This window comes from Dreissena polymorpha, chromosome 11 (assembly GCF_020536995.1).
Source record: "Dreissena polymorpha isolate Duluth1 chromosome 11, UMN_Dpol_1.0, whole genome shotgun sequence".
NCBI lineage: Eukaryota > Metazoa > Mollusca > Bivalvia > Myida > Dreissenidae > Dreissena > Dreissena polymorpha.
In genome coordinates, this window is record NC_068365.1 from 80,614,309 (window position 1) to 80,748,720 (window position 134,412).

The 134,412-nt window shown below is 36.1% G+C and overlaps 4 protein-coding genes and 3 long non-coding RNA genes across 20 annotated transcripts; 6 read left to right on the forward strand and 1 right to left on the reverse strand.

Moving 5' to 3' along the window:
• Nucleotides 1-10,685: 10,685 nt before the first annotated feature.
• Nucleotides 10,686-19,094, forward strand: LOC127850521 (aquaporin-11-like). Of its 4 annotated transcripts, none has more exons than XM_052383622.1 (4): nt 10,686-10,946; nt 13,004-13,525; nt 16,563-16,735; nt 17,752-19,094. In XM_052383622.1, the coding sequence occupies exons 2-4, from the start codon at nt 13,059-13,061 to the stop codon at nt 17,952-17,954; spliced, it is 843 nt and encodes a 280-aa protein (XP_052239582.1). In that variant the 5' UTR covers nt 10,686-10,946; nt 13,004-13,058; the 3' UTR covers nt 17,955-19,094. The 4 variants fall into 4 exon arrangements, with proteins under 4 accessions (XP_052239582.1, XP_052239585.1, XP_052239584.1 ...); XM_052383625.1 differs by lacking the exon at nt 10,686-10,946 and adding an exon at nt 10,949-11,017 and having other exon boundaries at nt 13,015-13,525; XM_052383624.1 differs by lacking the exon at nt 10,686-10,946 and adding an exon at nt 10,965-11,017.
• A 9,966-nt stretch (nt 19,095-29,060) lies between these two features.
• On the forward strand, nt 29,061-42,561 carry LOC127851548 (uncharacterized). 2 transcript variants are annotated; one of them, XM_052385377.1, is made up of 2 exons: nt 29,061-29,543; nt 37,415-42,561. In XM_052385377.1, the coding sequence occupies exons 1-2, from the start codon at nt 29,463-29,465 to the stop codon at nt 39,305-39,307; spliced, it is 1,974 nt and encodes a 657-aa protein (XP_052241337.1). In that variant the 5' UTR covers nt 29,061-29,462; the 3' UTR covers nt 39,308-42,561. The 2 variants fall into 2 exon arrangements, with proteins under 2 accessions (XP_052241337.1, XP_052241338.1); XM_052385378.1 differs by lacking the exon at nt 29,061-29,543 and adding an exon at nt 33,513-34,652.
• Nucleotides 42,562-46,741: 4,180 nt separating this feature from the next.
• On the forward strand, nt 46,742-76,874 carry LOC127851257 (uncharacterized). 7 transcript variants are annotated; one of them, XR_008035718.1, is made up of 2 exons: nt 46,742-46,940; nt 47,211-47,788. XR_008035718.1 is itself a non-coding variant. In XM_052384901.1 (2 exons), exon 2 carries the CDS (start codon nt 74,220-74,222, stop codon nt 75,633-75,635), a length of 1,416 nt encoding a protein of 471 aa, XP_052240861.1. In that variant the 5' UTR covers nt 46,742-46,940; nt 74,218-74,219; the 3' UTR covers nt 75,636-76,874. The 7 variants fall into 7 exon arrangements, 6 of the variants coding, with proteins under 6 accessions (XP_052240861.1, XP_052240858.1, XP_052240863.1 ...); XM_052384901.1 differs by lacking the exon at nt 47,211-47,788 and adding an exon at nt 74,218-76,874; XM_052384898.1 differs by lacking the exons at nt 46,742-46,940; nt 47,211-47,788 and adding exons at nt 54,737-54,868; nt 74,218-76,874.
• Nucleotides 76,875-77,700: 826 nt separating this feature from the next.
• Nucleotides 77,701-81,090, forward strand: LOC127851382 (uncharacterized). The gene is made up of 3 exons (XR_008035748.1): nt 77,701-79,248; nt 79,477-79,587; nt 79,696-81,090. It is a non-coding gene; the product is annotated as an uncharacterized LOC127851382 (long non-coding RNA).
• Nucleotides 81,091-83,981: 2,891 nt separating this feature from the next.
• Nucleotides 83,982-86,537, forward strand: LOC127849972 (uncharacterized). The gene is made up of 2 exons (XM_052382710.1): nt 83,982-83,994; nt 85,963-86,537. Exons 1-2 carry the CDS (start codon nt 83,982-83,984, stop codon nt 86,535-86,537), a joined length of 588 nt encoding a protein of 195 aa, XP_052238670.1.
• A 21,106-nt stretch (nt 86,538-107,643) lies between these two features.
• On the forward strand, nt 107,644-116,553 carry LOC127851483 (uncharacterized). 2 transcript variants are annotated; one of them, XR_008035790.1, is made up of 3 exons: nt 107,644-107,759; nt 115,958-116,051; nt 116,198-116,553. It is a non-coding gene; the product is annotated as an uncharacterized LOC127851483 (long non-coding RNA). The 2 variants fall into 2 exon arrangements; XR_008035791.1 differs by lacking the exon at nt 107,644-107,759 and adding an exon at nt 113,828-113,900.
• Nucleotides 116,554-119,178: 2,625 nt separating this feature from the next.
• LOC127851654 (uncharacterized) lies at nt 119,179-130,460 on the reverse strand. 3 transcript variants are annotated; one of them, XR_008035871.1, is made up of 6 exons: nt 129,960-130,460; nt 125,905-126,235; nt 124,735-124,764; nt 123,618-123,647; nt 122,746-122,838; nt 119,179-121,950 (listed from the first exon to the last, which is right to left on the reverse strand). It is a non-coding gene; the product is annotated as an uncharacterized LOC127851654 (long non-coding RNA). The 3 variants fall into 3 exon arrangements; XR_008035873.1 differs by lacking the exon at nt 129,960-130,460 and adding an exon at nt 126,583-126,730; XR_008035870.1 differs by lacking the exon at nt 129,960-130,460 and adding an exon at nt 126,370-126,505.
• Between the last annotated feature and the right edge of the window lie 3,952 nt (nt 130,461-134,412).

Below are 134,412 nucleotides of genomic sequence, written 5' to 3' on the forward strand. Positions count from 1 at the left end.
TTTGCTGAAACTAATTACAGGCAAGAGCATACTATTTGTCGGTTCCACATTGTATAAATATAAGTTTAATTTTGGCATTGACTTGCTCTATATCAAACACAATTAAAGGTACCGTAGTGGATATGGTGTCCGCCTTGCGACCGGAAGTCCACGGATTCGATCCCCACTATAAGAGCGTTTTTTAGATCACGTCCATAGGCACTAGGTACAGGTTCTTGTACAAGGAAACAAACTCGAGAGCGTTTCAAACAAGCTTTAGGCCGTTCATGCATTCGAGCTAAAATAAAAAGGCTTAAAGCGAGTATGCACGATTTTTATGTATATTTAATTGTAATATATTGATAAAAAGATGTTACAATAACACAAAATAGGCAAGAAAAATTATACATTGAAGACGAATTTCATAAAATGCAGCAAAGAAAAGTTAGCGCCCGAGCCGATTGTGACGACGATATTTCGTACATATTTTCCTACAATAACCGAAGCATTCGTCTTTATATTAGGATCGGAGTACGTGTTCGTGTGTTGTATGAATATATATCGTTGCAAGAAATTAAAATTATCCGTAAAACTAAATTTAGATTCACATCGTACATGCATGATATACATGCTGGCTAATTCGACTGACTGACTGTACAGACATTTTCGAGTTCAGATATTATTTCGCATTTTCGACACATGTTCTTCTTAACTTTTATTTTAATTTATATTGAAATATATGTTATTATGTATAGAAAGTTTTTTTTACACATTTTATATAAATTCATCAATATTTTACAAAATCGTGCATACTCGCTTCAAACTAAACACAATTAATGTTTATTCACCTAAGTATGAACTACTTTATTAAACGCAAAATTGTTTTATTGCAACTCTTAACGAAGACAACTTACACCCATTTTACACCCATTTTGTCTGCGATGCCATGGACTATATCACTATATCCACTGTGACACTTGGAATCGTCCACTTACGTATTTCCACTTGTGTTAACGTTCAAATAGTTCTTGGGATGTCCGGTTAGAGCAGTATTTAGTATACGCGCTTCTCACCTAGGCGACTTTGTTCAATCGCCGTTCCCGAAAGCATCTGAGTTTGGTTGGTGGTCACCATACTGTATAGGCTAATCAGGGAATACATGTTCCTCGTTAGCAGGACTTTGGTCAAGATGAGACTTCCTTTTCACAAAAGTACCATACAAGGGAAACGTGTCCCGGATTAGTTTGTGCAATCCATACGGACTAATCAGGGACGCAACATTTGGTCATGTTTTCCCATAGCGCGACTCAAATGCATATAAAGCATTGGGATCCTTCAATTGATCGTTTTTATAAATTACTCGAATGAATGTGTTTATACAAGTACTAGCAATCAATTAGTAGAAATGAAACGCCGAATATTTCAGCCCCTCACTGCGCTGGTACCTGCAAGTGGGACATGCGCCTACACGTTTAGAGAAGTTTGTTCACACCATTTTCCAATGTTTGAGCAGTTAGACTCATTAAAATTGAGATGCCCAGATTGGCGATGTTCTACATTGACGACATTTTTGTCTCCTGGTATAGAAGCAAAATAGGGATGTTGAAACCACAGAGACGTCCACTGGGAGGGTGATTCCAAGCACAGGGAGGGTGATTCCAAGCATCCGATAGACCTTGTTTAATACCGTCCATAGTTGCCTTTACAAGAACGAACATATTTTTGACGCCACAAATAGAGCTATTTGTCTTTGGAAGTCAGGTCTCAAAATGTGTTCAAACGGAAGTAAGTTCCAAACCGGAGGTTTATCCAAAATTTTTTGGCAATCAATTAGTTATCAGAGATGAAAAGGCGTCGGGAAAATAAAATAATCGTGATTTTAGTTATATTTTACTGTACACGTGTGTCAATACTGTATATTATAAGAGAAACTGATATTTGTACATCCAAATTCTCGAACGTCCTGTAATTAGTCAACAGATTTGTGGAGGGTCTTCCTTTAATAACTTTTTTATCCCGACGTCTGCGATCTTAAAACAAACAAAACCGAGGGAAGCGCAAACACTCTAGAGCCAAGGGGGTAATAATTTAAAAGAAATGTAAATGTAAAGTGGCTTACCGGGTGAAAATATCCGCTACTCCTTCACGAAATTCACTCAAACGACGCCATATTGGAAGTAAGGTCCAACTTACCTCACTTAAACCCGGTCAGCCCCTGTATACGCACGCCCCTTCCCACACCTGATAATAACAGCTACTTGTTTTATTATAATATAAATCTTGCTCAAACTTTCCGATATTCTGCTTGTGAAATGTTAACGTTCGTGTTGTGTTACACGTAATATCATGCATTGTTTAGGTAATTAGTAATTTTCTTTAATACAAGACCACAAAATATATATTACCATTTGATGGCTCTACCTTCACACAAGGCAACCCTGTCATGAAGACCCTTGATAACCACGGCCTTCTCTGCAAGTTCTTGTGTTAGTTCTTCCACGAGTTTGGTAAGATGTGCATCTAAACAAATCAGAAATATAAATGAAACAACTAATTGGCATACTACAACACACGCGCATGTTATTTATCTTTGAATATTTAAGAAATGCTGTATGAAAACCTAATGATGAACTTATATGAAATTGTAATCTTATTGTGCGTCAAAATTATGCACAATTTATACACATTTAGCAATATTCTCTTTTTTAATATTATTCCTGTCAACATAAATTTCGTAATGTCATCATGTGACTTGACATACAAATGTCAAATTACCAACATTTTTCTCAATTGCATGCATATGCAAATAAACGGATTAACTAGTCAAAAACATGTAAGTAAGTATGTCCGCCACTGATATATTTCCAATATGAAGCATAGAAAACGCTTTGAGAATCGCTATACTTCGATGTACATTATAACGGTCACTAGCTTTAAAAGTAATGAGTGCATACAAAATCTGTTAGCTAGATTACCTATGCAAGATTGCATTCAACGATTGTTATATAATTCAATTTAGTTCACGTTATTAGATAATCTGTCTAAAAACAAAGTATTCGTACCATTGAGTTCAAGCCTGTTTAATTGCCTCTGCAAATCGACGATGTCTCCGACATTTGCGTGAACGAGAACAAACAATGAAATGAATACTATTCAAACAGCGCCATTATGTCTCTCTTTTTTGTAACAATCAAAGTGTATTTTCAACGAATATATTTAGCCTACATGCCTCTTGACAAGGCTTAAAGATAAGGCATCTTTCAAAAGTCCTAATATGTTCCGATTTTCATTTGGATAAGCATTTACATATTTGCAGGTTGCATAACAAACGGGCTAATGGACATTCCGTTAAAAGTTTGTCGATAATGTCTTTTTATAGACATTTCCAAAACTTCGCATCGTGGGCTTATTTTTTATTATATGTACATTTTTGTAAATACATTAAATATCAAACAATACCTCCGAGTTTGAATTAATTCCGACTTAGCTTTTTTCAAGACTTCTTTTAGAATAAAATGAAATGGTACACATATTTGTACGATGTTTAAATTTTCCTCTTTGGGTTGTTAGATAAAGCTAAGTAATATTGAATTTATTGAACAAACATAGGATGTATTACAATTTTAAACCTCAAGGAGCCTAACATATAACATCCGGTAGTAGTCCCTTTCGATAAACTAAAAAACGATTAAAGCTCAATCGATTTATTAAGGGATGCTTGAGCTACATGTATGTTAGAAGGACCTCCAATTATTACCGAAGCGACAGAAGTCATTTGGGTAGCCCGACTCCACACCGACGTCCTCTTCCGGGTTATTTTCTATAACGATCGTGACATAGCCCTGTTCCCGCGCTTTATCCGTGCAGTTACTGTGGGTTATAGCGATGCGAGACCCGTTGACAACCAAGGGCTGCTTTGATGTAATTATGTTGGTATGGTTAATAGCTAATAATAGACACAGAGAATAGGTTAAGTCCCAACAGAACGCCATTATGTTGATAGGTCCAATCCGCATCTGTAAAGACGGTCTCAATAATGATAGGCAGTATCCAGGTTAGATGGGTGAGTTCTTGTTTATTTAACAACTGCGTGAAAATCCGATAGCTTTTACCCCTTGCATTGGCATGGGCGAGGACACAGAGGTCAAGAAATAACAAAAATGCTGACAACTCTAAAGGTTTAGCCTGTCCTTCCCTAACGTCTAGTTCTAACAAAGGTTGCCGATTATCTGTTTACCGCGCTGGTATGATAATACATGGATGCTGGACTCGTTCAATAAATGTATGTCATAACAAGTGTTGGAAATACGAATCTTATTTGCATGTAAAACGCGTAAACAAATAAAGGGTTTTAACTAGTGAAAATCAATCTAACAAGACTTTCACGAAATCTTAATGACTGATAACACGTTCTTCATCGTTTGAAAGAAAAACATACGCCTATGACTTTACTTTTCTGTCATGTTCACATGTAATAACGTACCATAAAATGCAAAAACAAAAAAAAGAATTTACCGAAAAGTTGATGTTGCCTTTAGCGGCAAATACAGTTTTATTATGTTGCTTCAAAATAATGTCCAATAAAAGAAATAATCATACTATATGATCCCATGCAAAGTGTTGAGTATTCTCAGCATTTATTGTAAACATTTTCAAGTTGTAAAGACACCGGTTTTGATTCGTGTTTGCAGTTCTGATTTATCTAAATAATGTAAAAAACAAATGTTTCAAGTTACCTACCACTCGAGTCTTCTTGTTTACACTGAATTTAAATTGTTTGATATATATTCTTCAAATAACTATAAGCATGCACCGTGCATTGGAACGATCGAATTTGTTGATAGATTTTGCTGATTATCGATAGAACATAGCCGTTGCCAGTTTTGTCTATGTATTGTGGTGTGAAGCTAGGGCTCATCATCAGTATTCCGTTGCTTACAACATTTGTATGTCTCTAGCGACAATATTTGTTTTGATTACACAGCCGTCCAACAATGTATTAATGTTAATATATAAAGCAGGCTAAATTTTATATGCGACAGTTACAGTACTCAACAGACAGCTAGAGGGATCGGACTTGTTTATTAAAGTTACACTATTTCTGTCCGGTACAGGAGTCCTGGATATATTCGTTTGAATGAATAAAATATATCGTTGTTTACCGTCGTATTCATTAGCAAACAAAATTTCAATGAACAATTCTTCGAGTTGAGTGCGTTTTTGTCCCACCGCATTACGTATCAAACGAACCAAATGAATATCAATGATCATCTAACCGCTCCAACAAATACACTATCTCAACACCTATCACTTAATAAAAGAAACCCCCATCTCGTGTAGTACAAATTGCCCTTACATATTATAACTCTATCTGCATGTTTATTTGTACCCAGGAATACAATAAGTTGATATTTAGTCGGGATGCATTTAGGCTGTATAAGTCGGGTTCAGATCTTATATTTGTGTCGCGTTCTGAGAAAACTGGGCATAATGCATGTACGTAAAGTGTCGTCCCAGATTTGCCTATGCAGTCCGCACAGGCTAATCAGGGACGACACTTTCCGCTTTTATGGTATTTTTCGTTTAAAGGAAGTCCCTTCTTACCGAAAATCTTGTTTCGGCGGAAAGTGTCGTCCCTGATTAGCCTGAGCGGACATCACAGGCTAATCTGGGACGACACTTTACGCACAGGCATTTCGCCCAGTTTTCTCAGAACACGACACATTAAATCACATACGTCATCAATCAAATCATGAACTAACAACTATGATGAGTTGGTATCGCCACGTATTGATAAAAAAACGTATTGAACCAGATCGTGAATTACGGAACTTTTTATTTGGAGAATTTACATTTCAATAACTTTCTCTCCAAAGCATAAAATAATAATTATGTCTTCAAAGTTTTAATTCTATAGAAACAAACACACTAAGGATATTTCGAATAAATAAGAACATCTTGAACGTTTATTAAATTCAGCCTTTCAAGTGACTGTCCCGTATGTTGTTTTAATTCCACAGACGTGTTATAAGTGCACCCGTGAAAGAGGTCCAGCTATTTCCGAAGAGAGAGTCGTCATTCGGGTACTCAAGCTTTACCCAGACCTCGTCGCCCGCGTTAAGTTCCACGACCATCGTAGCGGAGCCCTGGTCACGCATGTGTTCCGCTGAATAGCTGTGGGTTCGAGCTTTTGTCATACCGTTCACAACCAAGCTGGTTTCTATGTGCTTGTGCGGATCATAATCGCTTAGTACGGAAGCCGAGAACATGTTAAGTCCCGGGACAGGGGCGATGAACAGGCCGTGGTTGTTGTGATAAGCCCCGCCGACGTTTGTGGAGACGGTCTCAAAAATGATGGGCTGGCCCTGGGTTAGGTTAGTTCTTGCACATTGACAACGGCATGAAATCCAACAGCTTCCACCTCGCTCATAACCAATCGCTTTTGCATGTGCTCTGAATTTCAGAATAAATATATTATAACAGTCGGAGAGAACAGATATTAACATACGTGTATTCAAATGCATTGGTATAATCATACTACAAAAATTTACTAACTTCTACATCTATATTTCTGCTACAAACATTTTGAGTTATAATATACAATATTCATGAAGTAGTCATTCACTGATCGTCCCAAATCCACAGCAAATTTTACGTCTTTCATAACATCTTGCAAGCTTGTAACATCGCTTTTCAATGCTACAATGTCATCGTTTAACTTTGCAATCGTGTCGTCCTTCGCAGCAAGTTTTTTTTTTCGGCGTAAGCTGCATAAGCCAGCTTTTCACCCTGACTTGACCTTTGTAAGTGTCCAATAAAATTCAAATAAAATTTCCCGCGGCTAGGTACGAATGAATACACTTCATTTATTCCATTGGCTGATTTGAGTATACCACCAGAACATTGGAAACATATCCGCGTCTTTGTAACACTGTTTTGCTGTATGAAACAATTTTATCTCTAATGAAAAGGCTTAATAGATAGAACAGTTTTACACTCAATTCTCGACATCAATACAGTTTGTGCGTACACCTTTTATTTTCAGAGTATTACCAGCGCAAAAGGGTTTATACTTAAAAGGCTATGTTCTCATATTTAGTACTTACTTCCATATTCCTGTCAACATGTTAACATGTAAAAGTATAAAGAGCAGTGGAAGCGAGGCCTCACTTTAAAGAATTGCATTTCAACCCGCGAGATTTCGGGTCAAGTCGCGGACATTCAGAGTTTATATACAGGTCATCACCGGAGTTCGCGGTCAGTAAAATAATCGTTATATAATAAAGACGCTATCCGTGAACTAGGTGACCTGGAATTTTCTTTAGACCAGAAATATGTTAAAAGAAGATATTCAGCAATATAATTATGGTATGTCAATAATAGATTCTTAATGTGTTTTCAACAATACAATGATAAATAATATTTTTTCATAAATTTAACAATAATTATTCCACCATATTGCCTAATGTACTAAAGTGATATTATGAACAGGTAACAGTTTATAGGTGTCTATCGCAACCGTTGATTATTTTTGATGTTTCTACTTCATATACACTTATAGTAATTAATGCAGCATCAACATACTAAAACAATATACCAGAAAGAGAAAAATAATGCATTTGAATATTAACCGTACTTTCGTTTGACAACTGATCATGCGTTTACGAGTTGAACCTAAATTTAGTTTTAGTGCAGATTTGTTCATACGACACAAAGACACAATATTTTTTACGGATCATTTCGGCTTACAGGACTGGGTGGGTCACGTAAGAATATCGAATATAAAATATATTTTTATAAACAACTGGTAGCAAGGTGAGTTGCAGATAATTGATCAGTAACCACATTTTAACTAACTATTTTGACCTGTTAATTCTTTTCAGCTCAATTCAACAGTGCAAAATGCCCATAATATCACTTTAAGCATGAGCACGATGATTCTCGATACTGTTAATAATCGAATCAAATAGCAATGCCCGACAGACCCCTAAAACAGGTTTGTTCTCGTGTGGCCGGTTGACTCATATGTTTAAATTTCACTTCCATTCTTCTTTTGGTTTTCTGTTTTGTATCTATAGGTTTATGACCAGCAATATGTTATAATGTAAAATAAGCCGCGAAAACTCCCCGTAACATCCCGTACTGCGTGTGATGCAGCTAAGAACTGCACAGAAAAAGACATTCGCTATCCTTGATCTCATTCATTAAACTATTTACGCCGTATATCTTTTTTAAAGATATTTCTTGTTACTTCTTCCATGATTGTAGTGTGACGAAAATCTGTGTTAATCAGATTAATGTCCATTCGAGCATACATGTGGAGATAGTAGCAATCTCAGTTTACTAAGAAATTTACTGAGAATGCCTCAGAGAATCTATACTGGACTTAAACAATATGCGAATGTAAAGATCTGTATGCGTCTAGAAATATGAAAGTATTTGCTACTCGTATAAATAAGGCCTTTCAAATAATGTGAATAAAATTCTCACGTATAATGCAATAACCATTTATTATCTTTCATGCGTTGCCGGTGGTAATTTTTATTTAAACTGAAACCGTGAAAAAAATCAGCACATAATATTATAACCTTCTCAAAGTTAATGAAGCACGCCTTACCATTTTGTTCGAGTATTTCTAGTCGCTTCAGTATCGCCTCAATGCCTCTGGCATTTGTATGGGCGAGGCCAAACACCGCAAGAAATAACACGCATCTAAGCAACTCCCTGTTTTAGAATTGTCCATCAAGTCTTTCTCTTAAATATCGCAAAGGTTGTCGTGTTTAAGTCTATCTCGCTGGCATGATAAGAAATTTCTTAAGGTCTCGTTCCATGAATAAATGTCCTGACAAATGTTTGGCTTTCCGCGACACAGACAGGTCGACAATTATCACTACATACTACATTAATGGTAACAAATGTTAATAAAAAATAGCGTGAACAAATTAAGCTTTTTGGTAAAATTCATAAAAAACTATATATTTACCAAATCTTTATTTTAATGATTATTTAGCGTTTGAAAGAAGATATATGATCGTCCTGCTATCATGTGACATTGTTGCATGTTTAATGGTCAAGATTGCCTTTAAATTAGGGATATACAATAACTTAAGTGTGTCAAGTTGTGTTAAGTAGCCCTACAAAAGTAGCCCTCAACTGGGCTCAACCACTGACCCCTGGAGTAAAAGCCTATCGCTTACACCACTCAGCCATCCGTGCTACATACAATGATTGATGTATTTTATACTTTATATAAGCAATCCTCGTAGTATCCCAAAATATAACGACAACAACAGAACTCTCCAAATTATACAATCGTTTCGCAATGCAACGCAAAGATGCATATAATGGATATTTTAGAGCACGGTAAATGTTAAGCATTACTGCTTCTTCACACATATCATAACTACCACGAAAATTTGCGAATCAAGCTACCAAAACGTGGAAAGGCCCCTTTAACCTATTAGACGACGTTCATCTATTGATAAAACGTATGAAACAATAGGGGCCGTCCATAAAGTATGTCACGCTCCAGGTGGGGGGAGGGGGGTGTAAGAAAGTGTGACAGTTTGTGACATGGGGGAGGGGAGGGGTCAGCCATGTGTGATGTCACACATTTATCTAAAAACAAATATTTCTAATTTATTTATTATTTCTTTAGTAGAATTAAAAAAGTGAAACAATTGACTTAGTTTTATGTCAATATTTGACGAATTGCGTATCTCCTGAATGAGTAGTTCGAATTTTTAATAGGCACCTTGGCTGGGCCGGCTTATTCAATAGGCACAACCTCCACGTAGATTTCATTAGTAAATGACAAAATAATTTATTGAACTGTTTCATTTTTTAGTTAGTAGGAGTTGAAAGAAAATCTAAATTATAATTTCGGTTTTATTCGAGGTTAACACATGGATAAATATTTATACTGCCCACCGTAACAACCCTACAGTCATAAAAGCCTGAGGCCAAAGGCTCGTGAACATTTTTGAATTAAACATGTTATTCAATGAACAACTGTGACAACTGTTGACAATTAACTATTCTAGTTTTAAAGTCATTTTAATAATGTTAAAGTTCTTTTAAGTGAAATTTTAATATGGTTTAATAGTGAATTGTGTTTTAGATTAAATTTGAAATAGGTATTAATTTAAAAAAAAACATATATTTGAAAGTGTGAGCTTGTGACGTACTTTAGGGGGTCCAAGATTTTGTGACAATTTGTGACAGAGGGGGGGGGGAGGGGGGGGGAGGGGGGGGAGGGGGGGGGAGGCGGGGGGAGGGGGGGGGGGAGGGGGGGGAGGGGGGGGAGGGGGGGAGGGGGGGGATTTCAAATGGTCAAAAAAGCGTGACATACTTTATGGACGGCCCTATAAACAATTAACAATAATTAAATTGTATCATCATTTTAACTTGTAAGAAGATCCTGCTATATTGTGACATTGTTGCATGTTACAATTAAATTGTCGAAATATACAGATCCTGTCACGACAAATGTTAAAGTTATGTGTATTTGATACTTCATTTTACGCAGGTCTTTTTATATTTACAAGAACAATCGCTCTTTATAGTAAAGTCGCATTTTTTATACAGGAACAATCACTCTTTATAGTAGCCCGCCACATACAATGCATTATTTATTATCTAATAATCGATATTGACGTGTATATATACCGTTAACTTAGTTAAGAATATTCATTGGACTTAATGGAAACCGTAGTACCGACACGCCCTGTTGCATCTAATTGAAGTTTAAACTATGATCTTGCGATGCGTTACATCAACTTCTAGTCGAGTACCTCACCAATACATCGCTAACACATGTGTTTGTGATATTCCTAAGCGAATACAGATCATAAGCAGTTCTATCATTATTACTTTCTTCAGTCGATATACACATACAACAGACAAATAGTAGCACCATCCTGCGTTCTTGTGGTTGCTTAGGTATATGACTACCCCTTGCGTTACAGGTAAGAATGAGGTTTATTGGAACAATGTGTTTAACATGCAGACTAGTTGTGTGACTTTTCATTTACTATTAGTACGTATGCAGGTTATATACGAATATCTGTTGTGTTCAACGTTGTATATTTTGTGTGTTTTGTGAATCACTGGAGGTTTTTATATTTTCAGGTAAGCACTATCATCTTGTTAAATATGTTGCGCTTTTAAGTTCAGAATAAGCAACTCGAGCTTTGAATTATCAATAAGAAAACGACGCACTTTTCTGTAAGCAAAAACTGTTTTTGCTACTTTCACTTTCAGTTTGGTTGTTTACACTTATAACGTTTTGCTAAATTAATTAAATTTAAATTGTGTGGTTTGTTTATTACGGTTAAACGTTTAACTCGTGTGTGTGTGTTGTCCGATGCTTTTAAAAACACATGTTAACCATATTTATTTGAAGATGGTCAATGTTTATGTTTCATTGCTGTTTTACACATTTCTATTTACACGATTGCTCGGTGTTCCACTTTTTTACTCTGAGATCATCGCAGTGCTGTGTGTATAAATACCAAATATTTTATCGTCTGCTTCTCGTACACAAAATCATCGCACCAACCATATTTAAATTGGACGTGGACAGGATAGACAGATGGGCCATGATTGTAACTAGAATAAACGCTGCCTGTACAGAGTTAAATTCATTAAACGCAAACATAGACAAAACGTATAATTGCAAGTTAATTTTTCAAATATGATTGAGTGTAACACACATATTTTAACTCAAAACTGTTTTAGCCATACATAGCATTACTGGTGTAGGCATAGTTTAGGGGCTGATAGTTTTCCCTTGTTTATGCTCTTTAAAAAGGTTAATTTTGTTTTCAACATGAAAAATACTTTTGTATAATTAGTTCTTTATGTGATGCCTGCACTGTTTTAATTAATTTTCAATGTTATACATGCACAACGTAGAATGCATTTAACCCGTTTATACCAATGACTCACCCATCCTTCTAAATTGGATCAATTTATTTCCAAAATTAGGGATGTCTAGTATATTTATTTCTATGTATAGAATATTTCTAACAAAAAAATCTTTAAGCAAACAGCGCAGACCCAGATGAGACGCCGCATCATGCGGCGTCTCATCTGGGTCTACGCTGTTTGCCAAGGCCTTTTTTTCTAGACGCTAGGCATTAATGGGTTAACATCGTATCTGTACGTAAACGCCCGTACTTAAGTGTGCATTGTATATAATGTGTACTCAAATTCTCTGTAAGTGGTGGATTGCTTTCGCATATAAAAAAAACAGTAACTGTATAACAGGATTTTGTAGATAGTGTTTTTTATGACGTTTTTAATTATTTATAGTAAAACTACAACAGTCAAAAACTTAATACAATCAATGTGCATTTCGTACATTAGACGTACGCTATTAAAAGTCTAATACCTGAAAAGTTTGACGTTAATGTAATAAAACTTAATATTTTGCTAAATTCGATTGACATTGCTGAAAAATACTACCAGTGTAAGAAGTTGCTTAATATATTCGCTTAGAGAATTACTTGTTTTACTAAACTTTACATAAGAACATAAAAACCCAATAACTCGTTCATATGACTTTTATTCTTAATTTGGGGAATCGGGAAAACCTTTTTTGGAGAACATTTTATCAAAGAAATAAAGAAGGGAAAACATATCCCACGGTTAACTTATACTTAAGGGAAAAAAATAATTAAAGAAGTGCCTCGCTTTTGGAAACTTGGGCTTTTGCATTTTGCGTTAAGTATCGTCCCAGATTAACCTGTGAAGTCCGAACATGCTTATCAGGGACGGCATTTTCCGCTTTTATGTTATATTTCGTACTTAATGGAAGTCCAGTTTATGCGGAAAGCGTTGTCCCTGATTAGCCTGTGCAGACTACACGAGTTTATATGGGATTACACTTTACGCACCATGCATTAAGCCCAGTGTTCCCAGAGCGAGGCACAACTTTTCTCGTTGGAAGGGGCAAATTATCTCCCCCTACCATAGTCCTATACGAGAACTACAAACAAATACAAGGACATGTTCCCTTTAGTCTATTTACAGCAAATCCATTGAGGTGTTGAGGGCCGCGACCACCAGACGACACGATGGTGCTCCACGACATCAAGCGCGTGCTGCTGGGCCAACTTCCGGCGGAAGAGTTCGTGACCCCATACAGCGCCTCGCTAATGTACTTTATTATCACCATGGCAACCGGCTACTCGCTAAGGTTCATCAACTACAAAATTTCTCCGGAGCCAATCAAGACTTACGTCGGAAGTTTTCTTGCCACGCTTGAAATGTGTGCGTATTTCTTTGAAAACAACTTTATTTTTAAGAACTTTGGAAGCTTTTGGCTTTTCGTCGCAGTAATTGTTGAGTGTCTTATTGCGAATAGAACCTATTTTGGAGCATCGGAAAACCCGTGTCATGCGTTCACGGCGTTGCTAGAACGGCAGATCTCGGTCGTTGACGCGCTTCTACGGATCGGAATCCAAACGCTAGCTGGTCTGGCTTCGTACCGGTTCGCCAAGATGGTCTGGTCCCTGGACATGGTACCCGACCACAGAGAAAGGTACGCTATTGAAGTTAAATGGGGCATTTGCGTGCGATTGTAATACAGATGGTCTTGTAGTTGTCTGAACATATACATATATTTTTATTGTACCCCACTCCAATCACTTACTCAGTACCTTTTAACGATGTTCTGGTTATTTAAAAAAGGAAGGACTCTAAGTGCATTGTAGTGCCATTTATTTGCAATGTCGGCGAGATATTAAAATCTTCCATGCAAACGGCCATGTTTTAAGGGCATTTTAACATATTTTGGCATGTTTTGAAGTTTGGCATTATATGCTTTCTATTGATAAATGTAAAAATGTGCTCTAAAAAGCTCCAGTAAAAAATCAAGAATAAAATTTAAAAAAGAAAAAAAGAAACCCTCAACAGGGCTCGAACCACTGACCGCTGGAGTCCTGGAGTAAAAAGTCTCCGACTTAACCCCGCGGCCATTCTTCCGCAAACAATGGCAGGGGTATTTTATACTATATATAAGCAATCATCGTAGTTTCACAAAATACAGCGACAACAACATAACTTTCCAAACTATTCAATATTTCGCGTTGCAACGTTTTATAATTTTCCGGTTTTTAAATCGTCAAAAGATGCATATAATGCTATATTAGAGCATGGTAAATGTTCAGTATTACTGCTTCCTCACAAATATCATAACTAAATCGAAAATTTGCGAATCTGAAACAACTTTTTTTAAAGTTTGTCAATTTACTAAAACGTGAAAAGGCCCCTTTAAGAGTTACTCATGTCCGCATTCGTGGGAAAATCAGCCCACATCACCAAGCAAATCATCCGCACCAAACAACATCACCCAAAAATTATCCGCATCAAACCACATCCCCCAACAAATACTCCGCATCAATCCACATCACCAAAGAAATCATCCGCACCAAACAACATCGCCCAAAAAATCATCCGCATCAAACCACATCACCCAACAAATCCTCCGCATCAAACCACATCACCAAAGAAATCATCCGCATCAGCCCACATCACTCAAGAAATCCTACGCATCAGCCCACATCAACCAAGAAATCCTCGTATCAAACCACATCAACCAAGAAATCCTACTTATCAAACCACATCAACCAAGAAATCGTCCGTATCAAACCACATCAACCAAGAAATCCTACTTAGTAAACCACATCAACCAAGAAATCATCCGCATCAAACCACATCACACAAGAAATCCTACTTATCAAACCACATCAACCAAGAAATCGTCCGTATCAAACCACATCAACCAAGAAATCCTCCTTATTAAACCACATCAACCAAGAAATCGTCCGTATCAAACCACATCAACCAAGAAATCCTACTTATCAAACCACATCAACCAAGAAATCGTCCGTATCAAACCACATCAACCAAGAAATCCTCCTTATTAAACCACATCAACCAAGAAATCGTCCGTATCAAACCACATCAACCAAGAAATCCTCCTTATCAAACCACATCAACCAAGAAATCGTCCGTATCAAACCACATCAACCAAGAAATCCTACTTATCGAACCACATCAACCAAGAAATCGTCCGTATCAAACCACATCAAACAAGAAATCCTCCTTATTAAACCACATCACTCAAGAAATCCTCGTATCAAACCACATCACACAAGAAATCCTCCGTATCAAAACACATCAACCAAGAAATCATCCGCATCAAACCACATCAACCAAGACATCATCCGCATCAAACCACATCAACCAAGAAATCCTCCGTATCAAACCACATCAACCAAGAAATCCTCGTATCAAACCACATCAACCACGAAATCCTCGTATCAAACCAGATCAACCAAGAAATCCTCCCCATCAGCCCACATTAGCAGAGCACGACTCATTTGTATTAGTATACCTCATATCGGATTTGTTAAGGCGCTGAGTGTAATAATAAATTGGTATTGAAGTACATGTTTCAGGGGCATTGACTCACTTGGAATGGATGCTTAAAAACCTTTAAAGTAATCTCCCTTGAACGAGCTTATATACTACAATACTTGGGTGTCTGTGTGTTTTGACGCCAATAAATGAACACAAAATAAGTCGAAAAAATATACATGGAAAACAATTCACGCATGTTTCTTTCTGTTTTTGAATTTAGAAAAAAAAGTGATCTGCAGTAACTTGAAAATAATGTGTTGTTCCAAGCGGATCGAATGTATACTCAACTCGAGTAAACAATATTGTAAGAGAACATCATGACAACATTGATAAATGTTTCTGATTTCCATAAATATGCGTCTCGTCCTGGGAAATCTGGGCTTAATGCATGTGCGCAAAGTGTCGCCCCAGTTTAGCATGTGCAGTCCGCTAAGTCTTAATATAGACGACATTTTCCACCAAAACGTGATATTTGTCTAGAAGAGACTTCCTCTCAACGGAAAAGTCCATTAAGCTGCACAGGCTATCAGGGACGACACTTAACGCACGTCCATTAAGCTGCACAGGCTATCAGGGACGACACTTAACGCACGTCCATTAAGCTGCACAGGCTATCAGGGACGACACTTAAAGCACATGCATTAAGCCCAAATTTTCCAGGACGAGACGCATATGACTAGCAACAAAACTTTTTTTGAGAATACAGTACACTAAGTCATTGTGTAACCCTCCTTGGTCATTCTTAAACGTACCTTTTCTTTTCGGGATTTAAAGCGATTAGAAATGGCACCCATGCTTTTTATGATTATTTTCGGCATCCTATGTGTGTCTCAAACATTTTGGTGCATTTTTTTTTTGGGGGGGGGGGATGAACGTTTGGATTGCGTTTATTGATGTATATGTCGAAATTTCACTTCCGAAAGTCTGTTGTCCGACTTTGCTTGCCTTTTGGCGAATTTTCCTTGTTTTTAAGTTGCGAAATCATATATGTTTTACTGCATTTATTAAACGAGGACAAATTTATCTTGAAAATGATACCGGTCTTGCACAATTTGATATATCGAAAAACAAGAGAAATGCTTTGAAAGTTTGCGGTTTATAATGGGACCATATGGGAAATGGAATTGGTGTAATTCAACCTTGACCCTTCGCAGGTACCTGGAGACGGCGTGCTCCTCTGACCTGAACGTGACCTTTCTGGTGGGTTTCATTATCGAGCTGGGCGCCACCCTGGTGGACACATGGATGGGGCGACAGACGCTGCTGGCCCAGCCCCTTGTGGACGAGGTGATCAAAATCGCCACCGGCTCGCTGATGATTGTACTGGGTAAGGCGACGTTTTAATCAGCATTGCATTTTCGGCATCCGTATGGCTCAGGCTTTGAATTGTTTAGCCTCGTCGTGGGAAAATTGGGCTTTCTACATGTGCGTTTAGTGTAGTCAATGATTAGCCCGTGAAGTCTGCTCAGGCTTATCAGGGACGACAATTTCCGCCTATACTGGATTTTTGTATGGAAGATACTATCTTTGATCTAAAAATTCCATTAAAGTGGAAAGAGTCGTGCCTGATAAGCCTGTACGGCATGCACATGCTAAGCTTGGACGACACGTTTTTGCATCAATTAAGCCCACTTTTCCCAGAACGCGACTCATTAACGTGTCCTGTCCATGAGCACGGCATACCAGTCATTTGTTTTGATTCCATTTGCATTACAATTGTGTAAGTATGTAACAATCAGACAGAACGAAAACGCTATTAAGTAATGTATATATCATACTATATATATGTACTCTTCAATATGAAATTGGCATAAAACAGTGTTACCAGTGTTGGCTATCTTGTGGTGTGTTTTGTTGTCTAAATGGTTGAGTGACTGTGGGAGATGAAAGCAAATCTGAGTAATGGTTTAATTGGTTTAAATGAAAGTTTGAGATTGCAAAAAGCCGTTATCTGTCGTTTTCCAAACGTATTTCTAATTTGTGAAAGCGATTTGTTTTTACCGCATGAAGGTATACCTTTGTGGAGCTCATAATAACTTAGGCTCGTTTTAGGAAAACTTGGCTAAATGCCTGTACTTTATGTATCGTCCCAGATTTGCTTGTGCAGTCCACAGAGGCAAATCAGGGGCGACACTTCCGCTTACATTGGATTTTTCATTAGAATAGACTTCCTTTAAACAAAACATTCCATTATAGCGGAAAGTGTTGCTCATACTTTGACCTCTGGATTATACAGGCTTATCTAGGACGTAACTTTACGCATATGCATGGCCACCCCACCCATTTCCCTACACCTAGGCTGATTATAAAGATATGCCGCTGACGGCACACCTTCAATTGCAGGTATCAGCATGACCGGCATGTACTTCAACCCGGCGATGGCGTCAGGTCACACGTACGGTTGCCATGGTACCGACGCCTGGGAGCACTTCTTCGTCTACTGGGCGGGACCGTTCCTCGGTTGTTACGTTGCCGTCATGGTGGACAAGGTCATGCACGTTGACGTCAGCGTGCAGTCTGCGGAACTCACGAAGAAGAAGGCTTAAACAATGTAGATTTTTACGAGACTCGCTATTGAAGTTCCGGTGACCGTACTGAAGAATGAATTCTCGTGCTCATTCATTTAGAAATAAGGCGTACGTTTTTTTTTATTAATACATCGTTTATCTAACAGATGAAATGAGCGGATCAAACAACGAGTGCAGAGCTCAATTAATTGTATTAATATATTGTTAGAAAATTGCTTTTACGTTTATATGCGAAACATGAATATCGCCCCATGGGTGCAAAAAGGTACCACGTGACATTGAAATAAGAAAGCACATGGTACCTATTTGCACCAATAGGGCGATATTCAGATATTGACACACGATATGAGATCACTTTAGAGTAAATTAGATTAAAATGTTGCGTATATGATACACGCCTCTGATTTGATGCACAATTTCACAATTGTTGTATTGTCCCCTACCGGCTTCACCGGAAGGGACTTATGGTTTGCGCTCTGTGTGTCCGTCAGGCAGTCAGTCCGTCAGTCTGTGAGTCTGTCACACTTTTCTGGATCCTGCGATAACTTTATAAGTTCTTCATTTTTTCATGAAACTTAAAAACATGGATAGATGGCAATATGGACATTATGCACGTCATTTAATTTTCATTTCCTACATCAAAAATTCTGGTTTCTATGGCAACAAATATATATAAACAGTCTGACAGTGGTGGAGCCGGTAGGGGACATATATTGCTTGGCAATAGTCTTGTTATAAATGGTGTTTTTATTGTATTTTCATTTGGTAATTCCTTATTATGTTTACCTTATTTCTGTGTGCGTCACTCAGAAAGTTTAGTCATAAAAGAGTGACAGCTCTCTTCCATTTATTTCACTTTGTCGTACAATTGCTGATATATATGATCAAATAATGTTCGCGCATGTGCATGGTATATGCTGTAAAAAGTACGAGTCTTCGCTTCTTGTTTTATTATAAAATGCTATACTTTATTATGTCCAGTTTTTACCAGTATTATTATTCGATTTTTTAGGTCTTCGAAACAAGTCGCCTTATTACTTTCCAGAAATGTTTATTTCTGTAACCGTGGATTTTTTATATATTGTTTACCATGTTTATATATGTCATTTTGTAGTGTTTAAAACCGTTTGAATAATTCCAATAAAGTTAATACATCTACACGCGTATTTCGTTATACAACATAACCTTACTCTGGGAAATCGAAGCTTTTTATGTGCGTGAAGTTTCGTCCCAGATTAGCCTGTGCAGTCCATATAGGCTAATAAGAGACGACCCTTTCCGCGGTTATGGTATTTTTTGTTTTAAGGAAGTCTTTTTATAGCGAAATCAAATTTGGCGGAAAGTGTCGTTCCTGCTTAGCCTGTGCAGACTGCAAAGACTAATCTGGGACGAATGCTTTAAGCCAAGTTTTGCAAACGTATTTCGCTTCGTAAAAATTCCGGGTTCCTTTTTTCTTCGGCCTGCCTCAACACGATGAAAATCCCGTGTCTTTAGAAAGAATCAGCCTGACCACTCATTCATAGAGGATTTAAAACTAACCAACATAAAATAGTACACACTATTTTAACAGCGTCGTGCGAAAATGGATCTTAAGTCATATGTGGCCAGTGTAACTCCAGCCTTTCCTGTGCAATCAGGTCAGAAGCTACCATGTCCGATCTGAAGTCACGCATATATGTGTGGTCTCATTAGCGGACAGTTTAACTCCTGACCAGACCGCGTTGATGTGCCGATTGTAGGACATAAGCCCCCCCCCAGGACAACCCCGCCCCCCCCCCCAATGAAAAAAATGAACATTTGGACAATTTCCCCCCAGGTAGGATATAAGCCCCCCAGTGCTTATTTTGCATCTGGACATTTTCCCCCAGTGCTTATTTTAGAAGTGGACATTTGCCCCCCAGTGCTAACATCATATGTTGTTTCCATTAGACTAGTATATCTCTATATTTGGATTCAGTATTACTTCATATCTCATTAATATATAATCATAGAAACTTGGATCATTATAATTTGAAATAAAAAGGTCCAGAAACTCACTTTAATTTCCTAATCTTAGGTAAAACAAACATCTTAAAGAATTTTAATTGTTCTTTAATTAATCAGTCAAAGGGATTATCAGCTTGTTAAAGGTGTGACATGTGGCTTTGATCATATTCTTGTTAATGAAAATTAAATGCTTCTTTATTCAATCAATCAAAAGGATTATAAATAATAATTATCATAATTTAGTACAAACAATGATAATTAAAGTAAACACATATAACAACATTTAAAGGCAATTATTTTTGTAGTTACATTGTTTGAGTGATAATTAACAAAAATTTAGTATATAAGGAACTATCACATTTCAAATGATACATTTCATCGTGATAACCTATCGAAATATTCAGTAGGTGTACGAGTGGCTGCTGGTAAGCCAGACACAGTAAAACGTGCCATTAGACGAATTAAACGTGGAAATACATCACCGGAACCAGCAAAAAATACATCACCGGAACCAGCAAATGTAACAGAAATACCTGAGATTCCTGAAGAGTACACAACCACTGGTGGGGTGGATAATATACCATTCTTACAAACCAGATCAGGAAAATGAAAACAGAATTGTAATATTTGGAACTGAGTTGGGGGGGGGGGGCAAATGTCCAGATGCAAAATAAGCACTGGGGGGCTTATATCCTACCTGTCATTTCTACTGGGGGACAATTGTCCAAATGTTCATTTTTTCATTTGGGGGTTTTGTCCTGGGGGGCTTATGTCTGGATCCCGGATGTGCCGGCTTGTTTGGAGCTGCACTTCCCGCATATGGCATAAGACCCAGTTTGGCATGACGCTGGTCAATTGTTATTACGATAGCCCGGCAACATAGATCTGAACTCATCAAGCATAACTATAACGCAAGGATTATTCCTTAACTTGAACTCAGTTTTGTTCATACACGTTTTGCATACGTATAATGATGATAAAACGGTTTATTCGGTGACATAAGCTTCAATCGATTAGAATCTCTTCAACTTATTTATTCTTCTTTTCATATACTCGTAAAGAAAGGTCAGGGCCAGGTTAATATTTTTTATGCAGTGAAATGATTGTGGATCGTTGAAAATAAAACAACAAGTTGCATGCACTTCCTGGTGATGACATATTTCAAGTTTTAAATTAACCCATTTATTCCTAGCGTCTAGAAAAAAGGTCTTGGCAAACAGCGGAGACCCTGATGAGACGCCGCATGATGCGGCGTCTCATCAGGGTCTGCGCTGTTTGCTTAAAGGAATTTCTGTAAGACATATTCTAAATATAAACATAAGTATACTAGAAATCCTTGATTTTGGAAATAAATTGATCCAATTTAGAAGGATGGGAGAATCCACTAGACATAAATGGGTTAAACACTTGAGAAACGTGGAAGTAGTTCGTTCTACAAACTCATATTATGTCATTCTAATGCTCATGGCTGACCCTCTGATCGACTACAATATACACCCGCGCGGAGGGGACATTGCAATATACACCTGCGCGGAGGGGATATTGTGCGATTTCGTGGACAAAATATTGGGACAAAATTATAAACTAAAATAAATTCTTGTCTTAATTCTTATGTTGGAGAAATAAAGCGTTGTGTCTTCCTTTCGTTCTTCCACAGTTTAACCCTAAGTTAACTTTAGCCCTTTCCATCTCAGAAGCAAATTGAAAATGGCTATGTGCAAACAGCCTAAAACCAGAACAGCCTGCGAGTAACTCGCAGTCTGTTCAGGTTTTATGCTGTTTGCTGCTCATTACTATCTCAGGGTTTGAAATGAAGCATTTACAACTTGAATCTAGTAAGAAAGGTCTTTAATTAAATTTAACTTTCTAAGGGACTAAAATGCATAAAAATACATATCAAAGTGGTAAAGGGTTAAATTATTTGTTTCTTAAAACATCTACAATGCTTTCTTTATAGCCTTGATACTCTCAAAGATTTTATCTTTGAATACTTTTAACACATTCACATCACCATTCTAACCTTATAGATTAACGTAATATTGGACCTCGATTGTGAACATGTAAATTCATTTTGGATCAAAATTACCCAAAAATTCCCGAAAAGCTTGAATTTCGTCCTACTGTATGCCTATATTTATAATGTACACCTTCTGTAAGATCATATGAGCAGGAGACCTAAAAAGACAAGAAAATAACAGCTATAATTTAAAACAAAGTTATTTTATAACCATCGATAACATGATTACTTTCATGGTATTAACAGTATTATCATTAATGTTACCGTACATTTGTTACCGCGCACCACGCTCAACGCTATTGCGCTTTTATCCCATTGTTGACCTTCTTTGGAGTTGCATACGTTCATTGAATAAGCCGTGCTCAGGGCAACTGAATGTTATACATGATGTGCAGTGATAGTCATCCAAGATCACTCTGTGCAGTCGTACAGGCTAATTAGGGACGAAGCTTTATCCTACAGCTAAATGATTTTATAGAACAAAATAGGACTCATACAGAAAAGATAAGGTTTTCTCCACGGATATTTTTATATAAGGTTTATTCTACAGATATTTTTAGAACATGTACATAGGGACTACTTTTTTGGCCTTTCACCCCTGATTGCGTCATTCAGGTCAGTTGGACGAGTTAACGAGTGTGTGTGTGTTCCGATCGATAATTAAGAGGATAATACACGGCTGAGCCGGGCCGAGCAGTGATAATCGGCCCGCAGGAAGCATAACGGCCCGAGGGCTTTAGCGACCTGGGGCAGATTATCACTGCCCGGCCCAGCTCAGCCGGGTATTTAACGTCTATAATATATATCTTACTTTTATACTACATTAAAGATGGGCACAGGTTTTGAGTCATTTAATCATACTATTTTGGTCCTTCACTAAAATTTATGAAGAACCAGCTTTCCGTACTTATATTTTCATTGAATTGATTACGCAATTTATGACGTATCTCATGTGACGTAATTTAAATGACGAAACAAGCTAGATCTTTGGATTTAAGGACAACAACAATTCGGACTTGGATGATTTTTTTTTAACAGTTAAATATTGTTTAAGCATCGAACGATTAGTGTATGTGTTTACGATGGATTATGAATGTGAATAACAGTCATGGGATATATTTTATATAAAACTGGAATGAAACTGGTGAGACTGCATTTTCGATTTCGTTAAAATGTCGAATGTACTCGAATAACGCGATTTATTTTATGCTTTCCGGTGGTTTATAGAGAAATATCAGTGAATTAAAACTGTTATTTCACTGTTTTACACAGTGAAAAATAACAGTGAAAAATATCGATATTTTTCACTGTTTTACTGTGAAATGACGTCATTTTTATGACGAAATGACGTCATAAATCCAGCGAAATTATCCAGTTAAACTCTTTTACAATGTAACTTAACGGTGAAAAAAGCATAAAATAAAAAGAAAATTTGTTGAATTCGATGGAATATCGATTTTATTCACTCGTGATCATAAAAAAATACATATCTTCACTCGTGGCTGCGCCACTCGTGAACATATTATTTTCTATGATCACTCGTGAAATAAAATCGATATTCCATCGAATCCAACAAATATCCTCTATGTTTTGTTGAACAATTGATGGATTAAATTTAAGAAAAGTATCAGTGAATTGTTCTTTAACTGTTCAAAGGAAATCGAGCTTGAGTTAAAAGGGTAATTTCTTTGATGAATAAGTCGTTCCTTTGTCAGTCGATCAAAGAATGTCTATTCACAAAGAATTGCCTGCTTGCATCCAGTGCGTTAAAATGGAAAAATGGATGGCGATGAAGAAATGTGTCCAGAATTTTAACTCGTCATGGAAGCAAATTAAACTTTACGAAAATAAACATGGTTATTAGATGTACACAACTTCACGTAGGTGTCTACACATTTTGTAAATTTCAAAATGGCAGCCATTTTTGTTTTCGGTATTTTACAGTGATGAAACCAGAATTGTAGTTTGAACACACCCGTCCGTGTTCTACTTGAGTGTGTAACATTTGGAACGCTGATTAAATTTGAATCGAGGCGTATAGCGATATATTGTCTTGTTACTCTTCTTTTGCGTGGAATTCTTAAGGACTATTTCGAATTCCGTAAACGGGAAAGATCACAATTAATATTACTACGCAATGTTAGATTCAGTTAATTTAATGTGTTTTTGCTTTTATTTTATAAACTAAAGACTACTATTTTTATTGCATCAGGAATAAATTAACTAAAAAAATATTGTAGGATAAATACAATACTATGTAAGTGTGATTGTGTACTTTAATTTATTCCACTCGTCTCAGAAAGGCTTACACGCCTCGGCAAGCCTCGCCATGTAAACCTTTCTTCACTCGTGGGATAAATTTAAGTACACAATCACACTAACATAGTATTCTCTATTTATCCTACAGCTAAATGATTTTATAGAACTGAAAACGACCCATAAATAAAAGATAAGGTTTTCTCCACGGATATTTTTAGTTCAGGTTTATCCCACATATATTTTTAGAACATGTACATGGGGACTACTTGTTTGGCCTTTCACCCCTGATTGCGTCATTCAGGTAATTGGGTACGCAGTTGTAACGAGTTAACGAATGTGTGTGTTTAAGATGGATTATTTAGAGGATAATACACGGCTTAGCCGGGCCGGGCAGTGATAATCGGCCCGCAGAGAGCATAACAGCCCGAGGGCCGTTTTGCGACCTGGAGCCGATTATCACTGCCCGGCCCGGCTCAGCCGTGTTTTAACGTCTAGATAATATATATCTTACTTTTATACTGAATTAGATATGGGCACAGGTTTTGAGTCATGCTATCATACTATTTTGGTCCTTCACTAAAATTTATGACTAACCAGCTTTCCGTACTTTTATTTTCATTCAATTGATTACGCAATTTATGACGTATCTCATGTGACGTATTTCAATGACGAAACTAGCTAGACGCTTTGGATTTAAGAACAACAATTTTAAGCATCGAACGATTCCAAAATATATGAATGTGAATAACAGTGTTGGGATATAAAACTGTAATGGAGACTGCATTTTCGATTTCGCTAAAATGTCGAATGTACTCGACTAACGCGATGTTTTGTTGAACAATTGATGGATTAAATTTAAGAAAAGTGTCAGTGAATTGTTCTTTAATTTTTGAAGGAAATCGATGTTGAATTAAAAGGGTAATTTCTTTGATGAATAGGTCGTTCCTTTGTTAGTCGATCAAAGAATGTCAATCTTATTCTACAAAGAATTGCCTGCTTACATCAAGTGCTTTTAAATGGAAAAGATGGATGGCGAATACATTCGGCGATGAAGAAATGTGTCCAGAATTTTTACTCGTCATGGAATTGAAATAAACTTTACGAAAATAAGCATGGTTATTACACAACTTCGGTGAGTAGAACAATAACCAGTGGATGTTTTATTTTTTTATGTCAGTAAGTAAAACGTGTGTAAAAAGAAGAGTTTTTATAGACAGTGACTAAAATTAACAATATCGGCTGGGATAAATGCTGAATCATGCTTCATGTAGGTGTCTACACATTTTGTAAATTTCAAAATGGCAGCCATTTTTGTTTTTGGTATTTTAGTTTTTACAGTGGTGAAACAAGAATTGTACTTTGAACACAACCGGCTGTGTTCTACTTGAGTAACATTTGGAACGCTGATTTAATTTGAATCGAGGCGTATAGCCATATTTTGTCTCGTTACTCTTCTTTGCGTGGAATTCTTAAGGACTATTTCAAGTTCCGTAAACGAGAAAGATCACAGTTAATATTACTACGCAATGTTAGATTCAGTAAATCTAATGTGATTTTGCTTTTATTTTATCAATTAAAGCCTACTATTTTGATTGCATCAGGAATAAATGAAATTTAAAAAAAATACTGTAGGATAAATATAATACTATGTAAGTGTGATTGCGTACTTAAATTTATCAGACTCGTCTCAGAAAGGCTTACAAGGCTCGGCAAGCCTCGCCATGTAAACCTTTCTTCACTCGTTGGATAAATTTAAGTACACAATCACCAGCGCCCTAACACTACTTTGGGGGAAGGGGTCCGCAGCCCTTAGGAGGGGGAATTTCGGCGGCAGATTTAATAGATTGAGGGCCCTGATCACACTAACATAGTATTCTCTATTTTCGCCCAGAATGGATTTTCGTTTAGAAGAGACGTCCTTTAAACAAAAATTCCATAAAGGCGAAACATGTGTTATCTGCCCGCACAGGCTAATCTGGGATGATACTTTACCAATATGCATTAAGCCCAGTGATCGCTTTAATAAATTGTTTACTCAACAAAGATTTAAGTCATTTTATCGTACGACTGTGCAGCAATAATACTTGATTGATAAATAATGGTACAAAGTCAGTCTCCTATTTTTGACGGACCGCACGAATCGTGCTAATTATCACTGTTTGTGGATCACAGTTAAATCATATGAGTCGTGTTCTGAGAAAACTAGGCATAATGCATGTGCGTAAAGTGTCGTCCCAGATTAGCCTGTGCAGTCCGCACTGGCTATTCAGGGACAACAATGTCCGCCTAAATTGAATTCTTGCTAAGAAGAGACTTCATTTAAACGAAAAATGTCATAAAAGCGGAAAGTGTCGTCCCTGATTAGCCTGTGCGGACTGCACAAGCTAATCTGGGACGACACTTTACGCACAGGTATTATGCCCAGTTTTCTCAGAAGGCGACTCATATATGAACTGAAATCGACCATAATTAATAACAATAATTCATTAAATACATTTTAGGAATAACTGAATTTTATTTACTATATGGTTTGGATTAATTTGTACACAACGATCATTTATGGTGCTTTTTGCAAAATATACTTTTACATAAAAAGACAGATATGTCACGCACAATTTTTTAACAGAGATACAAGGTATGCAATAATGGCAAAAACAAAACGAGTTTTAACAAAATTGTCCGGTTCAAGTTGGTTATCATCCATAATTTGAACAGCTAATAGTAGTGTTATATATTGTTACTATAATACAAGATACAAAGGGGAACAATAAAATGGAGTGTTCAAACCATTTCAATGTTTACAAGTTCGTTTGGAAGGGGGGGGATATAACATATCTTTTCATGTAAATATGCAATAGTTATACATCGAAATCATAAATCATTTGAGTAATGTGTACACAATACGTAATAAACAATAACTATATACAAAAAATCGCAATTACAATACACATTTTATATATTGTAAGGAAGGCATATTAACAAAATAACAAACATTTTTTTCTAAGATTTATGTCTTTGAGCATCTTCATTAGAGTGTGAAATAACTTGAAGATACCTTACTTGTGATATTTAAGTAGAAACAAGGAACTATTTTTTTGCCGCTGTCTATTATCCTTTGATATTTGTAATACGTACATTAAATCATTCGGATTCATAATTCATAAATTCGGACAAATAAGGAAATGACAAAGGTAAGCTGTATTAATATTCGAAGCCAAACTTCATGGATCTTAAGCTACTTCATTAGTTATATACAATCTTTAATTATACATATTAGCTAAATAAACACCTGCACAATTTATATGCAATTACAAATTTGTGATTTCATTCTGATGACGACGATCCGTCAAAGTATCTGTTTTCTCTCGATCAAATACACGTGATCGATCACAAACTATCACGGATTAAATCCTATCATTCGATCCTGATTAAATATGTTTGTGAGGAGTCCGAATCAATTGTGCAACAGAGCTTGTCGCCAGCGTGAGATTTCGCGTGTCGAAAAATGCGATGTCGTTGTTTTGAAATCGTCTACTAACTGGCGATTTATGAAGAAGATACTCATATTTAAACAAATGGATTTACAATTTAATGGGAACTATGTAAATATATTGTGATAGGACGGGCTATATTTGAAGTAAATCGTTGCATGTTCATCCGATATTGGTTTTCAGACGCATCATACACTTATGCCGCGCTATGAAAAAACGGTGCAGTCCGCACAGGCTAATCAGAGACGACACTTAACGCCTATATGCTGTTTTTGTTTGAAGGTTTTATTTTGTGATCGAAAATCAAGTGTAGGCTAAAAGTGCAGTCCACGCAGCGCACAAGCTAATCTGGGACGACACTTTACGCACATGCATTAAACCCCTTTTTCACACAGCACGGCTCATATACGTAACATCACGCACAATGTAATAACTAACACGTGTATACATCTTAGTGTAACTACTTTTGTTTATATGAGGATAATTCTGCGAGTTCATGTACATTTTATTAACATTTTCTATAGATCTATACGGTACTTTCAACAAACCAGTAAGTGAACAGTGCTATCCTATGTTATAACGTTTGCATGCTAATATATTTATAATGTAGAAATTAACCAACACTTGTTATTCTGTCAATGAAGAAAGGACGTCGTTCGAAAATATGGTTTGATACTGAAGTTGATGAAAAGCTTAAGTTTTATGAAATTTAAATATAAGAGCATATTCGTAATAGCAAATACCGTTTGAAGTGGAATGGACACAATAATCGTCCAAGTCACGACACCACGGGAATATTGATGTATAGTTGTACACGTTTTCAATCTTATTGGTAATCAGCGTAGTCCCAGATGAGACGCCGCATGATGCGGCGTCTCATCAAAGTCTGCGCTGTTTGCTTAAACGAATTTCTGTAAAAAATATTCTATACATAGAAATAAATATACTAGACATTCCTAATTTTGGAAATAAATTGATCCAATTTAGAAGGATGGGAGAGTCCACTAGGCATAAATGGGTTAAGATGATTGAAGTGAATAAACTTCATTCATAGTAACGTATTCTAGAGCTGTATTCTATGTATTGTTTCCTTTTACGTGAACAAAAAGGAAAACATTTTGTAGTGCCACAAATATAATGTACTTATATAAGAACATTAAATCTTTCAGCTAAATGCATTTTCACAACATGTGTTAACCGACATGTACATTTGAATGCGTAGAAATATACATTTGTATTATCAAAGTTTACTTCGTGCACCGACAATTTATGGCTATGCTATTTTAACCCCATATAAATCATACATGAATGCATCTAATATTTATCATTGTATAGTTTGCTATACAAACATCACAATAATATATGCAATCACAAAGTGAACGATGTGTACGGATAAGAAACAAATGGGCGGTTACGGAACGAATGAGCGAACACCGAACAAATGGATACAAAGATATTATTCATAAGATTATATCAAAAATATTATTTTTTATTAGCCTACACATACAATACTTACATTTTCTGCTCTTTAAATTTCCAAAGAAGTCAGCGATACAATTTGAAGCGTCGTTTTAAAGCAGAAGATTGGAATAAAACCGAGGAATATTTAGCAACCAAAATGTTTTCATGACATCTTTTGAGGGTTTGGAGATTGAAGCAGAACTTCAAAGTTCTTTTCGTTGTCTAACTGCAACGGAACAATGCCCTCTCTGACAATGTAAGTTTTTTCAGTTCAGTATGTATGTAAACAGAGTTCGATAATTTGTCCTGAAAATGTCAGCGTTTGCAGAATCCAGCATTCGATCCTGCGAGATACAGTACATTATTCGCAGACAGGATTACGACAAAATATATGTAAGTACGTGTGTATCAGAACCGCTAGTTTTCGTGGAAACTTTCTGTTTTGTGAAATAAAATGGGCCGTGCTCTGTGAAAAAGGTTTTAAATGCATGTGCGTAAAGTGCCGTCCCAGATAAGCCTATGCAGTTCGCACAGGCTAATCAGGGACGTCCCTTTCCGCTGTTATGATATTTTTCCTTCCTAGAAAGTCTCTTTTTAGCAAATATCAAGTTTAGGCAAAATGTGTTGCCCCTGATTAGCCTTTGCGGACTGCACAGGCTAATCTTGGACGACACTTTAAGCACATGCATCAAACTCCTTTTCACAGGGCACGGCCCAAATACATGTACTTTAATCGATACAAATTCAGGGCATCTCATATAGAATAATAACACGTTACTACATGTTTTCTATAACAAAAATACATAAACTTCGTAGTTGAGTCGCGCTCTAGGATTCTGGGCATAATGCATGTGCGTAAAGAGCCGTCCCATGTTAGCCCAAGCAGTCCGCACAGGGTTATCCCGGACGACATTGTACGCACATGCATTACGCCTGGTTTTCCCAAAGCGCGACTCGTATATATAATAATAAAAAATAATGTCAATGAAACAAATGCTGAGTAGTATAAATTATATAAACAAGAGGGCCATAACGCCCTAATCAGTGCTCACCTGAGTCCATAGACATCAAATGTTTTAGACTTGACCTGCTAATCTAGTTTTATAAACCTCTTGACCCTGATTCTTAAAAGTATATTTGAATGTTTCAAATATTGGATTTGAGCTTAATTTTAAGAACACAAATAACTGAACATATTACCTGAAGTATATTGATGTGATTAAACTAGTGTGTTCTCAAGCTTTTTTTCCATATAAATATAAGGTAAACTGCCCCGTCCCCCTGGCAGCCATGTTTTTCAACGGACCGGAATCATTTTCAAACTAAACTCACGCATCTAGAAAACAAATGTTTTGAGCATAGTTCATAAAGACCAAAACTGTGAATTCTAGAGTGTTAACATGTTTTCACTATATACATATAGAGAAAACTACTCCGCCAATGGTGGCCATGTTTTTTTTTCACCAATCTGGGCCATTTTCAAACTCGTCCGAGATATCAATAAAACCAATGTTTTGACCAAGTTTCATGATGATTGCGCAAATATTGGGATTTCTAGAGTGTTTACAAGGCTTCTCTATAGCCAACTAAGGAAAACTGCCCCGTCCACTGGCGGCCGTGTTTTTCAATGGACCGGAACCACTTGAAATCAACCAACATATCATTAAGACAAACATTTTGACAAAGTTACATGAAGATTGGGCATAAAATTCGACTACTACATTGTGTACAATGTTTTTCTTTTTTTGACCTAGTAACCTAGTTTTTGACCCAGCATGACCCAGTTTCGAACTTGATCGAGGTATCATTAGGACAAATCTTCTGACCAAGTTTCATGAAGATCGGACAAGAAATGTGAAATCTAGAGTGTTCACAAACCAAATGCGGAAAGACGGACGGACGACGGACAAAAACCGATCCAAAAGCTCACCTGAGCAATCAGGTGAACTAAAAATACACGTGCAGCTCATGTTAACAGTGTGCGCGCGTTAAATAAACCAACACATGACGGTTACACAAATAGGCGTGAGACGAGCTGTTTATGAAGCAGCGCGAATGTAAAACAAAACTGTACGATATTATACCGTATATTCAATGTGGTAAAACAAAATATGCGACTTTGTTTCAGATACTTAAAATGTGTCAGAAAACATTGCTACAACTATAACTTATATTAAAGATTTAGTTCAGTAAACATCGTTATCCGTTCAATATCATTAGAGTTATAAATTATCGGAAGTGTCACGAATTTCCTTTCAGTTACAGACCACATACTATTTTGGCGTAACTTCTGTTACGTACACCGTGAAATATATTCAAAGGTCTTTTTGTCAATAATAAGAAAAGGATATTTAATAATTTAATTTAACTTATGACAGCTTTAAATCAGTCATAGTGTTTATTTTCAATAATGGCAGTCACATATTATGCACTCCAACAATCAGACCAGCTATTATCACGCGCTCTTTTAATGACAAATTACAGTTCAACGTGGTTAACACATTTCATATAAGCATGATACGGGCTTATATGATATTCATGACCACAAACATGTTAAGCGGTGTTATTGCACTTTTTACCAAAGCTAAAAGAAGTTCCACGACGGTGCATCGCGCAGTAAATTATAGATCGATATGTGTTATTCAGGGAAAAAATGCAATATGCCCATCATTCCACATATAACACAAGACAAAGAAATATGTATCCGGTTGATGATGGGGCATGTTAGATATCTTTACATACATATGGTAAAATACAGATACAGCAACATTTTTTTTGTAATAAAAAACATTTGGAAGCAATGGTAGCAAAAATATCTAACCTTTATCTGTCTTAGACCAGGGATTATTTTGTTCGGATTTTTTTTTAAATTCTAGCTTAATGACATGAAATTACGTATTGAAAGTGCAAATTTAAATTCGAACAGTATTGTTTGAATATATTTAAAATATGTATGTTATATGCCCCAAATAGGATGATGGGAATAATCTCAAAAGATGAGTTAACACAAAAAATGTATTAAATTAAGGTGACTTAATCAATAAAACAGTAATTATATTAATTTTTAAGATGTGAATTGCATTTTCCTAATGAGAAAGCAAAAACTTCAGAAAAACACTTACGTGGGCATGACAAAGTGTTTCATTTAAGTTAAAAGTACATATCAAATATTTATCAATATTAGTGATTTATAGTTCTCGATTGAAAGCACACGCATTAGTTTTATCATAATTTTAGCTATATCATTTTCGCATTTACGATAAAAAAACTTATCAACAAGCAACGGTTGTTAGATATTTGACAAAGCTATTGAACTTAAAACAATCGACCTGTTTATTTATCCATAAAACAATGTAATGCAACACAAATTTAATATAACATACATAATTTAAATTGGTTTGGTTTTCGTAACCCATCAAATCGTGTTTTTTATCCTGTGCATACACATGTTAATTTATAGAGCACATTTGTACTTAAAATCGTCATTTATAATTTCAAGTGTTCCAATTTTCGCTTTATAGCTATATATTTTTCAAGCCGCGATCTTTCAGAATATTTCAAGCTTGTGAATTGTACCGTTAACCTTTTCGGTGCCGGAACCGAATTTTGAAGGCCTTTGCAAACCGTTTGGATCCAGATGAGACGCCACAGAACGTGGCGTCTCATCAGGATCCAAACTGTTTGCTATTCTGATAGTATTCTTTGAAAAAAAAATCGAACAAAATGCTCATTTAGGAATTCAGCAGACGACATTTTAGCAGACGACAAATTTCCCAGTATGCAAAGGGTTAAACTTCTCATTTGTATGTAAAGTACTCCTAATACTCCGCGCGACCTTTTCTTTCATTTGTATAAATATTGTTATCACATAAACCCATCGATTGGTAACTTTTATTTTATACTTTCCGGTGGTTTATAGAGAAATATCAGTGAATTAAAACTGATAATTTCACTGTTTCAAACAATGAAAATTATCAGTGAAAATTATCGATAATTTTCACTGTTTATGTTAAATGACGTCATTTTTTGGACGAAATGACGTCATTTTCCCAACGTAATTCTTTAGTTAAACTCTTTAACAATTTATATAAACTGTGAAATAAAGCATAAAATAAAAAGAAAATTTGTTGGGTTCGGTGGATTATCGATTTTAATTCACTCGTGATCATATAAAATGTATATTTTCACTCGTGGCTGCGCCACTCGTGAAAATATTATTTTCTATGATCACTCGTGAATTAAAATCGATAATCCACCGAATCCATCAAATATCCTCTATATATTGGTATACCGCTGTAACAGAAAAATACAGTAGCTCGATTCAAGTTTGTAAATACTGCATTCAACACTTGAAAAGAACAATTTTGGGTGGTAAATGCGCACACTAAAAGACGATTGTAATTTAGTTAGAGTCTACAAAATCTTTATACAAATCGCTCCATTAAAGTCTTGAACTGGGTGTAAGAAAAGTGCGAATACTTAAAAGGAATTCCTGGACAAATGTGCGCTGTTTGGGGATTCACAACGTGTTTTAATATAAATGACTTTTTGTGGATATTTGACTTGTACTTGTAAAAATAAATTGATGCGGCGTATACGTGAACTATTATCGGTTAATATTTGCGTTGTATGGAAAAGAAACCGTTTTCAGTTAATATAGTAAATACAACGACTTTATGTTAGTGTGAGAATGAACTCTTTTAAACCAAGTACTGGATTTGGACTCAGTGTATTATTGTTTGAAACGTGTACCTGTATGCAGAGCTGCAAATGAATTATAAATAACGCATCAGTGCAGTAACTTAATACTATATGGAATATTAATATTTATGAAATTGTAAACATGTACAACACGATAAGAGACACTTATTTGTGCCTCTTCGTTGTGGAAAAACTTTATCCATTTCTTAATACCAGCCTAATGAACGAAAAACTTTGACGTAAAACAAATCTTGCTTTTGGTCTAAGACACTATCTGTGTTTTATCTTACTGAGATCAGCGTGTCTATTAAAATATTTGCATATAACAGCACACAGATGTGTCGATACGTACCTAAATGACACCGAATTCACCGGCAGTTGGATTTATAAAATATTGGACATTGTTAAGCAAGACAGGAGTTCTTCGACAATAAACCTATTGAAGTTCAAAATTAGTTTAGATTGCTGAAATGTCTAATAAAGGATAAAATTTAAGTCCTATTGTAAGTTATAAAAATATTACGTGTACATCTGTGCTGGTCGTTTTATATAAGGGAGAAGTTTGACCAAGATGAATTAAAAACATATTAAACTTACGTAAGACTGAAGAAGTTACTTCCGTTTCAAATATACACCATGGGTTATTCTCAAACACAATAAAATTATCATAGACGAATTAAAGTTCCAAGACTACTCGCGGATGGATTTAAATAGGAATGTAACTAAGTTTTAGCAGTATATTCCCCATACGCGAACATGTTTGCAGGAGTGGTGACTGGAGACATTCAAAGTCTTTTAGAGGTAACACCGAGCCATTTGTTGGAAACTAACAATTGCATTATCAGTAAATGCTGATTGATTTTAAGTACTGCTCATGCTGCTGTTTATGCTTTTGATACTTCTTCTTTTACAGTTATACCTAAAAGAAAACAAATACGTGAATATTAAATAAAATTACTACTACTACAACCACTACAACTATTACTTCTACTACTACTACTACTACTACTACTACTACTACTACTACTACTACTACTACTACTACTACTACTACTACTACTACTACCACTACCACTACCACTACCACTACCACTACCACACTACCACCACCACCACCACCACCACCACCACCACCACCACCACCACCACCACCACCACCACCACCACCACCACCACCACCACCACCACAACCACCACCACCACCACCACCACCACTACCACCACAAGTACTACTACTACTACAACTAGTACTAACACTATAACTACTATTACAGGCACTGGTTTATTTTTTAATTTTTGAAAATAATAATACAAAAAATGATTAACAAAACAGTCGTTTTTGGAATAGTTTAACATAAATATAATAGAAAAGAGTAAAGTTTGAGTTTTAAATGTTCAAACTTGGCTGACTGGTGACAGACCACCGTGCCACAGACAGCGGGCCACATTGCAATATTAAAGCTTGGAATCCGTGTCATCCCAAGCACATCGAAATGCAACTCAAAAGCACAAAATAGGCCTAAATTCTTGCTTTAGTGTAATACAATCTTTTCACGATCTATTTCTTTTTCAACAGACGATCCAGTCAAACAGACACCTTGGGAGTTCATGGAGTTAAACATTTGGATCAATGGCAATACATCAATGGGTTTATACTGTTTCAATTTTGGCCTACGGATAAATGTCAACATGAAACTTATTATATTTAATATCATATTGACAGCCGATGAGCACACATAGGTTATGCATTGACTGGACGAGGTATGCTCCCACTTTTCAAAGTTAAACGTAATTAGGATAGTCATTTTTATAATCTTTCTTTCTAATATTTCTCGGGGAGTGTGAGGGCGATGGATGGATTGGTCATATTTTGCACCGGATTGGGCATGTGCAACGATGTAAGTTAAGCAAAACTGAGTGAGTGGTATTGTAAGAAATTTAAGGATATGCGTCGCAGTTTGAGTAGAAGCTTCGTAAAAGACACGTTTGAGTAACGGTATTTTGTATCAAAGACTCTTCTTAAAGAAAATCCAGTCTGGGATGAAAATTCACGTCCTTAACTAGCTTGTGCGGACTGCACGGCTAATTTGGAACGAGAACGCGGCTAATTACGGTACCGCTAACATTCTTTGTAGTGCATTTATGTTAAATTATGAAATGCGAGTTACAAACAATTATAAAATATAATTTTATGAGGCGTTGAGGTGTGAAAATCTATGAACACGTTTCCATATCTCCATCCTTAACGGAACTAGGTCGGGAAACGGCTTTTAAATTCTCCGTCGGATTATAAGGGATTACTGATGTAAATGAATTAATTTGTTGAAATGCATCTCGTTATGATGGCACTATTGATCGCAATCTATGATGTATTGACGTGTTCACTGAATCGAATGCAACCAAATGTGTGCAATTTTTTAACTATTCACTGTTCACCTGATCTCTTTCTGTCAGTTTGTATCTTTTTCCTACGTTTTTTTATAGGTCACGTGCGCTATTTAATAGCGGTGATCAAAATGCATTTTTTAATTAATACGTATCGTTGCTTGTCACACTTGCTGGATTCTTTAACATAAGTTTAGGACTAAAACACATTGTATAAACTTATGCATAAATAATGACAAAGATTAATGTGTAATGGCGTGGACTAAAATGAAGGTAGTACTTTCATTAGTACTTTCATCAAATACATTATATTCAATTATATAGATTAAACACGCGATACAGAAATTGTAAAATATGGAGGTTTGAATTAGCATTAGCCTTTCTGTGTTCAGCATTTATTTTTTTAACAATATTTTTATGATTGTCCCTATATTCTCGTCCAGAATGATTTTATATGCAAGAGTTTAATTTTCACTTTATTTTTTGGAGAACGGTTTAATATTTGCGTTGGGCTTTGTATTGTAGAACTAAAAACAGCTACAGATCGTGCCACGGTTTTTGAACATTCTTTTCTAAAAAGCGGATTTAACAGAAGTAAGGACATGGGCGTGTGTAGAGTAAACAATTCTTTAAAATGATCACCGAAAGTTTTAGTTAGTATTTTTATCACATGCCATACCCTGTTTCCCATGTAATATAATCATAACGAATATTTTTATCTTACACATGTGTAATATACTTTTTAAGCGTTTGAATTGGCTTTTTTTCGTTCGATTGACCAATCGCATTTTTTTATTTTGCTGAAATGACGTTGTAACGTCAAATGACGTCACGAAATATAAACAACATTCGAGAGTTATCATTATGTTTGCGTAAATGTTATTTTATTTGCTCATTTAAAAGCATGTGATAAAAAGATCTTACACTCGTTGTCATTTTATACCATATTTTATTAAACTCGTCCAGGAAATTCGTTAATAAAATATGGTATGCTATGACAACTCGTGCCAGATCTATACGTACTTGATCGAATATACGTTTCTGAAAACGAGACATGCACATGTGTCAGCTGTTTATCCGATCATAGTTTTTTGACACCACGTGATGAACGATTAACTTATTTAAGCTGTACAAGGTGGTGGTTTATTACGTTAACGGTTTTGTTGTCTATTTTGCAGACGACAAACAATCTGTCCCGGGTCACAACACGACAACAGAGCGAGGATTCCATCAACAAGCAGCTGGCAGCGTTCGAACGTCTGCTACAGCATTCTATGTCACGATTCTCCAATGAAAGGCTGTATCATCTATTACGTCAAGTCACGCGATGGGCTGACGCAAAAGAAAATGTAGATAAAAGTAAAAATACTACGAAAGCTGCTTTTAAATTGAGATCGGTACACCAACTGAAGGAGATTGTTGGTACCATGAAAAAAGAAAATAAGTCAGCACTGAATCATTCAGAGGAGAATATTTTCAAAACGTTTGAACTGTTTGTCAACGATCTCCTCTATATAAAGGACATGAAGAAATATTTTGATGATGAAATTTTCAGATCTCTTATGCGCTATCACTTTGATGCTTCAAAGACAGAACCATTTGATGATAATGAAAAAGCGTCTCCGAAACCTGAAGACACGGATAGTGGAAATGGCTCAATGGTTGATACGGACAGATCTACCGGTAGAAATTCTATGACAATTCGCGGTAAGAAGCCACAACTAAAAATAAAATCTTCATCAAGTGGTAAAAATGCTGCGGAGAGTTCTAAGGACAAGTACAAGGCTACCGTTGATGAGTTAAAATCGATTCTACATAAGTGGGAGGGCTTACTGACAGAGCACGATCTTGATCTGAATGTTTTCGATCCTGACAGTTATCACGAACTGATGCAGTTCAGTTATTACTTGCCGTTTGAACCTATTTTGAGGCTAGTCCCGGACATGTTTGCTAAGTGCTATAAATGCATCGAACTTGCAAAAACGTGGTTAAAACTATCTAATGTCGTACTCAAGGACGTTCCTTTGGACGCAGCCGAATTAGAACGTAGTATTGAAGAAGAACAAGATGTGACACCAGATGGTTGGAATGACGATGTTAACACAGATTCTGCAAAGACAGAAGAAGAGTTTTGGGAAGAAGTTAAGAGAGTACAAGGTCAGATTGAATCAGTGACTAAATCTATAACTGATGACGAGGATCTTTTGGAAAAGTACAATGAAGAAATGGACGTGTTGTCTGGGAGGGAAGAACGGTTTTCCTCGGTGACATCTCAAGTTGAAAAGATTGACTCGCTAATCACGCTCGCGGCTGGGGAGTACCAAAAGGCAAAGATTGAACAAAATGCGATGGCAAATAAAATGAAGAATGTTCAAAAAGGAAGTTCGACGTATTCGGAGATGAAATCGAAGCTTCGTCGGCTTGATAGTACGGTAGCGGAAAATCACTGGAAAGTGAAGCGCTTGGAATTTGAAAGAACTTTGGTCAGGGAAGATTTCGTTGTCGAGCTGGATGTACGACCTAGTTTTATACTTTTTATGGGAGACACAAAAGAGAAAATAACTGATCTGAAGAGATTTTTGGAAGTGAAGCGCGAAGAGAAAATTAAGCTGGAAAAGCAGCTCGCCCTTATGAAAACAAACACTGAGCGCATGCGCGAAATCATGCGATCATATCTGGGAAGCGCTTCGTCGAACTTGACTGAGAAATCAGTCTCACGGGAATCGTCATTATCGTCATCTAGATCGGAACAGGAATTTGTTCATCCTCCTAACAAAGATCGTATCGAGGCGGGCGGTGAATTGGGTGGACGGTTTGAAACAATTGAAACGGTAAGAAGTGACTCAAAGCAGGATGGGAAGCGAACGCCTCACACGCATGACAAAAATGTCAAATCCCCTGGGCCTCTAGTTAAGAAACCACAGCTGCAGAAAAGGGACTTACGACCGGCGTCGGAGAAGCATCCTGGTGATGTGCCAAAGACCGGAATGTCTCCCACTGGGCGGGTGGTGCGAGTTGACCCGAAACCAGCATTGAAGTCAACTCCACGTAGGGTGTGGGAAAATGTGTGACACAACAACAATACCAAAGTAGATTATTTAACACTTGGGTCAACATCGATATAAGATAGGCATGCATATATTCTCGATATTGACCAAACATTGGCCACACTAAGGATATAAATCAGCGCAAAAGTCAACACCACGTAGGCGTAGCATAATGTATGACAGAACGATGTATTATGAAATTACAATCATTCTTTAATATAAGGTTAAGCATTACTTAAACGTATATTGTGCCAAATCGAGACATTACTGATTATTGTAAAAAAAAACATACCCATTGTTTAATGATACTAAGAAAACCCTGGTCAGTAAAATACCTAACCTTGATACTTCTTTGTAAATGTGTCACTTTTCAAATCAGCACATGCGTTTACTAGTTCATTTAGATTTTTGCATTCATAACGAAGTTAATTTTGATATAAAGATGGAAAATATTTGACCCAACATTTACAATGTTTATTTTACACACGCTGAACGTTTTGAAAACTGGATAATGTGATTCATTTCAGGTCTGCATTCAATTCGGTGAAAGAAATACTAGGGCCCGTTTTAACCAATGAATTCTTAGACTTCAATTTTAAAATGATGAATTTTCTTCTTTGTTTTTTAAACCTTTAATATACTAAAATTACTTGAATATCAAGTCTACCATGACAGGTAACATCTTTAATTGTGTTTTTTTTTCGTTAAGAACAATATGTTAATGATGAAAGCAGCATTTTAAGCCAGGGCATTTGCACACTCTGGCGTATTTTTTATTGAGTCGAAGACAATTTTTTTTAAGTCTCATGGTTTGGTGGTTACGGACTCAGGTGTTAGATCGTGTCTCGATTTGGATATACTTGGTTGTACTGAAATGTCCTTTTGAAAAGAACGAACAGTGTATATGTTCACACGTAAATGGTACACAAGTACATTAGTTAAAATGATATTTAAAAACTCACGAAGAACTATACTGTTTTGCGTACATATACATATGATATCGTGCTTGTTTATGTGTTTTTTTAACACTGAAGTTGTTAAAAATTACAGTCTTAATTTATCCATTACATGTTTAAATGGATTTTTCTTATTCGAGTAATAGATATTAAAAATTGACAAAATTTAAAAAAAGTAGTTTCAGATTCGCAAGTTTTCGTTTTAGTTATGATCTTTGTGAGTAAATTGTAATACTGAGCATTTGCCATGCTCTAAAATATCAATTATATGCACCTTTTGACGATTTTAAAACCTGAAATTTATAAAGCGTTGCAATGCGAAACGATTGAATACTTTAGAAAGTTCTGTTGTTGTCGTTATATTTTGTGAAAATACGAGGATTTGCTTTTATAAAGTAAAAAATACATCACTCATTGTATGAGCACGGGTGGCCGAGTGGTCTGAGTGGAAGACTTTTTACTCCATGGGTCAGTGGCTCGAGCCCAGTTGAGGGTTACTTTTTTATATTTTTTGTATTGCATGCTTGTTTTCTTACTAGATATGTGTAGGTCTAATGTTTAAATTTATCAATATAAAGCATTTAATACAAGCAAAGATCTGTGAAAATGCCCCTTTAAAAATTACTTGTAATGTTGCATTATGTTTTGATATATGCACAATTTTCACTTGTAATTTGCATGGAATTTGAGTTTGTGTAGCGTTATCACGATTCCATTCATGGAAATTTTATACTAAATTTGCACACGTGTTACTTACAATTCTAATGGGTGATTAATTATTTAATGTATAAAAACATGTTTTTTCATAATATAATTTTTGGCTCTAGATCTACTTTATAAGCAGTGCATATACCCTTTTAAATTACCAAGTGAATTATCTCAGACATAATGCAGCATTATTTCTGAATAAAATATTGAATAAAATATTGGTCACTTTAGGCGATACATTTTAATGCAACATTGAACTCCCCATATGTGTCGTGTTCTGAGAAAACTGGGCATAATGCGTGTGCGTAAAGTGTCATCCCAGATAAGCCTGTGCGGTCCGCACAGGCTATTCAGGGACGACACTACCGCATAAACTGGATTTTCGCTAAGAAGGGACATCATTTAAACGAAAATTCCATAAAAGCGGAAATTGTCGTCCCTGATTAGCCTGTGCGAAGTGCACAGGCTAATCTGGGATGACAATTTACGCACAAGCATTAGGCCAAATGTTCTCAGATCAATACACATATAACGAGGGAGTCATACATATCCTGCGTTAAAAGAGATTTATCGCAGGCAAAACAGCTTTTCCCTACTGGGTTAATGTTGGTGGAGTAAATACAGGATCTCCATTACTTTCATCAACCCGGCTTAAGTACTTAGTTTTGATGACAGAGCCAAGATTATAGAGTTCAATTATATATGTTAACATAACAACCGGACATTTGGCTTAAAATCCATAAATAACAAGCATACACTTGTACTCCACCTTATATCGTTCTATACATGGACTGAATTGTAACATACTTGCTTAGGAACTTTTTGAAATCATGAAGCATCCAGATGAAAGTTTTTAATTATTTCCTATTGCAATGATACATATTTTCCAACGAAACGCACTGAAGTATCGGTAATGTGCATATTACACATTAAGCCGACATGCACATACTTGTAATACGTTACAGCAAACTAACTCGTGTACTTGTTTAGTTGTCGAATCCAGATTTACATGTTCACTTATTTCTGTAACCATAGCAACTGCAAATTTTGTCTGACGGAAAAACTGAAATAACGGGTATATTCCAATTTTGATCCACTGTCAACAAACGAAGTTTCATCAAACTAGCTCAAGTGCGGTTTTAGTTATCGTAGGATTCATATACGTACAGTAAGACGGACAAACGGCAGGTGTGAGGCTACTAAGAGTCCCCACCGGTTTGACCAATGAAGGACAAATAATCATATCGCCTCTCCTAGGAATTTTTATTTTTACATTCCTTCATTTAAGATAAATCGATTCCCTCCATAGAAATTTCGGACGTCATTAGCAAGAATGGTTAAGGTGTATGATATCTTAAGCATGAACGGTTATGGAGTATGACGTCATTAGCATGACCTGTTATGGTGTATGATGTCATTAGCATGAACGGTTATGGTGTATAATGTTAATAGCATGAACTGTTATGGTGTATGATGTCATTAGCATGAACGGTTCTCTAATTTTTAACATTTTGCTTTCACATACAATGTCTTTTTCTTAATACATTGTTTCAACATGTTTAAACAACTTTGGTTCCAACCATACATATAAACTTGTTTAAACTCGAATGATTATTCAAATGTTTTGTGTTTAAAATGCAAATACCGCCACTATGTTTTGTAAATATACTACTGAGGAAAGGAACCATACTAGCCTAGCTATCGTTCCAATCCTATAAACATTAGATGCGTGTAAATTATGTTGTATTACACATTATTGAATACATATGCTTAAACCAACGGTTATGATGTATGCTGTCATGAGCATGAACGGTTATGGTGTATGATGTCATTAGCATCAACGGTTATGGTGAATGATGTCATAAGCATGAACGGTTGTGGTGTATGATGTCATAAGCATGAACTGTTATGGTGCATGATGTCATTAGGTTGAACGGATATGGTGTATGATGTCATTAGCATGAACTGTTATGGTGTATGATGTCATAAGCATGAACTGTTATGGTGTATGATGTCATAAGCATGAACTGTTATGGTGTATGATGTCATAAGCATGAACTGTTATGGTGTATGATGTCATTAGGTTGAACGGATATGGTGTATGATGTCATTAGCATGAACGGTTATGGTGTATGATGTCATAAGCATGAACGGTTTTGGTTATGATGTCATAAGCATGATCTGTTATGGTGTATGATGTCATAAGCATGAACAATTATGGTGTATGATGTAATTAGCATAAAAGGTTGAAGTGTAGGTTGCCATAAGCATCAACGGTTACGGTGTATGATGTCATAAGCCTGAACTGTTATGGTGTATGATGCCATTACATGTAGCGTGAACGGTTATGGTGTATGATGTCATAAGAATGAATGGTTATGGTGTATGATGTCAAAAGCATGAACTGTTATGGTGTATGATGTCATTAGCATGAATGGTTATGGTGTATGATGTCATTAGCATGAACTGTTGTGGTTTATGATGTCATAAGCATGAACTGTTATGTTGTATGATGTCATTAGCATGAATGGTTATGGTGTATGATGTCATTAGCATGAACTGTTTTGGTGTATGATGTCATAAGCATGAACTGTTATGGTGTATGATGTCATTAGCATGAATGGTTATAGTGTGTGATGTCATAAGAATGAACTGTTATGGTGTATGATGTCATGTAAAAAGGTTTAAGTGTAGGTTGTTATAAGAATGAATCTTTATGGTTAATGGTGTCATGTGCATGAGCCTTTATGGTAAATGGTGTCTTTAGCTTGAACGGTTGAGGTGTTTTATGCCATTAGCATGAATGCCTGAAGTGTATGAACGGTTGATGTAAGTTATGTCATTAGCACGAACGTGTGAAGTGTATAAATTCATAAATTAGCATGAACAGCTGAGATATTATGTTATTGGCATGAGCGGTTGAGGTGTATGCTTTCGCAGGAACAGTTGTGGTGTATGATGTCTTTTACATGAACGGTTACTGTGTCTGATGTCATAAGCATGAACGGTTGATGTGTATAAAATCATTATTAATCGGCTTCAATATTGATTGAAGCATTTTCTGAAAAGAAACCTGTACTTATATGTGTTTGGTGTACTGTAAGGCTTTTCTGTTTAATATATTTCACCTCAGCAACCTAATTAAATACAATCACCTACGAGCCCTTTTCAAAATTATGTTCCTTTTAAAAACGTGGAATTGGAAGGCTGAACTCGGTTGCAACATTTATTAAAAATATATCGTCCCATAGCGTTTCAGTAGCATAATTAAGCATTAAAGCCTTACGTTTAGGCGGAACGTGACGTACCTGATTTAATAGCCTTAACGACACTTTACGGACATTCATTCATGTTACGGTAAGGATTGCAAATTTGTACAATTTATACAGCATCATTTACCCATTTACACACATAAAAAAACGTTCCTTAAACCCTTTACCACTAAGATACGTATTTCGACGCATTTGTAGTCCCTTCGAAAATTGAATTTAATAAAAGACCTTTCTTACTAGATTCAAGTTTTGAAGGCTTCATTGCCAACCCTTAGATACTGATGAGCAGCAAACAGCATAAAACCCGAATAGACTGCGAGTTACTCGCAGGCTGTTCTGGTTTTATGCTGTTTGCACATAGCCATTTTCACTTTGCCTCTGATTTTGAAAAGGGTTAAATCTCTTAAGTTTTTCTCTTTCAGTCTGAGTTATTTCCGTACCGCAAATTTAATGAAAGTCGTATTTGATTTGATGATAAAGAACATGCTGTTTTCATGATAAAGAACATGCTGTTTTCATGATAAAGAACATGCTGTTTTCATGATAAAGAACATGCTGTTTTCATGATAAAGAACATGTTGTTTTCATGATGAAGAACATGCTTTTTTCATGATAAAGAACATGCTGTTTTCATGATAAAGAACATGCTGTTTTCATGATAAAGAACATGCTGTTTTCATGATAAAGAACATGCTGTTTTCATGATAAAGAACATGCTGTTTTCATGATAAAGAACATGCTGTTTTCATGATAAAGAACATGCTGTTTTCATGATAAAGAACATGCTGTTTTCATGATAAAGAACATGCTGTTTTCATGATAAAGAACATGCTGTTTTCATGATAAAGAACATGCTGTTTTCATGATAAAGAACATGCTGTATTCATGATAAAGAACATGCTGTTTTCATGATAAAGAACACGCTGTTTCCATGATAAAGAACACGCTGTTTCCATGATAAAGAACATGCTGTTTCCATGATAAAGAACATGCTGTTTTCATGATAAAGAACATGCTGTTTCCATGATAAAGAACATGCTGTTTCCATGATAAAGAACATGCTGTTTCCATGATAAAGAACATGCTGTTTCCATGATAAAGAACATGCTGTTTTCATGATAAAGAACATGCTGTTTCCATGATAAAGAACATGCTGTTTTCATGATAAAGAACATGCTGTTTTCATGATAAAGAACATGCTGTTTCCATGATAAAGAACATGCTGTTTTCATGATAAAGAACATGCTGTTTTCATGATAAAGAACATGCTGTTTTCATGATAAAGAACATGCTGTTTTCATGATAAAGAACATGCTGTTTTCATGATAAAGAACATGCTGTTTTCATGATAAAGAACATGCTGTTTTCATGATAAAGAACATGCTGTTTTCATGATAAAGAACATGCTGTTTTCATGATAAAGAACATGCTGTTTTCATGATAAAGAACATGCTGTTTCCATGATAAAGAACATGCTGTTTTCATGATAAAGAACATGCTGTTTTCATGATAAAGAACATGCTGTTTTCGCATTAAGAGTGGTTATAATAGCGGAAACGTTGGACATTATTTGTATATCTTATCCACGCACTTAATATCATAGTCGCAATTTATTAATGCAACACGACGTGTGTAGTACGTTTAATGTTAATATTTCTTTTTGTAGAATACGCTTTTATTAGTCATGAATTGAAAGGAAATCAGAACAGCATGACAGCAATCAAAATCAACTGGGCTGAATGCATTCAATGTCAACACCGCAAGAGTCGAGAGTGTGATTGTTAAATTCTTCTTCCTATGATTGTTGATGATGACACTGATGATGATGATGGTGGTTGTGATGCTGCTTATACAACTGACCACAATGACGACGACTTTGATGGAGAAGAAGAAGAAACAGATGATGAAGAAGAAGAAGAAAATGATGAAGAAGAAGGAGAAGAAGAAGAAGAAGACGAAGAAGAAGAAGAAGATGATGATGATGATGATGATGATGATGATGATGATGATGATGATGATGATGATGATGATGATGACGATGACGATGATGATGACGATGACGATGACGACGACTACGACAGCGACGACGACGTTGATGTTGTTGTTGATGATGATGATGATGATGATGATGATGATGATGATGATGATGATGATGATGACGATGACGATGATGATGATGACGATGACGATGATGATGACGATGACGATGACGACGACTACGACAGCGACGACGACGTTGATGTTGTTGTTGATGATGATGATGATGATGATGATGATGATGATGATGATGATGATTTTATTTATTTATAATTCAATCTTTCCTCTGATGATGCAAGCCACCGATTCACTTTCTAAATTCAATTATACACACTCCATTAGTGCACTTTAATGTCATTTTGATGACGACCGTGCAGCAAAAACTTCAAAACCACAAACTGACAACAGGCGCCCATTTATTGCAATAAAATCTTTACGTCCCATTTCCGCTTCGTTCAAATTTCAACACAGATGAGCACGTCTTACTGACGTTGTAAATAGCGGCAAGTTTGTTTGTTTAATAGAGTTGTCAACCGTGTACATGAACGTAGTTGAATTTATGAGTGTGCACCTTATCTAATAGAACCTACAGCGGGCGTGTGTTCATATTTAGTATTGTGGTGGACTAAATATATTTATGGAACGTGTGGACAAAATACATTCACTAAGATATTAACCTAAAAGGTAACTTATTTTGCTACGAACTGCATTTCTTTTATTTTTAAATACGTGTATGAACTGAATAACATCTCTATATTGTTATTCAACGTGTGTTTATTTGTTTTTTATTAAATGCGTTTAACATAGCGTTTTGAAACTGCAATAAACTGCAATATTGTTTTTCTGTAATAATTTTTGTGCTACACGCTCGAAATGATCGGTTTTAAGGGATGTTTCTAAAATCATCTGTTTAAAGTTGTTGATCGCTTACATATGCTTTACGCATTTTTATAGTGGGCATGATGCAATCTTACAATATTTGCCGCGATCTGGGAAAACTGGGGTCCATGCATGAGGGAAAAGTGTCCTACCAATTTAACCTGTGCAAACCCCACACGGCTACACTGTTAGGATTGCAGCTTATAAAACGTGTGACTGTGTCGCCACTGTTAACGCTTGATGCGCACGAACACAATTTAACATCTTGATTGATAACATGCCTCATAACTTCCATGACAAATGACAGAAATGCAGAGATTAATTTTAAACGTTTTTCGGAAAATCTCACATAGCAACGTTGTTTGCTTTTTTATCTTTGTAAGTTTTATCGTTGGTTTCAAAAATTACATATTTCTTTGCGCCTTGATTATGTGTTTCTGTTCATGACTTCAAGAAAATAAGGCGTGAAACAACATAAACAGAGTATCGTTAACGGAGTGCGTTTAAATGATATTTTTTGCTCTGTATCTGTTTCTTAAATGTGAGTAATTCGTGTTTTAGTATCCATTTTCAAACACGTACATTCTTGCATTTATACGAGTATTTTAGTATCTATATGAAAACAACAATGTATAAAGATTATCAGGTTTCAATGTATGAATATTATTGTAATATCGTCTTTGCAATTAATTTTTATAAATATGACAGTGTTGAACATGTGCTGCATATGACACAAAATACCGAAATTGTAGTGTATGATAATAGATAGATACGTTTTTGACGATTAATTTATGGAAAATATGAACCAATAACTAGTAATGTCGACACGCCATTGAACATTTCGTTGCTGTTGTTTGTCAAAGGGGAAACATATCTCAATCCTGGTACATATTAAACACTGACCCTATAATCGTGAACTTCAAATAGCAATAAAATTAAATTATAATTTATAAATTTACAACCTCCGATGAACATCAAACTAAAGCCTCTGTCAATTTATCATTATTAACCTTATCCTCTTTCCAAACATTGTTATCAGGTCATAAAAGCACGTCTATCTAGTTGGCTCTGAAATAATTTTGTTAAGATTTTTACAGCATTTTGTTTGTGGGGTTGTGCATTCATTCCCATAATAAGTTAAGCCGTCACTTAAAACTAAATGGTGACAAATAACCATATTGTTCTTAAACCGTTGACCTGGGCAATTTTTACGCGTAAGTCAGTATTTGCCGCAATTTTCGTAGTTCTGAAAAAAAAAACAATGAAGAAAAAGACTCAGTCGACGTTTTGATTTTTATAGAGCGTGTACATGTATATTGTACATGTATTCAAAAAATTCGTATTACATTGACCCGAGAACAATTTGCGTGCATGTCAGTGTATATTAGTCGCAATTTCCGTTGTTCTTAAAAAAAGATGAAAACAATGCATAGTCAAATTATGTCATAGAGCATTTTCATGTACTTGGTTTACATGTCCTAATTACCATTTCAATTATTATAACCGTTTGGGCGTCCGTTTCTGTACAAGTGTAAGTGACAACCAAATATAAGCCTCGCTCTGGGAAAACAGGGATACACGAATGTGTATCGAATGTGAGAAAACTGGGCATAATGCATGTGCGTAAAGTGTCGTTCCAAATTAGCCCGTGCAGTCCGCACAGACTAATCAGGGACGACACTTTCCGCTGTCATGATATTTTTCGTTTAAATGAAGCCTCTTCTTAGCAAAAAACCAATTTAGGCGGAAAGTGTCGTCCCTGATTAGCCTGTGCGGACTGCACGGGCCAATATGGGACGACACTTTACACACATGCATTATGCCCAGTTTTCTCAGAATACGACCCATATAGTTCCAATAATGTATTGATCAAACACTTTTGTTGCGGTTATCCTCCCCGAAAATCGTCATACTTGGTTAACACGAATGGTCTGAGCGAGCAATTCCAATGTATTAGATATGCAAATATAGGTTTGGCTCACGCCTACACGATTTACTACTAAATAATTGTTCTTTTCATGGTGATAAGACATCTAAGGGAACTCTCAAGTTTTATCCGTTTTATAACGATTCCGCCATGTGTCCGTGTCTATACAAAAGCCGGTGTAAACTCCTTTAGTAGAGATAGAATCGTTATATAAAAGCTTATTAAAGTGCCTTGTTCACAGATTTGCGTATGTTTGAAAAACGTAATTAAATATGTTAACATTTAAATCTATAATGTCTTTAATAGTCGTCGATCATTGTAAAAGCAAGAAAAATGTTGACTAAACAAATTGCCTTAAACGAGGTTCGAACTCTTAACTGATTGAAGCAAAGACCAGCGCACTGCCACTGCGCCACGCACGCTTTTCTATTTGGACCGAGCCCTGTGAAAAGGGGTTTAATGCATATACGTAAAGTGCCGTCCCAGATTATCATGTACAGTCCGCAAAGGCTTATTCGGGACGACACGTTCCGCCTCAACTGGATTTTCGCTAAGAAGAGACTTTCTTGAGACGAAAAATATCATAAAAGCGGAAAATGTCGTCTTTGATTAGTCTATGCGAACTGGTGACTTTTTATCTTTTTTAGGTATTTAGAGAATGAAGTTATAGAGCATTTTTTTTTAAGAAATTTCACTTTCATTGACTATACTCAGTGACTGATCAAAATAATGATGGGTGCGAACGAACCCAGGGCATCCCCCCTGGCTACGGGTATGCGAGAATAAGGTGAAACGCTTCATATAGCCTGTTCCCAACTATGCACCCGGTTCATTGCCCGATTAAATGGCTACGCATATCAACTAAATGTATTCATTTTTGCGACAGTGTTTTTTAAACGCCGCGTAATTGAAATACATCAATAAAATTGACGATGATATAGTGAGTTTATGATAGTGTATAACATGGGATAATTCAAACATGGTGTCGTTAAAATGTTAGAGCACTCAAATTTGATCATAAAATATGTCTCTAAAGCACAACAATAAAATCGCTTTTGATTTAGAAGATTCTTATGACATTGGTATGAAATAATGGTGTTTATAAGCTTATTCACATAACCCGGTGTTCAGCTCCCGATATTTCAACCATCACACAGCGTCGTTCGGAAGACGATCGTAATTTGTTACACTGACATTTTATACATAAATGGACAATAAGTCAGTTTGTAGCCCACATTTGCACCCTGCTGTGTAGCAACTTTGGTGGTTATTTATGACCAACAAGATACATCATGGTGTGACTTTTAAATACTGCGGTGAAAGCTGTATACGATGCAAATTGCAACGTTTTTGCGGAGTCTGCAATGACAGAGTTTCGTATTAATTAACGCATTGTGGATATTAACTTATACAAACTCGTGTTATGAATAAAAGGCGTATACTAACAGATGTATTTGTAAAAACTTCTTAAAAGTTATATCTTAGTTTATATATTATTAAGAGGAGAATACACTTAACTGCGAGAAGTGCGTTAGTGACTGATATTACAAAGTTGAGCATTGTTTAGTTGAAACAAGAGTTAACATGACAGAAGGAAGACATTCATCAGGTAAGATAGATTTCGAAAACCATTTATTCTGAGCGATCAATTTTAGGTTGAATGATGAAAAAGAATATCGCTGAGAAATGCGTATTATAAAATACAAATGATGTCGTGTTCTGAGAAAACTGGGCATAATGCATGTGCGTAAAGTGTCGTCCCAGATAAGCCTGTGCAGTCCGCACAGGCAAATCAGGGACGTCACTTTCCGCTTGTATAGTATTTTTAGATTCAAGGAAGTCCCTCCTTACCGAAAATCAAGTTGAGGCGGAAAGTGTCGTCCCTGATTAGCCTGTGCGCACTGCACAGGCTAATCTGGGACGACATTTTACGCACATGCGTTATGGCCAGTTTTCTCAGAACGCGACTCAAATGATTTCGCTGTCTGATTTCATCAGATAAATCATGTTGTTTTTTTTTGGTAAACACTAATTGGACTTTTTACTAATCCTATCGTATTGTGATTCAACAAAGTATAATAGAAGAAAAGATATTATGCAGATTATCACACACGGCGCCGTGAACGCCGTCAATTAGAAAAGAAAATGTATTATAAAGAAGATAATTCAAAAATAATATTGTGTAAATAACATATAAAGCTCCGCTTTTTTTGCTATCCTTTCTTAAACAAACAAAAACACGTTCATCAATATATCATATCGCAAAAATTACGGAATGTTTTTCTAATAAACTGTAATGACTTCTTCACAGTTTAGCAAAATCACAATTATCAAAGTACGTGTAATATATTCAAACCGGAAGGTATGAATTGAACTCTAACAAATCAAAATACCACTTTTTACAAAGAGAAAAAATAATGTTTAGTTTATAAATATTCATCGATGGAAACAATTAAAATAATAAAGGGTGTGTAACTTTTTTCATCGATAATTTAGCAAAAACGTGTTTTACTGATATAGCGTTTTCGCTACAAACTCAATCATCTAGGCGACCCGTGTTCAATCCCCGTATCTGGAAGCATGTGGCTGGTTAGTTGTAACCCGAATTGAATAAACTAGTTTATTTTTACTTTAGCATGTTAAGCTCATTGATATTAACATACATGTTTAAGTACATAAACACATACATCATTTTGAAGAGCAATCATTTAAATTACACAGGAAATAAACATGTATTCGTGATGGCAAACAATCTGGGTCCCTTCATAATGCAGTCTCGGTCCCGGATGGATCTTATATAAACTTCGAACTGCACAAACACACTCACACACAAACACACACACACACGCACGCGTACGCACACACACACACACACACACACACACGCACACACACGCACACACAAACGCACAAACGTACGCACAGACACACGCACGCACACAGCCATGTGCGGATTATCTTATTAACTGATACACAATCAGTTGGTGCATGTTACAAAGGACGAATGTGCGTTATGATAAGATGTGAGTTTTATCACGGTGCCTATACCACGTGACTCTTTAAGATCTGTGTTGGGAGAATAAAGCGCAACCCAGTTAACATTTTTAATGATGTCTTTTTGACGATGCTGGAACAGCAGCGTCCAAGGTTTGATAACCAGTAAATGGCGACCTATGTAAAAGACCGAGCCAGTCCGATTGAGATAACTCGATTTTTCAGTTACTTCCCTTGGCATTCGCCACTGCGTAGGAGATTGCTCGTTGATTTTCATTGATAACATTCTCCTAGCATTCTCCTAGCTTGATAGCAGAGTCGTCGTTCGTGTTGATAAAGGTAAATATTAATAGAACAGCATATCCTGGGGAAACAGATTCAATAAGTGTATCAGAACGTTAATTTCAAATTAGTAATTTTACAACCATTTTATTTTTATGGACCAATGAAACAACTATATATTTTCTCTATTTTGTTTGATATTTTTTCTCGATTTAGTAAATAAATTGCGAATAAAAACATGTAAAATTAACTTTTTACGTGATCACAAAACTAAAGAATGCGAACGATTTCGAACCTGCAAATTGTAAACGCTGCACTGCTATGATATATATAGATAAAACAACATTTCTTTGCGTAATTGTCCGTCCCGCTAGCGCAATGGTAAGGACGTTCGCTTTTTCACCTTTACGACACCGGTTCGATTCCCGCTTCCGGCGCAATGTTATATTTTGTATGTTTTGTGGTCACCATTCATGACAGTTGTTTTTTTTTCCGGAAAATCTCATCCCCCCCGCAGCATTTGACCATATAAAAAATTAAAAAGTATTTCAGTTAAAAAAAAATAGCTGGAAATTGCAATATTTGTTCTCGATTTAGTAAATAAATTGCGAATAAAAACAAGTAAAATAAACTTTTTACGTGATCACAAAACTAAAGAATGCGAACGATTTCGAACCTGCAAATTGTAAACGCTGCACTGCTATGATATATATAGGTAAAACAACATTTCTTTGCGTAATTGTCCGTCCCGCTAGCTCAGTGGTAAGGACGTTCGCTTTTTCACCTTTACGACACCGGTTCGATTCCCGCTCCCGGCGCAATGTTATATTTTGTATGTTTTGTGGTCATCATTCCTGACAGTTGTTTTTTTCCGGAAAATCTCACCCCCCCCCCCCCCGCAGCATTTGACCATATACAAAATTAAAAAGTATTTCAGTACAAAACAATTAGCTGGAAATCGCAACTATCATTCAAAATTCGTCCCAACTGTCGCCAATCTAATCTTATTAGGTAGGAGTGCTGGACACACTCCGGGTCCCAACATTATGCAGCCTCAGCGCGGAGGTAACTCATTACCTTGGAAAAACACAAATACACACACTGGGTGCAGCCTAGGCGCGTATAGACTCAAACAAGGCAACAAACTCAAGTGCGGGCACAATCATTTAAAATTTACATATTGAATACGATATTCTAACAGAAATTACACAACCACCTAAGTGTACATACCATGTTTGATATTTCGTTCGATTGTTAGATTTCAGCATATACATGTATAAGGTCAGTTCGCTATTAGTTAACTTATCCATATGTTCGTGGGCGAACTCGGATAGTCAAGTGCTCATACGATTGAGCTCACATGGTCCGGCTATGTGCTCATACCTACTTTCGAGAATCATCATGAATGTATTGCCATACTTAATGAACAAGAATGTGACCCGCCTCCCAGTTTCGCTCAATGGATCAAGTTACCCACGGGTACTACTTTCCCGTACCCCTTTTTTTTCGTACCCAAAATTTTCGTACCCAAATTTTTTATCGTACCCAAATGTTCGTATCAACATACACAATTGTGGTGATATAGATAAACTTAAATTGATGTTTTATATCCATCCTTTTCAAAAGCATCGTCACACCAGTACTGCCAGTACTTTGATTAAATATTTCACCATTTTTTATGGGATAAAGTGGAGAGCCCGCTCATTCGTGAGAGTTTTCTATAGGTATCATGATCTTTTTAAACAAATAAGTATTTTTTTCAGTAAAGTGCAACCGCGCGTTTGTAATATGAAGTCCCCGCACTGATCCGACATTTTTCTAACCGTTTAAATGCGCAGTTGCACTTTATTGAAAAAATAATAATCATTAGGCTTTTGAAATAATCGAGCTAAACGTGAAGGGTTTAGTGTAAGTCACTGTTTGTATTTTTGAGCCTTGTTCAGAGAAATCTGGGCTTCATGCATTTGCCCAAAGCGTCTTCCCAGACTGGTCAGATTATCGGACCTCTCAAATACATTCTTCTGATAATACAAGTAAACAGGCAATCAATTTTAACGAGAGTTAATTTATGTATTGAAGTAGACTGTAGTGTTGTATAGTGTGTATACAATGCCAATGCTATGTCTATATTTGTAATGCAAACTCCATTAGTAAAGTGTGCACACTTAAATGTGATGCAAATGACGACCGTGCAGCATAAAATAAAAAAAACATCAAGACCACAAACTGACAAACAGCGCACATTTATTGAAACTGTTTTACTGAATGTCAGCTTTCAATTTTCGTTTCAATCAAATTTCGACTCAGAAGAGCACGTCTTAACGACGGAGTTGTTGTAAATGGTTTGAGTGTGTTTGTTTTATAGAGTTTCCGAAGGTGTACGCGTACGTAGTTGAAATTAAGAGTGTGCCCCTTATCTGACGAATACAAAACCCACAACAGGCGTGGGTTGAAATTAAGTGTTCTATTGGACTAAATATATGTATGGGTCACAGTGCCAAATATATTGTCTAAGATATTCGCCTTAAAAGTAAGTTATTTTGTTACGATTTGGATTTTTGAACGTCTTTTATGGACAGATGAACAGCCATACTGTTGATTTCTATTTCATGTGTGTTGATAATGTCTTGTAATGTCTTAACGGAGCATGTTGACACTCCATCGGTGTGTTTCTTGTGTTAATATAGTATTGGTTTGTTTGAAGTAGTTCTTTATTTCTGTTGTACTCATGTTCAAAGCTGTGACAATACGTGGATCGCGTAAATATTTTGAAAAGGCTTGATGCAGTTAAATGGTAAACATAAAATTAGGGATAACTATAATATGAGCCGCGTTCTTCCGCATTGGTCTAACTGCATGTGCGTAAGGTGTTTACCAGATCAGTGGCGCTACTTTCCTCTTTGTATGGATTTGTACTCGTTTAAAGGAATTCTCTTTTCAACGAAAGTCAAGTCGAAACGGAAGAAGACTGCACAGGATTATCCGGGACGACACTTAACGCACATGCGATTAATTCCAGTGTTACCAGAAGGCGGCTCATATAATAAATATATGTAACTAATAAACTCTGCAATTTATTTCATCTGTCACTTGTCCTGCATAGAAACAGTATGTTGAGGATTCATTTTAATACGAATCAAAAAATGTTTTTTATAATTCTACTAGTCAATAACTTGCTTAACAAGAGTACAACGCACGGGGAAAAACACTTCATAAAAGCATGTTAACTGATCCTTTCTATGGATTTTACGAAGACGCCTCAGTAGGGCAATCATTTACTCGTGGAGGTTTTCAAAGATTGTTTTAAGTGTAATAAAGTGTTCACTGTATGAAATCACACTCCATTGGGCTCACATTCTTTGAGACTATTGTAAAAATATGAGGTAGCAAAATCCGACACAAAATCTTGTTGTAAACGTTATCTCGTTGTGTTGGCAACTGTGATCTGACTGAAGCTTTTTAAAACATCGTTACAGCCAATAAAATTGCCAAATCTTTTTTATGCGTTTTATAAATTATGTAAAAACTACGTCGGTTGACATTTCAACCATTGTAGATTGATCTATTGCATGATAAAGACATTAAAAGTAGACCTCTTTCATGCATGTATGAACATTGCTACAGATGTAATACGTTACCTTATGAAATCATAAGCAATGTTAATTAATTATCTTAGGTCATATTTATACTGAAAGTAAACTATAATAATACAATTTTGAAGTTAATGACACATGGAAAGTATGTAATTTTCGAGTGCGTAAACAATATTTTATGTATAAATGAATTTTTGATTGAACACATACTTAAACGTTGCGCAATGACTTAATACGTATTGTAATACGTAGTAGAAATGTTTTGTTTTCATTGACAGATATAATTAGTTGTGAAAGTAGGAAAATACAATAGTGAAATATAAGCACATGTTAAACATGCATAATAAGCCTTCAATGTAATATTAAATACTTGACTTATAATTAAAACCTCTTTATTATTACATGTTAATACAGTCTTAATAAAGATCAAGTTTGCAAATTAAAGCTATTTGTATCAACGTAGTTGATATTAATAAAACTCATCTTTATCCACGTCAAAGTCCATAAATTATTTCATAAACATTATGAAATGTCAAAGCAAAATAAATAATATCAATATGGAGAAGTGCATAGTCAACGAAGCATACAACAATAAATTATTTATCATCAAACTAATAAGTCTTAAGATAGAAAAGTGAAACATTATACAGATGGAAACACAACGGCGAATTAATAACAGAAGCGTATATATATTTATATATTTTAGTTACTTACTTACTTACTTACTTACTTACTTACTTACTTACTTACTTACTTACTTACTTACTTACTTACTTACTTACTTACTTACTTACTTACTTACTTACTTACTTACTTATATTTATTTATTTATTTATTTATTTTTATTTATGTATGTATGTATGTATGTATGGATGGATGGATGGATGGATGGATGGATGGATGGATGGATGGATGGATGGATGGATGGATGCATGGATGCATGGATGCATTAATTTATTCATTCATTTATTCATTCATTCATTCATTCTTTCTTTCTTTCATTCATTCACTCATTTATTTATATGTATGTTTTACGGAAAATATACACTATAGACGATTCGCTTCAGTTGGGTGTCTGAATGTATTTACGACTTGAGACTACGCGGGTAATTCAGAATACTGGTTGTACATCAGAAACGCATCCCGAAAGCATCTTAATTAGCTCATAGGTTTCGAAGCATCGTGCAAAAAAAATAAAAATAAACTAACGAAGCACAAACTAACGAAGCACAAATAAAAGAGGATCTCATCAACAATATTCAAATAAATCAAAGTTTATTAACGATGACTAGCAATTAGAATATTTGCATATTATCAAATACTTTAAGGCTAACATAATGAACGAATATCAAATTTAGAATCGTTAGAGATATTGGAATAAAAATCAGTTAAAAATTGTCAAAATTGGTAAATTATTGAACCTTTTACAGACACGAACACCAAAAGTATATTTACTTTCCTACTCTTAATATTTGTTTAGGATCTATCGAGGTTTACATTTCTAATACCAGCTCTGACTATCATGTCGGTCATCGTTTGCATTTGTTTAGCCTCGTTCTGGAAAAAAAAATTAGCTTAATGCATGATCGCAAAGTGTCGTCGTCCCACATTAGCCCGGGAAATGCGCACATGCTAATCAGGGACGACGCCGTCCGCCTTAATTGGATTTTCGTTTAGCAGTGACTTCTTTAATCGAAGAAATCCTTAAAAGCGGAGCGTGCCGTCTCTAATAAGCCTGCGTGGACGGTGCAGACTTTGCACAACATTTAATGCACATGCATTAACCCCAAGAGCATTTGTATTATATTTTTTTGCTACACGTCTCGCGTTATAAAATGACGCGCCATATAATATATCATGCGTGAAATTGTACTCGTGGGTATATTCATTAAGGGTGTAAACGAAATTATACCGTTAGTGTCGATCTACGTATGTTTCAACACTAGTTGATAAAATCAATTACATACATATTTGGTCGATCGTCCATTAATGCATGATGCGGCGTCTCATCAGGGTCTGCGCTGTTTGCTTAAAGAAATTTCTGTAAGAAATATTCTGAATATAGAAATACAAATACTAGACATACCTAATTTTGGAAATAAATTTATCCAATTTAGAAGGATGGGAGAGTCCACTAGGCATAAATGGGTTAATCCAGCCAGTTCCACCGCCAGCAGTTCCTTTGATCCACTTTTGAACCGGTTGAGGATGATGCGTAGCATTACTTTTCTGGAATGGCGTATGAGGCTAATGGTTCTATAATTCTGGCACAGCTTATGATTTCCTTGTATCTGTAGCGGGTGACATTGTATCTGTAGCGGGTGATCTGAGGCTGGTTCTACTCCTTGAGCCATTGTTGTTCTCTTTCCATTTATTTTGACATCCAGCTCAGAAGGGAAGTTATCAACTACTTGAGTTTCCCCTGCCTTCAGACTGCGCACTGTCTCCCCATATCTCCGTTGTCTGCGCCAGGAAACATTCTTGACCGTTTGGAGCATGCGATGTCGCTAATTGGGGCAGTTTGTATGCATGCAGCGTGTTGACCATATGAGTTGGTGGCTTCTGGTGAAGTCCAGAAGTCTCAGCCCCTATCGCTTGTATCTTCCATGCCGAATCTACCTACTATCCCTGACCAGACTGGGTGGGCGTCAGATCCAACCTTGGTGTTCCAGTCGCTCTACGCTGAACAACCCATACATCCCTTATCGCAACAATTACTACTAGTGTGTTGCCCCATAGTGCGTCAGTAGCAAGACTTTGCATACAATGATAGGAACATAATAGTTAATGTAGGTTACATTATACTGAATAATCGAGTCATGTAGGGCTGTACTCTTTCAAACAAATCATCACATTTTACTCGAAGGCATGTTTTACAGTTCTGGTTTAATGTTTTGGAGAGATATATCGGGTAAGCATATGAGTTCACTACTAAAACCCCGAAATATTATAAAGTAAAAGACTATTTTGAAGAAATGCACTGACAAAGGTTACATTCAACAATAAAGCGGCCGAAAAAAGGTGCAAAACGGTCGAGTTTGAGTTGTCTCGAGTTCTTTATTCGTTTGAACATAATATATCTTCTTTTGTTAACAGCTATTCAGCCTAGAATGTTCTTTAAGAAAATATATGGTTATGGGGGTTTCAATGTGCGAAATGATGCATTTATTTTCGCTTTACGTTGTCGCTTTTATATTGAATTATAGGAAGATATTAAGTATAATGTGACATATAAACAAAACAGGCCCCGTCACAAAGGAGCAGTATTAAAATCTAATAACACCATTGTATGCTGGGTATTTTACGTGTTTTTTTTAATTACGGAATAAGTGCGTTTTGTTTATGAATTCAGCGAATAGTGCGATTTTTAAGAAAAAAAAACCCCTACTTTTTCGGTGGAACATAGAACAAGGACAAAAAACTTGTCTTAAGCGTCAAACAGCGCATCAATTCTTGCTAAAAGAAAACATAAACACGCTTTCGTAAACGTTCATTTCTTTTTCGACAAAGCATGTAAACATATACCAGTTTTATGACTGATTTGTTATTTTAATTTAAGCTCTTCAACGCTCGTTGCAAATCAAAGCACCGACAGAGAAAAATCAGATGGCATATCATGCGTTGTTATGAAAGATCGATCTGAACTTTCCCATGCACATTGCAATTATGTTAATGGTTATCAAGAAATGCCTATGTTTCACAATTTACACTCTTACATCGCCTGTATGGGACTCTGAAACATTGACATCACTGACTTGGGAATTCTTTGGTATTATAATATTGAATCATTCCAATTAATTTTTTCCACAAAAAGGTTTTTCAAAATATATAGTTTTAATGAAGAATCATTTACCCATATACACGCATTAAATACGTTCATTCGAGTCACTCGCAGTTTTTGCCGTCTGTCTGAATAATTTCCTCACCGCAGATTTAATCAAAAGTCGACTTATTTCATGATTAAGAACACGACGGGTTCGCGTAAGCGTGCACAACATAGCGGAAACGCGGGACAATATTTTAATATGATCATGCCATGCACTTAATATCCTGGTTTCAAATAGTAATCACAAGATGTGGAGTACGCGGACATGAGGCAACAAACATGGCAGCAATCAAAACCATCATTGACTACACTGCAAGGACAGAGATTATCATAGGAAATTACATATTGCTAGGGTTACTGATGATGGCACTGAAGACGACGACAATGATGATGATGGTGGTTTTGATGATGCTGTTGATGATAACCTCAATAGCGACGACGACGATGTTGACGATGATGATGATGATGTTGTTGTTGTTGTTGTTGTTGTTGATGATGATGATGATGATGATGGTGATGATGATGATGTTGATGTTGATGATGATGATGATGATGATGATGATGATGATGATGATGATGATGATGATGATGATGTAATGATGATGATGATGATGATAATAAAAACAAACCATCAAAACCACAAACTGACAAACAGTCGCACATTTATTGCAATTGTATTACTGAATTTTAACGTCTAATTTCCGCTTCGTTCCAATTTCGACTGAGATGAGCACGCTTATTGACGGTTGGGTTGTAAATGGTGGCAAGTTTGTTTGTTTTTATATAGAGTTTTCAAGTGTGTACATTAACGTATTGAAATTTATGAGTGTGCACATTATCTCTCGTAAAAACCTACTGGGGGCGTGGGTTGATAACTTGATATTAAGTGTTCTGATGGACTAAATATATGTATGGGTCACATGGACAAAATACATTAATTAGGATATTCACCTTAAAGATAAAGGTAAGTAATTTTGTTACGAACTTCATTTAAAAAAAAATCTTTTTGTGAACTCGGTATACACTTATTTCATGGATGCGCGGTGAACAGTCAAAACTGTTTCCCAAGGTATCAGGGATGACTTTGGTACTGTTGCCCGAGGCCGATAGGCCAAGGGCAACAGTTCCAAATGTCAGCCCTGATACCGAGGGACAACAGTTTTGACTGTTCACCAAGCATCCATGAAATAAGTGTTTTATTACCTGATCGAATTTCCAACATAGAAATAACAGCAAACTAAATTTTTTTATCCCATCATCAGACGTGCATTGTCGAAATAAACCACTGTGAAATAAATTTACCTTTATTTCAGCAGTGCTGAAATATAGCTGTCACGCGCGGCGAAGAATGTTCATATTACTCGGAATCAACTATAAAGTAATCATTTTTAGTAAAATCGAATCAGATTCAACAAAACAAACAATTTGATACCAAGATGTAATATAGTTTTTACACATAATGCAACTCAAAAAGCAAATAAACATTATTTACAAATATTAAGTGCGCGTACTCGTGACGTCATTATTAATACGTCATACGACACAATGCATGTTGTTTCACGCTAAAGATGCAGTTGTTTAGTGTCTTTTTTTTCATAAGTTCTTAATAATCGGGGACGTAGAGGTATGATAAACGAAAAACAGGTTGGTTACTGATCTTTTTGTAATGTATTAGGCTCGACACGATTAAAATAATGAAACAATGTTTGCTTAAAATATCTTTGGGATTTTCCGTCTAGTTCGATTTTTCTATTCTATTTTAAAGAAATAATTTACGACCAAGAAAATTGATGGGATAAATCGAATACTAGGTCGGTGCCGAATAAAGCAAAGTTTATCTTGCTCGGCACGAAAATCTGAACCACTCGCCAAGGCTCGTGGTTCAGATTTTCTAAGCCTCGCAAAATAAACTTTGCTTTATTCGGCACCGACCTAGTATTCTCTATTTATCCCATTTTCACCGCGACATTGACGGTATAACACGTTGTGGAATATACTTGCTTGTATTCAACACTGTGGAATATACCTGTCGCGTGCACGGACTACTTTTTAAATGACGTCATGCGATATGCGCTAAAATTAGGTCGAAATTGTTTGGTTCATTGATCGAATTTTAAGGTCACCCATGAAAAGAAAATGTGCATATTTTGCAGAAAAAAATATATATGATATATTCACCAAAAGAAATGTTGAAATAAAATATCAAATTACACGATTTTTGTTTTGTTATTTTTTTATGTATATTTACTTTACCACTGAATGATTTTTCATAAGAAACAAAGTCGACAAAACTTGAGCTTCAAAATTATACGACCTTCAACCTTTAAATCTAGTCATATGACATTATTTAGTGTAATGTGCATTGTTTATAACCAAAGCATATACTTTTGACATTTAACTTAAATATTAAGAATGTACAACAAGCCATACACATATCGCACAGTTCATGAATAATCTGCTATGTTTGCTTTCCTATTTAATTCACGTTAGGCATAGAGCTGTGTAAAGTATAAGATGGTAAAAATAGCACCACACTGGAATTGGGAACGTCCCATTTGTACACGGGTATTTTCTACTCATTCATCTGTTGTGTACTTGAATGTTTTCCATTCTTTGTGTATTTATATATTAGATTATTTTTTCGTACAATAAGGGCATTTACCATAGATAAATAAAACATTGTGCAAGTTTAAACATAATTATGTTTATATGCAGAAATCTGCAAATGCAACCGAGTTTACCAACGGCTATTATTAGATAAACTGCTCCGGTTCATTTGAACAGCAGTAATGTAGAGTACATGACGTAGCGTGTGACGAAGAAGAAAGTTTATCGCGTTCATATACTCATTTGAATAAAGTGATAGAATGGCATAAGGGTTTTTATTTAACTATGCTAAAATAATTATTAAAGACCCTAGATGCAAAATCGTCAATAATTGAGTTAAATGGATTATTAGATGGATTTTAAAGGATAATTAAAGGTAAGATACTAGTTCTTACATGTTTTGATTTTTGATTGTACTTTTGTCGTTCCCTGATCTCGGGGAAATGATTTTAACATGGGCGCCATTGATGCATCGGATCACACACGGCATACCCATAACATAATATAAAAAACACGTTCTGCGCGTCCTGAAATTCGTCGTCCGAAGTCGGAAAACGTATTGCCCTGTATATTTTGTCAAATAAAGTGTCAGTCGCTGCAATTGTCTGTTTACTCGTCAAAATTGTCAAGGTCTTCGATAGCTAAAGAAACTTCAGCGTACAGTTTATTTAGTATTGACAGACCTGTACAAAGTCGCGCCAGTCAAAAATCATAAAAAGCGACATTTAAAGTAATGGTAGCCAGAACTAGGTCGTCGATGGTGTACATGTATGTTGACATCGACAGCATTTTGTCAGGAGTAATGGCCGCCAGATTGGATTTTGATCATTTTCTTTCGAAAATAAAATAAATTATAGTAAAGTAAAATCTTCTTTTCGCGGTCGTAATGTGTTAAAATTCGCATACTGCGTAAAATTGAATGTATGCATATGGTGATATTTTTACTTGTTTTACAGTTTGTGTGTGAATTTTTTAAAGACTATTTCGCGTACCAGAACAAATACATGTATATCACTACGCATGGTTACATTTGTTAGATTTTAAGCGCTTTAATGACGGAATTAAAATTATTGTTAAGGTTATTAGATCTATTTATGTTAAACGTCACGTTGAAAAAATCAAATGGGATAAATAGAATACTAGGATTAGCGTTGAATACAGAGAAGTTTATGTTGCTCGGCTCGAACACCGAAAGCGCTCGCCAAGGCTCGCGCTTCCGGCGTTCTAAGCCTCGCAACATAAACTTCTCTGTATTCAACGCTAACCTAGTATTCTCTATATTTACACACAACAGTAATCGAAAAAATAAATTTTTTTGACTGTTTAACTGTAAAATGACGTCATTTTTTCGACGAAATGACGTCATTATTCCAGCGGGCAACAGTTCAAACTGTTGACCGGTCAACAGTTTGATATTCACCGGTAACAGTTTAAAACATTGCAAATTTCTTTTTCGACGAGTAAACAGCAAAACATAATTAATTATCATTTATATAAGACATCAGGTAATAATCTTATCTGTTTACTGGAATTTAGTGTGTGCTGTTTTATCTCATTAAATGTGTTAACGGAGCATTTTGAAACACCATCGCTGTGTTCCTTGTAACATTAAAGTGTTACAATTGACAAATGCAAAATGATGGGTTTAATTGACGTGTTTCCAAATTTCTGGTGTATTCATGTTCAAAGTTGTGACAACACGTGGAGCGCGTACATAAATTTATTAAGGCAGTATGAATTTTAATAATATGCATGATGGAATAGCATTATAATACGGGATACATCTAATAATATTACCCGCGATTTTATGCGCGATAAGTGCTGTATAAGATCATTGACGATACCTTCCGTTTTTTATGGAATATTCAGTTAAAGGAAGTCTCTTTTCAACGAAAGTCCAGCCTAGGCGGAAAGTTTCGTCCCTGATCAACCTTTGCGGACTGCACAGGCTATCTGGGACGACACTTTACGCACTTGCTTTAAGTCAAGTAACCCCAGAGCGCGGCTAACCTATACGTCTATCATATACTTAACGATGATTTACGTCTGTCTCTTGTCCTACACAGAAACCAGGTTTTCAGGATTCATTTAAATATGTATTAAACATAAAATATTTTAATCATTATACTAAAATTCAATAACTAAAAAAGAGTGCAATGAACTGGCAAAAACAAAACTCTGAATAAAGGCATATTAAATGCACCTTCCTATGGATCTAACGAAGACACGCTTTGATGTTCTGTGCGACATAGTATTACTCGAGGATGTTTCCAATGATTATTTTAAGTGCAATAATATGCTTACTATTTAAAAATCGAAACCACACAACAGCGGGCACAAAGCCGGAAAATCCTATCTTTGAGACTTTTGTATAAACAAAAGTAGAAAATATTTACACAAATCATGTAAGAAACGTTATCTAGTTGTGTTTACTGATGTGATCTGACCGAAGCTCTTGCATCGTTTAAACCTTTAAAATTGTCAACCGCTTTATAATTAAATTAGTTAATGGCGTGAAAACTGAAAACAACTTCGATTGAAATTTATGCGAGTTGATATTGATCTATTTCATGATAAAGACATTTAAGTTATACATGTACCTGATTCATATACATAAATGTGCATTCGTTCAGAGTTGATGTGTTACCGCATGAAATTATGAGCGTGTTAATTGAACATCTTAGGTGATTACTACACTTATATCAGACGCTCATGATATGAGTCGTGTTCTGAGAAAACTGGGCATAATGCATGTGCTAAAAGTGTCTTCCCAGATTAGCCTGTGCAGTCCGCACAGGCTAATCAGGGACAACACTTTCCGCTTTTGTGGCATTTTTAGTTTAAAGGAAGTTCATCCTTACCGAAAATCAAGTATAGGCGGAAAGAGTCGTCCCTGATTAGCCTGTGCGGACTGCGCAGGCTAATATGGGACGACACTTTACGCACATGCATTAAGCCCAGTTTTCTCAGAACGCGACTCATATATTATAAAGTTAATGTATTTTCAACAGCGTAACAGAAATATTGCATGTATGAAATTAGTTTTCAATTCAAACAAGTTCGTATTCGTTTCGCAACGGCTATTCGTATTTTATTATGTTTCAAAATGTAGTATGACTGTTTTGTTTTCATTTGGATACATATCTTTATTGCGAAATAAAAATATACAGTAGTGAAATAAACAAACTAAGCCTTCAACTTGATATATAGTACATGTACATAAATGCTAATAAAAACATCATTATAATTAAATGTAACGGCAGTCTACCGCAAAGGTGCAATTTGAATATTATACAGCTATTTGTATGCACGTAGTTGATATTCATAAAACACATATTTGTCGCTGAACACGCACTACACTGTCAGGACTGCAGCATATACAATTTGTGGTTGTGTCACTTATTTTAAAGGGGCCTTTTCACAGATTTTGGCATATATTGAAGTTTGTTATTAAATGCTTTATATTCATAAAAGTAAACATTGGATCTAATAAGCTCCAGTAAAAAAATCAAGCATCAAATTAAAAAAAGAAAAAAGTAACACTGAACAGGGCTCGAACCACTGACCTCTGGAGTCCTGGAGTAAAAGTCTACCACTTAGGTCACTCGGCCATCCGTGCTCATACAATGACGGATGCATTTTATACTTTATATAAGCAATCCTTCTAGTTTCACAAAATATAAAGACAACGTCAGAACTCTCCAAATTATTCAATCGTTTCGCGTTGCAACGCTTTATAATTTTCAGGTTTTTAAATCGTCAGAAGATGCACATAATGTCTATTTTAGAGCATGCTAGATGTTCAGTACTACTGTTTCGTCACAAATAGCATAACTAAAACGAAAATTTGCGAATCTGGAACAATTTTTATTAATTTTGTTAATTTACCAAAACGTTAAAAGGCCCCCTTAACGCTTGATGCGCTCGAAAACAATTTAACAGCTTGATTGATAACATGCTTCATAACTTCCATGACAAATGACAGAAATACAGAGATTAATTCTAAACGTACATTTGTACGTTTGTATTTCGGAAAATCTCACGTAGCAACGTTGTTAGTTTCGTGATCTTTATATAATGCTGTCTTATGTTTAAATAGACATATTTCTTTGTGCGTTGATTATGTATTGCTGTTGGTGACTTAAGAGTGTGCAATCCCGTCTATCGAGCGTCTTAAACTGGGTGAGTTTATATGATATTTATTACAGTTGAACTGTTTCCTAATTTTGAGTGGTTTTTGTTTTTATTTTATCATCCGTTTACAAGCACGTATATACTTGCATTTATATGAATAAATAAGTTTATTTGTAAAATGTTTTGGTTTTTAGTTTATCAGGTTTTAACGTATCAATATTATTTTAATACTGACGTTGCATGAATAAACATATGGTTGTGTTGAATGCGTGCTGCGCGTTACAACATATACAAAATAAGGCGGACGTTTGACAATAACGAAACTTGGGTTTTTATGAAAAATGAATTGAAAATATCAATCTGTAAATAGCCATGTTTACAAGTCATTGCACATTTTGTTGTTGTTTATTTTGAACGCGAAACATATAAATCGTTTAACATAATAAAAACTGACCCTAAGATTAAAAACTTCAGATAGCAATAAAACGGTACAGTAAAATTTATAAATTTACAACCGCCTATGAACATCAAACTAAAGCCTCTGTCAATTTATCATTATTAACCTTATCTTCTTGCCAAACATTGTTATCAGGTCATAAACATCCGTCTATCTTGTTGTCTCTGAAATTTTTCTAAAGAATTTTCTTTGTGTTTATGTTCATTCATGGCCTTACGCCGTCATGTAAAACTGTACAGGGACTTATAGATTTAAATAATTGTTCTTGCAACATTGACCTTGGCAATTTTATGAGCGTATTAGCCGCAATTTCCGCCGGTTAAAATAGCAGAAAATGAATAGTCGAGATTTGTTATGCAGTGTATACATGTAAATTTTACATGTATTCAATAATTCGAATTTACATGACAATTATGCTATGTTATAATGTTAACCGTGTGGGCCCCTGTTATGTACAAGATCTACTGTGACAATATAATTGGAACGTGCTCAGTGAAAAGAGGGCTTAACGCATGTGCGTAAAGCGTCGTCCAAGATAAGCCTGTGCAGTCCGCACAGGTAAATCAGGGACAACACTTTCCGCTTTTATTGTATGTTTCGTTAAAATATAGTCTGTAATTAGCAAAAGTCCAGTTATGGCGGAAAGTGTCGTCCCTGATTTGCCTGTGCGGACAGCACAGGCTAATATATATGACGACACTTAACGCACACCCATTGAACCCCTTTTCACAGAGCACGGCCCATTTATGTGTTAAATGTGTCATATTACCGCAAACAAACGAACCTTGCACTCTGGAAAAACTGGCATTTTGCATGTGCGCACATTGTCGTCTCAGACTGGGCAGTCCGCACAGGCTTATCAGGGAGGACACTGTTTGCCTTAACTTGATTTTCGATAAGAAGAAACTTCATCCAAACGAAAAATAACATCAATACGTAAAGTGTCGTCCCTTATTAGCCTGTGCAGACTGCACATGATAATCTGGGACGACACAGTACGCACATGCAATAAGCACATACAAATAAATCAGTACGTGTTGATATGTCTGTTGGTGAATTTGCGATAATAATAAGATCGTGTTATTATTCAAATAAGTTATTTACATATAACTTTGTTGCAGTGATCCACTCCTAAAATTATCATACACGTTTAACGCGAATGGTTTGAACAAGAAATCTCTGTGTATTAGGGCCTAGTTAGGAAACTATTGGTTTGTTTCACGCCTTCACGAGTTTCTACTATTTCAAACGCCCCGGGTGTTAAGACATGTAAATGACCGCAGTCGTTTTATCACCCACTTAGATACGTATTTTTACGCATTTGTCGTCGAATACAAAGTTAAATTTAGTAAAAGACATTTCTTACTAAATTAAAGTATTAAAGGCTTCTTTTCCAACCCTTAAATACTCATGAGCAGCAAACAGCATAAAATCTGAACAGACTGCGAGTTACTCGCAGGCTGTTCTGGTTTTATGCTGTTTGCACATAGCCATTTTCAAATTGTTTCTGAGTGGGAAATGGTTAATCTTCCACTGGTAGAGTTAAATCGTTATCTACGTTTAAAGATGTACAAATGGACGATTTCATGTGTAGTATTTCATATCTTTAAATCAAACGCTTTGTATGACATACGTCCCAACTTTACATTCTGTTGATTGCCATTTTACGATGACTCAGCATATTTACATGAACGTATTCATGTTTTGCAATACTGTATTTGAAGTTGAGTAATTGGAATATATATCAATAAAATTTACGATGACATAGTGAGTAAATAATATTGTACTGCATGGGCTAATTCAAACATAGCTTCGTTGCAGTCATGTGTCATTACATATGTTATTCAAGCAGAATAATAAAAGTAAATAATATTTATTTATTCATGTATTTATGTGTTTATTTATTTATTTATTTTCCATTTATTTATTTATTTATTCATTATGTATTATTCGTTTTGGATTTACACGATTATACTTTTTTGACATTGTTTTGAAATAATGGCTTTTAAAAGGCGCGAACATAACCTGGTTTCAGCTTTCTAGATTTCAACTCACACAACGGCTAATAGAGTCGTTTGAACGACGCTTGTAATTTGTTACACTGACATTTTATACATTAGCGGTCATTAAGTCATTTTGTGGCACACATCTGCAAACTGCTGTGTGCCAACTTTGGTAGTTTATGAGCCACAATTTACATCATGGTATGAGTTGTAAATACTGTTAACTGTGGAGAAAGTTATGAACGGTATTATTGTTACGTGTACTACATGTGTCTGAAATGACTGTGTTTCGTGTTTATTAAAGTAATTCTGGTACATTAATTACCAAATTCTTGTTATACTGTGCATAATGCATATAAAAACTGAAGTTAGTGTATGCGTCCTAAGAAGGTCTTCCTAAGTGGTGTTATTTATATAGTGTTCGGAGGAGATAGCATATACCAGCGGGAAGCGTGTTAGTCATTGATATTGCGAAGTTGGGCTTATTTTATTGGAACATTAGAAAGCATGGCAGAAGGTAAAAATGCGTCCGGTAAAATGGATTTAGATGCTGTTTGAAAAAAAGTAATTAAGAGAGTTCAATATCAAGTGATATGCGAAGTACACATAGTAATGATGTAACAATTGGTTCATTTAAATGGCTTTTTTTACCGTTATTTTTCATAAACAAGCCGCAATATGTAGTAAGGTAGCACTGTTCCTGACAATAGGATATACTGATTTTTAACCTTATTTCTATATTCTTATTTCTTTTACCGATCATTAAAATAAGATAAATTAAAATGCTTTGAAATAAATCATTAAAATAAATTATTTAAGAAAAAGATGTATTGATAAAATTTCATGAAATAACATATCGCACCGCTAAGTAGTTTCCAACTACACGTTGAAAGTACACAGATCTGTTGACATTTTTTAAGTTTGTCTTGAAATTTCATAATGTCATAGATTAATAACTCGGGACTCAAGAACTCAACTATAATATAAATATTTATTGTTATTTAATGCCACTTAAACGTATATGCCTTATGCCGCTCATTTATATTATGACTTTTTATCAGTATAATTCATAATCAACATCATGCTTTTTTATGCAACACTACATGTCATTTTGTCTGAACGCTATCGAGGTACATCGCAGTATACTTCTGGAACAAGTCTTATACAGAGCTTCACTAGGGGTGGCGTAAACACGGTCAATATCACTGGAACAAGTCTTATACAGAGCTTCACTAGGGGTGGCGTAAACACGGTCAATATCACTGGAACAAGTCTTATACAGAGCTTCACTAGGGGTGGCGTACACACGGTCAATATCACTGGAACAAGTCTTATACAGAGCTTCACTAGGGGTGGCGTAAACACGGTCAATCAGAAAAACAAACAAACATGAAAAACAATAGCAAATAGAATTCGTTACCAAAGCGTGAAAAGATCCCTTTAAGGCCTACCCTCAGTCTGTCTGGTCGGTCCGTCTATACGTGAATCCGTCCGTCCGCAAAACTGGATCATTCGATTCACTAGGGGATATTATTAGTTTGAAGAGGTTTTGTATACTTATAGAGAGAATGCAAACGTTATTCCATGCCCTTTTTCATCATTTGTCAGACCACATGTAAATGTTACTTAAAGGAATCCTTTCACGTTTTGGTAAATTGGTAAAATTAAAAAAAAATGTGTCAGATTCGCACATTTTCGTTGTAGTTATGATATTTGTGTGGAAACAGTAATACTGAACATTTACCATGCTCTACAATATCCATTATATGCATCTTTTGACGATTTACAACCGCCTATAAACGATTTAATAAATTTGAAGAGTTCCGTTGTTGTCGTTAATGTTTGTGACACTACGATGAATGCTTATACACAGTATAAAATACAACAATCCAAATATGAGCACGGATGGCCGAGTGGTCTAGCGATAGACTTTTAGTCAAGGGGCCAGAGGTTCTAACCCAGTTGAGGGTTACTTTTTGTCTTTCTTTAATTTTATTCTTGATTTTTACTAGAGCTTTTTTTATCCAATGTTAACATTTATCAATATAACACATTTAATAACAAACTTCAAGACATGCCAAAATCTGTGAAAAGGCCCCTTTAAGATAAAACAATAACACAAGGTTGTTAAAACTACATAAGTACATGAAGAATGATCATGATATTTGGTATACACACTGGGCCATATATTAATCATTTGTGTCTTTGTCAATCCTTTTCTCGGTTGACTGTTATGAAAAATGCTCCATTAACTCGCAAAGTATATACCGGTATGATGAATAATTATATGAAACTTAATATACAAATGAAGAGCAATGTGACAATTACCTGCGTCATTGTTTCAACAGGGGTAGATCTGATAAACGGGAAATATGATTGTAATGCAGACTGATTTGAAAGGAGTTTTCACTTTTAATAGACACTGCTGCAATACGTGTTAGCTTTGCTTATTTTTACAAATCAACAAGAAAATAAGTGTAATAAATGTATTAACATCTTTAATAATTTAATATTGTAAAATATATGTTACTTGAATGCCATTCGCATACGCTGAGAAAACAAGCTCGTTTGTTAACATAATTACTAACTGAAATTATAATAAATATTCACTTGTGGTACACTGTTGCATATAGTTCAGTTGAATTAGCTTTCGGAATGTTGCATCTTATTTCCTTAAACGCTCTGACTCATTCATTAATGGTAGACTGATTTATGAAAGCTTTAATGAATAAAAATGCTCCAGCCTCGTGACTCGACCGAGCATCAGACAGCATGACGTACTTTATTTTTTTATAAATTGATCTGCGTTCATTCAAAGCAATGTTTTATGATGCAAATGTACCCCATTCTGTTTCACAACGTATTAGATCACGAAGGCTGAATTTTTACCGACATTTCACTATTCGTTCGTCTATTGGAATATGATATGGTTTACATCTGTATGTTACATAGACAATATTGATCATTCAATTAAAAGAAACGTTTTGTTTATATCATGTGAATGCTCGTTTCTCAAACGCTGTGGTGTCCATATTTATAGTGTGTGCAGTCTACACCTAAATACAAATGCCAAGGAAAAGGATAACAGGTAAAAAATATATTTATGTTCATGCATCCGCCGTGAAACTACGATCGACATGTGTCTTAATTTCTTTAAACATGCTCGCCCAATCCGGCGTGGGTAGATTTCTGCTTTGTGTATATACGGGTTATCATTTCGCCGTTTAATTGGTAAATTTATAAACAACACTTCCTCATAATAGCATTGGTGTGTGGTTTCAAACCGTTACACTGAAATGAAGAACATTTTCACGGCGACACTACAGACGGATGGGTTTGGTTTAAGCGATACATTACCACAATGCCCGCTGTTAGCGGCATTATGTTTGAATATCTACCCTTACATTTGCTGGTACTTAGGGCATATGTAGGAGCATAATTTGTTGCAGAATAATAAAGTACCTTGATCTAGATAAACTGAGCTAAATATATTTGCCATCCCAGTCCGCACAGCTAATATGGGACGACACTTAACGCACATGCATAAAGCCCGGTATTCTCAGAAGGAGGCTCAATACATCGCGCCTCATCAACAATTGTCAAATTATCAAATACTTAAAAATATTTTTTTTAGAAATATTTGAATAAAAATCAGTTGAAAATTGTCCATCAACAGCCAGGAAAACCAACAGTATGTTGACTTTCCTACTCTAAATATTCGTGTAAGATCACCGAATTTCTGGTACAAATACTGAGTAAAACTGCCATTCATTGTTTGTATTGTTTTAGTTTAATTATTCTATTTAAACTTCGCTCTGCGAAAACAGGGCTTGATGCATGGGCGTAATGTGTCATCGAAGATTGGCCTGTGCAGTTCGGACTGGGACGGCATTTTACGCCCGTGCATTAAGCTCCGTTTACCCTAGCGCGGCTCATTTGTAATTTAATGTTTCTTTTTGTTGTTACACGTCTCGCTTTATCGTCACACGCCATGTACGATATCATCAAGGAGTCATTGTGCGTGAAATTGTACTGGTGGCTACATTCATTAACGGTGTAAACAACATTTTACCGTTGAGAGTAGATGTACGTATGTGTCAACACGAGTTGATAAAATCAAATGTACATTATTCATATAGAGATGAAGAAAGGGTTAGAAGTGCACTTTAAATGAATGTCTGGTCGATCGCCCTTAATGTCATTGACACTTCCAACAGCGGCAAAGCATGCGGCATGCATGTATACAAAAACATTCTTTAAAGGGTGTAAACTTTCTTAATCAGTATCTAGCTGGATAATTCTCAACATTTTGTTATTAAACACACGTAGCCTAAAGTAGTAAAAAATGATCCAAATGAAGCAAATGGGAGTAATCCGATATGTTTTTACACTTTGTATGAGACAGGTAGAGACACTTTGTATGAGACAGGTAGAGACACTTTGTATGAGACTGGTTGAGATGTAATTTCAAAGGGATTAGTATTCTGTCTGGGTATGTATTAGTTTGTCTCATAATGTGAATCACATACATGTACTTGTATGTTTTCCATGTATGATTTCAGAGAAATTACTATCAAAGCCCAATGTACACCGATGCATACATTTCTGTCAAACCTTTGAATTGGTCGCACTCAGTACAATTGATTACTTTTTAAATATACTTTTCTTGTACTGAAACTTGCTTGTAGTTCCGGTAAAAAAGCATTTTATTCCATTGTTTGTGTCTTTCTGAATCTACTTTGCTTTCGCTGCATAAACTTGTTTTTTTAAACATGTCAAATCTGAACATTTAGATATTTAAAGGTAACTCTTTAAAGTGAATAGGATTTGTATAGTTTAATATGTCATTTATGGCTTAAGCAGCTTATTGTCGCGGACTAAAATTAGGAAGATAATGTGACTGTGTAAAGTGAACAGGTATAGGTCTCCTTCTATATTGATGGTTTTAGAAGTTTATTGTTTTCAGGGACAAAATAAGTCTAAACCTAAATTATTCCATTTATGCCTAGCGTATAGAAAAAAGCCATTGGCAAACAGCGTAGACCCAGATGAGACGCCACATGATGCGGCATCTCATCAGGGTCTGCGCTGTTTGCTTAAAGGGATTTCTGTAAGAAATATTCTAAATATAGAAATAAATATACTAGACATCCCTAACTTTGGAAATAAATTGATCTAATTTAGAAAAATGGAAGAGTCTACCAGGCATAAATGGGTTAATACGCCATATATCATGTATTTTTCCTCGTCTGGTTTCAGTGATGGACTCCAAGCAGACGACAGACAACAACCTTGAGAATATCAGCCGCGTCCTGAAGAAGGTCCGGGACTTCATCATCCTCGTGTTCACCTTCTGCCTCTACCGTCTCTCTCGTCTGCTCGTCACTTCATTCCAGAAGTTCACATGGGTCGTAACAGGGGTCGAGAAAATGCGCCGAGACACACGCAGTGGCCTGAACTTCCGGTCCGCCGCGCATGTGCAAGATATAAAATGGCGGCGGAAAATACACCCGCTGGTAACGGCGGACGCTTCGAATTTTATAACATTTCACAATTCGTTTAAACATCCAAACTGCGTCTTGAAGCCGCACGTGTCCCTCTACTGCGTGACGCAAACCGAGGCTGTGTTTGTGGAATGTGACGAACTCGAGGACGTGTATGCGTCAGACGGCAATTTCCATGACGCCCAGTTCAGGCATGCGCGTCGGCTGGTCGTTCTTCCACGCGGAGTCTTCCACAAACTCGCCACGGACCTTGGCGACCCTAGGGTGCCCGTGATGCTTATTTCTAGTACCGGGCGGTGCGGGGCTACACTAATGACCCGTATGTTTGAAAAGGTTCCCGGTACGCGCATTATTCAGGAACCGGACTGTCTCACTACGCTCGCGTTCCTGATGAAGACTTTGGCCTTGTCAGCAGTGGAATACGACAACGTGCTCACGAGCGCCATCCGTCTGCTGTGTAAGCCAGACGACAGGGTCGGGATGATAGTCATCCGCTCGCGCCCTTGCTGCTGTACTCAGATCAAAACAATACAGAAACTCATGCCCAGAATCCGCCAAATCTTCCTATATAGGAACAGCTTGCGGACTGTGTCGTCTTACATAGGAACCATGTCCAACGACACCACCGCCCAGTGCGCGCGTTTTATCATAGATAATGAGGTGATCGCCACCATCATGCCGTTCTTCCGTAGGCTGTTTCACCACTACTTCATGTACACATTGGACCAGGATCCCCCGCTCACCAGCCCGGGTTCCATGTCGACGGTGGGCATGTTCACGAGCGTTTGGGCGGCGTGCATCACGTCCGTCGTGGAATGCACGGAGAAAAACATTCCCGTTATTTCCGTCCTTTACGAAGAGATGCTTAAAAACCCCTGGCGCACATGCAGTGCCATGTTTGAACGGCTCAACATCCGGTCTCAGTATGTGAACAGCGCAACGGACGCGTTCAAGGTCGACGTGAACAAAAACCAAGAGCTTAGTCAGACGTTTTACAACACGGACTCCAGGCGAAAAATTCAACCGGAAGCGCGCGCTGAGGCAGACACAATTCTCCGGAAATATGGATTTCCAAAACTTGGGGAGAGATTTGAACTGATTGGGTTAATGAACTTCGACCATCCGGCTTTTAGCAAATCTTTGTCCAAAGATAAGTTTACGTATTCAAGCTAAGATGTGCAGTCGCTTGACATTGGTTTCAAATAGTCAATGTATTATTAACCCATTTATGCCTAGTGGACTGCTCCATCATTCTAAATTGGATCAATTTATTTTCAAAATTAGGGATGTCTAGTATATTAATTTCTATATTTAGAATATTTCTTACACACACAGAAATTCCTTTAAGCAAACAGCGTAGACGCAGATGAGACGCCGCATTATGCGGCGTCTCATCTGGGTCTACTATCTTTGCCAAGGCCTGTTTTCTAGACACTAGGCATCAATCGGTTTAAGTTGTATTATTGTATAAAACGTGAAGAATTTACACAAAATGTTGTTACCGTCCTAACTTATGTTGTCAACGTCCTAGGAAGCACTTATATGTTCACATGTGATCATCACACATTTGTGTTTACATGAAGATAACATAACGTCATACTCAGCAAAGTTTCAAGATGAAAAATGTCGATACCAATTGCTAATTGTGCAGATCTAATCCTTTGTTGTTTAGGTATCATGCATTATCGGTGTTTGGAAATACACCAAGCAAGCTGTCGTTAATTTACGGCTACGTTTTTCCATGATATTGTCAGGGCATTACTGGTGAGTCTGCATGCTTCTACTATTCGGCTGGTTTTTCAAAGTTACAGGGATTATAATGTTGTTTTCTTCTTCTCTTAATGAATATCTGTTTTAAATAATTGACCATTACAATAATTTTCGAACAAATTCAATATACATGTTCGTGTGACTGAATATGTTTGTGTGGCTGAATATACATGTCTGTGTGGCTGAATATGTTTGTGTGCCTTAATATACATGTTTGCGTGACATAATATGTTACTGTGGCTGAATATACATGTTTGTGTTACTGAATATGTTTGTGTGCCTTAATATACATGTTTGTGTGGCATAATATGTTAGTGTGGCTGAATATACATGTTTGTGTGACTTAATATACATGTTTGTGTGACTGAATATGTTTGTATGGCTGAATATAAATGTTTGTGTGACTTAATATACATATGTGTGTGACTTAATATACATGTTTGTGTGACTGAATATGTTTGTGTGACTGAATATACATGTTTGTATGGCTGAATATACATGTTTGTGTGCCTGAATATACATGTTTGTATCCGCGCTTATGCCTGATGTTATGAATGCGATTCTAGTTGTAATAACACTACAGACATGCAACAAAAATATATATAACATTATATAACAATAACAAATTTTCATAAAACAATACATTTTTCGTTTCGTGTTTATATGCCCCAATTAAATAACAGCAATAAATAAGAGTACGAGTCAGTCCGTATGAAAGATTATGTACTCAATCCCACTTAAGATATTGTATGTATTTCGATAAAACTTATATATGTAAATGGTCGAAATGTGTGTAAAGGAAAGGTCTATTGAGAAATAACACACTGTTAAATATTTGAAAAAAAAGCTTTAAGAAAGTCATGTGACCTTTCTCGTGGGTGTGCCTGTGTCAAAACTTGTGTCGTGGGGTCATGACCTTACTCGTGTGTGTGTCTGTGTCCAAACCTGTGTGCGGGGTCATGACCTTACTCGTGGGCGTGTCTGTGTCAAAACCTGTGTGCGGGACCATGACCTTACTCGTAAGTGTGTCTGTGTCCAAACCTGTGTCGCGGGGTCATGACCTTACTCGTGGGCGTGTCTGTGTCCAAACCTGTATCGCGGGGTCATCACCTTACTCGTGGACGTGTCTGTGCCCTAACCTGTATTGTGGGGTCATGACCTTACTCGTTGGCGTGTCTGTGTCCAAACCTGTGTGCGGGGCCATTACATTACTCATGGGCGTGTCTGTGTCCAAACCTGTGTCGCGGAGTCTTCACCTTACTCGTGGACGTGTCTGTCCTAACCTGTATCGCGGTGTCATGACCTTACTCGTGGGCTTGTCTGCGTCAAAAAATGTGTCGCGGGGTCATCACCTTACTCGTGGGCGTGTCTGTGCCCAAACCTGTGTCGCGGGGGCATGACCTTACTCGTGGGCGTGTCTGTTTCCAAACATGTGTGCGGGGCCATGACCTTACTCGTGGGCGTGTCAGTGTCAAAACCAGTGTGCGGGACTATGAACTTACTCGTGGGCGTGTCTGTGTCCAAACCTGTGTCGCGGGGTCATGACCTAACTCGTGGGCGTGTCTGTGTCCAAACCTGTGTTGCGGGGCCATGACCTTACTCGTGGGCTTGTCTGTGTACAAGCCTGTATCGCGGGGTCATGACCTTACTCGTGGGCGTTGTTGTGTCCAAACCTTATCGCGGGGTCATGACCTTACTCGTGGGTGTGTCTGTGTCCAAACCTGTATCTCGGGGTCATGACCTTACTCGTGGGCGTGTCTGTGTCCAAACCTGTGTCGCGGGCTCATGGCCTTACTCGTAGGCGTGCCTGTGTCTGAATCTGTGTCGCGGGGTCATACGTTTTTGTGATACATCAGATCAATACTATACGGCAAACCCTTCTAACAATACAGCGTTTCTGTGACATAGTATATAGAAGTAAAAAAATTATATAAAGCTTTTAATCGAAAAAAACGAAATCGGGAATTAGGGTAAAAATGATTTGCCCCTGCATTACTGAGCATAAACAATATTTCGACACAGCCTATATCGCAATTAACGTATTATTAGGCTTAAAATCATATCAGTATACCAAAATGCGTACAATGACAGTTTGTATTAATCTAGTAAATATCACAGTTGCGTCGTTAAGGCTAACGTTCAACAATGTCCAAACAATGTTCAACAATCGCGTGTTTACATTTAACAGAAATATTTCGCGGTGAACTCCCTTCCCTCGCCCAGGTCCGTAAAATTCTCGCTCCATATGTATGTGAAGAGTATTGCCAAAATACAAAATATACATAACATAATATTAATGAAGTATGATGTGATTTAGATGTACACTACAGACAACATATACTGTAACCCAAAATAGAATAACTATAAATCATTTTGTGAAGCTTTGAATATTTTGACGTACTATGCATGCTTTACATAAACATCAGTTAAGGTCCGGTTACACCGCCAGAACTTTGCTGGAGCGTTTCTTGAACGGTATGAAGAGGGGCCGAATTAAAAAAAAAATCGAAAACACGGGCGTTGTCAAAGCGGTGAACCGCTGAAGCCAGCGTTGGTTTAGCGTTGGTAAAACGGTAGCGAGCGGTGACGCGAGCGTTGGTTTAGTGGTGACGCGAGCGTTGATAGAGAGGCGTTCTGCGCATGCGCACGTTGGCTCGGCGGGAGTTTAAAGTTGGTATTGCAGCAAACCGCTTTTGACTTCAGAACTGCACGGATCGCTTTGATCGACGTTCTGATAATTTTTGATAGAAGTCGATAGTTGAAGTTCATCTTGCCACGTAGACTAAAGAAGTGGAATGCTGGAGATGGAGAGGCAGCAGCCTCCAAGAAGACCATTACTGAGCAGGCAGTTGAACCAATGGAGTCAGGTAAATATAGGTATAACATTTTTAATTTATAATTCATTTGTTATATTTTGCAGAGACCAGTAATGCCACACCAGAATCCACTGCTAGCACAACCACTGATAACACAGCCACTGCTGCAACAGCCCAGACAGGGACAGCTATTGATATAGGTAATCGCCAATAGAAATATTAAATTTAGTGATGATTATAATACACCAGAATCCAATGTTAGCACACCCACTGCTAACTGCTACCACAACCCTGGCAGGGGCAGCTGCTGATGAAGGTAATCACCAATGAAAATATATGAAATGTAGTGATAATGATAATAATAATAATAATAATCTTTTAATTACGTTGACATAGCGTATTTATTATTCATTTGTTATTTTTTGCAGACTCTGATGACGAGCCCGAGATGGCCATGACACAGGACCAGTCTGACAATGAGGAAATACCACCTGGAGATGACCAATCTGAGGAGGGCCGTGCTACTGCTGGTGCTGAAGGTAATGATAATGTGATAGAATGCAATGAAAAATCAATACAAATTGATCTAAATAATGTATGTTTCATTTATACATTTATTATTTCTATTCAACTGTTATTCTTTTCAGAATCTGAACGAGACGATGAACAGCGTCAGACGCAGAAGAAGTCTCGTCGCAAGGCCCTCTTGCTCGACAATGACACTCGGGAGCAACTCATCGAGTGAGTCCGGGAGCACGAACGTTTGTGGAGGAAGGGGGCCACAAACTACAAGGATACACAGAAGAAGACGGAACTTTGGACCAGGAAGGCAAGAGAGCTGAACATTGCGGAGGGAGCTGAAGTTCTCAGGACATGGTAAAAGTCAGTCCGGGACCTTTACGCTAAGCTTATCTGCAAGAAGTCAGGCCAGGCTGCAGCGAACTTGACGGACAGAGAACTGTTCATCCAGAGAAACTGCGCCTTCCTGCACACGGAGGTCAAGCCCAGGAAAGGCCAGCCTCTTAGAAACATACCCCTCACACAGGAAACTTTAGCAAACCAGCATCCAAAAGTCCAGCCCTCGGCGTCGACCAGCATCTCTCATAAGTCTTCCCACGACGTCGAGGAACAGGAAGAAGACGAGGGTTCCCTCTCGCTCATTGAAACTCAAGCGGCACTCACGACGTCCCAGGGCATCCCACCTCCACTAGCTCTCTCCTCCGCCACCACCAGACCACGCCGTGCCGCCACCAGAGCCGAGCCTGAAGACGCCCCTGCGATGCTGGTGATGAGAGATAGTATGAAGGCTACCAACGCCCTCCTGGAGAGACTGGTCAAAGCCCAGGAGATCAGCCATGCATGACAGCCCTTCATCACGTATATGTTCCAGTCTCTCCAACAAATACCTGAGACCCAGTACCAGCTCACAGTAGAGAGATTGACGGCCATCCTCCACCAGATGCAGCGACCCATCCCCCATCCCCTCCCTCCAGTTCAACCACCACCAGCATCAGTACCTTCACCCACACTCACCTTTTACCAGCAGCGGCCGCATTGCTACCAGCCCCAGACTCAGCAATACTGCTTCCAGCAGCAGCCTCAGCCTGAGCACCAGCCTCAGCACTTCCAGCAATTGCAGACACCCAGAGGCAGCCAGCCATCCTCCACCCCAAGGAGCTCCAGCGCAGGACTCATGTTGTCAGACATGCCGAAAATTTACTCCTTTAACCAAGCCAACATAAGCGCCGTCAGCGAGGGGTGGATTCTCCAGGATCTTCAACGGCAGGATATAAATTCTCCATCCATACCAATCCCCGCCACAGCCTAAGGGACTGATGTTTTACTGGCAGAGATAAGGGCCACCGTTGAGGAGAATTGAGACTGCTTGTGATGTGTTGAAGGGACTGCTCAGTTATTTCATGTGATTTTTGTTTAAGGAATGAGCTGGCAAGCTGTTTTGATGTTTATTGTTTTTATGTGCACTTGTGTGTTTGCGTGGTCTCATAAGTTTTGAGCTTTAATAAACAGCATTTATATTAAAATATTCTTGACTACTTTATTTATTGGAATTTCTAACTTAAAAAAAAACCTTCAAGTATTAAACAAGACATTTTTTAACCCATTAAGACCCAGGCTATTTTTTGAGTCTACCTCTTTGACTAAAATTACCAAAAAGACAGCTTACTACAGGCTTAACGACTTACAAGACCCCATAGTACTAAAATCATTGAAAACATTAGAGTATTTGCTCCCTTTTGGAGCAAATGTTTTATTTATTACAATGGCTCAGAGGTGCGAAAAGCGCTTCTGGGACTTAATGGATTAAACATTAAGTGCTTTTATTAATGTAATATGACATCAAGAATGAATCGTATCACAAGTTTCTTTATAAATATCATAACATTTCAAACAAACACAAGTACAATTTGTTCATTGCATGTCCAATACTGGGGCACCATTAACGTTCGAATTCCTTAAACAATGACAAATAACATTTACAACAAAGTTATCAACATATAACATGTATATGGAAAATGCACAAGTGAATCCTCATTGTTCTCGCAGTGTTCAGTTGATAGCCACCATTCTTTCCTGCCAGTCCACTGATCCTGCAGGGGAGTTGCACCAATGCTTGAGTAGGTAACGCTGCCTCTTCCCATTACGCGAGGCTGTGTTTGGGCATTGCACGACGATAGTGTCCTCCAAGTTCCGTCCTTCTCTCCATGCCCCAGGCTGCAGGTTGCCGTCTGGTTGTGCACGGTCCACAAGTCTGTTCTGGAGAACTGGATAGCGGGTGCGCATCAGGTTGCGGAGAATGCAGCAAGCTTCCACGATGGTTCTGACAGTTTCATGGTGATGTTGCATGGCGGTGAGCAGAATCTGGAACCCGTTGGCCAGGATGCCGAATGCATTCTCCACGACCCGTCTTGCCCTGGACAGCCGATAGTTGAAGATGCGCTCTTCATGGGTGAGCTTTTCTGGTGTTGTACGGCTTCATGAGGTAGGTCCGCAGTGAGAAGGCGTCATCTCCGATGATGAAGTAAGGCACATTCTGATTGTCATTGGGTAGGGGGTCTGGCTGAGGAAAGGCATGAATCCAGTTCTGGTCCAGCCCACGATGGAGATCACTTTCATTGTAGATCTGAGCGTCTGAGGATGAGCCATTGCCTGAGACATCAATGTAGGTGAACTTATTGTCAGCATCCACCATGGCAAACAGGATCTCGCTGTAAAAGCCTTTGTAGTTGTAGAATTCTGAGCCAGAGTAAGGAGGAGCTTTACAGGCCACGTGCTTGCCATCAATGGCACCAATCGGTGCGGAAAGTTCCATCTCTGGTACCATTTGTCAGCCAGGTCTCTCCATCCTTGTTCAGATGTTGGGCAAGACAACAATTCATCTGTGTACTCCTCAATGATGACCTTTACCACTTCTCTAACTACCACACTGATAGTGTTGTGGGGAATTCTCCAGGCGTATTGCATGTTTCTATAGGTGTTACCAGAGGCCAGGTGCCGTAGGGTGATTGCCACTTTGAGAACAGGTTACAGGCTTGGTCGGTAATTGGTGTCTTGTTTGGTCAATCGGGGGGTCAGCCTCTGTGCAATTTCATCAAACATGGCTGGTGGCATCCTTATAAAGTGATGGAAGGCTCGTGGATCCTCATTCCTCAGCTCCACCATCAGCTTGTGATACAGTTCATGTTCAGGCCTTCTCAGTATCCACTGTCTGACCCACACAACTCTGTCTCTCCTTTTTCTCTCTCTTCTCCTTCTGTCAACAGCTTGTTGCAATCTGAGGAGGTTCTGATTCTGCTGCTGGACTAGTGCATCAATCACAACAAGTCTCACAGCATCCATGGTAGAACACTTTTACTGTAACTGAGCAAATTAAAATGATGTCTGCACTCAACGATAGCTCAATTTGAAATGGACTCCTGACTCATTTCTCCCCGTATTTATTGCCATATTCTGCTCCCGCTCCAACAGCTCAATACCAACGCCAAACCAAAGTTCATCACTCCAATGGATCGCTACTTCAACGCCCGACACCGTTCCAGTAATTCCGTGTCCGTTCGAAAAACGCTTACAACCGCTCCACCATAGTTTGTGCAACGTTTAATCACCGCCCGGGCAAAGCTGGCGAAGCAGCGGTTGTCCAGCATTCAAGATTTCTGCATTGGCCTTGCGGACCCAAACGTCCTCGAACTTGCGTCTAGCGGTGCCAAACTTTGACTGAGCGTTATTGGAACGGTGGTGAACTTTGTCGGAGCGGAAAATTGCCCGCTCCTCACCGCTCGCAATATTTTGTGCAGCTCAAAACTTTCTGAGCGGTAGGAGGAACCACCAGCTGTGACCGAGCGTATACGGCGTTGCCTTAACGGGGACCAACTTCTGTCAAACGTTCGTGAACGGTAGCGAGCGGTGATGATTGTTTTTCACCGCTCCAGGAACGCTCAAGCAAAGTTCTGGCGGTGTGACCGGGCCTTTGTCAGCTTTATTTTGTATTTTCTAGTGTCCCCTATTGGTAGGCAGGAACTGCTGAGCTGGGGTGGCCGAGTCCATGTCCCATATTGGTATGCGGGCACTGCTGTGCATCGGTGACCGAATCAATGTCCCATATTGGTAGGCGGGCACTGCTGAGCCGCGCGTTTTTAATATGAAGTCCCCACACTGAACGGACATTTTTCTAACCGATCAAACGCGCGGTTGCACTTTATTAAAAAATACTTATTTGTTTAAAAAGGTCATGATACCTATAGAAAACTCTTACGAATGAGCGGGCTCTCCACTTTATCCCAATAAAAATGGTGATATATTTAAAAAAATAATCCTTATTTTTTTTTAACTGGGTCGCGCTTTATTCTTTCAACACAGATCCGATAAAGTCACGTGGTATAGGCTCCGTAACTGCTGAGCTGCGGTGGCCAAGCCAATGTCCCCTATTGGTAGGCGGGCACTATTGAGCATCGGTGGCCGAGACCTAAGTTCGACAACTGAGTCGGTACATCAATCAGCTGATTCATTACACGGATGGCGAAAAATTATGTCCCTTGACTAGATCTAAAAGTTGAAGGTCGTACAATTTTAAAGCTAAAGTTTTCTCGACTCTAGAGATTTCTTATGAAAAATCATTCAGTTGTAGAATAAAAAGTAGTCCGTGCACGCGACAGGGATATTCAACAAGGTGGGATACAGGTAGTTTATTCCATGGGGTGTTATACCGTCAATGTCGGTATACAAATGGGATAAAAATTATTAAGACCAACCTCTACAAACAGTTGCTGGGCAGAAATATACACATATGTGGTGTTTATAGAATTGATAATGATTGTTAATAACGATCGATGTGAGTACTCTTAATCAATGTACTAAGACTGTCGATGGAACTTATTAATATTTTAAGAATCACCGACACTGTTAATTTTATTTAAAAAAATGATTATGTAAAGGCATGATTTCCTCCAAAAACGAGTTTGACATTTACATACATATTAAAAATATGTTTTAATTATAATGTTAAAGTTACACTTCATGTATTGATTTAGTATGCTGGTCCTGTAAACATGTTCTTTATAACATATAACAACGTTAACGTTCATCACTTACATTTCTTGACCCCGTTCTTCGTACTGAGGTATGCTATGGTTAGTTTAGTGTAAAAAAAACAACAAATAGCGCACCTATTTTATAATCAGAATTTTGCCTGTCAGCTATTAACCACAATACACGATTGTTTTCAACTTGATTTTTTATTTAATGAGAACTGTAATTTAATTATGTTGATCTCAAACGATAAAATATCCTTCAATGGTTACAATAGACATGAACGTATGTATATCTGCTTACCTAAGTAGTTCGTCCGTAGCCAATAAAATGTAGTACTCTATGTTAAGTGATTCGGAATAAAAATCAATAATTCAAAGAACTTAACGATAATTAATGTCTTTTGGCCGGAGATGTGCGGTGTAGCTTTAAGTATTGCACACGGCGTTTATCCATCGTATTTTCGAGAAAGACAGTTGTTTGTTTTAATGTTTTGGAATATCGGAAGTTTCAATTCTAGTTATTAACCAAGGAACTTAAAGGGGCCTTTTCACAGATTTTGGCATACTTTGAAGTTTGTCATTAAATGCTTTATATTGATAAATGTAAACATTGGATCTTAAAAGCTTCAGTAAAAAATCAAGGAAAATGTAGCCGGTAACAGGTCTCGAACCAGTGACCCCCGGAGTCCTGGAGTTAGTCTCAAGTAAAAACGCATTAGCCCTCTCTGCTATTCCGCTGGGTATACTGAGTTTAAGTATTTTATACCTTATATAAGAAATATTCGTTGTTTCGTAAATTTAAACGACAACAACAGAACTCTCCAAATTATTCAATCGTTTCGCGTTGCAACGCTTTATAATTTTTAGGTTTTCAAATCGTCCAAAAATACATATAATGGCTATATTGGACTATGGTAAATGTTCAGTAATACTGTTTCCTCACAAATATCATAACTAAAACGAAAATTTGCGAATCTGAAACAACTTTTTTCAATTTTGTCAATTTACCAAACCGTGAAAAGATCCCTTAAAAATCACAGAGGAAGGAGGGTTGCGTAACGGATTTGACCATGTGGCTATTGTTGGGGATGAGTCAGCAAACGCGTCGGTAAGCGAAGTTTTGCACTGGACTAACTCTGTGCTTTTTGGTGATGATAATTTAGAAAGTAGTGTATTTGAAAAGTTTTGTGACAGTGCTGCAATGGCGGAAAATAGTGCTGAACCAACAATCCGGGACTTAATGACACTCATGAAAAATGTAAGTGATCGCCTTGAATCTGTAGAAAAGAAAATGGGCGGCATAGACTCTATCGAGAAGCAAATGTGTAACATAAAAGAAAGATTTGAATAAACTTTGGGTTGCTCTAGAGGATCGAGTAAGGAAGGTAGACGAGCGCGTTACACGCATTGAGGACACGGTGGACGGGGCGGACATCCACGCGGCGCAGCTGTCGGAGCGGGTACAGGAGCTGGAGAAGCAGAGGGATACCCTACGTGACAACGTAACATACCTCCAGTCGCAGTCAATGTGCAACAATCTAATATTCACGGGGGTATCGGAGGACAATTCGAATGGAAGCGAGCCATCGGAAACAACAGAGAAGAGGCTTAGCCAGCACCTCCATGACGCCTGTAAGGTACCTCGTGACGTTGCGGACTCCATAAAGTTCGAAAGGGTGCACCGTTCACCGGGTTCACCAATTTCTGGCAAGGTCAGAAATATAGTGGCAAAATTTACATATTTCAAGGACAGGGAGAGCGTTCGAAAATGCTGGAAAGAGTTAGATGGGACTTTGCACCGTTTTTTCGAACAATTTCCACAGGACGTCATCGAAAAACGGCGTAAATTAGTGCCTAAGATAAATGAGGCAAGGCGACAGGGTAAGCGGGCGTACCTGGTATACGATACTATTTACATCGACGGAAACGCGGTGCGAGCGTAGGGGCACGATGGCAGTGAGATATCCATACTATCATGGAATGTACATGGACTGAGTGCACCGTTGCACTTTTCATTGTTTGGTAATAATTGTCTACCTAGTTACGAGACATTCACCGATGTCAAATATAAATGGGACAGTTCGCGTAGAGATGAATTTCGCTCAAGAATTATTTCGAAACTTCCTATTTTTAATGATATTGTTAGAAGTATTGATAATTCGAGCCAATTGTCAATTAACTCCATTTTAGATAAATTCACAGCCACAATTCGCAGTGAAGCGGATGAGCTATTCTCAAAATCTAACAAGTACAGTAATAAACCTTCTTTCAATACTGACAGTAGTTTAAAGCATGCAGATTGCTTTGACAACGAATGTATTACTGCACGAAATCACTACCATGACGCTTTAGAATATTTTAACCTTAACATGACCGATTTAAATAGAAAAGTGTTGTGCGAAAAGAAAAGTGTTTATAAAAAAAATAATTAAGAAAAATAAAAATATTGTACATCAGCGTAAAATGGCAGAAATTGAAAGTTTGAAAAGTAAAAAGCCGAAAGATTTTTGGAACATTTTCAAATAAAAAAAATAAAGTAATTGCAATAAAATTCCATTAGATGTATGTTACAGTTTTGTAACATTTACATTTTGCAATTGTTATATGCACATTTTGACTTTTGTTTTATTTGTTTTACCATAATATATTATTGAGCTGATTTCTGTCAGTGTTGTAACATTTACATTTTGCAATTGTTGCATGCACATTTTGACTTATGTTTGTGTACTGTATTTTAAAGATAGTATCTTGCAGTATTGACAAATGAAATAGCGCATTTCTAGCTTGTCAGCTTCAGTTTAGATTGAAATTGTTCCGTAGAGTAATGATATGCCGTTATGTTTGTGTGATTATTAATATGGAATAATATAGCTGTAGTATTATAGCCACGCATTAGTTTGATTGTAGCTTTAGTATAGTGGTATATGTTTTTAGACATTTGACACTGCAGTACTGTATTGTAATGACACCTGGATGTTAAGGTTTCATTTGATGTATGCAAATGTGATTATGTATTTTGCTATTTTCATATGATTATTATCTGAATGCTTATTTGTTCATGTTAGTAGAACGCTTTTACTTGTGCCTAAAAGAACCATATACTGTAACATGTATTTAAAGAGAATTTTGAAAATTTAAGTAATACTAATTCGGAAAATCATAATGCACAGACAGAATTTTTTTGTTCGAACAATGACTTTTACATTGAAAATTGTACTTTTCCAGAATTAGACCAACCAATAACGGTAAATGATGTATTAAATGCATGTAAACACTTGAAGCGTAATAAAGCGTCTGGTGTTGACTGTATTTTAATCGAATACTTTATTGAGTGCATTGATATCTTATCCAGTCATTTGTGTTATGTTTTTAATAGTATTTTAACCTCGGGCTATTTTCCTGAAAAGTGGACAGAGGGCATAAAAAGGCCTTGAGGACGATGTGAATAATTATAGAGGAATAACCCTTGTTAGCTGTTTTTCTAAGCTATTTACAACTATTTTAAACATGCGCATTGAATTATTTTGCGAAAATAATGCTAAAATTTCGGATGCACAATTCGGATTTAGAAAAGGTTGTTCAACCGTTGATGCCATAAATATTCTTATGTCAGTTGTACAACATTTTTTATTTAAATAAAAATAAGCGTCTGTATGTTGTTTACGTTGATATGCTTAAATGTTTTGATAGCATATATCACAATGCATTATGGCTAAAAATGTACGAATCCGGTATACACGGCAAAATATTACGAATAATTAAAAATATGTATGAAAATGTAAAACCATGTGTAAAAGCATGCTCGACATACTCTGAATACTTTAGCTACGCCGTTGGTTTCGGCAAGGGGAGGTAATGTTTCCTATTCTATTTTCATTGTTTGTCGAGGACTTAGAACTTTTTTTTACAAGATAGTGTCCATTCTGGTTTAAATATAGAAGATATAATTTTAATTTTACTGTTGTTTGCAGACGATATGGCGATTTTGGGTAAATCACCCGAAGAAATACAATCTCATTTAGACAACCTTTACCTTTATTGTTACTCATGGGGACTTTCTGCCATTTTACGCTGATGTACAAAAATAATGTTTTTTCGGAAAAGGGGTAGAATTCGCCGAGATGAGATATGGACATATAATGGGGAAACTATATAAGTCGTCGATAATTTTTTACTATTTGGGTACTGTTATTATTTATACTGGTAGTTATATATTAAACCAGGAGCAGTTAGTAGGTAAAGCTCTTAAGGCTATGAATACTTTGCTTTATAAATGCAAATAGTATGATCTAAAACCTATAATATTGTGTCAATTGTTTGATGCCTTTGTTGGTTCTATTTTAAATTATGCATCGGAGATATGGGGTTTTAATAAACTCAAAGATATTGAACGCATCCACTTAAAATTTTGTAAAAGGTTGTTAAATCTTTAAAGCAATACATGTAATGCAACGGTGTATGGTGAATTAGGTAACACCCACATTATGTAAATAGATATGTTCGTATTGTAAAATATTGGCTTAAAGTTGTTAATAGTGAAAATATTATCATAAAAACTGTGTATAACCAGGAGATAAATGATTGTGATAAAGGGTATAAAAATTGGGTTTCGAATGTGAAAAAAGTTATTTTATGATTATGGATTTTCATATATAGTCGAAAATGCAAATATGATTAATGCAAAGTCGTTTTTATGTGAATTAAAATGTAGAATTGTAGATGCTTTTAACCAAGAATGGTTTGGCAATATGAACGATAGTTCTGTTTTAGATATGTATATAATATTCAAAACAACTCTTGAATACGAAACTTACTTAGATTTACTGCCAAAAAGTTTGCGTACATACTTTGTTAAACTATGGGCTTCTGCCCACCCTTTGAGAACTCAAACTGGAAGATACACACGTAATTATATTCCCCGTTATGAAAGATATTGTCAATGTTGTGATCAAAGGGACATAGAGAATGAATTCCACTTTATATCTAAATGTCCATGTTTCCAGCAATTAAGACAACAATATATAAAAATTGTTTACTTTGTGAATCCATCTGTTTTTAAGTTCCATTCTTTATTGAACTCAACTTGTAAAATTGAAATTATAAAGTTGTGTAAATATATGAAGGAAGCTCTAGCCGTAAGAAATTCTATCACAAATAATATTGCCAGCGAAAAACTAAAGTAGTTCCTTACTGTTAGTAAAACAATATATATTTAACTACGGTAATGTAAAGTCGTTCTTCTTTGTTAAATATACTTTGTCTCAAATTGTTATATTACATTTGTTATAACTCATACGTTGTAATATATAGACACGTGACAATTTTTTGTATTATATTTTGTGTATTTAGACGATGATTTGTATAAAATGTTAATATACTGTCTGTCTGAGAGGGAGAGAGTTGTTATTACAAATAGTCATAAATGATTAGAAGTGACGCGCCAAAAGCATAAATGTCGAGTTTTATTTGTTTTTCATATCCCAAAATGGCAACGTTAAAAAACGAAACTTTTATTATAAAATATATTGACTTCAAAGTAGAAAATGCAGTTAGAGCTTACAGTTTAATTATTTTGGCTTCTCTGTTCAAAATAAGCCAAGCTTTATTTTTCCTTGACAGGTTGTTTTTCCTATTCATGCACTTTTGATCGCTATTCCAAGTAATACTTACGTTTGTTGATTAAGTTCAACAACGCTTTGTAAACTTAATAAATAGTTTTATGTAGTTCAGTTTTTCATTCATAATTAAATAAATCAAAACAATAAAAAGTAATATATTCTCAACAAGATACTTGACAAACAAGTGAATATTTAAGAATGCTAAAACATGTTATGACAATTTATGTAGTTTTATTTTAATTAACTTATGTATTATCTGACCCGACCCGACCCGATTTTTCTCAGGTATTTTAATTTTGACCCGCCGACCCGACCAGATGAATTGTTTTGACCCGTGTGAGCCCTAACGAAAACGTTGTGTTAAACAGCAAGCAAGCAACAACCTGCTGCGCGGAGCAGCAGTTTTGATGGAAACTTCAGAATGTACTCAGGTTTGCAAAAGCAAACGTTATGTTGAGCACTGTAGAAGGAACCAAACAATCAAATTTCAGTCCCGAGCAACAGTCATGAAGGCTACATCATAATTAACTAAGCAAACGTTGCGCTGCACATTACGGTAGGTACAAAACATTTACCTGTAAGAACGGGGAAGCAGTCTTGAAAGATGCGTCAGAATTCACTACGGTAAGCATAAGAAAACGTTGTGCTCATCGTTCTCTGACGGAGCAACAAAACATTGGCCTGTCAGCCCGGTAAGCATGCACGAAGGTTGGATTTAATTAACTAAGGTAGAAGTAAAAACTTTTTGCATGTCGTACACTGTATTGCAATCCACACAATATCACGCCAGCTTGAAACTAGAAGTGGCGCGGCAGAGGCCGACGCGTATCCCCAAGCCGCGTAGATGTTATATTAAAAGGCAATTTTGGGTGGGCAAGGCCTATGTTGGTGGGGCCCCGAGGTGGGTTATATGGACATGGATGGTCGAGATAGACCTTGTTCACGCCGGGTATGCGAATACTTCGTTGACGGATGGCACTTCACTAACAGAGAACAACAAAAGCCACGCGCGAGAGGTGAGTTCTTCAGCTTTTTTGTATTTATGTCCTGTTTATTTGGTTTTTAGACACAGAACATTGTTTGGGTGATTAATGGTATAGCACTTCGTATTGCGAAGAAAGAAATTCGCGGAAAAACGGTGAATTATTAAACAAAATCGATAAAATTCCATCGATAATCAGCATGAATTGAGTGATCAGTACATATTTTAACAAAATAAACATACTTGGAAATAAATCAAGAACGTGCTTACTATTCGAAATAAAAGATCAATATATCCAGTAATGGTACAACATGTTACATTTTAGTTTATTTATTTATTTGAGAAAATTCAAATGTTTAAGAGTCGCATGCACATTTTTTCATCTGCACTTCGTTTACCGATCATCTAAAAAACAATGGCACTTCGTTTCCCGACATCTAGACACTTTTTTCCAGATATAACACACTCGTTTTTTGTGAATCAAAAATGCAGAATTCGCTGTGGAATACTGTTAAAGTAAGCAGGCAATAAATAAAAATGTATTTACTTAGTACGCAAAAAAAAAACGAATTACCGAAGCATGTTCTTATCCCTTTGAAAAATGATTATGATTTGGTATAAATGTGAAAGATAAATGTTAAACAAATTGGATATGTCTAATGAGTAAAATCTATATGACCATATATTTTAAATTACGTTCTAAACGGTTGATCTAAAGCATTTATCTTTATGTGCAAATGAAGGTACTAAGGCTATTTACTTATATATTAGATAGCATGTCATGAATAATCACTCTGCTTAAACTGCCTCTCAGAGATTAATATCAGCAGCGATGCAGGTCCGAAATTCTATTGGAACTTTTTGGCTCAATGCCAGTAAACGAAAATAGCAATAAAAGAACGGGCGGGGTCGATTTAATCACACGACAGTGGTGTAAAAAGTTATGCATATCCGTCTTTGTTTTTAATATAAACACAACACATGCTGCATATGAAGTTGCATATAAGTGACACAATTATTTATTACAGGATGAGTGAATCGGAGCTTATGAATGCCGCCGACGGTTCGTTGTTGGACATTAGTTTAGAAGAAGAATTGTGTACAAGCGAACGGTTCTCGTGTGGAATTTGTGAGGCCAGTTATGCTAGGAAAGCCTACTTGAAGCGTCATTTAAAGACACATGAGGATGGATGCATAAAGTGCTCAGTGTGCACTCAGTTCTTTAAGACTGAGGAAGATAAAAGGAAACACATCGAGGACAAACATAGGCCAATCATGTGCGAAAGTTGTGGAAAGGTTTTTTTCCACTCGTAACTACATGGAATTCCACAAGAAAACCCATGAGGTAGAGGTTGTGATTTATGACAAGAAATGTCCATTTCCAAACTGTGGGAAGATATATTGGCAGAATTCTAATACCACTTCTGACCAAGTTTGGTGAAGATCGGATGAAAACCGAGAGAGCGGACACTTAATACGGACCGACCGACCGACGGACCGACAGACAGACAAGTTCTATCCTATATAGCACCCTAAACTTCGTTTGTGGGGGTATACTAAGTACTGACTCCATAATATGACATTTAAACATTTTATATACGCATTCTTTTTTTCCAGAATCAGTTGTTTTTACGATTTAATTTTACCCGTGTTTCTTTAAACCAATACAGTGATTTAGGGTCAGGTGAATCGCACTTCGAGCAAACGTTAGCGTTGCGGAAAGGGAAGTGCTCCCTATAAGCAGAGCTCAAAATTAAGGGAGTTTTACCATTCTCTTTTTAATTTTGTTGCTACGCATAAGTATCGTCTTGATGATGCGATTCAAATAAGCACAACCGACATAGGATTTTATGAAGAACAAATGTGTATTTACCTCATAAAGACCCCTTCACTACCGTTATCTAGAGCCCTGCTATAAGTAAAATTAAACACGATTGTGTTGATCCGCATTATCCATTGTATTTTCATTTCTCTGAATCTCAAGTTACCAATAAAAAACAAGATCGTTATGTACACATTTATTTAATAATAAATATTATCTTATTTGAAAATTGCAATTATAATAAACATAGTATAAATTAATAGTAATGTGATTTTTGAAAAATATATTTTCAAAATGTTTCGTATGAATAGCCATAATATAAATAAATGCATTTAAGGTAGAAGATAAAACTCAGTTATTAGAGTGCCCGCTTTGTTGAAAGTCTCCGTAATCTGAAGTGCCCTTTATCGGTAAACAAAGTGCCTGCAACTTTATGTATGCCACCTATTACAACATGCACTATCTTTGTTTATATTTCATTGAATACTATCAAAATTTCAGTATTTGAAGCACAGTGATTACTCTACATGTTGGAATAGCAAACAATTTCTTGCAATAATTCTAAGTAGTTGTATTTTGTTAAAATGTTTACTGTTCATCCAGTTTATGCTGTTTTCCGATCGAATTTTCTATTTTTGGGCAAAACTGTACCATTCTTCCGTGAAATTGTGTATTCCCAATACAAAAGGATACACCATTTATCAACTCGACCATGTGTCTTGTCTTAAAAACTAATCTTTAGGATATAACTTTAAATAAAACAGAGGAACTTACCTCTCGCGCGTGGCGTTTGTTGTTCTCTGTTAGTGAAGTGCCATCCGTCAACGAAGTATTCGCATACCCGGCGTGTTGTTGTAATGAGAAATGTTCAGTATGAAGTAAATTGGAGATTGAATGAAGAAGTTATGTAAAAACCAAATTTTTGTGGGCGTGGTCTATGTGGGCGGGGCGTCCAAGGGTTGGTAATTGGGCGTTGCGTAGTTGAGATTGACCGTATTGTCATAAGAGAAATTCAGTTTCAATTAGAAGTGAATCGGCAGAATCGTAAGCAAACGTGTTTTTATTGAGGATTTCACTGAAAATCCGGTTGAAATCGGTTAAAAACAAACAATAAAGCGATTTTTATTTTGGGGTCGAGTACGGTTAAGTACAAAAACGACCTTATTAATATTCATGATTTGACACGTTAATTGAAACCCAAACAAACAACATTGCGGATACGGGCGAATTTAGAGGAGGGCGAATTTAGCGGAGAGAAGTAAAGAACAAATGCAAATACATCTGTTACAGACGGAAACTGATTTGCAACGCTACGTTTTTGCCAAATCTATGTATTTATCTCCCATAATGCTAATAATATAAAGCGAAAGCTAGATAAAGATATCATTTGCATAACTCGCGACGCTGCAATAATTTTCTCTTATTGCATGTATTTATGATCATTTATATATTATTTTATCGATTCAAAACCAATTTTGACCAGGTTTTCGATGTCACCCTCGATAAAAATATATTTCAATGAATTTATGTAAAGTTTATTTTGTCGCTATACGATGTATATGCAAAACAACGATCTATTCCGCGAACTGGGACTTTAAAACAAAATTTTGGGTGGGCGTCGTCGGCTACTATCTCCTCCTACACTATTAGCACTAGAACCTTGAAACTTAAACACATTGTAGCTATGAGCATATGTGCGACTGCGACGGTGCACTATTTGGAATTTTGATCTGACCCCTGGGTCAAAAGTTATTATGATGTGCGTCGCATGTTGTTAGTAAAATGAGTGAAAATGTCATCATTTTACGCATTTTACCTTTATAACTTTTGACCCAGGGGTCAGATAAAATTGTTGAGATAGTGGCCAGGACAAATGAACAGAACGCCGGGATCAAAACAATATCCCCACGCTTTTAAAAACGTGGGTATAATAACATTCGAATAGCATAATACATTGTGTACGTTGTACGTTTATTGCATGGTTGTGTCTTAAAAGATGTTGTTTAAGTCTTAGACATATAGAGGATATGTGTTCATGTCAGTGTAATATCGTTTGTTATTTCACTCGTGTTCATAGAAAAATGATATTTTCACTCGTGCCTCATCTTACACTGACATAAACAAATTTTCTGGTTTTTTGTATGCCCCGTTTAAAAAAACACGCTTAGTAAACTTTATTAATATCATTTGATGTAATTCAAATGTGATGATCCTTAAGTCCAATTCGAAATATTCACATTTATTTGGTCTTCGTAGGTCGATAGTTAATATTCAAGTAAATCGAGGTGCACACACCCAATTAGTCAATTCATGGTTCATGCGTGCTTTAAGAGTTGTACCACGCACACAAATGTCACATGAACACCGAATTTGTTTGTGCAAATACAATCTTTTTGCAGATAGTATCTTAAGCATTCTTATTCTCATAAAGCTTATTTGTTGATCTGATGGCACAAAAACATATAAATAATCCACATATTAATAGATAATACTAGATCGTTATGTGGAAAAAAAATTACAATTAATGATATTTGAAATAAGACATTTTTTTGTGTATTTCAGCATCGTGATGGAGGTGACGGACAAGGCGAACAACTCCATCTTCACTCGTCGGTTCGCCCTGTACGACAACGAATCCAGCGTGACGGCCGACCCTCTCAGTGCGCATGGTCTGCGTGCAACTTCCGCCGCATCGGAAACTGGCTACCGCTGGCAGACAGACACTAAGTGTGAGAATACTATCAATGATTTTGTTACTTTTCTTTGCTTGGGCAACACAGAAGTAGTTGGTTCAGTTTTGTAAATAACGCCTATTTCGATGAACCGTAGTTCGTAAGAGTTAATCAAATGAATTCAGTAAGTCACCTTTAAATCAAGAATTACAAAGCTGTATATACTCGCAAAAGCTTTTGTGTCATGTAAGTTCCCTTTAATTGATAACATCACGAAATGCTTCACTGCAGTGGTCAAATTGGACTGGACGGACTATTTCGTGAACAAAGTTCACCAAGGAAAGAAGTTTCTGAACAAAGACAAGAAGTTCCCAACTTATTTTACCGACCTCGACTTGATTGGAATCCTAAATGTTGGAAAATAAATAATTATTTGTATTTTGTATGACCATTTTAAGTGAACGTTTATGGAATATGTCTTGTCAAGTGTACAACGCATATCTCGTGAAATACACGCAACTTTCGGACCATGTAAATAAATGGTATGTCATCTGACAAAGTGCGTCGACGTTTATATGTAATAAGGTATATGATTGATCATATTAAGGCAGCATATAAGCTAAACTCTGACCCACTTTAGGCAGCGTATAAGCTGAAATCTAATCCACTGCACATTTTACTCATGGTGAAGTAATAGAATTGTATCCCAAATACCACCGTGCTATGAGTAAATTAATGTTGAAAACCGCCGAAAAAACATTAAACAAACTTAAAAAATATCTAGTCTTGAAGTCAAGCAAAAAATATCATTGTTGCAAAATAAACCGAATCACATTTATGTCATAAAGGGCTTCCCTCATTTATCCAGGTTCGTGTTCGACTCCTATGATGACACAGAGGGACAATGGAAGCTATTCCTAATGTGAATGGGATCACGCGATTCCAGTACGGTTACGTTGTAAACCAGGCCAGTGCGCACGCCCCTATCATGTGGAACAATATCAGTGGTTTGAATCAGAGCACGGATATTTTAGTGTCAATCAATAACGGTGGTAGGTAGTTGATGATATATACTGACATGTTTGATGGGAACATCCTACAACCCAAAATAGATAGCATGGATATACAATTAAATTTAATTCAACAAGTTTAAGCAACCTTGATATCAGATACGAGCATATTCACTATTTATTCACCGTAATAAAAGCAAATAATAAAATTTTGTTTAGAAATGTTTAATAATTCGACAATATGGGCACTGTACGGAAAAATATTTGTATCGTTTAAGTGCGAATGTAGATATTCATCAATATATTTAAAATGCACCATCTAAAAAAATAGAACTGCAAAACATTCATTTAAGGAAACAAAACTATATACTCATGTTGTATTACTGAATAATATGAATATCATTGGGGTTATATTATTGTAAGCAAACCGATGGCTTTATTTGATTTTTAGGTAATGTGTTTGCATAGAAATTTTATTTTCATATTGTAAAAAGGTATGGGTTCCAGCGTTTGATATCCTTGGCAATAGCATGGTGGAGAAGACAACTATTGACGTCACGCCGCCGCAAATTGTAACCAGTTTAGCTGAAAACAAAACATATTTCTTCGCGCAAAATGTTGGGATGGCGGATGGCGGCAATTACTATAGCAGGTACATTGCGTGAAAACAAATTGTCTTCAGTTATTTGCCGAAGAATAATTAAATAATTAAAGTGTCTAGACAGTGAGTCTCCGACTTGAAATTACAAATTTTAAAATCCAACGATCTCGGCAAATAAGTTTCAGAATATTTTGTTCTTGATTTTTTTTTATGAACGGATTCTTCTATCCACGAAATCCAACAAATGACCATTTCTGCATACCAATCATTTATTTACTTATTTTTCTTTTTGCCTGTTGCTCACGGTGCCTATACCAAGTGCCTTTTTCGGATCTGTGTTGGGAGAACGTTTGTGTTTGAACGGTTGGAAAAATGTCGGATCAGTGTGGGGACTTCATATTACAAACGCGCGCTTGCACTTTACTGAAAGAATACTTATTTGTTTAAAAAGATCATAATTCCTATAGAAAACTCTTACGAATGAGCGGGCTCTCCACTTTATCCCATTAAAATAGTGAAATATTTAAAAAGAGATCCTTAAACATGTTAACTGGGTCGCGCTTTATTCTCCCAACACAGATCCGAAAAATTCACGTGGTATAGGCACCATGCGTTGCTATTTGTATGGAATATGCACTTAAGTTTTTAGTCAGAGACGTTCGAAGGTGTGTGAATTGTCATATAGTCATTATGAACGCCATGTTGACACTGTCTTTGATTGTCCAGGTATACATTATACACTCTTATATTTCATTTGTGCAATCTTTGTTCATCGTATTATTGTGCAAATTGTAATTTCGGCTACGTCCATAAATCCATTTATTGACTTTCATTTTATGATCCGATTGCTCTGTGCTCACTTCAATGTGTGTGACTTCTTTTGTTATAATGTGGTTTCAGCTACGACTTAAACGTCGGTGATACCGAAAGCGGAGTGTATCAGATAGAGCTGGACATTTCCATCACCGTGTCGGATATTGGTGATGTGCGCAGTTTCCGCAAGGTTATAAATGCGAGCACGGACAAGGTATGAGTAGCGCATTTTTACTGCTGTTGGTGACACATTTAGGTGCCACTTTACTCCCTTTCCGTAGAATGCAACTGTTCTTCATTTAAGTTTTCAATATACAAGTTCAAACATTTAGGTAAGAAAGCCAATTAATACAAGAATGTTCTTTGTTTTTAAAAGATGGAGATGTTGAGTTTAGAATTCAATTTAGACCTAAATATTTTGACGGCCTTCTTTGCTTGGGGATGTATACAATTTTAAACTTAACCATGTGTACTAAACATGTATATATGTTTTTTGTAAAGACAAAGGCGCCTTCTGACTCGTCCTGTGTGCCATCAAAGGACCCGGTCACGTGCTTTATTGAACGACAGAAAGTCCGCCTGAACAACTGCTGGTTCCTGGTCCCAAAGATAATAAACGCGGGAGCCACTGTGACAGTCAGTGCCTACAACTAGGCAAGACTTGCGGTCAATACACAGTTCGAGGTATCAACATTTAGCCTTAATGTGCAAGGTACTGGCTGAAGAAAATGCTCTTAATACTGTTAAACCAATTTCCCATGAAAAATTGTTCGTATACTGACCGCCAAGAATGACTGCAAACAGTTAACACTCCACACAAACACAAACGGGAGCATAGCTGCTATTTAAATAGTTCGAGTGCGACCTTACGGGATATAACATTTATAAATCAACGATGGATAATCACTTATAACATTTTTTGTAGTCGATAAAGGTAACAATTTCTTGAGTGTGGAAGTTCAGCTTGACCTTGCAAAAAAAGAATTCATGTATGTGTTATACGGAATAGGCCGATCAATTAATTATATTAAAATTTAATAGAAGCTGAAAGTTCAATCTAAAATTCTCACTAAAATAATCAAGACGTTCTAAAAGGTATCATCAACAGGTAATCCGTTCATTTTCCATGTATTTGTAAACAAAGAAATGTCAATTTAATAGTGTTTTCTGAAGCAGCTTTGTCGTTTTTAATCATATATGACACTGATTGGTTCCTACTTGTTATAAAATTCATTGTTGAACTTCACAATTCAGATAGATAACACAATGTAAGAAAAACTATGATTTGCTGAACAGTTCTTTAGCCTGTTTAGTTCTTCTTAAAATTCTCGTTGGCCGTGTTTTTAAGGATTTTCTTGCCTTATTCATCTTATTCAGTTTCGTAGGTGGTACGCATGTAAGGTTTAACACTTAAACTGTAGTTGCTTTCGCAGAGCAGTTTATAATTGTGTCGTTCTTATTTAGATTTAAATTTGTTTTGATATAATACATTTTGTAGTTTTAATTAAGTACAATAAATACAATTCATATTTGCTTAAGCATGGCTTTTTTTTCTTCTGCATCTGCGTTTATCTAATAAGGCGGTTAAGAAAACCGAGTAAGTTATCTTTTGAAGTTGTTCAACTAAAATATGAAGTCACAACTGGTCACTCAGTCGTCGCTTGACACATTACTGGTTCATTGCAGATCAAACAGTTGAAAACCTTAAATGGACTCGAAGCGTGTAAGTAAAAATACTTACACTAAATATAAGTAAATAACATCGTATGTTTCCAATTGAATGTTTCGGTTTATTACCATTATTGTAACGTGATCTTGTGATAATGGGCTATGATATTTATTTTACTACTATTATTTTTTAAAGGAGCATAGCAAGGAATTGATTTAATGATACATTTTGGTAATGGATTTACTAAATAAAGTTTCAGTGAAAATGAACATGCTTTACCATAATTCACGTTTTGGGAAGCAATATTACATTGTTTGATATATTATATTGTATATGTGTTATTTTACAATAAATGTAACACACAATTCAAATAATTGAATATTGGAGTGCGATACACTCAATATGCATAACAAAATTATGCGATTCAAAGCACAGTGTTTGGTTCATCTAAACATGCGGTAAAACAGATTTGTGTTGTTATGTTGATTTTACAATAGGCGAATTTAATGAATGGAGCGATCATGCCCCGTTACACCTGTCTCTTTGTTGCTAACTTTTCACCAAAACACGAGAAATTTACTGATGTAAAATACAAATGGGACAGCTCCCTCAAAGATCGATTTCGAACAGAAATCATTTCTAAACAAGAAGTGGCGCGGCAGAGGCCGACACGTATCCCCGAGCCGTATAGATGTTATATTAAAGGCATTTTTAGGTGGGAAAGGCCTATGTTGGTGAGGCCCTGAGGTGGGTAATGTGGACATGGATAGTCGAGATAGTTCGTGTTGTCATGAGATATGTTCAGTATTAATTTGAAGTCAATTAGTGAATAAATGAATAAGTTATAATAAAACAAAATGTCGTTCACTTTCTCTTCCTACAGTATTAGCACTAGAACCTTAAACTTTAAACACATGGTAGTTATGAGCCGATGAACCCTCGGTCAAAATTTATCAATAAAAAACTATAAAAAATTATGAGGGTTGGGATGGGGCCTTGTCAGAGAGAGAGAGAGAGAGAGAGAGAGAGAGAGAGAGAGAGAGAGAGAGAGAGAGAGAGAGAGAGAGAGAGAGAGAGAGAGAGAGAGAGAGAGAGAGAGAGAGAGAGAGAGAGAGAGAGAGAGAGAGAGAGAGAAAAAAAGAGAGACAGAGACAGACAGAGAGAGAGAGAGAAAAAGAGAGAGAAAAAGAGAGACAGAGACAGACAGAGACAGAGAGAGAGAGAGACAGCGAGAGAGACAGAGACAGAGACAGAGACAGAGACAGAGAGAGAGAGAGAGAGAGAGAGAGAGAGAGAGAGAGAGAGAGAGAGAGAGAGAGAGAGAGAGAGAGAGAGAGAGAGAGAGACAGAGGGAGAGAGAGACAGAGAGAGACAGAGAGAGACAGAGAGAGAGACAGAGAGAGAGAGAGAGACAGAGAGAGACAGAGAGAGACAGAGAGAGACAGAGAGAGAGACAGAGGGTCAGAGAGAGACAGAGAGAGGCAGAGAGAGAGACAGAGGGTCAGAGAGAGACAGAGAGAGAGAAAAAGAGAGACAGAGACAGAGACAGAGAGAGAGAGAGACAGCGAGAGAGACAGAGACAGAGACAGAGACAGAGAGAGAGAGAGAGAGACAGCGAGAGAGACAGAGACAGAGACAGAGACAGAGACAGACAGACAGACAGACAGACAGACAGACAGACAGACAGACAGACAGACAGACAGACAGACATACAGACAGACAGACAGACAGACAGACAGACAGACAGACAGACAGGCAGGCAGGCAGACAGACAGACAGACAGACAGACAGACAGACAGACAGACAGACAGACAGACAGACAGACAGACATATATTTGAAGTAAAAGCGGCCATGATTGATACGAGTTCAATTTCCAACATGATCGATATTCTAATAAAACAAAATTACTGTGTAACGAGGATTATATTTGACGCGGTTGCTTACCAAATACTTATATATTCACGAAAGTAAAGGAATCAGATTGCAAAGTTCACTGATTTAACGGATATGAGAAATTTTTAAATAGATTGATACTCTATTAATTGAAGGCAGCGTTATTGAAAAAATAAAAAGATAATATTATTCTTCAGTCAGTTCATCAGTATGCCAGTACAACCTCCGGCATATGCCAGTGTGTCTTCATAATAGTAATGAATTATCTGAAATAATGATGCGTAATAATAATGTACTACAGTCATGTTACTTACATACAATATTCAATACAATTGTATCGTTATTTGCGTTGCTGTAATTATGTTACAGTTTTATCACATCTTAAACCTTTGGCAAATCTTTACAACAGCAATCTGTTTAGCACAGGGATATCAACAACTCGCTAATCGAGCTATTAATGATAAAAATTGATTGGGTCAATATTGACCACAGCTGACCATATCAGTCAATACTGACCGCAACTGACAATTTAAGAAAATACTTACCACAACTGACCATTTCGAACAATTCTAACTAAAAACCGACCATTCTGGTAAAAGTCGTCCCAAAACACCTCGTCGGGTAATCTAGATCTAACCTTAAAGTTTTAGTTATTATACTTTTACTTTTTATTTTTAACATGACTTACAAAGGTGTTCGACATTTATCGTTAATGTTGCGACATGTGTTGGCAGTTAATTTTTTTGCGACATTTATCGTTAAAGTTGCGACATATAACGTCTGTAGGATTTGCGACATTTATCGTTCCTTGCGACATTAAGCGTCAACGTTACAATAAATCTCGTAGCCTGCGACATATAACGGCGATGCGACATTTAATGGCGTTACATGCCGGATTCGTTGTCATACTTCAGTTACTCATTTTCCAAAGTCAACCCATCTAGTTCATCTTCGACATACAATTGTTGCGCGATTACTTCAACCGGTTTCGCCCCTCTCTTAATGTATACTTCTCGATGAGTTCAGTATAATCTGCAAAACTGACTGTTCCAAATAGAACTCCAAAAAACCTGTGCGTGACCAGGACTACTTGGATTTCTTGGAGAGTAGAAAAAATTATGAGTCGTATGACGTATGGGTCTTGCTCGAGTATGCTTACTTAGTGAAAGGCTTTCTGAACTTTCGTTGCAGGACCAAACTAGAGGAGTCTTAATATACGCTGAAAACCTGATATATCATTTAAAACCTGCAACCTGGATTACATATGATAACTCAGAGTTGCATGATCGCGTGATATACTCAGAAACGATTAAATGCTGTTATGCTGTGATGATATTTGTCTTAACCCAGTAGTGGCGTTGTATTTGATGTTTGTATTTGAGGTGTGAGTCTTTATCATTTTCTCTACTTTCTAAATAAAGAATGTATACGCCTGTTTGCCAATCATATCGGTATAGAACTTACATATATCTGGCTCCTTTAACAACGTGCACATTGTATTATCCGATTGCATTAATGTTAATTTGCAACTGTTGTGAATGGGTTCGTACACCGGTTTCCAGTGCAACTTTGCGACGTATTTTTTTTACGTAATGCATGCGTCCTTGTGCTGTGATGCTTAGCGTGAAATAAACAACAGTGACCAATCAAATGACTAAGAAGGATTTGATCCCACTTAGATTATGGGCCAGAGAACATCCGGGTCACCATCACGGGACCGGACAGCTTCATAATTCAGTGGGACCTTCCAATAGCCCGCACGTGCTACAGTAGTGCGCCAATCATCATCATAATAGCGAACGATGTAAGTAATGTTCAACGTCATCACACTCACGACCATCCCAATTACCAATATTTTCAATGTCGTTACCATTATATCCATTATATTCATCATCTTGCCATATAATACAAGTGATCATCAGCAACAATAATCGCCACGAAGTTTTTAAGCGCGCATTATTAAAATAAACCCTTACTTCATCGTCATCATATCACCATACGACACATGACGATCGATTAAATCACGTTTTCACGACTATATTTTGTATCAACTGTTTTATAATCAATCTTTTCAGTTCAGTCGTGTGGATGTTTTACTTTTTAAATAAACAACATACAAACGAAGAACACCTCACTCTCTCTCAAAAACAGTTATTTCTCCGATAATAAAGATAATATCGTGCATTCGCGTATTACTTATTTCAGATAAAAGTCTTTTACGAATCTTTTTACGCGAATTATGCCAAGAATTTACCGTTTTGACTTTTTTTCATATAAATATAAATAAATGAACCACATGTTAACGTGTTTATCCATCTCAGGGTGCCATTGAACCCATCACGCACTACTTGCCCAGCAATAAGACGTTCCTGTATGTCCCGGGTTTAACGCCCGACATGGAGTACAACATTTCGTTCTTTATACAGCTTGGAGACTCTCAAGACGGCATGAGTGAGGAACTCGCTTTAAAATCTGTCAATTTAGGTAGGTCGACTTTATCCTTTTTCAAATTTGGATTACATGGAGATGTCTGTATAATAGTAGCAAATCATTGAACTTCTTGAAGCAAATTTGTTTAAAGGAGGTTTTTATCATTTTTTCTTATTAAACAAGTATGCTAGAAACATATGCAATGAATTTCAATTGTTTAATGTTTTTAATAACTTCATTCTTGATATTTACCATATCTATATACGTGCAACTTCATTAGGTACGTCAAAATAAGTAACATAAATTTGCAGCTAAATCGTTCGTTCTAACAAGAACCTTACAGTAGGTTAAACGATACATGGTGTTGCTCTAATTTTGGTTTGATTGTTTGTCAGACAGATAAAGGAAGGATGACAATAAAAATCCGAATTAAATAACCAATTAGATTTTTTTTTAATTTGCATCTTCTTTATGCCCATTTATTTGTTGTTGTTTTTTATGAGAAACATTTATAAAAATGTTCATCGTTAAGAAAAAGTGAAATGAAAAAATAACATAATATTTTACATACATGTGATATATCAAAACCAACAGCTGTCCGATAATGTTGCGTTATAAAAAATATATAATATTTCTTGACATTTCGTGTATGATTGTAGCATGGACTCATCAGAAAGAAGAAGAGAGAGGCATACACATCGGTCTTGTTGTCGGTATTGCGATCGGTATGTTTAACAATCCAGTAAAACACGTTACATTTTCCTGTAGCACACTCACTGAAGCAACCAACAGACAAAATTACACAATATGTTTAAACTGAAGGTCTGCATACGATTCAACATATCCGTTGTTTTTTTAGAGGTTATTTTCATTTCATTTAAATACGTCCATAATTAGTTGTATGGCAGGTATGCAACATATGATAAGAATATGTTAAATAAATCTGGTTATGCTTTGAAAGAAAATTATATCAACTTAACCGATCGCTTTTTTATACGACGTGCATATGTGTATATGTGTATCCGTATTTGAATATTGAGTGTTAGCGGTTGACCTTAGTATAACGTTGTGGCGTTTGTTTTTGTGATTACCAACGGTAACGTGACAATGTTTGTGATTTTATAGGGAAGACATTGGTTTGCAAATGATGCGTATGATTTTTTTTACTATTCGTATCACAACCCAGATGTATTTGATTCAATAGAAATAAGTTATACTTCATTCATGAGCTTTTGTGCATACTGTATGATACAAGAAGTCTCGCTTTTGTGGTTATCATAATCATCGTTGTTGTGTTCTTGGTTCGGCGAAAGTGCATAACCAAACACACTGGCCGTTTGCCTGAGTCGGCTCAAAATAGCCGTATGAAGGGGAGACAGAATCAGGTGTTTGAAACCGATGACACCGGATACGAACTTCTTGATGCATGTGCACGTAAGGTTGACTCCAAAATCTGTTTAGTGTTTAATTTAATCATGTCACTGTGTTTATGTGTTTTGAGCATAAAGAAATGCTGTAGCAAATCATAGAAACAAAGCGAATATTTGAAACGCTTGAAATTGTTTAATAACTAAGATAAATATTTCGATGTTTTATTATAATCGCTGCATACTTTAACACAAGACTTTGTTGGGCATAGGAACTTGTGAGCTATTCCAAAAATGTTTCTCTTAAATTTCGTAAAAAGCCAGCTGAAAAATTAAAGTTATCGATTTTTTGCAAAATAAAGTACCCTTTTTCTTTACGATGTGCCTCTTTGAGATAAAGTATGCTATAAAAAGCTTGCTTTTAATAAATCATTGATAATTTTTGCTTCACAAAAGAATTTTTCGACCTTGACATCTGTATTGCCTACCCATGTGAATTTTACATTTTCTAATGGGAGTTTTCGTTTTTTTCATGATTTCTGTTTGTTTGTTTTCCAATTTTCGTGGTTTCTGATTTGTTTTAAGGGTAAAAGAAACGACTCGATTTTTGATTTTTTACGAAAGGTTTACTTATGCTTAGTTATCGTTTTTTAACTATCACTTACAAATATAATGTTTTCTTCATAAAACGAATATACAGACATTGAATGAAGTTTAAATAATTAGATTCACGCAGAAACCGCGCTTTAAGAGACAATCAAAATTCCCATAGTTTTTTCAATGGGAATGGGAAAAAACCCCATTGGAAAAATAAAATAAAATGCACGAATACAAAAAAAAACAACATGAGAAATGCTATTTTGGAAAAAAAGAGCAATTAAAATATTATAAATAAAAACGTAAATAAATGTTCATAAAGAAGCATTTTATCGCATGCTTTATTTCGAATACGCATATCTAATATTAATTTAAAAGGTACTTAAGTTTGCAAAATACTTCGCTTTCGCCAAGTGTTTCCGGTGGCCATTTGTAGTGCATGGTACATATCGTTTTGAAATTTGAAATTACGTCCACCTTGACTATATCAAGCTTTTGAGATATGTGTAAACAAAACGTTTACATCTTTTTGCAATGTTGAACCTTTTTATAACATTGTCGATAAGTCAATTTGTATACCTCTTTTGCGTTTATATAAAACTCGTCCACAATCCTACGACAATTACCTTTCACTTAACGCCGCCGCGAGCGTCACAAATGTGCCACTACTGCGACGTGCCGATGTTACGTTAGACAGCACAATCACAATTGGTCGTTTTGCGCACATCCACAAGGCAACAGTACTGAAAGGAACGCGTCGGGAGACGGTGGTGGCCAAAACGTTGAAAGGTAGGTCAGTTGGCGAACTCGTTGTCATTTTCGAAAAACCATTATATATTCAGTATAAAAATATTACATGTCTGACAGGGTGACAGTAAATTTGTCAACTTGAGGAAATACTGTCAATTAATATGACCCATGAACAATTTGTCAATATTCAATAATTGTATTTAATTTCATCAATGAACAACTATTAATATGATGAGTGGTTCAGATTTTCAGATTTTCGGGCCTAGCAAAATGAACTTCGCTTTATTTGGAACCGACCTAGTAATTGATTTATCCCATCAATTTTCTTAGTCGTCAATAATTACTTTAAAAATATATCACCGAAGCAGCTTTCCGTATTTTATTTCATCACTTGATTACGCAATTAATGACGTACTCGTGTGACGTCATTTCGGTGACGAAACATTTTGGGACAACAATATGGACGTGGTAGTTTTTTTAACAGTAAATCATTAGTTTAAATCATCTAACAAATCCAAAACGCATTTCGGATTGTGTGTTTGTCATGCATAACACCTTAAAAAGAGACACTGGAAGTGTTTATCGTTGTAACTTTATTGTTATTAGCATTGGATTAAAGTTGCTATTGAGGTAAGCGTGTCGTTTATACTACTGAGTAAATTGATTTTTTATGACCCCTGTCAAATCTTAAATAATGGCATTAATCTATTCTAAAGCACAGTTTCAGCTCCAATCGATATTTTAATTATTAAAATACAGCGGAAATGCAAAATTGCGTACTGCGCATGCGCGAATGGGACAGTGTAATGTTTAACCATTCCGCACGTGATTGCTATGGTAGCGGGCGACAGTATTTTTTTGACAGTAATTTTTTTCCCTCTGGGTCTGACAGTATATCTATGTAACGATGGCCTATGGGAGTTTAGCATTGTGAATAAAAGTGAGGTATAATAATATTAAATATTGTGCTAGTTGAAAAAAAAAATAGGTTCAGTTACATGCTTTTGTCTTGACGTGTAAGAATGTTAATTCCGAGATCGTTATTCCGAAGATGATCGGAACTTGATGAACGCAAAAATCTTCTCCATTGGTAACTACAGCCATCCAAACATCCTCAAGTTTATTGCTACCGTCGTGGACGAGCCCGTTGGTACGCATGTATTTGTTGTCGGTCTTTATGTCTTTTACTTATGTTTGTTTTTGTCTATAAGTCGTTTTTTTCGGAATATCTGCCTGTCTGTCTGTCCGTCCGTCCGTTTGTCGGTTGATCGGTCTTTAGCCTGTCTTTTTTTATTCTGGTATTTTGATCGTCTGTATGTCTATTAATGTATTTGTCATTTTGTAAATGAGTCTCTTATATAGTATGATATATTTATATATTTAAACATTTACCACATCAATCCGTCCACTGTAGTTTCTACGCAATGTACAGAAGATTATAATATATAAATCGACTCGCCTTTACGAATATTAATTATAGAAGTCCTTACATCTGTATGGTCTTACAAATTCTTGTAGTAGAGGATCGGGCACCAATTGAGCATAAGACCCTCTGGAAATATAGTGGTTCGTGACCTAGTTTTTTCAACGTAAATGAATTATAGGAACTGCTACTAATTGAATATTTGCCAACGGTTCGATGTGTATCCTTTACAGAATCAAAGCGCTGTAGGCACTGAAGGTCTGGGGCTAGGTTTAGTGTGACGTAAAATGCTTTGTCCGAATTTCTCCTTGTGTCCGAATTTATACGGATTGACCCTAGCGGTTGAGTGCAGAAGCTCAGAGACTGCAAGAAAAAAACATAGTTGTGTATATACTACAGTGTACATATACGGTGGAGTACAACACGATACTGGTTGTGGGAACGATAACCTTTTGTTCAACTCTACAGATCTGGTAGAAGTTCGTCTGCATAGGCGGTGAAGATATACAACAACAACATTAAGTTGCCGGTAATGCCCCGGTGGAGCCCTGGTGAAAGCCGGTGGCATTCAGTTACAGTTGTCTGCTCTTGTTTATAGATTGGGGTCATGTTGGTAAAGAAGTTTGCAAAATATGAAAGGTCGAGGGACATTGAAAATATTTGAGGTGGTTCGCAAACTTTTTCATAGATTTATCAATAGTATGCATATTCTAAGTGAACAAAGGGCCATAATTCATACAATGGACATAGGAAATATTTTGGGTGGTACGCAAACTTTAACATTTATAATATGCATATTCTAAGTGAAAAAAGGGCCATAGTTCATACAAAATGCTTGATACAGTTGTCTGCTCTTGTTTAAATGTTAGGGCCATGTTGGTAAAGAAGTATGCAAAATATTAAAGCAATATGTCAAGGGACATGGGAAATATTTGGGGTGGTACGCAAACTTTAACATTAATAATATGCATATTCTAAGTGAACAAAGGGCCATAATTCTTACAAAATGCTTGATACAGTTGTCTGCTCTTGTTTATAGGTTGTGGTCATGTTGGTAAAGAAGTATGCAAAATATTTAAGCAAAGTGTCAAGGCACATAGGAAATATATAGGGTGGTACGCAAACTTTAACATTTGCACGCTCACGCCGACGCCGGGATGAGTAGGATAGCTAACTATATATATTTCATATATAAAAGTCGAGCTAAAAATGGAGGTCACCAGTAAAAAGGAAAAGTTCCCGCTTGACAATTTAGGTTACCCCCCTTTTCCAGAAACGCCATACTGAATTTGAGATTTTTATATGTGAGCATAAAGATGAGCTAAATGTTAAAAAATTATTATAAATAGATAAAAAAGAAATGAGGAAAAGCCTATAACTAACTCATTAACATATAAACATACATACATTTCATATATCATGTGTGAGATGGAACCTACTCAGTGCATTAAGATTTGCTAACATAGTTTGAAATTGGACGTGAAATGCGTTCTTCTATAAATAAGACTTGAAAATGTTACAGGGAAATAAGAACATTAATAATTAAGTAACAAGGCACATTTAATCATTCAATCAAACACGTTTAAAGGAAAATAGATTTATCAATTTATCAATGACTAGTGATACTAGTGATATTAAACATTCAACTTATTATGACAAACAAAACAAATACATGATTGTCATGGTAGTTCTTTGAAAAACTTCGACAGGTTGGAATAAGTGTCTCAAAAAGACGCTTGGCATTGGTGACCCTGGGCTGACCGTCAGAGTTATTCATTATGAAAATGTTCTTGAGACCATCGCGTTCAAAGATCATTTTAAGATGCATAAGGTTGAGTCCAGAGCCAGCTATAATATTTATGTTGTTGCAGCATTGAACACATGACTGTAAAAAACAAGAACACTCAGTGACTGCAAGTTCCTAGCTTTTTCTGGGTTGAATTTGAGTCCATATTCTGTCTGGTTTCATTTTCCTCCTGCACAGGTAATCAGCATACAATGTTTCACTGAAAAGATAACTAAATTGTTCCTTTGAAGTTGATATTTGACTAGTAAATGTAGTTATATTCAGGCAGGTTCATAGAACTTTCTTATTTATTTGGCTTAAATAAGCCTTCTCAAAGTTGTTTCTATAAATTTACAACATGTTCTTCATGTTATTTAACAAAACAATCATATACAGATGTCAAATACACAAGCACTTGTATAGGAGTAAGAACTGACATTAGTGTTTCATGAGAAGTGTGACATAATCCATTATGATATGCGTCATGGTTTTTATTTATTCAAAAATTCACGACATAGCATGTCATTACTAGTATTTTATATGATACACCCTTTTAAACTGGATTAATAAGTCAGTGTAAACACCTCATATATACATTCTTCATCCTTATGTTAATACCAAATACATGTATTATCCCTACTGGATATGAAACTGACTATTAACGTTACATTTTATTTATTACTTAAAACATTGGTTCTACATTAACAATCACATACATCGGTGAAATACCTACTTCGTTTCCATCTTATAAGCCTGTCTGCTATAAAGAAGATAGTTGAAACTTGATGAATGGTCCTTCCCGCATGTATTTCCATTTTCTTTTAGTTCAATTGATCATTGGGACATAGTGTTGACAAAAAGTAATTAACCGTTCCTGGACCACCAATGTTGTTGATCATTGCTGAAAAGATAATAAATATGCAGCATTTTAATTTGGATAACCATAATACATAATTTAGGTGATCACACAAGTAGCAGTCATTGGCATATCATTTTCAGAAAAGTAATTTTAGTATTTGGAACAAAATATACTTTTTTGTTGTTTGTTTAAGGAAAACATCATTACTCGGTCATAAAATTCAAATATGCTGTCCTTGATTTCCATGCATTTACAACACAACTTTTTCCTTTCATGGCATATTTTCTTTTTCAAAATGAAAGCAAATATGAGCCTGATTATTTGTTAAAAATCACTGACAGGGTGCACTTTTCCTACAAAATCTACTTTACTCCATTTATGAATAATGAAACTGTTATACTTGAAAAAAATAAATATTGCATAATCCATGTACCTTCCTGTTCCGAGCTTTGTGTTGATAGCAAAACAAGGCATTCCTTTCTTGAAAAGTTGAAGACTCTTCTTAAAGTGAGGGGTTTTGCCGTACGATAACCCGTTCACATGGCTACAGTCATCACACAAGCATGAATCCACTTTATCCCCTTTTACTGCTCACCAACAATATTAAATTTTGTAAGTGACACGGGTTCTAAACGGTATTCTTCACAGTTGTCAAAATTTTCAAGCGTTTGACATTCGTATTGCCAGGAATCGTTTTCTTCATAAATATCAACACTGCCATGCATTAGTTGACGTTTATCATTAACTCCAGTGACATTAATAAGAACAATAATAACACTTTTATTATCTTTCTCCTTCAATATAGCAAATTGCATTTTCTTTAAACGACCCAATCCGTCAGGTACAATGTCGGCCAGATTTGTTGTCATTGTATTTAGCTGGCGGATCCTACATTTAGTATTTCATAGCATTTTCATAGAATATTCGTAGTTTTCCGCAAATTCCCGGATAACATTCGGAGTGACGGATATGTACGAAAGAAGGAGATATTGCACGAAGTTCATAAGAGTGCTAATACCTTAAAAAATGTATAAGAAAAAAATCTTGTCACTGTCTCCGTAGACACTCGTATATTTTCGGCCTAGACCGTCAAGTGAGGAACTTATTCTCACATGAATATGCAAACAATAATAAAACTATGTCGTACCCAATGCTTAGCAATTTTGCTTCAATAATATTTTTACACGTTTTATGACACTGTCATGTTATATAGTGATGTTCTGTATTTACAATGCGGGTTATCGAGATCTGCGAAGAACTTCTTTGCAGGGCACTATTTGTTTGTACAGGTCCTTCTTCTTTGATTGCGCATGAATGACCGCCAAGTGGTAAATCGGACTTTCAGGAATTCATTAATTCGTGGATGTTTTGGCAGCCAGCCAATTCTGACTGTCTCAGAAATTTTTATCATTACTATGGCCTTAGGGCTTTGCCCAAGGCCAAAAACAATAGTATTCTATTGTAATGTTTAAACATTCTTTTAGGTTTAAAACAAGTTATTTGGCTTCTATCGACTCTATGTTTGAAGGGCACAGGTCGGCCACTTAAAGCCAGAATTCCTAAAGTTGTTTTTAATATGTCCTAAAAAGTTGAACATTTTAGAAGACGAAGCAGGTCAGATGAGCACAAGGCCTTTCCAATCAACATATTAAGCGTCGTCTGTATCATACACTCAACTAATATAATATTTATCATAATTTAAACAAAACAAACATAAAAATTAACAAACCATCAATTGGCACTCACATTTTACATTTTTGATAAGCGTTTACATATAATTATTCGATGTGACGTCTGTACAAATACCGATCAAATATATGTGTTTCGAATATAAATTGTTAAAATATAATGTTTATATCGTCATCGGAACCCACGTTCACTCAAATACACTATGTTTTATGATATACATTGAAAGGCTAGCATTATTTCGTAGTCATAATTAATTAATTAGACATTTAATTGGTTTCCGTTTCCGATTCTGCAGGGAAATATAACTCGTCAAAACACGCGTTTTCAAAACAGTTACAGTGAAGTTGGTGTACGCTTTTTTACTATTACCGTTATCCTTTCACTTTTGTCATATAAATTATATCGTATGCGCCAAAATGATCTTTTTCCACACTGGTAATTCAAATTGTATATAATAGTGAAGTAATCGTTCATTGGTAATTAGTTACCTCATCAATATTTACGACAATGAAATTTTGCCAGCCGATATATATGTTTTGACAGCACTAGAAATGCCAGGGGCTCCGACGATGAGGTTGTATTTGAAAAACGATGGGTTTTTTGCTATCTGAAAGGACTCTTAAGTGTGGTTTTGTAGTGGGCCCATTCATTGTGCTTGAGTACCGCGAGAATGGGACTCTGAATTACTACCTCGTAACAATGCGTGACCACGTGACCCTCAAGCAATAGGAGAACCTGTTCCGGTTCGGAATGGAAATCGCCCCTGGAATGGAATATCTGGCCTCAAAGTCGGTGAGTGGCCCGGTAATACCGGATCTATAAATCACATTAAACCACAGACTGCTGTAACAAATTTTAAATATTCAAACCCATACACGCTCAAATGTAAGGTATAAGTGAAGAAACAAGCATGCAAGGATTGTCAAACACATTCTTAGTTGCTTTATTTAGGTACTTTACGTTTTAATTGTAATATTTATTGTTTAAACGTTGATGTGTAGAAGGCACCCCACTATCACCATGTCTGTTCATTTACTGAAATGCTCGCCCTTTATAAAAAAATCTCGAATATCTTCGTGTACCTGTATTAATATCTCTACTAACTTCTGATGCCTGAGTAAGCAGCTCTACTTCATCTAAGTAAGCATCGTGTATTTGCGTACCTTCAAATTAACAATCCCATTATTAGTATCTTTTCCAAAATAAAAAATCCTGTATTACTCAGGTGGTCCACCGCCGATTGGCAACGCGGAACGTGCTGATCAACAGCATGCACGAGGTTAAGATCACGGGATTCGGACCGCTGACGATGAACAATGAAAAGGTATTCACCGCTTACGTGAGGATCCAGAAGCGATTTATGATTTAACTTTGGATGGAATTTATTTCTAAATGATAGTACGATGTTGTACAAATGATGTATATGATAAGCAGAAACTTTTAGGAAAAAAAAGAACATTTAGTTATAATCCTAACAAAAAAGTTGATGCAATCATGTGTGACTTATCTAGCTTGTTTCAATATATAGAATGAGGATGACTTTGTCAAATGGGTCGCACCAGAGTGCATGATATACTCGCGCGACGCCACAGAGAAGAGTGACATTTGGTCGTACGGCGTCACTCTATGGGAGATATTCTCGCTGGGTGTGTATGCCAGTCATTGGCAACGTGACGTCACGCTTTCTTAAAATACATATTTTCATGTGTCTTAACAGAAAATAACTTCACAATCTCTTACGGTTGACAGTCAAATGTAGACGGACAGTTAGACACGTTATTTACGTATACATCGGGTCAGAAAGGTCAATTGGTACACATAGCAGACATATTTACACATATCGAATGTATGTTAAGGTCATGACATTAGAAGTAGTGTTATTCTTAGGCCTTGTATAATACTTTCATTGCAATAACATACCGACAGTATTAACGGTAGATATTATGAACAATCAGTAGAATAATATGTACTGATAAGTAACTCACAAATTACATTATATTTATACTTTTAGATATAACGTAATATATTTTACATTAAAACTTTACATTAATTAATTAAAGGTAGAAAATGTTGTTTTAATATGAAGTATGGTATTCGTTTTTCAAACAGCTTTTTTAACATAAATAACAGTGGAATAATTAAATGACGTTTGGTGAATTTAATTTCACATAGAACTATTGTAAGGGTTAGTTTCGTAGTTGATTGTGCAGTATACATTCTTATACAATATGGAATTCGCCCTCAAACTTGTTTGATGCGTCTTGATCTCTTCATCCTACCCGCTTCTATTTCCAAATAATGTTCAGACATTTTTAATCTCGACTGTGCAGTTTGGCTATTGTTAATGTTAAGGATCTAGTCTTAAATCTAACAAATTGTGCATGTTTTGCTCTAGAATACTCATAACGTTCATTTGATAGATGTGGTCTAAATGTATTTTTTATTTGTCTTTAAAACGTATTTGAACTATAGTGGTATTTTCTCCTCGTACATAAACCAACACATGGTAAATCCTTATAATTGCTGAAGTGACTTCATTGCATATGCTCAATACCTTGTATCATGTCATGTCTGTATACTAAATTATTGTGTATATGTACAATTAGGATAAAATACACTGCATTTTCCAGTATACATTAACGCTATAAGATAGTAATGGAAACTACTACAACTTGAATAAATCAACTACGCGAATTAAGTTAAAGAACATTAAACATCATTTTTTTAGTATTTACGCCCTATTGTAATTTGATAAAATACAATTATCACCAATGTTATCAAATGTGTAGCTCCTTTTTAGTCTCTGAAAACAAAAGGGTATTATCTGCATACAACAACGCAAATAGGTTCAATATTCATCTCATCAAATGTTTTTTATAAAATAATCGTCCATATAGTTTGAGTACATATATAACAAAAATATAAATGGCAGCTCACTCGTTTAGCACCGAGAAAACATTCACAATTCCTCATTGATACTGTTGTTATATTTGATTTTAGACTTAACACTGACATAAATAGACCTAATTATACCTTACAGTTAACCTGTAACTCCAAATGTCAGTAATATTAACCAGATTAAATCTTTCACTAAATAGCTAATGCTTGGGTCAGATCCACAGAACAACATGTTATGTATTTTTTTATTTTTTTAAAATGCATACATGCGTTATGTAGCACACAATTAAGTGTCAACTGTTCACATTATACCTACTAAACCATATTGGCCTTCAACATTCAATTGTATTCCTATGGCCAAATAAATAAATAATTTTAAAGATTTTTTGTAAAGGCTTTCCAAAAGTACTTAATAATATAATTCCCATATAATTACTAGAATGTATGTATGCCTCTATTGGAGGTTATTTCACAATGTTTCAGTTCAGACTCCCTTCGCTAAGATTCCAAGCAGCGAGTTGCCAGCACGTATTAGGAAAGGTTTACGTCTAGAAATGCCGGACATATGTGACGACAGGTGAGTTGCCATTGTATCAATGGTATCCGGTTTAAAAAAGAGAAACAGTGTTTTTGTTTCGTATTTATTTTCATATTCCCTGAAAGAGCCTTATTATACCATGCATATGTATTTTATGTGTTCAACTTTTTATTTTGTTCTCCAAGTGGTATGACGTCATGGCGAGATGCTGGTCGTACCAAGCTGTCAGACGCCCGCGATTTGAGGAAATCCGCGTAGAGATGGACAACGTCTTCCGCACCACGACACGGCTAAAATAACACTTAAATTGCGTTAAAGATAGATTGTAGCTGACGATAGCATCTTTCCCTTGACGACATTTTAAGCAAAATATGTTTTACATTTTAATACTTGCAGCCTATGACCTAGTTTTCTTCATGACATTTGAGGCATATTCATAATTAACTTGATAATGGATAGAATTACATTACAATTTTCTTAAAAATAAATGAAGCTTGTAGATTGTAAAATTGCTTTTTGCAGATTATACATGGCGATATAATTTTGGGTTGCACATTACTCAGATTCGAACTTGGCCTTTATATTGTAAAAACAACCTTTCTTACTAAATAAAGGTTAATCTGTTAAGTTATAATTGTGGCTTCTAGAGTGTTTAAAGGTTTCTGCTCAAGTTTCATTGCGATTGAGTCATAATATGGCGTCTAAATTGGTAACAACTGTTCAGGTGAGCTGAAAATGTGCATATCTTTCGAATTGCACACCTCGTATGGAATGAATTAACATGGTGAAGTGATCATCATTGGCATTTGTTTACCCCTGAGTAGCTGAACGGAAAAATTATCCAATGACTATGCACACATTGAGTTTATATAGGCACACTTAAATTGAACGAACCCTGTCTTTACCAAACAAGGAAGGAAACAGCCTATTGGTCAATAATTGATTAGACAAGTGATTGCGTAAATTGATAACACATTGAATAAAAAAGGGCCCAATCAGCATAGTCATAACGATAGTGAGAGGGAAGTGAAATTAGCAGTACATAAGTTAGTGTAAATGGCGTTTCAAACATGCAAACAATACGTAAGTTGGTTATTTATTACACTGCAAATTACGGACTATTTTTGGTTTATATTCTAATTTTTGTTGTTTGTTGTTTCTCAAACGCGGTTAATTAAAAAATGCAATTTGTAAAACATGTCTTTGCAGGTGTTTACAAACTATACAAACGCTTTATATGTAATACATATGTTACAATAAATAATGTGGATATGGATTTTTGCAAATATATGTGCATCCGCGGTACAATATTCCGACTTTGCGACTTTAACTCTGCTGACGAAAATATGTTTAATGGTGCGTGGCAACCAACCATCTTATAATGAAAACAATTCTGATGGTTCATCGCATTACGTTAGTTAACAAACATTACAAACTGAAAATCTAATAACGAACACAACCGTTATTGTGCGTCGCCCTCAACCCCAAAGCTTTGTATTGACCGTTCCAATGCGGTGATCCCGGTTTTAATAAGCTTGTAGCTGGTGTTCTTTTATAAAAGTAGTGCATTGAACCAACATGTTCTCATCAGATATAAAATATGCAGTTTCGTCGTTTGCAATATTAAATTCTACAACAGTTGAATGTGTGCTGTGTGAATTCTGTATTTTTTTCAAATCCACCCCACGCTCGGCTTTTGTTCAGTTTATTTGCACCCCTGGGGTATATTTAAGTTCCTTAATTTATCCAGATTTCCAAATATTGGCATGTAGTTGGCGTGTACATCTGTAGTAAAGGTGTTTAAAGTTTAAACAAGATGAAATAAGTATTTTTTTACAGACATTTATTGTCCCCTACCGGTTTCACCGGAGGAGACTTATGGTTTGCGCTCTGTGTGTCTGTCTGTAAGTCTGTCTGTCACACTTTTCTGGATCCTGCGATAACTTTAAAGGTTCTTAATATTTTTAAATAAAACTTGAAACATGGATAGATGGCAATATGGACCTTATGCACGTCATTTCATTTTGTTCCTATGTCAAAAATTCTGGTTGCTATGGCAACGCATAGACTAGAAATACTGCTGTAAATGGTGGTTTTCTGGATCCTGCGATATCTTAAAAAGTTCTAAATATTTTTTTCATGAAACTTGCAACATGGATAGATGGCAATATGGACATTATGCACGTCATTTCATTTTGTTCCTACGTCAAAAATTGTGGTTGCTATGGCAACCAAAAAATTTAAAAAATCTGAAAATGGTGGATTTTCTGACAATGGTGGAGCCGGTAGGGGACCATATTGCTTGACAATAGCCTTGTTTTTTTATAACTTGTTATCTATGGACGAGCGCCATGAAATGTAAGTGGTTTCAGTCAAGTAAAAATTGGGTTGGGTAAAAACCAAGTGTCATAAAATTCAACATAGGATTATTTAAGTAATATTTGAATTTAGCTTTTATAGATACTTTATATACAGCAAAAATACCAAGAAATAGAGGGCTTTACCGTTTACTTTTTTAAATAAAAATAAAAACGCAACATGTTTGATTCGTATGTTCAGCAGTAAATCAACCAATTTAGCCTTAAGTTTGTTTTAATTTTAAAAATTGAAGAATGTGCATAAAAATTGCAACATATTTAACAATAAACTTAGCTGATATGCTATATTAAATCAAATTACGTTAGAAAAGAAATAAACACGTCGCAGAAAAAGTATGCGTTGTCGTTGGATTCGAACCTGCGCGGGAAGATCCCAAAAGATTTCAAAAGATATCGCCAAAAGATTTCAAAAGATATCGCCTTAACCACTCGGCCACGGCAACTTTACACAGGCTCTTCAATCTTCGAAGAAATCGCGGGAAATCATTATGGGTGCGCTACCTTAAAGCCAAACGCATGCTTTACAGAACACTGCTTTAATTTTAAAGAAATTAGGCTAAACTCCATTTTCAACCAGGAGAGACTTTCTGAAAATATCATTATAGCGGACGTCACATGCAAATCTGGGTAGACACTTTGCGCACAAGTAGCCCGGTTTTCCGAGATCAAAACTCATATGTTTTTAATACATCTTGTAGATGTCATCCAACTTAAAAAAGATTCTGGTCGTTGACTTTGAGCATACACTGGTGGATGAACACTTTGCTATACAAAAACACAACAACATCGACGTCATATGTCATAATTTGAGATTTAACAAATGGATGTTAAGCGATGTGTGAACATAGTACACTAATGTCAATACATGTATTTACCTTCTATGTGCAATGCTGCATGCCAACAAATAGCATTTGAGCTGTTGTAACACACATTTAGTAGCCCAGCAAGACATAAATCGTTTTTTAAACGATACATTCATTAATTTTGCAAAATATAACAAGACAACATGTGTATAATAACTTTTGAAATGTTAAAGTCTCTATAACGCTCAAAATCAACGAAAATTTCACACAGTATTTCGTAAAATTTAACACCTTTACAATCAGTGTTCCTTCTAGCAGTAGCCATAATTTCAACGCTAGATGTGGTATGATTTCATAGATTTTTGTAGATACAAAATGCTCGTTTTATTTATTTGTGACACAATTCCATTTTAATTTCCCGCGAATATATCTATTCATACGACACACGAACACCATGTTAGTGTTCATGCGTCGAATGAATAGATATCGTTGCGGTAAATTAAAATGGAAAAACAAGGAGCATTGTGTGTCTACAAACATCTATTTTACCAGACCACAACTGGCGTTGAAATTTCAGCAATTGCCATAACGAACACTGATTTTTAATTGGTTTAGTTTATTTTACGAAATAGTGTATGAAATGTTCGTTAATTTTGAGTAGTAATGTTATTTTAACATGTATATAGTTCTTAGAAGCACTCCTACCAATCTTAACAAGAAACCGTCGGAGACGGGTGATGCTCCCCAAAGTTTTTTTTGTCACAATATTGCACTATATATTCAGATAAAAGGAAACGTCTTGAGGGGCATAACTTTGGACAAAATAATACGATGGATGGTTTAGCAACTTAAAAATTTCAAAGGGCCATAACTCTCTAATAAATCATCTAACCAGAACCCACAAATAACATGCGCATCTCCTTAAGGTAGTTTAGCTTCCCATAAAGCTTCATTGAATTCCAGTCAGTAGTTGGGGAGGAATAGCCCGGACAAGAATTGCACTATATGTACAGTTAATGGAAAATTTCAAAGGCCCATAACTCTGTGAAAAGTCATCCGACCAGAACTGGCTGATAATATGCATATCTCCTTTTGGTAATGAAGCTTCCCATGAAGTTTCATTGAATCCCGGTCATTAGTTGCTGAGAAATAGCCCGGACAAGAATTGCACAATTTGTTCAGTTAATGGAAAATTTCAAAGGTTCATAACTCTGTGAAAAATCATCTGACCATAACCGGCTGATAATATGCACATCACCTATTGGTAGTGAAGCTTCCCATAAAGTTTCATTGAATTCCTGTAATAATTTGCTGAGAAATAGCTCGGACAAGAATTACACTATATGTACAATGGAAAATTTCAAAGGACCCTAAGTATGAGAAAAATCATCCGACCAGAACCGGCTATTAATATGCAATATCTCCTCTTGCTAGTGAAGCTTCCCATAAAGTTTCATTGAATTCCGGTCAATAGTTGATGAGAAATAGCTCGGACAAGATTTGCACTATATGAACAGTTAATGGGAAAATTTGAAAGGGTCATAACTCTGTGAAAAATCATCTGACTAGAACCCGCTGATAATATGCACATGTCCTCTTGGTAGTGAAGCTTTCCATAAAGTTGCATTGAATTCCGGTCATTAGTTGCTGAGAAATAGCCCGGACAAGAATTGCACTATATGTACAGTTAATAGAACATTTCAAAGGGCCATAACTCTGCGGAAAATCATCCGACCAGAACCGGCTGAAAATGTGCACATCTTCTCTTAATAGTGAAGCTTCCCATAAAGTTTAATTGAATTCTGGTCATTAATTGCTGAGAAATAGCCCGGAAACAAATTGTGCACGGACGGACGGACACACGCACGGACAGACGAAGCGGCGACTATTTGCTCCCCCAAAACATTTTGGGGCAGCATAAAAATATAAGTGTGTAGTGCAGCATTCAAAAATGTTAATATAAAAATGTTTCAGTAGTGCTACTACTACAAATATTCAAACTATTTGAACGTGAACTCTTACATTGTATTTCTGAGCTGAATCGAGTCATGGTTTTAGACAAGGTGCATTGTCGTGTGTTTACCCATCGTTTAATCAACACTTCCTTTGATCTAGTCAACTATCTGTTAATGTGGTTTGTCAAACGTTTTAAAATGAAAAATGTTGCTTGCACATTACACTAGCACTTTATTACAATAGCCATGAACATACGTACATTTTTGTGTACAAACCTCTATTCCGTTTATATTAAGCTTATATTAGCAGTTGTATCAAATATAGCATAGTTTGTTCAATTCTAACAATACTTAAGATAAATACGTGTAGTATACTCCTGTAAGCTAATTGATAGACAGCACACGTCTATAAAAAGAAAATGAAACAAAAAAGCGGACTGTGTATATCTTAAGTTTGTTATTATACATGAATAGTGAAATATTTACTTAATGCGCAAAAATAACAATGCTTTCTAAAAATACACTTAGAATATACATAGATCCTGCGAAATAGGTTATTCCATATGCTTGTATTTTTACGTGTCTTGCATTGACACGGTTCATTCTGGCTTATCATTATCACGATCAGCGCACACAGTCTGTGTTGCTGTTGTTCGAGAACGCTTCTTTCGTTTCTGATTTTCTTTATCTTCCATGTCGAGTTCAACATCTTCCAAGGCAATACCTTCCTCTTGTCGGGATTGTTCATTATTGTTGGTGTTGCTTGGTTGTGTTTCGGCTTCACGTTTGCACAATTGTAGCACTTTCAAAGAAAATAGCATAGTTTATATAAAATACAAGTATTAGTAATTAACAATTTTGTCACAGTCTAGACTTCGACAAATTTAAATATTAAATATATCAGGTAAACTAATTTTAGCTAAATCTTGATGTTTGATTCAAATTTAGAAAAGAAGAAAAGAAAAGAAAACTAACTGTTTACGTTTGTGAGCTGAACTGTGCGCTACAATTATAATAACAAATCCAGATTCATACACGCTTTTACTCTGACTTTTGTTAAGCCTTTCGCTACATTTATTATCCATTTTTAACTGAATAAATCTTATCATATGTTGGGACTAGTTTCCAACAATAAAGTAATTTTTTCGTTATAAAGTGAAACTATGGACAATTAACCACACACCGACGTGTTGTGTATAATGAGTAATATCAAATTTATCAGAAAAACAATGTTCTCAACACTGAAAACTCGCATGAACACAACTTAAATCAGCTCCAGCATTATCTTGTCTTCTGTGTTGTTATATGTATGGGTTTTTCAATAAAAATGGTTAATGAAAAAGGTGAACGTTACTCGATATTTAACTCTTGGGTTCGTCAGTTGGTTTTTAAATTTCGATAATGTCCTTTGGGATATCTCATTTTGCGATCATATTATTGACTGTAGTATAAATCGTCAGAGTGCAAATGCATATGAGAATAACCTTAATACTTTATTCGAACATACCAGCTGGAAAATGGGCCTTAATAACTCAAATACTTCGCGTTAGATGTTGAGTGCACTCTGTAAATGAAACTCACTTATTTAGACACTTACCTTTAATGATGAGCGCGAATGCTCCTGCGCCAGCTGCTAATCCACCACCAATCGGGCCGAGCATGAGGGAAAATGGAATATCGCCAAAACTGACTTATTAATGGAATAAAAAACAGCAAATAACAAGTGGTGAAATAAATCGTTTACATTTATTGATTCTCGGAATGAGAACAAGATCAATGTAGACAAAGTAATATGAATCATAAATAAATAACAATTACGATTTAGAAAATAATACACGGTTCCGTGTTGCATTTTATTTTCATCAGGTGTTGGCATTTCGTTGCCGCATTGACAACATGTAAAGAAATAATTTAAACACACGGTAACCATTATTCACTCAACTGTCAATGTGTTGTACGAAAACATGTGTTGAAAGGTTTGTTTTTGTTCAAATAATGTAATAACAAAACATTCGATTTCGTACAATTCCGAACCTTGCTTTAAAACTAAATGTCGTTTCAAGAAAATGTTCACGCATGCCGGTCAATAACGATCTTTGTGCAGATTGTGGCAAGCTGAGCTTAAAAAAATCACATGCGCCAAACACTATACTCATCGCATGTATATAACACTTCTCCTTTATTTGTTTTTATATTAAGAGCCTATCGTTAAAATTGTGTTGAAAAGAAACGTAATTTTAAAACATATTAAACTACATTTCCGGGCATAGCTTGATTTCAGAGACTTCATTGGAAATAAGTATTCAAGTCTGTTACATCGTAATTAAGTACATTGATCTAATTTTGTTATGCATTTAGTTTCTAAAAGAAATCACCAAAATATATAATACAATTTGCTGTGTTCTTGTGAACAATCCAGTTAAGCTTTTTCAATTTTTATTATATGGATTTTAAAAATATTTAACTTACTCTCGGATTTAGTTCCTGTCTTTGTTTCGTCTGAAATAGAAAAACCACCACACACATAACTACGTGAACATAAATAATACGATGACAAAAATAATTAAACTCCAAAACCATTACTAGCGAAATCCGTCTCAATTCGTATTAAAATTTGCTAGCAGCATTTATTGAAAGTGCGGATTGTTTTTTTAATACTTGACAATATTTTAATCACATAAGGCAAACACTTAAAATGATTAAAGCTGACCATTAGTGCCGCCGAATTTGCGATATGATGCCGCACGTATGTTAACGTAATGCTACATGGACGAGATTTCTTTCCCAACAGAGGCACTCGGCATTTGTTTCCCCCCCCCCCACCCTACCCTCTGCTACCCCTCTCCTCCAGCCGCTTGCCCCATCCAAAATCCCTCAAAAATGTCAATTTGTTATACAAAACGGGGACATTAAAACACGTTGTTCAAAACCATCAACAATATATTGTACCGGGTTATGGAGTTGCCTCTCCTCTTCGACAATTCAAATCCGGTAAGTCAATGAAGAATCGGATCTTTGAAATAATTTAAACACACGATAACCATTATTCAATCAACTGTCAATGTTTTGTACGAAAACATGCGTTGAAAGGTTTGTTTTTGTTCAAATAATGTAATAACAAAACATTCGATTGCGTACAATTCCGAACCTTGCTTTAAAACTAAATGTCGTTTCAAGAAAATGTTCACGCATGCCGGTCAATAACGATCTTTGAGCAGATTGTGGCAGACTGAGCTTAAAAAAATCACAAGCGCCAAACACTATACTCATCGCATGTAATATAACACTTCTCCTTTTTTTGTTTTTATATTAAGAGCCTATCGTTAAAATTGTGTTGAAAGAAACGTAATCTTAAAACATATTCAACTACATTTCCGGGCACAGCTTGATTCCAGAGACTTCATTGGAAATAAGTATTCAAGTCTGTTACATCGTAATTGAGTACATTGGTCTTATTTTGTTATGCATTTAGTTTCTTAAAAGAAATCACCAAAATATATATAATACAATTTGCTGTGTTCTTGTGAACAATCCAGTTATGCTTTGTCAATTTTTAATATATGGATTTTAAAAATATTTAACTTACTCTCGGATTTAGTTCCTGTATTTGTTTGGTCTGAAATAGAAAAACCACCACACACATAACTACGTGAACATAAATAATACGATGAAAAAAATAATTAAACTCCAAAACCATTACTAGCGAAATCCGTCTCAATTCGTATTAAAATTTGCTAGTAGCATTTATTGAAAGTGCGGATTGTTTTTTTAATACTTGACAATATTTTTATCACATAAGGCAAACACTTAAAATGATTAAAGCTGACCATTAGTGTCGCCGAATTTGCGATATGATGCCGCACGTATGTTAACGTAATGCTACATGGACGAGATTTCTTTCCCAACAGAGGCACTCGGCATTTGTTTCCCCCCCCCCCCCCTACCCTCTGCTACCCCTCTCCTCCAGCCGCTTGCCCCATCCAAAATCCCTCAAAATTGTCAATTTGTTATACAAAACGGGGACATTAAAACACGTTGTTCAAAACCATCAACAATATATTGTACCGGGTTATGGAGTTGCCTCTCCTCTTCGACAATTCAAATCCGGTAAGTCAATGAAGAATCGGATCTTTGCGCAATTGAATTTTCAGTGAAACTCATAAATAACGATGCAACCATGAACAAAACATATTCTTGAATGCATTTGATACAACGATAATAAGTAAAGATACCTTGTAAAAACATTTCTAAATGAATCTCACAATTTAGACGTACTTAAACAATCGATGGTTGACGGTTCTTTAGATCATATTTGTATATAATTAATATGTCGTCTATAATGGATAGGATATCATTTCGTGTTCAAGGCAAACCGGACAAGCCTCGCCATTTGTCTTATTCTAAGCACACCATGATATATTACACAACAATCGAGCAGTACCATTCAACACATGAAATTAAACGACAACGATAAAATAATTTAAGCCAAATGTTTGCGGACGTGGCATCTACTAAATTTACGTTACTGGAACGTCTTAATTCTATTTATATTTCGACGAACTCGATGACGTTGATAACCACCACTGAATGGAATAAGCGATTTGTTCGTATTAGGATCTTTGCGAATGGGAAACATCTATTTTCAACAAATTCATATTGTTGATACATCTATTTTTTACAAATTCATATTGTCGAAAGCATAAAAACGTATATATATTTTTGACTTATCAAGTAAGTGTTTCTGTTTGCTCCTTACCTCCTTTTACGACACACACCGTTGTCCTGTTTGTCCTGTAGTAATCATAGTAGCAACTTTACACGCCAAACATTCGTTCATCAATTTTAAATATGGTGAGGTAGATCAATGTACCATTTGCATTAAGCGAAATATGGAACCCATTTTCATAATAATTACTATATCCATGCCAATACGAAAAAAAAACGGTCAAACCGGGCTATCGTAGCAGAATTTTGGGTACATAAAATATCATATGCATAATAATAATTGGTCCGATTGTATTCGTATTCAAATACCATCCACACATTTTGTTGACCGACCACTGCGTACTGAGTGCGGTTGCAAGTTTCTGAAATAGAAAATAGATTGCTTGTTTACATAACCTGGTTTTCTTACAATACCTTGCATATGCATAATTTTAGATACACAATATATTCTAATGTCGGTACGTTTTAAGAATATTACAAATAATCTGAAATATACCTCCGAGTGTGCTTTTCCCAAACATAAAGGCAAACACCACGACCTTCGACAATAGCATCATGCTACACTTTTGTGTTTCGATATAAATATAAGAGACCGAGGACGAATATACGAATCCTACAGACAATAACGTATCGACTTTATATACCGAAATGCTCCTTATCCCGATATATTTCGATATTTAAACCCATAATGAAATACACGTATACCAACCACATAAGTGCTTGTTGTCTATCAAGTTTGATGCCCATATATCAAGTAGGTACACTAGATTATCGAATACTAGCGAATGGCAAGCTCATATCGTATTTTATTCTTATGTTAAGTACTCGACGATAGCGGGTCGATTCGTGTATGTTTATATGATTCGATTACACCGTGCGTCAAGCAATGGCAACATGTTAATGCAATGTCGCATATAAAATAAGAAAACTACATAATAGTCCGGCAGAAAAGTGGCTATTTTTTACTTAACCCGACATTGCGATATAGTAAATGTTAGAGTGTATGTTGTAAGTGAATATGCTACCGATGAAGAATCCAAATGATGCCGGGCTGGTTTCTTTGGGGGGTTCATTTTCGGTCTGATTTGTATAAACATATACATATGTATTTTTTCATGAATTATAAGGCCATTTTGATATTGTTATACATGTTAAATATGAATAAAGAAGTGCAAACGTGTGTTAAATGAAAAAATGAAGATGGCGTTCAAAATGGCTGCCATAATCGATATGGCTGCTCAAAAATTGTTCCTAAAACCAAGCTCATATATAAAATATTATAAATCTCCTCATAATAATTATAAATATTAAAAAATAATAACATTTAGTAACAATTAAGTGGGTAATAAGTGTTCGATTAAATGAATTTTAATCATACATATGCAGAGTATAGTATAACAAGAACCTATCAACCTAATCCTGACCGTTGGAGAATAGTTATATTATATTTGTGGACAGTAACAGCAATCTCGTCAAAGGCATGATTTTTGTAATGAAAATACACCGGTGTCATTAATGTTATAAAGCACATAATATATCATTTGAACTACCATAATACGTATAATTCAACAATTTTTAACCAAGGACAGGATAAGGTCGAATTTTTTAAACAGCATGGTATTAGTGCCCATGTTTGTCTTTCATACCATTAATTACAAAACGCAAGACACTATTATTATCCATCTTTCCTTTCTATTTCTATTTTAGGCTGAACAGATCTTAAATAATGGATAAAGTCATAATCATAACGCATTATTAGAGCTGTAATGATTCGGTTCGATGCATCGATAAACCGGTTCAACGCCGCCGATTCGATTTCGATACCAATACGGCAAATTTCGATTCGATTCACTGCAATCCCGATTGATCCGCATTTTAAACCTTACTTTCCAAATCCGTCGTCTAAACGTTCATGTCATATGTAATACGTCTTGTTATTGGTCAATAGCCAATATGGCATCCAAGGAATGAAGGTTACGCATGCGCAATTAATTTCCTTCTATATTACATATAAAATAGTTAAAGTTCGATATCAATTTTTACCATGATCAAGCAATGACCCACTATATCATCATACATCATTAGAAAGATAAATGCATAATCTTTTGAAAAAATGGATGTCATTAAATTCTATACGTTGTAACTGAAAATATTCACCTTAGAATAGGCAAACCGGTTTTGACAGCTGTGCAGGCGACCATTTTGGGCTCAAAGAGTATGACCTACTTTCAAAGCCGGGAACCATCAACAGAAAAAGTAGAGCACAAAAATGGCTTTTTTTCTTATTGCTTACAAATATACCTTCAAATTAATACCAAAAACAACCATTTGCAATGTATTTTACAAATCCTATGCAGCATGCACTCAACAAATGTGTGCTAAGTATCAAACTGACTGCATGTAACCCTAAGAACAGGAGTTCCGGTTTGGGGTTATGTGACCTGAATGAATAACATGCTGAGCATTACATCAGCCGGTAAAATGGCTTCTTCAAACACGCCGAAAGACGCACCGTCAAAATTAAAATCAAAAGTAAGGGAACATTTCGGGTTTCGCAAAGGTTCTTATGCAAAGTACAAACGCTCTGGCGCTGGCAATCCTCTGAAAATAAAAGGTGCACCCACAAACTGTATTGATGTCAAGAGTTGAGTGTAAAATTTATTCATGCTGAACACGCAGTAAAACAGTATTACAAAGACGCGGTCATGTTTCCAATGTTCAAATCAGCCAATGGAATAAATGAAGTGTATTCATTCGTGTCTAGATGCGGGAAATTTTATTTGAATTTTATTGGACACTTACAAAGGTCAGGTAAGGTCAAAAGTGACGTTAAACAGCTATGCCGAAAAAATAATAACCAGTTTGCAAATATATTCACCTGATGTAAGCAAATTAATAGGTGGCATTCACCTCAGTGTATGTATACCTCTATAAAGATCCGTTTTACCGAAACCTCCACAAAATTTACTATATATAAATATAATTTACCAAACTTGTTATTTACCACAACCTCTAGTACCCGTCGATACTATACCGTAACCTTCAACATATTGTAGTAAATGCACTTTAACACTCTCTGTAAGACGCCGTAACATTTTAATTCATCAAAATTTATCTCGTTACACTTACATGCAGTTAATTTTGAGACAGATCTTGACACAATTGATTCAATATTCTTTGTTGCTTACGCTTGTTTGCATTTTCTTCTGTTTAATGTCAGACTTTGAATTATATTCTAATGATTTTATGAGTTGTTGATACAGGTCTGTAAAACTTCCATTGTATCGATAACATAGGAATAAATTACTTGGCTAGCTATGAAAGAGGAACACAATATCCGTATTTAAAATAAACTTTGGCTTACACATACAAAAACTATTCAAAATTACCGTTATTTACCATTTATTTTAACAACGTTCCGTATCGTCAACAAACTGTGAAAAAACACCGTAACCATTGTAGTTATGACGCCGTATCGCGTTGTCGTACAGACACACATCTCATTGTAACGTAGTTCAGCGAGAGTGGGATATAACACACTGAATTCAACTACATGAGCGATATGACGATTTAGTTACGTGCTATATTGCCAAGTGATTGAATAGCGTACTTAATGTATATACTCCAATAAGGGGCTGAATCTTGGGGTTTGCAAATTTGAGCAATGTTTGTGTTTATCTAATACAAATTTTCAAGAATGTACAGTGGGCGAGATTGTTTAGTTAAAGGGATCTTTTCACGGTTTGGTAAATTGACAAAATTGAAAAAAGTTGTTTCAGATTCGCACATTTTCGTTTTAGTTATGATATTTGTGAAGAAACAGTAATACTGAACATTTACCATGGTCTAATATAGCCATTATATGCATCTTTTGACGATTTTAAAACCTAAAAATTATAAAGCGTTGCAACGCGAAACGATACACGTTATTTTGCAATAGCATCGTTCCGACATGAATTCATGTCGAAAGCTTTAACGGCATCAAATTCATATAACAGCACAGAATAATCATGCAATAAATTATTAAACATAAAATATAAACATTATTTTACTAATTGCATTAGTAAAATGTTTATACAAACTTACAAGTAATGATAGTCCAGACCTTAAAACACTACCACTGTTCAAATTCCATATTGTTGCCATATAGCACTGTGTAAATTGAAAGTTGCATAATGTTACCTCATTGGTCGGTTATAAATACATTGTTTCTCTATATATAGTATTCGATTTAGACGAAAATAATAATTTACGTGGAATGTCATATTAGTTTTCCATTAAAACTTTGATCTTGCTGTGTGTGTTTATGGACGTTATTAATTATGTTATACTTATTTTTGTATTTCATTAAGAATTAGAACGTGTAGCCCTTTTTGTTAACTGTTTTTAGCAAACGATTCGCGGCTTAATAAGACACGGAAAATAGTTAAAGCGACACTTTCATTTAAAGGTTTAATGTGAACAATATTAAATGAAACCTTTTTTGGTATTAATATATTTTATTGACATGTTAAATTCGATACTTGAAAAGGTGTTTAGTCTTTAAAAAGATGTCGCTGATATTGTTAATTTCAATAACTGTTAATATGCTTAATGTTGTGTAAGAAATTGAATAGTTTCACTGAGTTCGTATCGTAAAACGCGCAATGGTTAAGAATAAGGTCTAAATAAGTTTAAGTATTCAGATCTGAATATCAGCAGCTGTGCCAGCTGGGAGCCCCGTTTTGGCTTTAACAACCGCAAGCGAAACAACATACTTTTTTAAGTCTTGCACTTAGACTCCATGATCACAAGTATAGGTCCCTGCTGTGGCGTATGACACCATAGTGTTATTTAGTATTGGTCGCCACAGTATCTGATCATAACGAGACAATTGGATTGTGCTGAACACAGGGGCAATAAAACCACAGATCTATCAATAAACAAGATTATTGAGCTATCTTTTATTGAACACCGCGATAAAAATGCTCAAACCACGGACTCTATATTACACGGATAAGAAACATGGCAACATTCTCAGAATCATCACTGCTATATGTGTAATCACCTAACAATTCGTCTAATAATAATTTATATATTTGAGTTGAAGACGATGTACTGTTGTATAAGTCTGAATAAACTATCTGTCTGCCTGTCTAAATCAAAGCCGTCATCGTCCCAGTGAAAAAAATCTGATTTTGAATAGTTGAACATGATGCCCTAATGTCAAAATACGAAATGACCCGCGTAACACCGACCGTGATTTTCAAGAATCTTTAATAAATTGATAATTTAAGGTAAATAACATTTCATATAATTATACATAATTCCCTCGTTGATAATTAACAGCAAACGATGAATGTTTTTGACACCCATTTTATTTCAAGTATGCATGCAAAGCCGAATAAAATCGAGAGGGTCCGCTATATACGCTGTTTCATCATAAATTTAACACCCTTTCTGTGTTATAAACAAGAGCTGAAATAGTTAATTTATTAAGATTTATTTATAATAAGCTTTATTGATATGTTTCGTGAACAAAATACTACAATATATCATAAAAAATATAATAATCATGGCAAAGGAAATTCAATGGCCGGTTTCTAAACAAAAGCATAATCGCCAAGACCGTAGCATCAGTTCAGTGCGTTAGGAACGCGCGCTACTTTCTTCCGCCTTCATTCCTTAATTACTTGCGTTTTTAAACAATTTTTTTCTATCGTATACAGAATTCTATTCTCCTAAGCAAGATGTAATTTTTAAAACTGAACTCCAAATATAAACGCTACAAATTGGTATTAAGTACGAACATGTCAACCGTAAATCTAGATACTAAAACTCCAAAACGGTATGATATTTGCAAAAGTTAAAGTTATAACTCACCGGGCTGTCGAAATCAGAAGAACGCTACAAATTGGTATTAAGTACGAACATGTCAACCGTAAATCTAGATTCTAAAACTCCAAAACGGTATGATATTTGCAAAAGTTAAAGTTATAACTCGCCGGGCTGTCGAAATCAGAAGAACGCTACAAATTGGTATTAAGTACGAACATGTCAACCGTAAATCTAGATTCTAAAACTCCAAAACGGTATGATATTTGAAAAAGTTAAAGTTATAACTCGCCGGGCTGTCGAAATCAGAAGAAAAACTTAATATATATTTATATATCTGTTTACTACGTAACGTAAGCTTTCTAATGATATATAAGTTGTCAAAATCGGCCGAGAAATGAAACTATAATTCAACAAAAGACGTGAGTGGGTACATCAAAATGTATAACCTCGGCGCTTCGCTGTACGCTTATTGTACAAAATCGATAGCCACAATACGGTAAAACGCGCGGTGGTAAAACATAAAATGTGTATTTCTTGTGTTTATCTCGCTATAAATCCATTAATAACAACGGGAATATACTAAAACGTATATTTTTGAAAGAGGAATTAATAAGCAACAAGATAACGTATAAACCAATAAAATCGAATGAATAGTTTTTGCATAAGATTGAATTTACTACAGTAAGGGTCAAATACTCGATTCATCTCCTAACAATATACACTCCGTGATACAACTGGTAGTTTTAACACACACATATAGGTTCCATTTAATTAAAGAGTACAGAAAGCTAAAAAGTGATGTGGTTTGTTGTACAACAACAATTGGTTATGTGTAACCTATTCAAAAAATAATTTCGTTCAAGATAATTCAATGTAATTCTATAAACGACAAACACACGAAGTGTGTTGTGTATGTTTATTTTTAAAAATGTACATAAGTGGTTTAAAAGCACAATTTTTACACATTTAAGAGGTAATCGCTCACATATATGTCTAATTAATGATAATTTTATGCATTAGCAAAGATTTAACGAGAAAAACTGAAGTTTTAGTTGAACTCAATTTGCTATAGGAAAACGACGGTAGCCGTTTAGACGTAAGCGGGGTAGCTTACGTCTAATTATTTGGACTACGCGAAACGATTGAATAATTTGGAGAGTTCTGTTTTTGTCGTTAAATTTTGTGAAACTACGAAGATTGCTTATATAAGGTATAAAATACGTCAAGCATTTGTACTCGGCGGCATAGCTCAGTAGGCTAGAGCGTTTTTACTTCAGGACTCTGGCAGGACTCCAGGGGTCACTGGTTCGAAACCTGCTCAGGTCAATGTTCTTTTCCTTTTTTTAATTTTATTCTTGATTTTTTACTGGAGCTTTTACGATCCAATGTTTACATTTATCAATATAAAGCATTCAATGAATAAGTTAAAAAAATGCCAAAATCTGTGAAAAGGCCCCTTTAAAAGTGAATGCATTCAATTTAAGACGTAAACATTTGGTGTTAAGACGCAGTAATCAAAGACACGAGTAAACCATTATTAAGTTGATTTCTTTTTTACTTTTAATAGTGTTTTATACCTCGTGGATAGATTTATTGTGTGAAGGATTCTCCCGAAGTTTAAATTGCAATGAATATCCATAAAACACAACTGTGCGCGCAGTATACACTTATGTGTGACTACACAGTAAACAACATCAAACTCACGAAAATATATTGCATTGACAATATCTCAACCATAAATTGTCTAACTATCACTATAAAAGTGAAAGTATTACAAATCTGTGTGCATTGAACCGATATTTACCAACAAGTGCTTGCGATAATAAATTATACACATTCTTTGAGTGGTATCTTAAAATTAAATCAAACAAATCTTATTTATACAAACCGCACCGTTAGCTTTCTCTTTAATCGATCGATATTATAAATCATTGTATAACAGGATGTAACACAAAACAAACAAAAATTCCTAAAAGTACCATTGTATTCTCCTCCTGTTTTGTTAAATCAAGCAGCAGTAAACAATGCGCCCCAACCCACCCCACCGGCCTGTAATAACATACATCGTAAAAAAGGAAGACGCACAAGCAATATTGTGCGCGATACACGAAGCGACACGCGATATTTAACACGATATATCGCCTTTTGGGCTACCTACACAATGGCGATATTTTGTGGTACATTCTCGCGCGTCGCTTCGTGTATCGCGCAAAATATCGCGCCTGGCCCCAAATCAAATCCACAGCCAGGTGTGCATGTACCCTTCCTTCCCAATTAAAATACCTTCATGAAAGCTAAATTTATAGAAATAAATTATTTTCTACTTTTAGTATCAGTGACATTTACCCAACTGCCATCTAAAGCAATCGCAATATAGACCAGCACAAAAGCAACCTAAATACAAATTAACATCAAAATATATCCATCCTTATTTAAGTTAAAACAAGATGTGTTTGTGAAACACTATGTCCCTGTATATGACGTTTGACCTTGAAGGATGATCTTGACCTTGATCCTTCACCACTAAAAATGTGCAGCTCCATGAGATACACATGCATGTCAAATATAAAATTGCTAGCTTCAATATTGCAGAAGTGACATAACATGAGCAATTTTGACCAATCTATTTGACCTTGAAGGATGACCTTGACCTTTCACCACTCAAAATGTGCAGCTCCATGAGATACACATGCATGCCAAATATCAAGTTGCTATCTTCAAT

Excerpts from the sequence above, each read along its gene's own strand:
- LOC127850521 (XM_052383622.1), top strand. The coding sequence starts at position 13,059 with ATGGTGCTCCACGACATCAAGCGCGTGCTGCTGGGCCAACTTCCGGCG. Across the intron at positions 13,526-16,562 it reads GTACCCGACCACAGAGAAAG|GTACCTGGAGACGGCGTGCT; the intron begins GTACGCTATTGA and ends GACCCTTCGCAG. Across the intron at positions 16,736-17,751 it reads CTCGCTGATGATTGTACTGG|GTATCAGCATGACCGGCATG; the intron begins GTAAGGCGACGT and ends CTTCAATTGCAG.
- LOC127851548 (XM_052385377.1), top strand. The coding sequence starts at position 29,463 with ATGTCAGCGTTTGCAGAATCCAGCATTCGATCCTGCGAGATACAGTAC. Across the intron at positions 29,544-37,414 it reads AGGATTACGACAAAATATAT|ACGACAAACAATCTGTCCCG; the intron begins GTAAGTACGTGT and ends TCTATTTTGCAG.